General features: G+C 45.5%; 8 protein-coding genes, 1 long non-coding RNA gene and 3 pseudogenes across 10 annotated transcripts; 4 read left to right on the top strand and 8 right to left on the bottom strand.

Moving 5' to 3' along the window:
- Positions 1–2354: 2354 nt before the first annotated feature.
- LOC133885199 (uncharacterized) lies at positions 2355–6487 on the bottom strand. Its single transcript, XM_062324872.1, has 3 exons — positions 6163–6487; positions 5693–6063; positions 2355–2900 (listed from the first exon to the last, which is right to left on the bottom strand). The coding sequence occupies exons 1-3, from the start codon at positions 6319–6321 to the stop codon at positions 2465–2467; spliced, it is 966 nt and encodes a 321-aa protein (XP_062180856.1). The 5' UTR covers positions 6322–6487; the 3' UTR covers positions 2355–2464.
- Positions 6488–24124: 17637 nt separating this feature from the next.
- On the bottom strand, positions 24125–26793 carry LOC133885710 (putative serine/threonine-protein kinase-like protein CCR3). Its single transcript, XM_062325444.1, has one exon. The coding sequence runs from the start codon at positions 26654–26656 to the stop codon at positions 24230–24232; it is 2427 nt and encodes an 808-aa protein (XP_062181428.1). The 5' UTR covers positions 26657–26793; the 3' UTR covers positions 24125–24229.
- Positions 26794–45461: 18668 nt separating this feature from the next.
- LOC133885736 (phosphoinositide phospholipase C 2-like) lies at positions 45462–52483 on the bottom strand. The gene is made up of 9 exons (XM_062325477.1): positions 51946–52483; positions 49044–49240; positions 48533–48668; positions 47779–48000; positions 47438–47679; positions 47254–47371; positions 46261–46410; positions 46047–46133; positions 45462–45891 (listed from the first exon to the last, which is right to left on the bottom strand). The coding sequence occupies exons 1-9, from the start codon at positions 52240–52242 to the stop codon at positions 45589–45591; spliced, it is 1752 nt and encodes a 583-aa protein (XP_062181461.1). The 5' UTR covers positions 52243–52483; the 3' UTR covers positions 45462–45588.
- A 10011-nt stretch (positions 52484–62494) lies between these two features.
- LOC133885204 (uncharacterized protein At4g08330, chloroplastic-like) lies at positions 62495–64054 on the top strand (annotated as a pseudogene).
- Positions 64055–64684: 630 nt separating this feature from the next.
- On the bottom strand, positions 64685–68753 carry LOC133885810 (uncharacterized). Its single transcript, XR_009903262.1, has 2 exons — positions 67553–68753; positions 64685–65090 (listed from the first exon to the last, which is right to left on the bottom strand). It is a non-coding gene; the product is annotated as an uncharacterized LOC133885810 (long non-coding RNA).
- Positions 68754–71420: 2667 nt separating this feature from the next.
- Positions 71421–79519, top strand: LOC133884358 (uncharacterized). Its single transcript, XM_062323734.1, has 5 exons — positions 71421–72456; positions 72537–72860; positions 72969–73697; positions 74286–75428; positions 76337–79519. Exons 2-5 carry the CDS (start codon positions 72656–72658, stop codon positions 79150–79152), a joined length of 4893 nt encoding a protein of 1630 aa, XP_062179718.1. The 5' UTR covers positions 71421–72456; positions 72537–72655; the 3' UTR covers positions 79153–79519.
- A 2091-nt stretch (positions 79520–81610) lies between these two features.
- Positions 81611–89162, top strand: LOC133884893 (uncharacterized). 2 transcript variants are annotated; one of them, XM_062324484.1, is made up of 4 exons: positions 81611–82051; positions 82291–82412; positions 83017–83200; positions 88800–89162. In XM_062324484.1, the coding sequence occupies exons 1-3, from the start codon at positions 81775–81777 to the stop codon at positions 83179–83181; spliced, it is 564 nt and encodes a 187-aa protein (XP_062180468.1). In that variant the 5' UTR covers positions 81611–81774; the 3' UTR covers positions 83182–83200; positions 88800–89162. The 2 variants fall into 2 exon arrangements, with proteins under 2 accessions (XP_062180468.1, XP_062180467.1); XM_062324483.1 differs by having other exon boundaries at positions 81613–82051; positions 88797–89162.
- On the bottom strand, positions 85723–88294 carry LOC133884892 (tetraspanin-6-like). The gene is made up of 3 exons (XM_062324482.1): positions 87251–88294; positions 86693–87012; positions 85723–86348 (listed from the first exon to the last, which is right to left on the bottom strand). The coding sequence occupies exons 1-3, from the start codon at positions 87749–87751 to the stop codon at positions 86309–86311; spliced, it is 861 nt and encodes a 286-aa protein (XP_062180466.1). The 5' UTR covers positions 87752–88294; the 3' UTR covers positions 85723–86308.
- Positions 89163–90169: 1007 nt separating the features above from the next.
- On the top strand, positions 90170–94670 carry LOC133885596 (isovaleryl-CoA dehydrogenase, mitochondrial-like; annotated as a pseudogene).
- LOC133885595 (probable serine/threonine-protein kinase PBL7) lies at positions 94572–97146 on the bottom strand. The gene is made up of 5 exons (XM_062325324.1): positions 97026–97146; positions 96172–96389; positions 95895–96084; positions 95285–95676; positions 94572–95089 (listed from the first exon to the last, which is right to left on the bottom strand). The coding sequence occupies exons 1-5, from the start codon at positions 97144–97146 to the stop codon at positions 94676–94678; spliced, it is 1335 nt and encodes a 444-aa protein (XP_062181308.1). The 3' UTR covers positions 94572–94675.
- A 3739-nt stretch (positions 97147–100885) lies between these two features.
- On the bottom strand, positions 100886–103917 carry LOC133883884 (L-type lectin-domain containing receptor kinase VIII.2-like). Its single transcript, XM_062323273.1, has one exon. The coding sequence runs from the start codon at positions 103325–103327 to the stop codon at positions 101084–101086; it is 2244 nt and encodes a 747-aa protein (XP_062179257.1). The 5' UTR covers positions 103328–103917; the 3' UTR covers positions 100886–101083.
- Positions 103918–108372: 4455 nt separating this feature from the next.
- Positions 108373–112496, bottom strand: LOC133885005 (uncharacterized; annotated as a pseudogene).
- Positions 112497–116545: the final 4049 nt, after the last annotated feature.

Raw genomic sequence — 116545 nt, 5'->3', positions numbered from 1 at the left:
CAAATTTTATTCCCTTATCTTTCGCACGTGAACAAAAATGACACCTTGTCTTTTGTCACCCTCATGTGCAAACAATACGTCTTTTATAATATGTATAAAAATAGGAAAAAGAAAAGAAGAAAATAAATCATAATTAAGTCGTCATGCGCCTCGAGAAGATGTCTTAGCGAGAGAACAAGGGACTTTTGCTTTTGTAGAAAAAAGAAAAAAAAAAGAGGGATACACGACCAACTCTATTACTACTTTTATTTTTATCATAAAGTGGAACCTATTGTGTGTGTACCACCATTTTACCTACAAGCCTTATACCTGACAAATTAAAAAAAATGAAGTAGCCTGAAAAACATTTTTCTGATGCTAAAAACAGATAATGGAAAAGGAATGGGTGCCTGACAACCACAATGGGAAAGCAAAGATATACATGACAATCAATGTTGTCTATGCATATATCTTCTGATGGCCCTTTCCCCTTTATTTGTAATCCTGACGATCGCCCTCTCCTCACAAAGGCATCATCACTGATATTTAACATACCTTTCGAATACGGTATACCCTGGTTGAATAAATTCTTACAAAATGTTTCTGCCTTTTTTTTGTAGAATAAAAATAAACATCAGGTTGTAACTTTCAGATGGATAACAGCACAACTTCGTGGTCGATAAGGTTTGGATCTTTCCGTGACCTGTGAGCTTCTAGTACACGGCATACCCATTTTTCAACCACCTGACCTGGATGATGAAACCACGAAATCTATACAGAAATCATTATCATCATCAACATAGGTAGCATCTGTAGATTATTATAGTTGCACTCTCCCAGCATACATTAATTGCCGACCCACCAAAAGCAGACCCGTGGTTGTGAACTTTTTTGTCACTCTCGAATGTTTTGTGGTGCTAGTTGTCCGGATATTCGTCCAATATGTGTTTATAGTTAGTTATATATAGAGGACGTTTAGAGAAAAATTTATAATCAGATTTGTATTTTTAATTTTATAAATATTAAGCACAATCGTATAATCATAAGGATGAAAAATAGATGAATATAGTGAGGAGTGTCATAGTCGTACTTAAAGACATAGGTAAGACGATCGAACCTCATTAAAAGATATTATGTCTTGATATGCAGATTTTATACTTGGCTTGACAATACTTTCGCTAAATCCTAATGATATGTAGCCATGTAAAATACTGCACAAGCGCAACTAGGGTCATCAAATCTCCAACCCGCCCAGATAGACATGGTTATTTTGTAGCCATTTCGAGAATCAATGGCTAAAATTGATATAATTTTTGTCATTTAAATTCTGACAATAGAAGTTCACTCGGAATTCAACCAATGATTTCCCTCGCAAAAAAGAGAAAGAATTCAACCAATGATTTTTTTTTTAATCAGACGGCGACCTATTTACGTGGGTGAGAAAAAAAGAGCGAGGAATCAGATTACATGGAGCGAGCTGGAACACGTACACCAAAGTACAATGCCACTGTTCTTGCTCTGCTACAAGAATGAGAGAGGAAATCAGAAACCGTAAAGCAACGCAGGGACGAGCCACAACACGCGTGGTGCGCAACGCCGCCGCAATTTGGCGCCAAAGGGCGCCTTTTCCCACCGCCACGCACGACAAAGTCCGGCGAGGGAGACGCCGGGAGACAGCGCTCGGAAAGCCGGCTCAGCCTCGGGGACGGCGACGGCGAGATTGGAAGGTATTCTCAGGGAGCCCGTGGAATTTGGGCAACTGGGAGCCACCGAATGTGCCATCAACTTCAGGCTCTGAACCTGCGACGAGGACGGCTCCCGCTCGGACAAACTTCATCCAAAAGCATCCCCTTCCTGGTTTCACATGCAATCCTGCACTGACAACGATCACCCGATGCGACGGCCGGGATCTTTCTGAAAGCATATTACCTAGGAACATAAGCAGCAGCAGGCCTTGAAGCTCATCAGGATTCATCAACCCTAGGGCTGAAGAGAACAGCAGCATCTGCTGTTGGTGCAACAATTTACAGTTGATGCAGTTTTCAAATCAATACAGTAAGCATGCTTACAGTCACTTGCTAGTTGCCACCTGTTTATATGTATGGAGGAATTAGATACCCGGCAACGTGGTGTTCTCAAGAAATGCCTGACAAGACTACTGAGACATGAGGTTGAATCTGTGTCCTGCCATGTAACAAATATGCAACTGATAATCCAAAAAACATCTATGACTACCTAGCGGGTACTAGGAGAAAGATGAAGCGTCAGAAGATCTGCAAGATTGATGCTGCCACAAAGGCACAACTGAATCTGAAGATCTAGAGGTAGATTCAACTCCATTGTCAGTAAGCACTTGGGCATAATTTTGCAAGAGATAGGAAAGAATATGCCAACACTAGCATTAAAACAGTGATAGTACATTCAACAAATGTAACTAGAGCTGCTCCACAAACAAATAAACACAGGCTCACATTGTACAACAAAGTTAAGACAGAAGTTGCTGGATCCCTGCTTTTTGGTCAGCTGTTAGATTAGTGGGGAACTTGATCTGAAACTTGATCCTCAAGTTCCCTTTCTTACACGGCTCCCTTGTGATTGGCATCCCTTCGCCTTGCACAACTTCTTCATAAGTAGGACTGACAACGGACTTCACAGGAATAGTCAGATTTCGTCCATCCAGAGTTGTCAGTTGGACTGTGCAACCCGTCAATGCCTCCACAAGAGAGATCATGTGAGTGTAAATAAGGTCGTTCCCATCTCTTTTGAATTTGGGGTGTGCCCGTTCTTCTATTATGAACACTAGATCCGAAGGTATGACATTACGCATCTCGTTGCCTTTCTCAGGAAAGGTGATCTTTGTACCCTTCTTCCATCCGGGCTTGATATCTATCGTCAGGATCTCCTCAACATTCGTTGGTTTCCTTCACAAAAACACAGAATATTTTATCAAAAAAAAAAGAAGACATAGAAATAATGACCTTTGCCTTTCCCTGAAAATTAAAAGCTTTGCACAATACAGTTAACCAATAAAAGTTTCATATACTCTAGAAAATCCCAGCAACTTGACATAATAAATTGATGCAGTCTTATCCATCCAGCACATCGTAACAACTGATAGTTGATAAATCACTACCCAACATAAATGCAATAATCATCAATCATATTAAAAAACAATACCCTAAATGTGACGTTTCTTAATAGGGCCAAACAAACAAACTGCATCTACATCATTTTGTCTAAGCTTTGTGTTCCAAAGTACCACATCATTAGGATCTTTTTGTAAAAAAAATTCAGAACACAATTTATTCACCATCCATCCCTTTGTGGTTATGGACCTACTTCAAACAATAGCTTTGGACCATCATGATAACTAAATGTTGCTAAAAAAACATACAAAATAAAACTGTACACCACGGGAAATCTCCTGCAGTGCTACTCCAAACTCATTGAGAACATGTGTTTTCATATTAGATCGTCTTATATTTAGCCTCGATCGAATACATGTTTCCAACCACCAACTTGCCATACTTGTGTTTCGTCAGAGCACAGAGATCCATCCGTGTCCCTCAATGTTTTTAATAATAATTTTTAAGTCAACTACATGACCTAGTAGCTTCTTTCCAAATGAGTAACATATCACAGATTCATAGTTCAAGTGCTCTCATAACTCATAAGTCCACATGCACAACTTCTGGAGGCACATTAGTACTGAATCATTAACACAAATACCTAGGAACTAAGAACCACAGCACAGTAAATTAACAAGTAAACACTGCACCAAGATATATCTATCCTGAGTTACGAAATTAATCACAATTGTCCACCTCCAGTGATCTTCACCGAATCATCTCTCAACTGTACAAGCCCAGTTATTGAAGTATGTGTGCCTTCGAATGCTCTGATATCCTTTTATATTGTGTGGGTTTGACAGAAGCTCAAGCCTTTAGGCCCTTACTGAAGCTACTATGCCTTAAACCCCTCATTTCGTCTTACGGAGATCTCAAAATGATACCCTTCAAACTCGATTTTCAATAGAATACTAGAATCTATAACTGCAGTTGTAAGCATGAGTTATGAACATAAAAAAAAAACATCATTAAATAGTCTCACAAGTTAGATGGTCAAATACATGGCTATGATTTTGTCAAGGGACCATACAAGTGATCTTTAGGTGGCATTTTAAAAATAGATAGGTGCTAGGCAGGTGGTGGGGTGGTATGGCAGGAGGGTGGCACCTTGCGGCTAGCAGCCGACTTTAAGTGTTTAGGTGCCAAAGTGACGTTTTGTTATTTTTTGTGAAAAAAAATACATCAGATAGTTTGTAATAAAATATCCCGAAATTATTTGTACACTACAGGGTTCTGGCAATATCCCGAAATGTGTACTGAGGAGGATAACATAAGGAAACTGGAAAGCCCATATGATTAGCTCAAGCAAATCATATTGCAAGAGGACAGAGGCACCATGCCGCGGTGTACATAGATAAGATTTCTCCAACATGTGACACAAGTTATGCACCGTACAATAGATATACATCATATAAGCACCCCAATGTCATATCCGAAGCATATTGCCAACTCCAAATAAATCATGTATGATGGTCAAGGTTAAAGCTAACAACAGAGTTCTGGCCTGACTACCTGGGAAGCAAACCATAGAGCTACGGATTAAGAATGAAGGATAAGGTCGAAATACATAACATATATTATCCAAAAGTATGAGGAAGTATCAAGAGGCAACATGCAACAGAAATGTCATGGATTGAAACACAAAAAGATTCTCTTAAGGTCACTCAATAGAGAGAATTAGGAGCGCTGTAGCCTATAAGAGACATAAGACAAGTTAAACATCACTTGTAGTTCACCCTCTCTCCTCTCTACTTTTTTTACCAGGTCTATCAAGTTCCTCTCTTCTCAACCTTTCCTCTCATGTTCCTCACTGTTTCCTGCCCTTACACTCTGCCAGTATATGACTAAATAGCAATGGCAATGATCCAGATAGTCCAGAGCGTTGCAGATGGATACAGCAAAAAGACATGGTCTTTCATCTAGTCAACAGAAGCATCTCCAATATGCAAGCCAAAATTGGAATTTGAAAGATCCATAAAAACAGGCACGGGCTAGTACTTTGAACTAATCCCTACTACAACAATCAGACCTGCTCACCCTCATCAAGACCGAAACAATTCTGATGTTTATGAGCTACCGGAAGAACTAAAGCTTCGATCTTTACACAAGAACATAATGCTAAATCCTGTGATCTGTTGGGAATCCAATCGCTCAAAAAACACAGGAATCACTCACAGCTATCAGTTGCTAACGCTCTCTGAAGATTGTTCGGCAACAGAAGTTCAGAACTTCAGAACTGAGGTTTTTGCTGCGAAGCTGCAGCGATTTTCTAGGCTTGTATTGCTTTAAATAAAGGAGTAAACAAAGCACGATTACATGACCAAATTGAGGCCGAAAAATAAGCACACCACGATCCACGATTGCCATGCCATCCCAGGATCGTGCTGAACTTGTCTTAACTGAAACGGACCGAAAATACAGCAAAGACTGATGACTAACTGACGCTGACTGAACTGGAAAAAAAAAAAAAACAAGCTAAGCAACCTAAGGAAGCGGTGAGTGGAGATCATGGCAAGGATTGGATCCTGTCATGATCAGTATGTATTGTGCAGAAAACAAATTGGACAAGGAATCAGCGGTCTCACCCGGCGGCGTCGAGTACATCCCTGGAGATCTTCATCTTCTTGGTGGCGCCCTTGTACAGGTCCTCCAGATTGCAAGCTAGCTGCCGCTCGATCGGCGGCGCCTTCCTCTGCGCCGCCGCGCTAGACGCCTCCCCAGCGCCGGCCCCGCCAAAGCCCGGGAACCCGTGGGGAACGCCGCCGCCGGGGGTGCGGGGACAAGCCCCGCCGAATATCTCGGAGAAGATCTCCTCGGCGCTCCTCGGGTTGAAGCGGAACCCGTGGGCGCCGGCGCAGGCGGCGTGCGTGGATGCGGAGGGCGGCGGCGCGCCGGCCTTGAGGCCGTCCTCACCGTACTGGTCGTAGATGGCGCGCTTCTGCGGGTCGCTGAGCACCTGCGATGGGGGGCAAAAAGAGAGAGAGGCCATGAGGAGATGGGTTTCTTGGCAGGACGAGGTGGCGGCAATGGAGGAGGAGGAGGAGATGGTACGGACGTCGTAGGCCTCGGAGACCTGCTTGAAGAGGGAGTCGGCCTGCGGCGAGGGGTTCTTGTCAGGGTGGTACTTCATGGCCAGGCGGCGGTAGGCCTTCTTCAGCTCGTCATCGGAGGCGCCACGGCCGATGCCCAGAACCTTGTAGTAGTCCACCCCCATCGGCGGCGACGGATGATGCTCTCGCCGGCGACGGCTTTGCTCCGCCCTTCTCTCACGAGGGTTTTGGATTGGTGGTTGGCTTGTTTCTTGATGGTTTTTGGTTGGACTTATGTTTTCCTGATCTTGAGAGTAGGACAAAGAGGAGGATATTTTGATAATTTAGATTTGGATTTGCGATTATCCAGTTAGAGTGAATGAACTATGACATATATTTTGATAAATTTCTAATGTGACACCTATTAAATATAGGTGTCTTAGACAGTGTTTTAAAAAGTGTTTATTTTTCTTTTTTCTAATAAGCAGAAAAGTGAAACTGTCATTTTAATATCTTTTGTCTACAATTATGGAATATAGACTTATTTATCAAGCAATGCTAATAAGATCTCCTTTGGTTGGTAACTAGTTTATCTACTTTTTGTTAGTTTTTGGTAGGATCTTTTTTTTTTCTTGTTCAATTATCTAGAGAGTAGTATAAATAGGACGATTTTACTAGTTTATACTATATTTTTTTATTTTCTGGCAAACTTGACCTAAATCGTATGAAATGTAAAAATGTGGTTCATATAAATATTGCATCCATATTTTATTATCAAGATGACCACACTACTGGACACAACCTTATTTTTGATGAAGCATTCTAACAAATATCTACCGAAAAATCCAATTTTCTTATACCATTGGTTGATCTGACTACACTACTTGGAGTCGTTGGCCGTTCTGACTATACTACTTAGAGCTAAAGTCGCGAGTACACCAATGTTATTTGAATAAGCTATTTTATTTTTATTTTTATTTATATTTAAAAATAGAGACTTAAATTATTTTATCTTATTTTAAAAATAGAAACTTAAATGCTACAAACACAAAATCTAATGTAGAGCATAGCTTTGCCAAACAGGATGTAAAATCGAGAAAATAAGCTTCATCTTAATTTCTGATCTATTTACTGAAAAAAATGAAATTCTGTTGTATAAAAAAGTGGAAAATGAGAGGGATGTTTTTATATCTCAAACTGGCAAAGAATGCGTCTTCTTCTCTCGGTGACGGTGAGACCTGAAAATATGTCCGTGTTAGGAATATTTGCCTGTCGAGTTTAGCCATCCGCATAACCCGGCCAAAAGTAGTAGACGCAGATGGGATCAAGCAAGAGCCATCGCAACGACCTGCAACGGATCGAACTATGAGCTGCTGCTTATCGTTGTCGCGACAATGGAAACTCCTGAGTGTTACCTGACATTTATGTCTAATTTTTTTTATAACTCGAACTCTCTAAATTCGAATCGGATTTTAAATTATATTTTATGTGTCTAATTCTTTTTTCCGAGTTAGATTCTAATGTCCATATCCAGCTAACACTTTCTCCCTTGTTTGTTGGTGGGTTCGTTTCTGATCTATCCACAACAAAAAAATTTAAAATAATATTATTTTATAAAAAAATTATAAAAATATTTTCCAAAATACGAAATTTGCATAAATACTTGCTTGTCAATACACGAAGTGCCGACTAGAGATGTATCAGTACTCCACGTGCCAACAATCTACGTGTACAGTGGGCCCAGGGCTTATCGGCACACGAAGTGCCGATATGTGGTGGGCCTAGTGCAAGCACGATGCCACATCAGTAGTTGATGCACCGCGGTAGCCTGTCGATACTCCGTGTGCTGATAGATGAACACATAGACAGCTGACACGTAAGGTTTGTCGGCACTCCACGTGCCGACAGATCTATAATAATTGGCGGGCCATCGAGTGCCCGTTCGTGTTCCTTGAATGACCGTTGTCGAACATGACTCCGAGCGGCGGCGACGCAATTTTGAGCGGCGGCGAGCGCGGGGCGCATAGCGGTGTGTTTTGGTTTCTATTTTTTTTTTACTTTTTCAATGTAGAAGATCGTAGGAGAAATTAGGTAGAGTACAAAATGTAGAGTAATAGATTAGAAAATTTAGAATAGATAGAGTAGGAAATTTAGAAACGAGTACAAATTTTAGAATAGGTAGACCTAGTTCAGATATTGTTAATAGTTAGAAAATTTAGATTAGAATAATTTTACCTTGTTGGGCAATGTAAAATAGTTAGAAAATGTAGAATAGTTAGAAATTTTAGAATAGTAAGATCTAGTTTAGAAATTAAGAATAATTTGGAACAATAAATTGCATGGCATATTTAGAATATGATATTTATTATATTTAGAGTACAATAGTTACATTTGAATCTGTATGAAAATTAGAGTTGAATTTTTTTAAGATTTAGGAAATTATAGAAGAATGTTTAGAAGATTTCTAGTAGAACGTGTGGAACATTCAAAGTACATTTGTTAGGATATTTAGAGTAGATTTTTTGAAACATGTAGAATTTGAAATATTGTCATTATTGTTTATAAATTGTCGGTATATGTAGAATAGACCATTTGATTTGATTGGAGACATATTTGTAGTAGAAATATTTTATAGTTTAGGATATGAAAAAATTGTAGGCATGTTTACATTAGATGATTTTTTTGCAACATTGATTTTAGAATGTGATGTCAATATGCATTGTTGAACATTTAGGGTATAATTGTTGTATAATAGTGATTATATTTGATGGATATATATATAATATAAATGTTGAGGTAAAAAATAATGTAGTGCATTTTATTTTGTAGGGTTATTAGAATTATTTGAACTGACGGAGTATAGTATGGTTGTTGAATCAGGGATGTCGGTCGTAGTGGGTTTCAGAGTTTTTTTACAGTTATGGATATGTCATGCATTATGATAATGGAGTAGATTTGAGTAGCTTCCAGTGTATGGACACATCACTGAATAGTTCAGGAGTGATGAGGCAGGCCGAAGTGTTTGGGTGGCTGTATAATCTATTGCAAGTTAGTCGGGCACAATAGGGGTTGACGGTCAAGGTTTTGATTCTTAGGCGTCGTGAAACCGGATGGCAGTGGGAGCTTTGGAAGCTAAAAATATTCAAATCAATGACAACAATTTATGACAATGTGGTTGACACGGGGTTTTTCCCATGTCATTTAATACTGATGATTTTCTTCTTCTTTGCTAGTCTCCATCACCACTATATGACTTCATACAGTGACTGGATACTGTGCATAGTCAAGCAGATGTGTTCCTGCTGCACACGCAACACCGGACGGTATGGTGACGATTTCATGAAATGGAAGCGAACGAGAGGAGAGAGGCTACCGGCAAAAACATGTAGGAGGAACAACAAAAGCTGAGAGAGGAGGAGAACCGTTTGAAGGAGGAGACGTGTGAGGCAGATAGGGAGAGGAAACGCGAAAGGGCACGTCGGGCTCGTGAAGCTAGACCTGAGGCGGCGAGGAAGGAAAAGTATCCCGCTGCTCTCAATTCTCTAAGGCTAGAGTGCTGTCGGTGACATGGGAAGCAGGGGTCCCTGAGTCCCGAGGCCAGGTTAGCAGAATGTCACGTGACGTCTTTCCTCGGGGACCATCTCCTCGAGGGCCGAGAAGAGCCAGTCCTGGGAGGGGTGCTCGGGGCCATGAACAGTGATCTCCGAGTACCCAGTGTTCCCCGAGGACCCGAGAAAAGGCAGTTCCGGGAGGGGTGCTCGGGGCCATGAACAGTGGTCTCCGAGTACCCAGTGTTCCCCGAGGACCTGAGAAGAGGCAGTTCCGGGAGGGGTGCTCGGGGCCATGAACAGTGGTCCCCGAGCACCCAGAGTTCCCCGAGGACCCGAGAAGAGACTTATCCGGGAGAGGGCGCTCGGGGTCATGAACAGTGATCCCCAAGCCCAGAGTTCCCTGAGAAGCCCCTTGCCGGTGGACCTCACAAGGGATCAACGATGAGGTGTCAATCGGTGAGAGACCCGATGCTGCATTTAAGAGAGAGCGTGGTCTGTCATTTCCAACCACTCCCCCCACGCCTGTCGTACTGAGTACGTTAGTCCGTACCACCGCCTGGCAGAAAGGCGTGGGGACATTTAATGCGATAGGTCCCATCGCACGTCACCCTGCGGGGCCCATAAGGGAAACGGTTTGGAGATATCATCACTGAGATTGAGGCGTATCGCCTGCCCCGCTGCTGTGTCAGATCCACTCTGACCGAGCGAGCATGCGGGGCAGTTCGGCGGCTGCCCGGTGGACCCCCATGCACTTGCTAAAGTTAGGCGTAATGGGCGACAGGACCAAGCGAAGGCGCGTTTTCAACCCCTGTAACGTCAAACTATAGCCCCATGACGGTTGCTTTCCATTTATGGCTTATGAGAACTCGTGCCCCTGTTTCTGGGCACGCCGAGCCTCCCCCAACAGGATAAAAGGGGGGTGCACTTCGTAGAAAGGCAGACTTGGAAGAGCAAGACGACTGATAGAGGTCAAGTTGAGACAGGGCAGCTCGAAGCAAGACCGAAGCTCTAGACTTAGACAAAAAATCTTGTAACTCAGAGATCCAGAGAAAGGCATTCCAAGAGTATCAATAGCATATCATACACACAGGAGTAGGGTATTGCGCTCTGTGCAGCCCGAACCTGTCTAAATTCCCTTGAGCATTTACTCTCACTAGCCGACGATCATCCGTCCCGCCTAGATCTCACATATTCGCATTAAATCCAAGTACGAGGTAGATCCAGAATCAGCTCCCCAATTGAATCTCAAAGGGGGTCCCTCAGGATCCCCGTTTGCGGTGTTCACCCACCGACAAGTGCCAGTAGTAATCAGCTAGTTTTAGTTCTCTAAGGCATATTAGGTTTAAAATCAGTACATGTCTAGGTTAGTACGAAAATTGTACCGTACATACCAATATCGCTGTTACAGCCTGTATGTGGCATGTCTGTGGTTTGCGTCGATTGTAAATGACTTCTTTAAATCCCTGTAAGGCATATTAAATTTATAGTCACCACGTGTCTATGTTGGTATGAAAATTGTAACGAACATATCATTGTTGTTGTTAGAGTCGGTATGGAGCTCGTTTGTGCTTTGCGCAAATAAAATTGTCTTATTGAATGGCCATGGTAGGATAAATCAATATTTCAATATTATGCCATTATGTCGTATTCCACTGCAATTTCCATTAAATATTTTTTTTTCTGAAAAACAGTTCAATACAAAAAAGTAAGTGAATTAAAAAAAATTTACATGTCATCACTTGGTGTGCAAATAGGTCTATGGACAAACCGCTTGCCAACATGCCAGTTAGGTTCAACACCGCTATTGGCATACGTGTTCCCAGGGGGCCTGTCAACTGATGGTGTGTCGACATGCCCTTTGAGCCTATATTGCATGTTGACAGGCCCCATGGCTCGTTGCCATGTAAGTTGTCAGCATGTGGAGTATTGACAGATCTCTAGTAAGCACTCTATGGGCTGATAGACAATTATTTCTGCAATTTTTGAATTTTAGATAATATTTTTGCAATTTTTCAATAAAATAATAATATTTTTTAAAAAAGAATGACATGACACAACGCTTTCCACTGAGGAGTGACTAGCTTTCGGCTGCCTCAAGTGAAGGCCATGTCATGCCTTAGACCGCGCTTCCCAGGCACGATTAGCTCATCGTGTCGTGCTGGCACGACTCTTCTCTCGCGAGCCCAGGCACGCTGGACCCCACCATGCTGGACTAGCACGGGTACGAGTTGTTTGAGGCAAAAATCCAAAATTAGATAACATACACGACCATATTTGCCGAAATAGACAAAATATCTTCGTATTTAGAATTTTAGTATCCATATTCGGCACCTCATTTACCGAAAATTAATTTTCGGTACACCGTACGCCGAAAATACACGGGCCCAGCCATATTCGGCACACGAGGTGCCGAATATGGCACTGTAACCCATATTCAGCACCTCATATGCCGAATATCAGTTGTATTCAGCACATGAGGTACCGAATATGGCCTGGCCCCGATTGTCACGTCTGCTTTTGTCGCGTTGCCGTCACTTCAATGTTTACTTTCTGCGCAAATGCCCAACATGCATGCATGTTGCTTTACTTTTTGCGTGTGGGCGCGTCATTTTGCTACTTTCGGTGCGTCATGTTGCCTGCAACCCGCTACACAATGAGGAGTGAGGAGGATCTGCAGAGGCGAGGAGCAGCAGATGCGAGCAACGGAGCGAGAGGTGAGGAGCAACAGCGTAGCGCGAGGTGAGGAGCAGTATCGCAAGGAGAGGAGGAGCAGCAGCGCAAGGAGAGGAGCAGCAGCAGCGTGATAGTAAGCACTTAGATTATATAGGTAATTAATATAGATTAGTAATAATAATAAGAGTAAGTAGATTGTTTAAGCCGATCAATTAGATTTGATAAATTATATTAAGTTGATAAATTAGAGTACTTACGTTTTCTTATGTTTTTTTTATTGAACTATGAAGCTTGAAATCGTTGTTATGGCTCACGCTCGTCTTCTGGCGCTTCTTCAGATGAGGTACGACGAGAACCATAGGGGAGGATAATTTTCACAGGGCAGCAGGTACAATGATTATATGTGATTTTGAATTGCCACAATAATTAGTTACTTACTCAGTACATGTATTGGATACCTTTGCAGTTGGTTCCGTTATGTGGCAGGAGTATGCACACGATTAAGGAGTTAGACCCTCGATTCCACGAGCCACTGCATGGGTAGGACTACTACCGTTCGCTTTCTTGATGGTCGGAGCTGCCATGGTTAGTGGTGGTAGGACACCTCTCCCGCTGATTGAGGCGCCACTGCTCACAGCTCTCGTGGACTAGTGACGTTCTGAGATGCACACGTTCTACTTTCCTTTTGGCAAGATGACCGTAACATTGAGGGACGTGGTCATACTGACCGGGCTACCGATCATGGTGCCCCGTTAGTAGTTTCGCGACCAACAAAGAAGCAGTAGAAGAGTTACATTCAGGGCAGGTAATTATTTGTTATGTAATTCACTTCATATGCTTTAGTGCTATTCATGCTTCACTGACCCTCTGTATTTTGTTGGTTTGGTGTGCAATATGATATGAAGGATGTTGGCCTCTCCATGTCCTGAATTCATGGTCTGTCACAGTTTGGTCCATGCCCACCAGATATGAACGAGGCTACAGTTATGCAATATTATGAGGTGTACTTGTATATCCTGCTGGGAGACAACATGTTCTGTAATACGGTAGACGATTATGTCCTCCCTCATATTGTATGGTTTGCACGCCAGCTCGCATTACGTCCTTATGAGCCGACATCTTACAATTGGGGATCGGTTGTGCTGGCTGCTACATACAGAGGATTGTGTGCCGCAACCCAGCGGTCAAAGAAGAAGAGATCTGTTACAGGCTGCCTACATCTGTTACAGCTATGGAGCTGGGAGTACCTCCCGGTTTGTCGACATTAGGTGAGCAAGAGCTACTATCCTGTCCCCATCTCCGATGGCGTTGCAGATGACATGAGACCTACGACGGGGTATCGGTGGATTCATACCAGGCTGAGATGAAGTCAGCAGCAAGACCATGGTAACTACTCCCGGGTAATCAGTGATCTAGACGTCCTCAGCGTTGATATCGTGGAGTGTGATCCATGGCGTATGGCACGAGTGGCCAAAATTGCGACTGGAGGTCTCATCGCATCCCTTTGTTTGTGTGACTCACACTTATGGATGACCAGATACTTCTTGTTGTACATGAACAACGTGGAAGTTTATTTTTTTAGCATGTACAGAGACAGTTCGGGTACCGACAATTGGTTTCAGTACCTCCCTCACAAGACGCTGGACGGGCGTATGAGTAAGTTTGTTATTGTACGTACCATTATTACCTTAAGTGATCTATGTTAAGAAATTATAAATATTTATGTCACGTACAGGAGGAGTACACAGGGGACTGCAGGTACGCAGGATTGGTCATCCATTAATGCCAAGCACATAAACAGGTGGACAGAGTTAGCCGCGGTGGATGTCATCGTTCCTGCTGGATAATACGACGATGACACGTACTGTGAGTACCTTTCGTGGTATCGTTCGCGCACCTATGCCACCTTACTCAGCGGACTTATAGAGCCGGCTCCCAGACCCTTCCCTGAGGATCGTGTCCGCCTTCTTCATGTTGTGGTAAGTGATGTGGTAGTTCTAATGATCTTCATTAGTTAAGCCTATGTATTACTGACATGACCCTCATCTTATATGGACCAAAGCAGCGTACGAAATGCATACGCATGCGGAGCAAGCAAGTGGGGAAGCAAGTGGGTCATCAACGCGAAGGGATCAGAACCCTCTCTGGGACTACATGAGGACGAGAGAGTCTCGCTTGTTGTCCACGTTACATGGTCTATGTGGTTGTGCCCCGCGTTCGAGGGGGTACGACCTATCATCCATGGACCCGTCCCGTGCCTCCCACAGCATGCGCTCGTCTAATGCTCGTGAGGAACCCGTTCGGACACAGTCGCGAGAGGCATCTTCAGCTGCGGAGCATCATGTGTCACGTTCCGGTGCTGAAGCCGAGGAGTGCATGGAGGCTCCTGAGTCCGAGCAGTGTATACTGGGTTCGCAGCCCTTGCAGTGGACACAACCTCCTCAAACTACGATGACACCTACACCTATAATATCAACACATCACGATGATGTTATTGACTCCACGCAGCAGACGTCTAACTGGAGCGGCCCACATGATTTTGACTGGGCTGCTTCAATGCAGGCCAATAGCTTTGTAGAGCTTCTAAGAGGCCAGTGGATGAGGGTCACACACCTGTTAGATGCTTACACTCCTAGGGATTGCATGCGGCGTCGACGTCGTCGAGTAGGCAGTGTACTTGTACTTGTTCATGACACATGTATTATTCACTTTCTTTCCGTAGTCATCTCTATTATGTCTTATCCACTATATTGTTAATATAATTATTTTTAATTTATCTAATGTTTGTCAAATAATTATGGCATATAACTTTATTTATTACTTATTTATTAAGCATTGTTACATATTAATTACGATATTTAATGTTTCTTAAATAATAAGGGATTCGTACTTTGGTGCAGAGCCAGAACGTTGTAGTCAAGGAGCAATAAATCTATGGCGGGATCTTCTAGTACAAGCTTTTCGTGGATAGCTACAACGATCGATATAGCATTAAATGCCTCATTGCAGATTTTGCATGGAGGAAAGAATGATCCCTTCAAGGAGAACAACCTAATCCAAACCGTGTCCAAATTGCATACAAGACCATTCTGTTCCGCATTAACCGCTCCACTCCAACATGTAACCACCGACGACCTTAGGATCCTCTTGCATGAGTGACATTAAATGTATCTCAGGGTGTGCAAACTAGCCAACCATCCTTCTGTGCTAGGTTTCTCTATGAGGCAAAGAAGAATGACGATGTTCCCAAGCAGTATGCATTCCACATCCAGGTTTATCATTTTCTATTTGATCACCATGCTTATCTTTTTTTTCCCGTTGATTCAAATACTCCTCTTTTGCGTTAGGCGTTCTCGGAAGACGTTGAGTTGATCAACAAAGAAATCCCAAACTTCTTGATGATGTATATGCTCTTCGGCGGAGGTGTGATGCCTGGTTCGCGTAAAAGATGACGAAGATTAGCGAACCTAAGTGGTACAAGGGCGCCCTTTACTATTCAACCAGAAAATGACAAGATCGATGAGGACGATGATTTCATGCTACTAATGCCTTGACATTCTAGCAGCAATACAGTAGAAGGTTCAAGAAACACTGTAAGAGAATATTTACGCACCACATCAACATGATGTACGATCAACAAGGAAATAGGACGTGCTCCTACCGTGATAGATCAAGACGACGATGAGGACAACGATTTCATGCCACTACGACCCCTCTTTTCGAGGCCTCCATCTCCAGAGGACACTGAGGACCCTAAAGATTATAGTGGATTTGCTTCTACCCATCCTCACAATTTCTAATCACCACCTCGGCGACGATAACCATTTTACCTGATAGCATGAACTAGCAAAATTGGTATTCTTTCACTAGTTTACATCGCCACTTTCCACCGTCATCTTGAGATGATCTAGATAATTAACAGCTGCTCACAGCCTTTGAGACTATATGGTGAATTAAGAATTTTGAAATATATATTTAAATTAACAAATAATTTCTAATTTTATTGATACTTGTCAATTTCTAACATTAATGTGCTTAGGCTCAAACCATGACATATGTTCATACCTATGTTTTGACTTACCCTTTAGACAAGAAGTGGCCAGAGCTTTAAGCATAAAATGACAACACATCTATCCTGACTCTATATCTTTAGACACAAAATGACCACACAACAGAGCTTCAAACATGAAATGGCAACACACCTCTTTATGTCTCTATCGGTGGACATTATGTGATGCAGCTAGTCTCGACATAAAATAACAAACACTAAGTGTTATGTGATACAACACTTTCCGGCATAAAATGACAGCATCAAAAGAGCGGCAACCAGGGCCAGGCCATATTCGGCACACGAGATGCCGAATATAGCATTGTAGCCCATATTCGGCACCTCATGTGCTGAATATTAGTTGTATTCGGCACATGAGGTGCCGAGTATAGTGCCATATTCGGTACCTCGTGTGACGAATATGGTCAGACCCGTATTCGTGTTGGTGTACCGAAAGTCAATCTTCGGAATATGGATATTAAAATTGTAAATACGATGATATATTATTTATTTAAACAAATACCATCACATATATTGTCTAATTTTAGTTTGCGCCGCCGTTTGACGATGCCATCGGGATTCGTATACCGTATGATCCACACGAACACCAAGGTCTATAGCTAGAAGTATCTCATGCGTGCATGTTTGTTCATCCACTGATTTGTCCCCTGCGCCAACAGATTAAAGAAGAATTAAAGTCGGTAGGTTGGCGACTTGCTTTATTTGCTGTCGTAGCCATGCGCATCCAACAACTAGCTAGCTAGATTTTACAGTAATTTGAACCAAACATATCATCCGTCGCCTGATCAGTGATCAGGACTGATGATTAGAGGCGGGAATTGGGCCTAGTGATCACGACGGGCTATTTTCGTGCCTGACCGGCTCAGTCACGACTCATTTTTCATGCCAGGTCAGATCACTCATCATGCCTTATACCAAGGCTTAATCCAACCGATGAATCGTGTTGATCCAGTCCGGCTCATTTAGGCCGTGCTATGCTTAGGCTAGGCTGTGCCGTGTCGTGCTTTGCCCAGTCCAAAACAGCATGGCCCAAAGAGTACACTACACTCAAATTAGCCTACATATCTAGCTGTTTCATACTAATTTTCGCTTTGCTGAAAGAGAGAGAGAAAGAACAACAAATGGGGAAGGGATCCAGGTTATTATATACTCCTACTCCTGGTGGATGGCGCGAGAAAGAAAAAGTCTTGTGTTCCCACACCTCGAGAATAAAGCGGTTGCGAAAAGGAAAAGGACGAGGATGATGATGGAGAAACAAGGCTATAAATGTTTAAACTGCAGTACTATGCCGCTAGTAGCTTATTTTTTACTTAATGGTCGGTCGTATCGCCATAGATTCATCGAAGGAAGAAGCAAATCATTGCAAAGAAAACTGCATGTTTGTTTAGTGAGAAAAGTTCAGTGATGTGGTCATTAGGTACCTTCTTTTTCTCCTGTTCATCCTCTGCTTTTTGAGAACATGCATGTGCAGTTGTGCTGGTGTTGCTCAAAATGAAATGATCACATTTCCCGGTTACCTTACCCGACTTCATTCGGATCACAAATCTTTTCGATGATCTTGTTTTGCCTGCTCCATCGGCTAACAGTGATGGGTTGCATTGCCCGCTTGTTCACGTATGCATATACGACGATCGCCATGATCAGGTAAGCATCAGAATTAGGAGCATAGAAACGTGGGGAGAAGCAGAAGCTGCTGTTGAAGCGACAAGTGAACGAAAGGTCGTTGGTTTCACCAAATCGTTGAGGCGTCTCAGCAGCCTACAAAGCACGATAGGCTTCTGCCGCCAATACAAACACGCGGTTGAATCCTAACCAACGCTGCTAACTATTCATTGACCCTGCGTCTATACGGGCTAGTAATTTTATAACACATGCAGGGTCTTTTTTAGTACGCAGATTCTTAAAACTCTAATAATAGAACACGTAGGGTCTTTTTTATACGCAGATTCTTAAAACTCTAATAATAGAAAAGAAAAAAACACATGACATGGGCTGCCACTTGAAATTCAGGGATTTTAATTACATTTTACAATTTTTTTCGTTCATCGATTAAAAAACTGAAATTCACGAATTTTTGTTAAAATTTCCATTATTTTTTGTCTTTACTTTGTGTGTCCCACGTATTAATAATAGAAAATTTTAGAATTAAATATTAATTCGCAAAATTTCGCCCAACGTACAAGTTTCTAACGAACAAGCGTGCTCATTAATTGGACGGTTTCCTCATTCACGATTTGCCGGGCGTTTGTACTACATGCGTACAGAGGAGGGTAGTACCAAATCGATGTGAAACAGTGAAAGCTGGTCGAAAACGACGACCTTGTTCGTCGGCCGGGTAGACCAAACGCCACCTGCTCTGCTCGCCTGGCATGGACGATCCGAGCAGCGTCCCTGTTAACCACCAACCACTTCTTCCTCTTCCAATCGACCGACCTGTTGTCATTGACCGTGCTGCAGATGCATTTGCATATGCATTGCATGGCAGCACTAGTCAGCATGGAATCAATCAGTGGTATGACCTACCGACCTTTCCATCTCTTGGACCGGAGCTGGATACCACTTGATTTGGTCCACTGTGACGCAGGAGCAGAGCTGCTTCTTCTGGTGCTCGTCTTCTATTTCCTTCCAACATCCAGTTAAAACTGTTAAGAGTGGTGTAGAATCGTGTTTCCTCTACTTGCTTAGCAAAATGGTACGGAATGCTTCCGCTTCCTTTCAACATATAGTTAAAATTGGGTACTATATTTACGGCATGCATGCATAGAGTGCAGGAGCTTGTAGGAAACAATTCGATTCTTTTGAGATCCATCCTTTCCGAGGAATTCTTCGGGATCCTCCAAAGGAGAGGATTGAGATTCCGAGTAAGACTCCTGTTTTGTCTTGAAGGACAAAGAAATCATGGCAATACATGTAGAGGCACCAAGAACAAAATGTGTGAGGGAACAACACAACATCTCGTCCGCAAAAAATAAACTAAGCAACAAATTTGAACACCATTCCTTCCCGGGCTAATCACGGATTGGAGCTCTTAACTATTAGCAGACTCCTACGACCAGTTCTTCCTCAACCATTGCAATCTGACCTCCCAGTCTTCTCGGCATTGGATGGATCACACGTCGTCCGTACATGTAGGATCTCAAATCATATCACCGTGTCCTCAGCGCTTTGCAGCTCCTGTAAACTCTACATATACCGATGTTTTCAATGAATACAAACATGGTTCAATTCTCCAAAACTTTCATGGTATCAGTAGCCTCCATCATGGAGATCTAGTTCCTCACTATGAGCTTCGGCACCGGCACCGCCGCAGCTGCCTCCTCATCCTCCACTACCCCTCAATCTCTTTCTCAAGCCATTCACACACTCAACATCAAATCGCTCCTCCCTTTTACCTTAGATATCCAAGCCAACAACTATCATCGGTGGCTCACTCTATTCCTCATCATTCTCGGTCGGTATGCCTTGCAATCCCATGTATCTGCTGATGACCCGCATCATGACAATCCCGACTGGGTTCGAGAGAACCTTACCGTCTTGATGTGGATCTATGCCACCATTTCTGAGGAGCTCCTCAACCTTGTTCTTCAACAATCTGCTACTGCATACGGTGCCTGGCTTCATCTGCACAACATCTTTTCTAGCAACAAGCCCAGTCGTTCAGTGCATTTAGAGGCCGAGCTCTATGGTCTTAGCCAGGGAGATATGTCAATTGCCACCTATTGTCATAAACTCCAATCCCTTGCTACTGCCACTGCTAACTGCGATCAGCCCGTCTCTGATCGAGCTATTGTCCACCAACTCATTCGCGACCTCAATCCGAAATTCCAGGTTCTTCGCCAACTTTTGCCCTCACTACCCAATTTCCCCACATTTCAACAAGCCCGTGATCACCTCACCATGGAAGAGCTCTCTCAGTTAAGCTCCTCCGTCCCACCACCTGACTCCGCACTTGTCACGAATTGCGCCATTTAGCCCTCCACCGACTCCTCCATGTCTTGTGTCGATCTCTCTAGCTCTTCATCTGACCATGGTCATGGCGGTGGGCTCGACCGTGGCAGACGTGGTTGCGACGGAGCCAACGTGCTGGGGTCTGCCCAAACCACCCTCCTCGTATTACTTCGGTGGCTTTTGGGGACCGCCTGCCGGTCCTTACTGGCATCTACCGTGGATCGGCACCACAGGACCTAGCGTCCTCGGCTCTCGCCCCCAGCCACCCTCACCGGCTCAAGCATATCCGATGCTCCACCAGCCTCCTGTCCTGCCTTCTGTCGATTTCACTCCCTCCTAGGATGTCAATGGCTTGGTCCAAGCCCTCCACACAGCGTCCCTCAGCCAACCACAGCATCTCAGCGAATGGTTTATGGACACTGGAGCAACATCACACATGATCAACGACTCTAGTAACATTCTCTCCTACTTTCTCCCATCTCCTACCTCCTCTTCTCAGAGTATTGTTGGCAATGGCGCCACCCTCCCTATTGTTGGCTTTGGCACAACTAGTCTTTTTGCCCCCCACAACACATTTTCTCTTCACCGCACTCTACATACTCCTTAACTCATCAAAAATTTAATTTTTGTACGCAAATTCACTCATGAAAACTCTTGCTCCGTTGGATTTGACAATCTTGGTTTCTCTGCGAAGGATCTCAGCACTACAGAAACAATTCTGAGGTGCAATAGCTCGAAGGGACTCTATCCTTTAAGCGCCACTGTCCAACAATCTTCTCCAACGGCGCTCACACATCTTCCTTCATCCGCTGACCAATGGCATTATTGTCTTGGCCACCCTGGACGGCACTCCGTGTCTCACCTTCCTTTTGTCATTTCATCCAGCAATAATAAGAATAAGCATGTCTGTCATTCTTATCAGCTAGGTCGGCATGTAAGGCTATCGTTTACATCTACTCAAACCATATCATATTTTCCTTTTCAATTAATACATTGTGACTTATGGACTTCGCCCATTGTCAATTGTTCTGGGTACAAATATTACCTTATTGTGTTGGACAATTTCACCCATTATGTGTGGAATTTCCCTCTTCGTGCCAAATCCGACACCACCTCCACCCTACAACATTTCTATGCGCATGTTCTTACCAAATTCCACCTTACTATTAAATGTATATAATGTGATAATGGCTGGGAATTTGACAATCATAATCTTTGCTCCTTTCTTACTTCCCGATGGACAACATTTCATTTTTCCTGTCCATATACCTCCCCACAAAATGGAAAAGCTAAGTGTGCTCTATGATCCCTCAACTATGTAGTTTGCACCATGCTAACTCATGCGCATATGCCCCCCAAAATACTAGGCTGAAGCTCTCTGCACAGCCACTTACCTGCATAACTGCCGACCATGCACACCACTCCATTTTTCCACCCCTTACCAATACCTCTTTCACATAGTCCCGGATTATTCACATCTTCGCGTCTTTGGGTGCTTATGCTATCCCAATCTAACCTTAGTTGCCACCGACAAACTCTCTCCATGGTCTACTCCATGTGTATTCCTAGATATCCAAATGATCACAAAGGATATTGTTGTTTATGTCTCTCTACTCCAAAATTTATAACCTCTAGACATGTTATTTTTTATGAATATACTTATCCTTTTACTCAATAGCTCTCTCTTGCGCCTCCAAACCACACCAGCGCACTAAACGATTCATCCGCATTAGCCTTGGATCTACTACCTCTATGCCTAACTACCTCTGCCTCAGCTTCAGGATCCAATCCAGGAGATTTGATCTCCAGCAATCCCACACCGCAGAGTCCTCTGACATCTCCGGCTCCAACTCATAATGACGCACCTCCGAACTCCCCACCCACTCACCCCGCGCTACCATGAGCTCCCACATCAACTACCTCACACGCCACTCACACCAATACAACGCTCTCACATGCAATCACAGCTCCACCTCTAGCTCCTACATCACATCCTATGCAAACCTGCGCCAAATCTGGCATCTTTCTACCCAAACAACAACTCAATCTCTCTGCCTATGACACTCTCTCCCTCATACCATCCAATTATTGCAGCGCCCTCAAATATACCCACTGGCACAAGGCCATGACCGACGAATACAATGCCTTGCTCTCCAACAAACCGTGGTCTTTGGTTCCGTATCCACCCGACGCAAATATTGTCATGGGCAAATGGATCTACCACCACATATTTCACCTAGATGACTCCCTATCTCGCTACAAAGCTCGTTGGGTTGTCTGCAATTTCACCCAGCAACCTGGCATAGATTATGCCGAGACCTTTAGCCCCGTCATCAAACCGGCCACAATCTGAACCGTCTTGAATTTTTCCACGTCCCAGTCTTGGCCAATTCATCAATTGGATGTGAAGAACGCCTTTCTCCATGGCCATCTCCCAGAAACCGTATATTGCCATCAGCCCTCCGGGTTTGTTGATCCCTCACGCCCATCTCATGTTTGCAAACTTCATAAATCTCTCTATGGTTTAAAACAAGCTCCACGCCAATGGTTCCTCCGCTTCACCTCATTCCTCAAATCCATTGGTTTCACGTAGTCCAGAGCTAATTCCTCCTTGTTCATCTACCACAAATACAATTCTATAGCTTATATCTTGTTATACGTGGACGACATCATTCTTACGGCTAACACTTTTTCTTTGCTCTGATCCTTGATCAATAGCCTCAACCATGAATTCTTCATGACTGATTTGGGGCCTCTCCACAACTTCTTGGGCATCATGTTCACCACAATTCCAAAAGGCCTATTCCTATCCCAAGACCAATACATCCAGGACATTCTAAGCTGTGCCAACATGTCCAATTGTAACTCCTGTGCCACATCCATTGACACTAAATATAGAATTTCTGGCCTCCTCGGCTCCCCAATACCCAATGCCACCGAATACCGATCCCTTGCCGGAGCTCTCCAATATCTAACTCTCACCTGATTGGATATAACCCACGCAATTCAACAAATTTTCCTCTTCATGCATGCACCACGAGAACCTCACTTTCAGCTTCTCAAACATATACTTCGTACCTCAAGGGGACACCTAGCCATGGGTTACAATTCTTTCGCTCCTCATCTTGAGAAATCATTGCTTATTCGGACTCGGATTGGGCCGACTGCCTGGACACCAGGCGCTCGACATCGGGTTACTGTGTGTTCCTTGGCGCCAACCTAGTATCATGGTCTTCCAAGCGCCAACAAACAATCTTGAGGTCAAATGCCGAACCGGAGTATCACGCGGTCGCTAACACCGTCGTCGAATGTTGTTGGCTCTGGAATCTGCTGCGCGAACTACATCAAGCTCTGTCTCGTGCCACCATTGTTTTTTTTTGACAATGTCAGCACCACATATATGTCCTCCAACCTAGTACAACATCAGAGAAGAAAGCATATCGAAATCGATCTACATTTCGTTCGCGACAAAGTATCCCTTGGCGACATCAAGGTGCTCCATGTGCCTTCATCTTCACAATTCGCTGACATCATCACCAAGGGACTCCCCTCTGTCCTCTTCAACGACTTTCGTAATAGTCTTCACGTTCTACCACTTTGCGACTAGGGGGGGGGGTGTTAGCAGTCTCCTACGATCGGTTCTTCCTCAACCATTGCGACTTGGCCTCCCAGTCTTCTCGGCATTACATGGATCACAATGTCGCCCGTACATGTAGGATCTCAAACCATATCACCATGTACTCAGCGTTTTGCCGCTCCTGTAAACTCTCTATATACTGGTGTTATCAATGAATACGAACACAATTCAATTCTCCAACACTTACATTAACAACAATGGGCAAAATCATCAAACTAATGCTCCCGGTCATCCATGGACGTGATGGAGAGGCTGGCGCTGGACGAGCTATTACCAAAGCCGCCTCCACCACGGTCGCCGGCGCTGCCCTCGCAGAGCGCAAACGCGGTCTCGAGGTTGGCCACGATGTCGGCCATCGCCGGCCGGTCCTTCCCCTCCAGCCGGACACAGTGCACCGCGGTGTAGGCGACGAGCTCCACGGCCTCGGCCTCGTCCGCGGCGGGCTCAGGCGCGCGCGCGTCAAGAACCTTGCAGAGCTCCCCGGCCACGATGCTGGGCACGGCGTAGTCCACCACGCTCACGGGGTTACCGCCCTCGGCCTCCTTGAAGATGGCGCGCTTCCCCGTCAGCACCTCCAGCGTCACCACGCCGAACCCGTACACGTCGCTCTTCACGGTCAGGTGGTGCAGGCCGTAGTACTCCGGGTCCATGTACCCCACCGTGCCGGCGGCCTTCACGGTCAGGTGCCCCTGCGCCTCCTCCGCCTCGGGATCCATCAGCGAGAGCCCGAAGTCCGAGACGCGCGCCGTCCACCCGCCGTCGAGCAGGATGTTGGACGACTTGATGTCGCGGTGGATGATGGGCGGCACGGCGTACGAGTGCAGGTACTCGATTCCGCGGGACGCGTCCAGCAGGATCTTGATGCGCAGCTTCCACGACGAGGCCACTGGGGACGGCGGCGAAGGCGGGGACTTGGGGTGGAGGTGGTCGTACAGCGCGCCGTTCTTCATGTACTCGTACACGAGCAGGCGCTCCTCGTTCTCCTCGCAGTAGCCGACGAGGCCAACGAGGTGTTTGTGGTGGAGGCGGGACAGGAAGGCCAGCTCCGACCGGAATGCGCTCTCCTTCTCCTGAAACCGGCGGGCGCGTGGCCCTGACTCGCCGCGTTTGATGGCCACCTCGCGCCCGTCAGGGAGCTTGCCGCGGTACACCGTGCCGAAGCTGCCCTCGCCGATCTTGGCCTCCAACGCGAAGCCTTTGGTCGCCGCCTCCAGCTGCGCGAACGTGAACTCCTCGGCTTGGTCCTTGAACGACGACGGCCCGCTGCGCTGCCGCGTCATGACGCGCGACAGCTGCCGCCGGAAGAGGCCGCGCGCCCGCGACCCGTTCGGCGACCCATAGGGGCTCGAGGCGCCGCCGTTGTTGTTGTTGTTGTCGTCGTCGGCGGCGGGTGCGGCGGCGGTACTGGCGATGTTGGGTTGCACGGAGTTGTGCACCCTCTTGTTGCTGCAGAAGCCGAAGACGAAACAGTACACGATGGAGCAGAGGCCCGCGAAGGCGCCCACCGCGCCGACGACGGCGAACGCAATCCAGCCTTTGGGCACGCCCCTACGTGATGGTGCCGGCGGCGGAGTCGACGACGGAGGGGGAGAAATAGGCGTAGGTGGCGGCGAAATGTCGCAGAGCCTGTCGCAGATTACGCCGCCGCCGGAGCCCGCGCAGAGCAGCTCCGACTGCGGCAAGTAGTCGCATGCGCACGAGCTCTCGTTGCGGACGCAGACGCCGGGGAGGATCCCCTGCAACGGCACCTGCGTCGCCACGAGATCCGTGGATGACCAGCACAGCACGGTGAAGTCGGCGGTGACGAGGCCACACGTGAGGTTGCCGTCGGCGACGAGGAACTCGAACGCCGTCCCGTACGCCGGATAGTACACGGTGGTCGTGGGGCCCCCGAGGCTCCAGCACACGGCGGTGTGGTTCGGCCGCCGGAGTCCGCACGCGTGGGAGTCGCCGACGGCCAGCCCGTATAGGTAGAGATCGCGAGGCACCGCGCCGGAGGAGTTGGCCGAGCCGGAGCCCGAGCAGAGCACGGCGCCGGACGCCTCCAGACCGCAGGCGCGGGTCCCTCCCGCTGCGAGGTAGGACACGGCGGAGGCGTTCGCGAAGGCCGTCTGCACGGCACTACCGCGCGGACCCCAGCACCGGACGGCCCCGGAGGAGTTGGTCTCCACCGCACACGAGAACCCGTCGCCGGAGACGAGCGACCTGAACCCCCCGTCGACGTACGCGGGGAACCTCCCCCCGCCGCGCCACCATAGTATCCTCCGCGCGGCCTCGTCGTACGCCGCGACGTGGTCCGCGCCGACGGCGAGGTCCTCGAGCGCGGCGGGCCCGTTGTACACCCGCCTGAGCTGCCCCGGTGCGGCCGGCGGCCAGCAGAAGAGCGCGGCGCCCCCGGCCCGGAGCCCGCAGACGAAGCCCCGCCCGGCCGAGACCTCCGCGAAGGCGATGTACGGAGCGACGGCGGAGGCCGAGGAGTTCGCCGCCCCCGAGAGCGGCTCGCAGTAGACGGTGCCGTTGACGGCCGCGACGCCGCAGACGGTGGGCGAGGCGCCGCCCGAGACAGCGAGCGTGGAGGCGGAGGCGGGGGCGGGCGCGGCACCAATGAGGAGGACGAGCAGGAGGAGGGGCAGAGGGGTCATTGGATGGAGACGTCGGCGGCGGCGGCCGTCATCTGCGAAGTGTCGGGCGGCGCGTGGCGCGGAGTCGGAGACGGGGGAGGGAGCGAGAGGCTGCCGTGCCCATTAAAATAAAAAGCGCGCGGAAAAGGTAAAGGAAATACACGAGGCTTATTAGAGTTGGTCTACGTTTTAGTGATAAAGTTATAGTATAACTATATTATATGATCTTTTTTTTTTAACAATATCATGTTAGCGTGGAATTGAACACCGTACGCAGCTGCCACAAAAGGAAAGTAAAGGAAAATGGAATTGAACACAGTGTTCTTGTTCTACAACTTATCAATAGCCTTTATTATTCTCGCGTGATCTGTCTCTGTCTACCTATTCTAAGATCTGAAAATATTACTACCCAAGACGCTCAAATTTAACAAAAAAAATTTCAATTCTCGTATAAACTGAGAAATAGATTTGCAATTCCAAACGGAACTTCAGTGAATGAGATATACCAATGTGGACATATAGGGCGACGGAGCCGAGGACCGAAAGAGGAGCCATACTATTTCCCGCTTAGACCACGAGTTCTAAATCAAATTTCTTTCTTCAGATTATTAGTACAGACCAGGAACTGTTTGCCAAAAAGATACCCATACGTTCTTCTTTCTTTCCTTTTGAACATCTGTTTTCATAGGTACCTTATCTGTCTTTTTCCTTTTCCTTTTTTGCTCTGACCGAAAAAGGCGAAAAGAAAAGAAAAAGGGGACACATGAATAAAGCACATACGGATGGACTTAGCTGAGCCAACATCCTGCAGGAAGAGACACTCGATAGACGACTAATCCCAGTTGCTTTGCAAAAACCTCGCGTCAGGTCGGCAGATTGGCGCCTCGTGCAGCTTTGAATCTCCGCTCTGCATGCACTGCAAAGTTTGGCACTGTACTCTCGCCTATTGATTTTCTGACAATACTTATCGGGCAATGGAATGTCAAGATTCACTGAAAATCACTCACGGCCACCGTCCGGATCGTGTTCCTGGATGCCATTGAAAACAGTGGAGAAATTCATCGCCTACGATGCCAGCAGATGCGACATTCCTGTGTGTGCCTGCTCTAACCGTGCGGCTATTTACGCCATCGGCGAACCAACAACCATCGCATCGCATGCAGTACACGCAGAGGACTGCAAGTCAGCAACAGCCTGCAGGCCGCTAGCCAAGTTCGTCAGGTTTTCAGTCTTTGAGAATTGAGTTCAGAGTTCAAGCATTTCGAGCTGCAGGCGTTGCTTCTGCTTCTGTTCTATGACAAAATTCATCTTGGCTCTAGACTGAAAAAGTTCATGCATGCATGCATGCATGCAAGGTCTTGAGCTGATTTCTGTTCTCAATTTTTTTTTAAAAAAACTCTGAAGTGCGCGTACTCTTGCCTGCATAGCTAAATTTCTGAATTTCTTCTAGCAATGTTACGTTCCAATGCAGTAGGATATCATACTAGCATAATGTGAATTGGGTCAGACCGATAGTTGGACCTGGCATTAGAGACGTCAAATGTCTGAAATTATAGTTACCACTACTCGGTATTAAACTGATTAAACTTATTGATCGAGTACAACGTGATGCTCGTTGAACAATTCACTCGCACCATCTGTAAATATTCCTGGGTTGTGTTGTTATGATCAAGCCCAGATTACATGGATCGTTTGACAAGTCATTGCCGACAACATTCCCCGTACGGCAACAGCTTAAATTCCTGACGTGTCCATGAACGACCATGCATGGCGCACATCAAACACAATTTAAACGAATACTACCAGTACTGTGCAGAAGACCGTGACCTAGCAGCCCCAAGAACTGATTGTCAATTCTTCAACTGATCGTTTGACTTAGCTGCTGTGGCAAGTGACATGCTAAAACGTATACTAATCTCCTCCATTCTTGGACTTTTCAGAGTTTTAAGACACTAGCAGTACAAGACTCTGGCGCTGACGTGTCCGGTTTGTACGGTACTATCAGCGAGGGCAGTGCCACATGGACAGTGCATGGAGCCTTCTGTTCTTCGTTTGTGCCTCTCAGACACCAGGTATCTATGGCTGGATCAACGGCCAAAGCTGTCTGTTGAGAAAAGCCCTTTTCGGGTCTTAAATCGATGATCTCTACGGCTACTATTTATTGATAAAGCTTATAATTACTGTGAAACTGTCATGTTATAGGAAATCTTCAACACTCTGAAGGTACCCTTCGGATACTCGGTGCTGCAGTAGCCGGGAGCAGCAAAGCTTAGGTCGGGTCTTCGGATGTTAATTGAAGGCCTTCGCCCGACGGTGCGAGGAGGTCGACAAAAGGGACGCCGGAGGCGGCATCACGACTGAATCCTTTGTTGAGCCTTTAGAGGTCAGCCAAGGACCTTCGCTAGGCGTCGCATGGAGGACGATCGAAGGGAAGCCGAAGGTGTTGTCGAGTGTAGACCTTCGGGAGCCTGAGCGAAGGAAGGACCATTGCTAACAACTGAAGAAAACGAAGGGCAAGATTGTAAATAAGTTAGGTATATTTGCATAGTACCAAAATAACCACGAATATATCTAGAATGTGACGGTTAAAGCGGTAATATTGTAATCCATAATATGGAACGAACGAGTACGGTCTATAAATGGGACGACACTGTAACCGAAAAGACATGTGACATTAATAACATTGAACAGTTCTCCACTTTGTTTGTGTTTCCTTCCAGCCTATGGATCCCTTCAGTATTTTGAAGGTGCACCACCTTGTTCGGTTACGCAAGTTTTCAACAGTTGGCGTCGTCTGTGGGGATCGCGACACATTCCAAAGCCATGCCACCCAAAAAGAAGCCGAAAGGTGTTGATACATCACAGCAAACACAACTTTCGGAGGAGGATGATAGCCAAAAGTTGGGGTGGGAGGGGGGAGACAACGTTTTTTGATGGACGGTATGCACACGTTGCTGCCGAAGGTCCCTACGGCTCAAAGGTTAGGAGCCGAGAGCCCAGTGGAAGAGTACGACAAAGAAGAACCAAAGTTTATTCCACAAATTCATCAATATCAAGATCTACAAAGCTTTTATACATTTGACTACAGCCAAGTTGGAAAGCAATACCCCGCATTGCAGGAAAAGACTTTATCGAGTCCAACAAAGACCCGACATAACTATCTAGAGAGTTGTTGGAAGAAGGCTCAGGCTAAACACTGTCACCTTCTGTAGATGTTACTCCTAGCGAAGGCTGAGGTCTTCGGCGGTAACAAAAATGGAAGAGCGATCTTGAGTCATGCGCCTCATTGATCAACTCAGGCTTTAGCTCGAGAAGCCCTGTAGGAGTAGGCCAAAATCTCCACGCTCTATCCTACGAATTTCCCTATCAACCTTTTGGATTTCTATGTCCGAAGGATAAAAAGACTCCAAAAATGCTTTCAAATCAGCGTTCCTCACGTCATAGATCCTTGCCTTCGCTTGTCAATACTTGTCAAATCTTATATCAGGATGATGACGATGAAATGAATCCCAGCAAGCCCATGACATGTAGAAGTTATAACACATCATAGTCAAGGGGACAACATCTTCGACTACCTGCACATAGTCCGAAGGTAGGACCTGCGCAGGAAGCAAAGACTGCCAAAATGTTTTAAGAAGAAATTAAGTGAAGATATATTACAAAGGTTTCGAATAACATCGAATGTTTCAATAACAACTAAATAGCCCCTCGCTCACACCTGCTCCGGACCGACATTTTGCGCTTCATTAGCTACTTGAGAAGGGGCAGGTGCTAAAGTGGGCTGGGCAGAGGTTCCAGCGATAGCCGAAGCGTTCATGGCCTTCGCAGCAGCCTACAGTAAAAAGAAGTTAAATTCAAATGAAAATATGCTAACCGTAGCGAAGAGTTACTTACTCTCTGGCGGTTGTTCTTCGCCTCCTAAAGGGCAAGGGTGTGCCCGTGTTTGCACCAGAAGTTGCTAGTCAAGGATTTGGCAGAGACATTTGACGCCTTCAACACCGTCCCGGTCGACATATCCGGTGGGTAGCAGAACGCCTGTACTCTGTCCTGGACAGCATCGCAAGAAAATTGCTTTGCCTCGCCCAACGCTTCATGTATGTGTTGGTTCTTAGTTTTAGGTTCTGATACGCTCGCTTCGAACGCCACTGCGCATTGATGAAGGGAGTCCACCTCTTTTTTGAGCTCTTGTGAGCGTAGTTCGGCCTCCTTTGCCTGCCAACGATATTCCTTCCATTGGGCTTCGGCCTTCTTTGATCTTTGGAGCAGCATGACCCTCATCTCCTCAGCAACTTTCGTGCGAGCTTCATATTGTTCTGCTCGTCTGCGCAGGGCACGTGAAACAAGCATACCCTGTGAAGCATAAAACATTACAAACACGACTATGCAATGGGGAGCTTAATAATAATTTGAGGTACCTTTGCGGTCGTCAAATCGAAGGCATCCAAAATGTAACATACTGAGTTTTAGCATATTAGTAAATAGCAAATTCACTCCAAATTAAAAAAATGTAATTAATTAAACCAACTAAAAATATACATTAAATATGTATATATATACTTATAGGTATATATATACATATTAAAATGGATTAAATTGGCTAGGTATTCCAAAGTACACTAGAGTTATTTCTAAATTAATCCTTGCATTTAAATAATTCATATGCATTTGGTTTGTTGTTGTTATGGTTCTTTGTGTAGAGATTAGAATTTGAATGTTCCTCAAATTCGAATCTACTCTTAGATCCTTTCAACTCAAATCGAATTAAATTCAAATTCTTTGAATTCAAAGCCTCTCTTAGATCTCCAAGTCCAATCCAAATCATAATTCAAATATATCTATTTGAATTAATGCCCAGTCCAAAGTCAAAACCTAAATTCAAATACCTCCATTTGAATTTAAACCCAAATCCTTTTTCTTTTCCTTCTTCAACATGGGCCAAATCTCTCTCCTCTTCCCTTTTGCGCAGCCCAGCCGATTAGCCCAGCCAACCGTTCTCATCTTCTCGCGCTCGGCATACTATCACGCCTCCTCGGCCTGTTCGCTCACGCGTTGGCCTGCCCGCTCGCCACGCGCTGCGCCATCACACACTGTCGGTGACACAGGAACCGGGGGTCCCCGAGTCCCGAGGCCAGAACAGCAGAGTGCCACGTGGCGCCCTCCCTCGGGGGTTATCTCCCCGAGGTCCGAGAAGACCAAGTTCCGAGAGAGGATGCTCAGGGCCATGAACAGTGATCCCCGAGTACCCGAGTTCCCCGATGACCCGAGAAGACCAAGTACCAGGAAGAGGGTGCTCGGGGCCATGCACAGTGGTCTCCGAGTACCCAAGTGTCCCGATAAACAAGAAAAGCCAAGTTCTGGGAGAGAGTGCTCGGGGCTGTGAACAGTGGTCCCCGAGCACCCGAGTCCCCTGAGGACCCAAGGGAAGTCAGTTCCGGGAGAGAGTGCTCGGGGCCATGAACAGTGGCCCCCCGAGAACCCGAATAGTCAGTTCCGGGAGAGAGTGCTCGGGGCCGTGAATAGTGGCCCCTGAGCACTCGGTTCCCTGAGGACCAAGAGAGGGTATATCCGGGAGAGAGTGCTCAGGACCGTGAACAGCAGCCTCCGAGTACTCACAGTTCCCCGAGGGCCTGAGAAGTCCTTCGCCGGTGGTCCCCACAGAGACTCAGCGGTGAGGTGTCAACTGGTGAGAGGCCCGATGCTGCATTTAAGAGGGCGTATGGCCTGTCACTTCCAACCACTCCCCCCACGCTTGCTGTCAGTCCCTGCCACGGTCTGGCAAGGAGGCGTGGGGACATTTAATGCACGGGTCCCATCGCGCGTCATCCGGCGCGCCTCGGGATAACGTCGCAAAGCTCGAGGCACACCACCTGCCGCCCTGCTATGTCAGGCCTGCTCTGACCGGGCGGGCACGCGGCGCTGCTCGGTGGCTGCCCGGTGGGCCCTCCCCGCAGCACTCACCGAAAAGCCGAATGATGACGAACAAGACTGGACGGGAGCGCGTTTTCAACCCTCCCCGTCACCTCGCGCGGCAGCCCATGATGGTTGCTTTCCATTTATGACGTCTTGGAACTCGTTCCATCCTTTCTGGGCACGCTACCGCCCTGATGGGTATATAAGCAGGGCGGGCTCCCCGAAGAAGACGAGGAAGACCAAAAAAAACACGGAACACACCAGACAAGTCTCGAAGAACACAAGGCACATAAGACAGAGGCTTGGATCAACCGAAGAACAAGGAACACAAAGCTCTAGACTTAGACACACATTCTTGTAACACAGCAGATCCTCAGAGAGACATTCTCAGATCATTTATAGCATACAAAAAGGAGTAGGGTGTTACGCTCAGTGCGGCCCGAACATGTCTAAAAATCTCCTGAGCATTTACTCCTTCCTGCATCCGATCATTCCACCTCCACCTGCATCTCATTTACTCCCATCTATTTCACCTACGAAGCGGATTCAGAATCATCCCCCTGGCCGAATCTCAAAGGGGTCCCTCCAGATCCCTGCTTGAGGAGTTCACCCTCCGACACACACCTACGCGGCCAACCAAAAGCAAGTCATGGCTCGGCCTGGTAGCAGCCGGCCAACCAGCCCAACCCAGCCATCGTGTGGCGTACCCTAGTGGGTTGGCCCAGTTCCACAGCCCATAAACTAGTTGGCATGACCCAAAGGGGTTGACCACTGTGTAGCCTGGTACTATGCGACCTGGTCCAAGCCCAAGCTCGGGCCTAATCTAAGCGCATTCGCCCAACCCGAGTACTGTACATGTGGGTCCCACCCATGAACGGTACCATTTCATATTATCTCGATTTAATTTTATATTAAATCTTTTAGGAGCCATAACTTCTCTGTTCTGGCTCTGATTTTGACGATTCTTTTGCCGAAATTAATCTAAATTCAAGATCTACCTATCTATCCCATTGTGATATCCTTTAGAACTCTTTTGGCTTTCCATTTTGTGTTATTTGTTCTTCTTTAGTATAGTTCATTATTGATCGTAGTTGAGTTTACAGAACCAACAGAGTTTTGTGAGTGCTGCGCGGGAAGCGTCAGGAGCGAGGAATATCTAAACCTCGATCAAGGTTTAAAAGAGACATCAGAGAAGGCAAGTCCTATCTCTTTGATCATATTGAACCTATATTTTCAAATAATCTACATGATCAATTAAATACTAAACTTATTATAATATGTACTATGTATTGTGCTTTTCAACTGTTTATACTAGTTAATCCTATCAAACAATTGCCATGATTTTCTCTAGCATGCCCTAGTGCCAGGGATAGGAGAACTATTTTTTTTAGTATGCTGAGGGCACCGCTTGATACCTCAAAAACTTTGAATAGGAACGAACCGCACTACTTCCAATGGCTAAGAGTAAGCTCGTCTGGACCACTCCTATGGCCCTCTCGGCTGGACATCTTAATTGTTATCATCCATAATACATACAACCCTAGGGTTTACCTATCATTATCTATATTAACGTTAGACAGCGCCTTGATATCTAGGATGCTTAGGATTGAATATGTCTCACAGGAGATGTCACTTTCAAAATACATCACTTCGGAGACATCGCTTGATCGTTATCAATGTTAAACTCATATACCATGAATTCTTGATGGTTTTGAATTCCATGATGGTGGTGAGATCCTTGATGTCATGTAAGATATGACTGGTGGTGTGTAAAAATAGGTGAAAACTGTTTTGGCAGGGGCATGTAGAATAGTTCTGGACGAGGATCCTCTTAGGGGTTTGAGTTATCTTTGTGGTATTCATTGTCGGAAGATGTCTGTCCTGGTCGCTTAAGGACCGAGTCATTTCATCGCCATGCTTAAGCCACCTCAGTGCAACCATGCATCTTGTATGGGTAGGACTTGACTTCTCTATCACCGGACTAGGTTGAACATCATACTAGGAGGCTGAGAGCAACAAACAGTCAAGTGACTATCTAGCCCTCTGTTTGAATATGCAGAGACCGGCAAGTGCTTAAAAATGGAACATGGCATTCAGTACAAGACCTTTAGTACTTGGGGTAAATTTCGTAGAAAAGCTCGATAGAAAAAGTGATTGAAGTGTCTCAATATGTTTCGCTCCTCCGCTTGCAACAGTTGGAGGCTGAGCAAATTGCATGGGTATAGTGTACAACCTCTGCAGAGTGTAAAACTATTCGAATAGCCGTGTCTATGGTTATAGACATATGAAGGCAGAACCTTTTTTATTAGACTTTGAGTGCGTGTGTCTTGATGAGTGAGTATGTGGATTAGATATCCGTGTGATGAGATTGTTGACTCAATCCGCCAGGATCTATGTGGTACTAGAGGTACACCAGATATGATAATAGGGACTGCGGAGTGAGGTGTAGTCCTTCCTAGGACCGAAACCCCCCAGATATGACTTGTTACCTGGTTTTGATCTACTTCAATCTGTTTTAAAGCCATCGGTAGAGAATACAACTAAATGACTATATAAAACTGTTTTACGCTTAAAACTAAACTGTAAAGCCTTATCCTTGAAATACTATTTATACATCTATCAACCATTTGAAGTAGTATATGACTTGCTGAGTACCTTTCGTACTCACTCTTACTATCATTCAAATGAGAAAGCCACTGTCGACAACGTCGAGGATGGAGGCGCGGATGAAGAGTAGAGTTAGAAGTCATGTTCGCACCCTAACTGCATGTGTCTTGGGTAGTTATTTATGTTGTGCTTTTGTTGGCTGTTAGGCCAAGTTTTTAATATACCATATGGTTTATAAATCTTTTATACTTTGTAACCTTAATGTTTTTATGTACGAAGTTTACTGTGATACTACAACTGTTATACTATGTGTATCAGCCACTAGATCCAGGAACTGATACAGGAGGCATAGGAGATCTCAAAAAATTGGGCTCTTACACAAAAGGTCAAAGGCCAATTTATGAGACAGTTGTATCTCAAGCTCAGGGAGGATGAAACTGTCGGATATACTTTGAGCGTCTCTCACCTCTTTGGAGCTCAGTTCAAATGAAGTCACACGTAGTGCTTTGGCACGGATAACCCTGGCATCACTAGAGGTGCCCGGTGACATGAGTGTTTTGCCTCCGCCGTGACGCGGATGCGATGAGGCATCTTCCCCCTCTTCGGCTTTCATAGTCCGCCGATTTTCGGAGGAGTCGGAGTATGAGCTGGAGGCATTGGACGACTCGCACCCCAGATGTACCAGGCCTGTCTCTTCGATCGACTTGTTATCTCGAAGCTCAGCCTCTAACGAGTTTTCATCGTCATCGGTATCAAAGAGGGGAGTGAGCACAACTGGCACAATAAACGTGGCGCATGGTGGGGAAGCGACAGGCAACTCTGTCACGTCCCTAGGAGACGCTTGCCGAAGAGGTGTCACAAGTGTGGCATTGAGACCCCTGAGGTCCTCGTCATCCCCAGCGTTGTTGAGGAGAACATCAACATCTTGGTGAGCAACATTCTTCGATGCACCCATTTTGCACCTCTTGTTCCTATGAGCTAAAGGATTCCCACCTTTCCTCTTTTCCCTGCCTTTGGCTTCATTCCTCCTTTCAGCTCCTTCATTGGAGAGACCAGTGGCCTTTGGTCTATCTCCATAGGTGAGGCCTCAAAGATCGAAGATTCGATTGAGCCGATGGCTGAGGAACTGTTCGGTACAAGCTTGTCTTTCGGCCACAGTGACCTTTCCCGAAAGGAGACGGGCTTCGACCTCTACCTCAGCAACCATCACAGTTGTGTCAATGCACAAACGAATAAGAAAAAGCCACAAATCGAAGGCCAATGGAAATTAGGCCAAAATGCATACCAAGTTTTCACATAAAATCAAGCTAGGGGTGGCAGAGTCCTTCTGGCCCTTTCGGCCCAAATGATGAAATGGCCCACCCTTCGCTAAGCGGCCAGATGCTTGCGGCGATAAACTCCTCGACAAGATCACAAGTGCTCAGATGCTTCAAACACCTCATGAAGGCTTCAAAGGCCACCCGCTGGGGACCCCTCATCACCACGTGTCTACCTTATGGTAGAACCACCATTCTGTCCAGCCCTTTGGCCGTTTGTTCTTGTAAGCCACAACAGGTGTGGCCAAACCCCCTCGGTAGGTGAAGTTCGTGCAGCCGTAGTGAGCTTCGGACTGCACGTTGTCAACGAAGACCAACTTCGGTTGGTGGTGGACCTGGTGGGCGGCAATGAAGGCCCTTGCTGAGGCCTTCGCTCCTTCATACTTTGCCGCCCAGGCAAAGAGACTAAGTCTAACGATGGCGTTCGATGTCATTTGATGGAGAAAAACCTCAAAAATTGTAAGGACCTTCGTCACCATCTCATTGAAGGGTAGGCGAAGTCCAGCTCTGAAGTAGTCCACTAAGATAATCGCCTCATCATCTTCTAGCGTCGAGGTCTCCTGGTCCTTCAGAAGCCTAACCTTCGATACATTACTTATGAGGCCTTCTTTCTTTAGATCGGCTAGAACATCATCGTCGACCTTCTATCTCCCGATCTCGTAGGTCTTCGGCTTGCGAGTCTTGCCTTTCGGAGCCATTGGTCCAAGCAACCTGGGGTTAAGTTTGAAGAGTTGCGAAGGATTGCGAGTAGCTTCAGACAGAGCGTAGAGAGATGTGCATGCAAGCTTTAAGGTAGTGAATGTAAAAGAACTGCCGGGTGAAATATATATAGCGGCCAAAACTTCAAGGGCAACTGAAAAGATGTCTATTGGGATTTGAACCATATCTTTAAGTGCAGTAAAGACCAAATAATAGTAATTAACTCCTCGGGATCCAACCGTATCGCTAGGAAACCGTTAGTAATAGAAAGTCAGACCATTTGGGTAGGCAATGGGGGCTCTTTTGTCTAAGGTGAACTGTGTAATGCAAGTCCTTCGATGGGCCGAAGGGGACGACATTCGGTGATACCATATAATCCACATGTTTGGCCCATCGAAGAGGAGCCATGCCCGCGGGGTGGGGGTGGGGGGCTACTATTGGGAAATGGTCTCTATCGGTGAAATGGGATCGGGGGGTCCCTGACTCCCAGGGCTAGGTCCGCAGCAGTGCCACGTGGTGCCATGCCTTAGGGGTCACATCCCCGGGAGGCCCCCGAGGGCCCAAGGAAGACAAGTTCCGGGAGAGGGTGCTCGGGGCCGTGAGCAGTGGCCCCCGAGCACCCGAGTTCCCCGAGGATCCAAGAACCAGTCCCGGGAAGGAGTGCTCGGGGCCCGGGCCGGCGGCCCCCGAGTGCTCGGAGTCCCCCGAAGATCTGACATGAACAGTACCGGGAGAGAGTGCTCGGGGCCAGGAGCAGTGGCCCCCGAGCACTCGGTTCCCCGAGGACCTGAGGAAGACAGTTCCGGGCGGCGGCGTGCTCGGGGCCACGGACACGTGGCCCCCGAGGACCCGAGCTCCCCGAGGACACGAAGTCAACAGTACCGGGAGAGGGTGCTCGGGGCCAGGAGCAGTGGCCCCCGAGCACCCGAGTCCCCCGACGACCCAAGATGAACAGTACCGGGAAGTGGGTGCTCGGGCTTGGCTCCCGGGCACCCGCAGTCCCTCGACGACGTTAGAAGCCCCTTATCGCTGGATCCCGCGAGGGCTCAGCGGTGAAATGTCAATCGGTGGGAGGCCCGTTGCTGCCTCAGCAGGAGCAGGGCTTGTCACTTCCGACCACTCCCCCCACGCTTATCGTCAGTCCCTGCTACCGCCTAGCAGGGAGGCGTGGGAGCATTCAATGCTGCAAGACTTATCGCCTGCCCCCCTGCTGTGTTAGGCTCTCTCTGACCCAGCGGCGTGCGGGGCGGCTCAGAGGCTAAAGCTGGGACGTGAAGGCCGACGGGACAGCTCAGGGAGCGTGTAGTCAACCCCTGTAACAGCAAACTGTAGCGTCAGGATAAACTGCTCTCTATTTTATGTTTACGGGGACTTGTGCCCCCGGCTGGGCACGCAAGCCTCCCCCAGTTGTATAAGAGGGGGAGCACTCCATCAGGAAAAGGGATCCGATCAGATCAGAGGTCTCTCGAGAAAGGTCTCTCAAGAGAAGGAGAAGTTCGCCAAGCTCAGAGAGTCCGGCGCTTAAAGACCTGGGCTCCAAATAGATAGACAAGAAATACCATTGTAATACATAGCGCACCATCCGCAGTCTCCGGGGCGTCGGAGATCCAGAAAGGACCTTCCAAGAGCCCTCATAATACAATATCCATACAGGAGTAGGGTATTACACCCCCGTGTGGCCCGAACCTGTCTAAATGCCATAGTCTTCCTTAGTGTCCCCCGGCCCGATCGGTTCCCACCTGTTTCATCATCCAAGGCGGACTCGGGATCATCCCCCCGGCCGAATCTCTAAAAAGGGGTCTCTCGGGATCCCTGCGATAGGAGTTAATCCTCCGACAGTTGGCGCGTCAGGTAGGGGGGAAGCATCCCCGTTTCCACCTTCTTTTTTCCAAGAAAAGATGGCTGGTGGGCACCATCTTCTTCGAAGCCCTGATTTGGGCTCCAACCGAGAGGCGGAAAACGGGGCCCAAGGAGGGGCCCCAGCTCCGACTCATCTTCAACAACGACCACAGTCGGCCAGGTGGGCCGTCCAACCCACAGCAAGCGATAGACGCTCCTGCCGCAAAATCGACATCAGGACAACGCCAGGCGCCGGCGCAGCGCGGGCCCAACTTCGGCAACGCCGGTCCTGGGAGTGCTTTGCTTGCAGCGCAAGCATTCCTTGGGCATCCGCCTGTCCAGGCGGTGGGGCAGATGCCAGGCTCCGGCAGAAGGCTGCTAACAGTTCTGTGAGTTATCACTCATTATTTATCACATCAGTATGAGTCTTTTTCCATACGTCTATAGTTCTCTAGTTCCGAGTTTTTTTTCCTCTGGAACCCATATGTTTAATCTGCCTGGTGAGTTGCTCGACTCGTGCGTGGAAAACGCCCTCTCTCTCTATGTTCCCCGTTGATAAAAGGATCCCGATCGGTACGCGCGCGGGCAGTTGCTGCTGACTTACATCTGATGTGGTAGGCTGTGGTGTTCGGTGTCGTGGCAGTACCCCGAGCACTACCGAGCCTCTGGGGTTCTCGGGTAATCCAATCGCTCGAGCCGCTCGAGTAGTCTGGAGCCTAGGCCCCAGGGGCGGGCTGTCGGTGCTCGGTCTGGTCTGTCATACCCGGGCGCCACCAAACCATAAGACCTCTGGGTTATGCCTCTGTCTGCTTAGTTCTCCGGTCCGTGTATTCAAGAGGTCTCGGGTCGAAAATGAGAGTAGGCTGTGGTGAGTACCGCACTAACAGAGCGCACCAAGCGAAAAGGTACCTGCTTGCCTTTAAGCTTGCAGAGAAACACTTGAGCCTCCGGGATCCTCGGGTAATCCTACCACTCCAGCATGAGTGGTCGGGACCGCCTAACCCCTAGCTCCATCCCCAAAATTGCAACACTCAGGTGCCAGAAGGATGTCCCAAGGGCTTAAGCGCCCTGTGCAGGGGAAATCCGGGCTCTCGGGCGCCCAACCACCGACTCGGTGAGTCACTTAAAGTTATGAAGTTTTCCTTTCATACATTCGCAATAAATTATTGTTCCCGAGTTCCTCCTCGGGATCATCGTATTCTAATCTATTCGGTGAGGCATTCTCCTCGCGCGCAAAAACCCTGCCTTCGTGTTCGCTTTTTCGGAACGATAAGGGCAAACAGTAGACGGTGCACCGCACAGGCGGCGATCGTTTACCTAAGTCCTTCATGGTGGACGTGGTGTCTGGCTGTCGTGGCAGTACCCCGAGCACTACCGATCCTCTGGGGCTCTCGGGTAATCCTATCGCTCGAGCCGCTCGAGTAGTCCGGAGCCTAGACCCCAGGGGCGGGCTGTCGGTGCTCGGCCTGGTCCGTCCTCCTCCGGGCACCACCAAACCATGGGGGACTCATGGTGGCTTTTCCGTCCGCGCGTGTCTCCGGTCTATTCGTTTGAGAGGTCGCAGGGTGAAAGGTGTTCACAAGTCATGGCGTGTACCGTGCCAGGCGGTTTTGTTTCCCGAGCAAAAAGATTTGTCTGTCTGTGTCTTTTTTTTCAGCAGCATCATTCCGATGAGCGCCCGGGGGCCGCGCGCCCCTGGCACTAGATTCTCCGTGCAAGCTCGGGGGCTGTGGCGAGGCCCCACCCCAGGCGCGGCGGCCATTGGAGCTCGCCGGACGCAACGTCCGGCGTACCTCATCGACGACAACCTCTAAGACGCTCTAAATCATCAAAACAACAGAAGGTCACGTGGCACCCATGCTAAAGCTGGCCCCGAAAGAAATAAAGGCCCCATCCGCAGTCTCCGAGGCCATCGACTGCAAATGGGCCCGGGGCTGCTGTCGGTGAAATGGGATCGGGGGGTCCCCGACCCCCAGGGCCAGGTCCGCAGCAGTGCCACGTGGTGCCATGCCTTAGGGGTCACATCCCCGGGAGGCCCCCGAGAGCCTAAGGAAGACAAGTTCCGGGAGAGGGTGCTCGGGGCCGTGAGCAGTGGCCCCCGAGCACCCGAGTTCCCCGAGGATCCAAGAACCAGTCCCGGGAAGGAGTGCTCGGGGCCCAGGTCGGCGGCCCCCGAGTGTTTGGAGTCCCCCGAAGATCCGACATGAAAAGTACCGGGAGAGAGTGCTCGGGGCCAGGAGCAGTGGCCCCCGAGCACTCGGTTCCCCGAGGACCTGAGGAAGACAGTTCCGGGCGGCGGCGTGCTCGGGGCCACGGACACGTGGCCCCCGAGGACCCGAGCTCCCCGAGGACACGAAGTCAACAATACCGGGAGAGGGTGCTCGGGGCCAGGAGCAGTGGCCCCCGAGCACCCGAGTCCCCCGACGACCCAAGATGAACAGTACCGGGAAGGGGGTGCTCGGGCGTGGCTCCCGGGCACCCGCAGTCCCCCGACGACGTTAGAAGCCCCTTATCGCTGGATCCCGCGAGGGCTCAGCGGTGAAATGTCAATCGGTGGGAGGCCCGTTGCTGCCTCAGCAGGAGCAGGGGCTTGTCACTTCCGACCACTCCCCCCACGCTTATCGTCAGTCCCTGCTACCGCCTAGTAGGGAGGCGTGGGAGCATTCAATGCTGCAAGACTTATCACCTGCCCCCCTGCTGTGTCAGGCTCTCTCTGACCCAGCGGCGTGCGGGGCGGCTCAGAGGCTAAAGCTGGGACGTGAAGGCCGACGGGACAGCTCAGGGAGCGTGTAGTCAACCCCTGTAACAGCAAACTGTAGCGTCAGGATAAACTGCTCTCTATTTTATGTTTACGGGGACTTGTGCCCCCGGCTGGGCACGCAAGCCTCCCCCAGTTGTATAAGAGGGGGAGCACTCCATCAGGAAAAGGGATCCGATCAGATCAGAGGTCTCTCGAGAAAGGTCTCTCAAGAGAAGGAGAAGTTCACCAAGCTCAGAGAGTCCGGCGCTTAAAGACCCGGGCTCCAAATAGATAGACAAGAAATACCATTGTAATACATAGCGCACCATCCGCAGTCTCCGGGGCGTCGGAGATCCAGAAAGGACCTTCCAAGAGCCCTCATAATACAATATCCATACAGGAGTAGGGTATTACGTCCCCGTGCGGCCTGAACCTGTCTAAATGCCATAGTCTTCCTTAGTGTCCGTCGGCCCGACCGGTTCCCACCTGTTTCATCATCCAAGGCGGACTCGGGATCATCCCCCGGCCGAATCTCTAAAAAAGGGTCTCTCGGGATCCCTGCGATAGGAGTTAATCCTCCGACAGTCTCATAGACCCCCTTCAGGTCTTGGGTCAAAGATCTCTGCTGCCACTGTTTACTAACAAAGCTTACAGTTATCGTGAATTTGTCATGTTTATAGGTGTCGATGTAAAGAATATAGGGATCCCCCACCGGGATGGCCCGTAACGATCAGTTTTGGGCAGTATCCACTTTTGTTCTTTGGCCCATGACCCCCGCGCGACCAGTAGACGCCAGCGAGACCACGGCCAGGGCCTTCACAGGATTCCCTACGACGAGTCCTAACTGGTCGCGGGGCAGTTACTCGTCTAGGCCAGTCAAACCTCATTTAATGCCGCTATTCACGCTGTTTTCCTTCCCCAGGTAGCTCACTCCGGCTGAGGAGGCATAGTCAGCGTAGAGTTCCCATATCTCGTCCCGCAAACTTTAATTGTTCCGGGACAGGCTCGCAGACGTGATAGTGGGCGCAGCAGGACAGGGCTTGTAGATGTGACAGGGCGCGCGTGCGAAGCCTGCGACAGGACAAGGCAGGCTGGGCGCTTCGGACGCGACAAACGGGGGTGCGACTGATGGATGGGATGGGCGCCGCAGGGACTCAGGGCAGGCACATCGTAGTTTTCTTGTAATGATTATTTATATCGTTTCTCTAGGCAGGCATGGGTCTTTTTGTTGGGCCCACCTGTAAGATTTCTACCCCTTGAAATATAAAGGGGGATATCTTCTATAAAGAGGATGATAGAGAAGAATACACAGGATGTAGGGCTATTACCCCATGGGGGTCTGAACCTGGATAACTCTGTTGTTCTTAAGCAACAAACACACACACATTCCACAGGCACACCCGAAACACCGATCACGCACCCACTGTCCAGCATATCCTGGAATCATTGTCAGGAATTTACCCTCGACAACAGGAAATCTTCGACACTCCGAAGGTACCCTTCGGATACTCGACGCCGCAGGAGCGTTTCCAGCAGCCGGGAGTGGCGAAGCTTAGGTCAAGTCTTTGGATGTTAATCGAAGGCCTTCGTCTGACAGCGCGAGAAGGTTGACAAAAGGGACGCCGGAGGCGGCATCACGGGTGAAGCCTTTGTTGAGCCTGGGGGGCAGTCAAGGACCTGCGCTAGGTGTCGCAAGGAGGACAACTGAAGGGAAGTCGAAGGTGTTGTCGAGTGTAGACCTTCGGAAGCCCGAGCAAATGTAGGACCGTTGCACAACCGGAGACAACGAAGGGCAAGATTATAAATAAGCCAGGTGTGCTTGCATAGTACCAAAATAACCACAAATATGCCTAGAATGCGGTAGTTAGAAGGGTAATATTGTAATCCATAATAGGGAACGGACATGTACGACCTCTAAATAGAGTGGCGCTGTAATTGAAAAGACATGTGTCATTCATAATAGTGAACAGTTTCCTACTTTGTGTGTGTTTCCTTCCAGCCTCCGAATCCCTTCAGGATTCCGAAGGCGCGCCACCTTGGTCGGTTAAGTAAGTTTCCAACACTGTCAAAGTTTGGGCCTGTTCAGGGTCCAACCAGGATTTGGGTTGGATTGGATTTCGAAGGGACTATGCCAATATATATAAGATCATGGGTACATGTCTGCATGACTGTGAGAGCTGACATGGATGTGTAGAGGACTAGAGGCGACTGTGGTTGCAAATGGTCTCAATTCAGTGTTCCTATAATCTTTCAGAATTTTCAGAACATAGACGAGGAAGTGTTCATACTCACACTACACTCATTGTCATGTGTTCAATTGATTCCGACAGTTGTAGATGCGAAATGGACTAATATTAGTAACATGTAGTAGTCAAATACATATCCAAGTATGTCGATGTATATATTTTACAAGATGTAACGAGCACTGCCTATGTTAGTCTGAATACTCGTCAAACTCACGCTAACATGAATCTAGAATAATAAAATTTCTATACTTGAAATGCACCACAACAACGAACCAATGCCTTTCTTAGTGAAAAGTTATTGTCATGTGTTCAATTGTCATGCAGTTTCAGTGGCACATAGGTAGGAACATGCATAAAAAACTTAAGAGTGGAAAGTCAACCTAAAAGCGTGTTTGTCAGGGCAGAGTATGCGTATCAGTGAAGCAAGATGGAGCTGAAAACCCTCCTGTGGATCCTTTGCTCACGTTGCTTGTCGCAACTTTTCTTCAAAGCCTCAAAGGTTTGGAGCTCTGAATCTTTTTATTGCTACTATTCGACAAATATCTTTGAAATTCGAATGGTAGTAACACACTTGAACTACTGTTTCTGTTTTTTGTTTTCATTCATGTATAACAAAATTAATCTTGTATACTTGTTGTATATTTGTCTGCTGAACATGAACTATTTTATTTGCTAGCCTACCGACACCTCTGAAACACAGTTAGATCGGCTGCGCTCGATCTGCTCTACGTCAAAGGTATACAAAGGTATTTGTGAACTCATTCAGAATAGCTAAAACGCCAGCTTGATTGCGGTGAACAAACCAGAATGAGCTGAAAACCAGTCACAATGCTGAATTTTCCTGAACCGAAAAAAAAAACTTCAGAATTCTACCGTGCTTGATTTGGTCGTCTGCATCGCAAATTGCAGTCCGTCAAATCCTCACGTGAATAAGACGCCTGTCTGTTTCACGTTTACTTGGCAGGAAGCACGGTTTCAACCTGAACGGAAGGTTCAAGGGGAGAAAAAATAGCCAATGGTGATGGACTGCAAGTCTGCAACCATGAGCCATCGAATTCAGAGACAGAGGCGTCGTCAATACGGTTACCAAGTCTCCATGCCATGTATAGGCCGCAAACGATATCTGAATTCTGACCTTGCGTTATTTATTCGACGGTAGCATGCCATATCTGACTGACTGAAGAAGTCAAGGGTCTACTGATTGGAACTTGAATTTGACTTTTTTTTTTAATTGAAAAAATCTTATAAGAAACCATTCCGAAGTCTGTTCTTCTGCTCGACAATCAAGGATCAGAAGATTATTACCCAATATCGATATTTGAATTCCATCCTTGATTGAAAAATCTTCTGATCCTTGACTGTCGGAAAGCACAAGCACTGCTGAACTGAATTCCACCCTGACTTTCAGAAAACACACGCTACAACTGACTTGAATAACATTTGACCTTTTTTATTTATTAACACGAGTATTTATCAACATCCAATGGCAGAATCCATCCTTTATTAGCTCGTTTATCAACAGCAATGACAACAACAATCGCTCTCAATTCCAGTCTCGTGCTCGTATCATACAGCACGTTCGCAACAACCCTGAGCTTATGAAGAGGGGAATAACTCGAAGCGCATGAGGAGCTTGACGGATGGAAGGGGCTTGCCCTCGTGGTCGGAGAGCCTGACGGAGCGCATCCCCGGCCTGAGCTCCCACACCGGCAGGCAGGTCTGCCCGCCGAAGTCGTCCTTCTGGTGGTTGTCGGACTCGTGCACCTCCACGCGGAGCAGCGCCAGCTCCGGCACCACCAGATGGAACTCGAACTCGCGATCCCACATCGGGATCCAGTTGTCCATCATCACCTGAGTCTGCTCCATCCTCGTGTCTGCGTCAACTCCTGCGATCCCAACCTGCATTTTCAGACAAACGTTCTTCAGCTCCGTTCGAAAGAACAAAAAAATAAACGTTCTTCAGCTGCAGGCTGCAGTACACTCAGAGCATGCTCTGGCCCAGCACATTTCAGTTCATCAGGTGATTGCTGAATCATCATCGCGGTTAGACTAACCCTTGCATAGAAGTCTGGGGGCGAGCATTTGTCGAAATGCGTCTTGCGGAAGTCGAATCGCCAGCCGTCCCCCATGTACACCGTCACCTTCAGAATGGTGCGTAGCATCGGAATGGAAACATGTTACAGACTTGCATGGGAACTGTAGCAAATATGAAAATGGATGGAAGTAACAGGTTAAAAATGGTGTGTGTTTTTTTTCCGCATCGCCTACCTTCAGTGTAGTCTTCACTGGTAAATTGGCTCTGGGATCGAACAATTTGTTTGCGTCGCTGTTCATCAGGACATCAGGCTTCTTCACGTAGCCGCAGCCACCATTTGCTCGGAACATCCCTTGGGTCAGCCATAGTTTCCTTCCATGACCCTGAAGAATAACAGCAAATAGCTCAGATTAACTCATACTAGGGAAACTTAGCCTCAAAAGCCTAAGTTTTTGTACATTTCTTTCCTTCAAAAAAGAAGTTTTGTACATTTCAATATGTGCGTAGTTTATGATTCAGTGCTTTTTAATTAGTACTGTAGTTACTAAACAGAATGAAGGTCTCCTTGTTCTAATCGTTAATAGCGGGAATAAGAGGATGCCATATCAGCATACTTCAGGTTTGCAATGTGCAACACCATAGAGTAGTCAAGATACATCATCAAAACAAGTCTCTTAATTCCAACGATGGAATCAAACATGGTGGGAAGTGACTATGATTTTTCCTATTAGGCTTTTTAGCCAGAGGAAACAACGGATTGATCTATCGAGATGATGCACATAAGATCACAGATAATATTAGAGGCACGATATTTGTTAATGAGATTCAGCCGAAGTCTACATCCCCAGAGCATGAATACGTTCGCTCCTTCCTATGATTCCGACACAGACCGCACCGGCTTCTCGGCAATACCGCCAACGTCCCATACGAACATGTCGTTATGTCGTCATGGTTACAACATCAGCCCTCCTCTCATATTTATGAGGAGACCGGGTTATAAGAGTCGTATTCTAATTCCATCTTATACCGCTAATACAACTCTAAGTCCAATACGTAATCAACTCCGTACAATCATTGACACATATCCAACATTTCTTGTGCATTGCCAAAAAAACAACAGATAATATTGAACAAACACAAACAATGGTATACATATCCTGCAAGAGAAAACCATCACAGAAGTGAATACTGATGATAAATGATAAAACTTGCACGATTGCAGTTACCTGCATGTTTACTGCTACCATCTGAACTCCGTACCTCCAACCTATCAACGGATTGTAATTCGACGACGTAATGCGCGTCGACCGTGGGAATATCCGCAACAAGTTTCTCTGCGTAAACCTGAAAAAAAAAATCAGTCAGATTCGTTGATCATGTGACAGAACAAATCTCTCAGTTCCAACTCACCTGATAATGTCAGCTCCGTGAGTGCTGGTGGCTTTCTCGTACGCCTTCTCGCCCAGGCTCAGCCGCGCCACCTTGTCAGGATCGACCTTGAGGTCCTCGTCCATGTGGTGCTTCCTCCTGGTGAGCTGGATCGCGATGAGGCGCTTGTACTCGTTGTCGGTGTCCTGCCTCGCCTTCTTCTCGGCCTCTTCCAGCTCCTCCTCGGCTTCCTCCGCGTACCTCTCGCTGTACTGCTCCGACATCTGCAGCACATTCACAGTCGTTGCACGGTGTTCAGACTCCAGGGACAGGAGCGCAAGCACCAGATAAATTGTGCGTTGTGATCGTCGTCAGTTCGTAACCTGACGAGCAGCATTCTTGTCGTCGGAGATCTCCTCCCCCCAGACGCCCTCCTCTGCCTTGTGGGCGGAGATCTCCTCCTTGCCGCTCTTGGTCTGAGGGTACTTCTTCGGCGGCTTCGTCGATATGATAATCTTGCCCTTGAGGTCGTCGGGGGAAGGGAACTCCGCCATGTGCTCTGACTCCGATATGTACAGCATGTCCCCGAAGGTTTCTTTTATCATCTGCGTCAGAGGAAACGTGATTGAGTATGAAAATGTTCAGGCTTCCGAGTCTCAATTAAAAGGGTGTTTCGTTTTACACAGCTGTTGGATTTGCATCTAATGGCTGACAGCCTTTCTTCAATCTTAGATCAAGTCCAACACCTGCCTAGCGCAGCTTCTTCAACCGCCCAACGCATGCCGGCTCGCTCCCCCGCCTCCCACCCTCCTCCGACAGTCTTCAGCGGTGGCTCCGCCTTGAGCCATCGGATCCACGGCCGCTACCCCTCCCTTGCCAATCTCTTGTTTTCGCGCTCCCCCGTTGCCAACCCCATCCACCGCCTACGGCACCGAAGCCATCGCCTAACGCCGGTCTGGCCACCACCCCGGCATCCCTCTAAATCCGGCACCCAATCCGACGGCACCCAAAAGCCCCCTCCTTTAATCTGGCAATATTTTCACATGGGCGTCTGAAATCTCTCGAAGATTTCATGCGCTTGAAATGTAGGAAGCGTGCAATTAAAATGGTTGGGGGTTGAGAGAAAGGAGATGTCACCCTGGCTACTTTGGCTTGGAGGTCCGGAGTGATGTGGTCTTCTAGGGTGAGGATGACGGGGTAGGGTGAGGACACGAAGGCGTACTCCTTGATGGCCTTGAGGCACTTGATCAGCTTGACGGGCGACGTCCATGTCCTGCAAATCCATCGTCGTCGTCAGAGGTGAGCGCAAAGTCTCCCTGCAGTCGCAGGGCCGGGCGCGGACTTGCATGGCTGCTGAGCCGTTGTGATTCTCGTCTCTGTGAGCTAGGAAGGTAGTTGATGCGTTCTTGCCGCCGTGCGACCAATGGTCCGGCACGGCCGCCGCACTGTTGTCACTCGACGCCGTGTTAATTAGCGAGAGAGGCGCCCCCGGAGATCGGCCGTGCTCTCGTCGCCGGCGTCCATGGTGACAACTGACCAGCCCGAGCGCCACTCTCAAGCCATGAAACAAATCTGTAGCTGGGCCTAACTGCGACAAAGCTCACTATGTACTTGTTGGAGTGCACAAGCTCGGCGACTCGTAGCGAACCTGCCGTGGAGGACCTCGACGTCGTCCTTGGCGGCGTTTGGCCAGAGGTCGAGCTCGATGACCCGGACCCCGTCGCGGAGCGCCTTCACGATGGGCGTCTCGCTGCAGCCGCTGCTCAGCTGGTTCCCTGTCAGGTACGAGTTGTGCCCCGTGTAGATGAAGTAGTGCGACAGCGGCAGGTCCATCTTCTGGTAAACCTGCATGCCATGCATGTATCAATCAGGTCACTATCTACTGTGACCAAAGGATATGAATCAACTAATTTGAACAGAAAACAATATATGGAGTGTCAAGGAGGACAAGAAAACTACCACATGCACATGCATGATGCATGCAGGTTTAATTTCTGTAAAATCTAAAATGTATAGCGTTTTTTTTTTCAATCGAGTGAAAATAAGGTTATATTTCACTTACAACAGCAATCGTTGAAGATGTAATGTTTGATAAAAAACTGATTTACAAGTGAACAAGTAAAGATAAATATATTTTTTTAATATATACCAAAAAATCTCTTAACAAATACGTCGATTAAAAGATAGACATATAATCGGACGAATAGCACATGGAGTGAAACAAAATTCTAATTTAAGTCGGATTATCCGATTAGCACATGGAGTGAAACAAAATTCTAATTTGAGCCGGTTGAAACGTTGTAAACCCGAAAACTAAATACCCCAGTAGTTAGTCAAAAAGGACGGGACGGGAAGAGAGGGATTCGTCAGTACTTAGTACATTCTGTACCTAACTCTGATGTTTGGTGGAGTACAACTTGCAGAAACTAAATCCAACAACAAATCCAATGATCACATTTCAACGATTCCAACTTTTCAGTTGTCCTCTAGGGGCGGAGCTAGCCTTTTTTTTTTAATCGGATCATGAAATTCTATAATTTCTTAATAAATTATTGTTTATCATTAAGTTTGATCTCATCGTTTAATAGAGCTGACCTAGCGGCGTTCTCGACCGGCTCTGCCTATTTGTCCGGCAGGCTTGTTGGCTTAGTACAGGTGACACTTGCTGCAAGCATCATGCCTAATCTCACCGGATCAACTAAACATTACCACTAGTGCAAAAACTAATACTATATACCAACAGAAAGTAGTGTACCCTACTCTCACATTTGATTTAATCACTCCGGTCATAAATACATGTCGTTTTGAAAAAAAAAAGTTGATCAAATTTTTAAAACTTTGACTAATAATAACTTTAAAAAAATTAGTTTTGAAACCTTAAAATCATATATGTATATTTATCTTAAAAAATCTTTCATAATGTCATAAGTTCTTAAAAAAAAGTGATCAAGCTATATATATTGAAGATCATGTCTTATCTAAAATGAGATGTATTTATAATCGGGGAGTAGCTTTTCCCAAGAAAACTACAAGTTATTTACATTATAAATGAAGAGTCAAAGCATTGCATGGCTCGCTATGGTGCGGCCGTGCGGGGGCTCAATTTTGTGTATGCAGACCAGAGTTTAATTTTCACCCATTGTCGGGTAGGATGTTTGCGTGGATTTTCACTGTGAGTTTAAATACTACACGAGCTGTAAAATTAAGCTAATTGTGATGATGCCACATAATGTAATTTTACTATATGTCTTACAAACATATTACATGAAAAATATATTTGTCATGAAAATTGCATTTTGGATATGCAAAATAGCACTTTAGGGCCTGTTCGGCATATCTCCAATTTTAAGAATTCTTGAAGCTATGTATTTCTAGCTTTAGTAATTCGTAGAGCTGGAGTTATAGGTACACTAATGGTATTTGTATGAGCTATCTTGTTTTTATTCTAAATTAAAAATAATATTTTAAACTATTTTACTATAGCCTACACCTTTAAAATACGACATGGAGCTAGGAACTAAAACTTTGTCAAAAGGATCTTAATCTAGCACGCATCAAATTTCGAAACAGAGAACAAAAGAAGAGTAATTCTCCATCGATCGCAATTAATCCTGGTGTCACACCTCCAAATGGCATTATACATGTGCGTAGCAGTTAACTCCTCTTTTTTTTGTGACGAACAATAAACACCAATAATTGATCCATATATAGATATAATCTATATATAGAGAGAGTGCGCCTTCAGTGATGCCAAGCTTGGAGGGACACTGAAGATGGGCTTAAACTATTCATCCATAGTGCTACTGTCCCCTGATTAAGGGTCACAACTGAACTTTTGACCTAATGGCACGCTTTAACTTTTTTGTATGGAGAGCCATGCTTTACCTTTCACAGATATCACCCTCTTCTCTCCCGAAATAAATATCATCCTAATTCACCAGTTGCTGTTCATCTCTCAGAACAATTTTAATTAATCAACTAAACCCTAACTCGTTTTTTAGGAAAATAAATTTTGATTCTTTCATGCATGCATATGCAATTGCAGAAGGGCTCGCTATCGTCTGATTTGCATGGCGATGCTCAAATCTGAGAGATTGTGATGCATATATAGCTCATGGCCATGCATGCACTGTATTGAAAATTTAGCCACAAGGTAGTATCTGTTCGAATTTGGAATTTAGAAGTGCATGAATATGCATGGTTTAGAATTTAGAATGGCAAAGGAAAAAAATAGCTAGCAGAAAAGAAAAGAAAAGAAGGTATTTCCTCCTGTTACAAATGTAGATCGTTTTAGCCTACTTAATTATTCTCTAAATATAAATTATTCTCGAATTTTTATACATTTTTTTTCTCTTTCGTTTCCGTCTTGCTCTTGTTTAATAAATACTACCATTTTTTATAAATAAATGAGTTATCTTTTCCAATACAGAATAAATAAAGAATAACAAGATCATTTAATCTATTTTTTTAATCCTTATAAATAAATTTAAAACGATCTACATTTGTAATCCAAATCGGATGGAGTAATAATTAAGCTGGCAGCTGCTTACCCCTCGGCGCGGGTCAAGCGCGGCGTTTGCGTCGCTGCAGAGCCATCGGAGGAAGCCCTCAGCGGTGAGGCCGCCCTTCTTGAGCAGCCTCTGCTCCGCCGCGAAGGCCATCACCTCCTTGGCCGCCTCCTCGCCGTCGGCCTCCCCCTGCACCTCTCGCAGGAACCTCCGCAGCGCCTCCTCCCCGAGCACGCCGCCGTCGGCGTACGCCTGGAACACGTCCCTCACCGCCTCAGACGGCTCGTTCGACGCCGCCCGGAACCGCCGCAGGAAGCAACACACCCTGTACGTCGTCATGATCGGTCGTTCGACCGGTTGATTCTTTTCTTGCAGCCGATTCGCTGTCTGCTTCTTGCCGGAATATGGATTAGCTACACTAGTCCTTGAGCTCGCTACCTACGGATATGTCTATATATGTGTTGCTTCTAGATTTGTAGATATATATAGATGGTAGCAGCTAGCTAGTGGTGGATCGAGCAGTTTTTGCCTGCCCGGCCGGTCTTAATATACACTCCAGGAGCGTAGAGTATGAGCTGGTAACAAGAGCTGGCAAGCTAGGTACCTCAAAGCTGTATGGACACAAGTCAAGTACAGATGCTGATGCTCAGTCCTCAGTGGCTCGGTGTGCTGTTGTTTTTTTTTTTTTTTTTGGGGTGGGTGGGTGGGGGAGATTCTGAGAGAGATAGAGGCGGTGTGTCATCAAACAGTTCACCTCTATTTGTTTACTAAATGTTGATTACAAAATATGTACTAAGTTGATGATAGACATAATTAGTTCTTTGGCTGATCAAATTATCAAAAAAGAGCAAACTATTTTTTATTAAAGGAAGAAATATTTTAGAAGGAGTTGTGGTTCTTCATGAGGTTTTTACATGAACTCAAGCAGAGCAGAAGACAAGATGTCATTATGAAAATTGATTTTGAGAAGGCATATTATAAATTAAAATGGAACTTTCTGTAGGAAGTTTTGGAGAGCAAAAGGTTTCCCTGCACTTTGGGTTATAGGCCAGGTCTGCAGAAATATAAATGGTCAGAGAAGTTCTTATTTTAAGACCTATCAAGGGTTGAGACAGGGGATCTATTATCCCTAATTTTTTCAATCTGGTGGCTGACATTCTATGTAAACTTATTGATAAGGTTGTTGATAAAGAGTTAATCTTTAGGGTGGTGAACCATTTGATTTCAAGGGGTGTGTCACATATTCAGTATGCTGATGATACTGTCATCGTGGTTGATGGGAGTGATCAGTCCATCTTGAACTTGAAGTTGATCTTATATTGTTTTGAGGGGCTTTCTGGTCTCAACATTAATTTCTATAAAAGTGATGTGTTTGTTTTTGGGTTTGATCAGAAGAAAAAGGAAAATCCTGTTAACATGCTGAATTGTAAGTTGGGAGTGCTTTCTCTCAACTATCTAGGCATTCCTATTTCAGATCATTATATTGGTGTGAGTGCTTTTGACTATCTAAACTTCAAGATGTACAAGAGGTTGGCCCCTGGAAGGACAAACATATGTCTTCTAGGAGAAAATTAATCTTGATATTCCTATTTGAGTAGTCTTCCCACTTATACTATGGGCTTCTATCTTCTGCCAGCAATGGTGCATGACAAGATGGATTCCATCAAGACTAATTTCTTCTGGCAAGATGTTGAAGATAAATTTAAATACCATATGGTTAAATGGGAGACAGTGTGTAGACCTAAAAAGTTTAGGGTCTATGTATTGCAAATACTCAGGCTTTAAATAAATGTTTGTTGGTGAAGTGGATTTGGAATATTATTAAAAATAGTGAGGAGACTTGGTGTAAAATCCTTAGTGCCATATATATTCCTGATGGTCGGTTTTTCAACTCTAAAAAGAGAGGCTCTTCTCAATTCTGGCAAGGTTTACATAAGGTTAAACATCTGTTTAAGTAGATTACAAGGTTAATAGGGGGACAAGGTTATCTTCTGGAAAGATACTTGGCTTGGTGATGCTTCTATTCATATCTAATATTCTAAGCTGTTTAAACTTAGTGGTGATCTAGATGCTCTTGTGGAGGATTGTGTCATGAATAATAATTAGAAGATTGAATTCAGAAGAACTTTAAATCAGTTTGAACAAGGAAAGCTCCAAGAGTTGTATGAGAAGCTTCAAGAAGTGACCTGAATGACAACGAGGATGAGGTGTTGCCCAAAACCAATGTGGTCAGTCGGTACTGGTCACCTGCTCCTTTTATCTATTGGTCCCAGCAAGCACTAAGGTCGTTGCGTCCCGATCAGTTTGTCACTGAAAAGTGAGCCTAAATAGCTTTGAATCGCCAAAAACTAGCCACAAAACCACTGTACAATATATTGACATATAGATGGCATTTGAATTAGGTGAATTTGAAGGTCCCAGACGGCCGGCCTTTTGTCTGAGCTGTGATCCATTTGTCGTCTCTCGTTCCTTTTGGGGTTAATGCAAAATGATCCGACCAAATGGCACTTTCCAGTGCACAGAAGTTGCTAGCAAACAGGTACATCACATGTCCATAGCAGCCTGTCTAGCTCCAATTCTGTGTCTGTCAGCTGCTGAAAGTATTGCCTGCCGGCTGGACTGAATGTGGATCACACACAAAAAAAGTTTTCCACACCTCTCTCTGATGGCGCCACTGAAACGTACCCCATGCATGAGTAATGGAGCATGCATGTCGCCTTCATGGATGATTGCTTTGATTCCTCTTTTGCAGCAACATGTAAGCTTCAGTGCGAAATCGAGGTGGACAGCAGCACACATCGTGCATGAGCCAGTGAACTTTTTTACACAGATAATTTGCGCATATACGAAACAATTGATAGCTCTTAATTGTTTGCATTGTCAGCGGTTGATTGTAGACCAGTACAGGAGTCTCTCTAGTCTCTTTCTAGTCACGTTCACAGGCAGCATCATAAAATGACAATAAGGCGAGTATTAGTGATCATAGGACAAGTCCTGATACATCCTCCTCCCAAGAAATCAAAAGAGTGTTTTTAAAATAAAAACATAGATATATATATATATATATACTCATTCCGTCCATCAATATAAGGTGTATTTTGATATGAGAAACTCTTCAAAAGTATATTTTGATCTTTAATTTCTCTTACAATATATTATCACTACTGCAAAATTCATTATCTTAAAATCACTTTGATTATGAATCTATCGATGCAACTTTTGTATATTAAATATGCATTTATTTTAACTAATTGTTAGTCAAAACTCGTAAAGTTTGATCTTTTCAAATTAAAATACACCTTACATTGACGAAAGGATGGAGTTAATGCTTGGAGTCGAATTGAATCACCCGCATATACATGTAGCTATCGTGTTTATAATTGTAATCAATATCTAGGTAGGAATGAATATGATGTCCTTATTGTCGGTTGTACGTGTCAAGATATCTGCAATTGCCTGTTCTTTCCCATGTCAATAACAGCCGCTTTCGTCGGAAACTAAAACGTATTTTTTTTCCAAATCCCCTGTGGTTAGGCACGTAGAGATAAGCCAGCACGTTCCAGTGTCGGATGATCGAGTCAAGTCATGCATGTTGCTGGGAATAATTCATGTGATGACGTACGTAGACGTAGTAAAATACTCCAGTTTATGTAGATGCATATGAGAAAGTCTATCCAGTTAGATAGGTAAAGTTATTGCCACGCACAGAAGTTGTAGCCGTCCAAGTGTTGCTCTTGAATTGCATGCGTCGCTCAAATATTTAAAGAGAAAACTAGATTGATTGGTTTCTGTATGCTGCTATGCACGGTTCCTTCTCTGAATCATGCATGACCTCATCAACTAGAGAGCAAATAATATATATGTGCCTACTTAATTACTCCTAGTTAATTAGTATCATTGACTTGACTTATTTGCATCCAATGTAATTAGGCCCGATGGACATGAACAAACTTTAGCTAGAATATATAGTTACCTGATCATCAATACATGGATCGAGTGCTCAAAGAATCTGATGCGTATATGTTTTACGATATGCGCATGTGTAAAAAGATCGAGAATTGATTCAAGCCGTCTTATCAACCCCAACTGAGATATTGGTTATCTACAAGTAACCAAAAGGTTAAATGATCGATGTCATGGAAATTAAGAGAAAGCTCATGCATTACCCACCATCGATTGATCTCTTTGTAATGATTGTGCCTGGTGGCCTGTTAGCATCGCACTCTCGTTGGCGTTATCGTCAGACGCGGACAAGAGCCTGCAGGGTCCCAACACAACCCTGCTGCCGCCAGCCCGACACCGGCGAGCCAGTGCCCCAGTTCCTCCTTCCTCGTCTCCAGCGAGAGATATTCTTGCCTCTGGTGGCGGGTCCAGCATTAAGAATTAGAGGGGGCTTAATTTTTTCTTGTCACCTCTCTTGAAAATTAATCTTGTTTTGGTGTCTTTAGGTAAGTTAAGTATTTAATATAAGCAAGTTAGATGCATGCACGTAGAAAATTAAGATAGTTTTGGTTGATCAGTTGCTGTATACGTACTCGTATAGGTCTACGAGTCCGCGGAATACACGGCGGTCGATCAAGTCAGAGTCGTATGCTTGCATGTATCCAGGTCATATAGTTCGAGTCGGAGTCTGTATGCTTGTATGGCAAAGTACACGTGTAGGTGCACAGAGTCCAGATACAAGTCGGTTAGCTTGTATGTCTGGCGGGTTGAATACTCAGGGCCTATATAAGTAAGGGCATGTAATAGGAGTTTAGATGTATCGGGGAGAAAAGCTCAAAGTACTTGGTAGGTACTCGGAGAGCTTGGACCTCCTCGGGGCGTTGAATCGTGAAAAGCTCAAAGTACTTAGTTAGGTACTCGGAGAGCTCGGATCTACGATCGGATCAAGGAAAGCTCAAAGTACTCGGTTAAGTACTTAGCAAGCTCGAATATCGAATCTAGACTTCAAAAGATATAGAAGAAAAGAAAAGGCTAAGCTGTTGTGGCCTTGGAAATTTGTGTGTTATTGTTCTCTCGTTGTGTTTGAGCGAATCGTCGAGTTCCGGTTGACGGATCGTCCGTCTTGCTTCTAGCCAGGTTGTTTGAGTGGTCGTGGCGCTCACCTGGTCGGACAGAGTGGTCGAGCATGTACTCAGCGGATCGCGTGGTCGCTGGCGGATCACGTGGTCGTGCACGTGCTGGTCGCTCACCTGATCGTTTGCCTGCTCGGACGCGTGCTCGAGGAGCACGAGCTGGTGGCGGGAGCTGGTCGCTCACGGTCCTCGTTAGGGAAACCCAACAATTGGTATCAGAGCCTCGATGAACTACTCGGCAAACTAGGAGATCTGTTGTGTGCAGTCGACGGATAGCAAAGGTAGCGAATCAGCATCGGCAATGATGTCTGGATCGGGAGCACCGGCGAAAGAGAGTTCACTGGTGTTGCTACATTATCCAATGCTCACGAGGAGCAACTACACAACATGGGCGATCAAGATGAAGGTGTTCGTGCATGCATAAGGCGTTTGGGACGCTGTCAAGCACGATGACCCGAAGGAAAAGGTGGACATGAAGAAGGATCAGATAGCGCTTGCCGCCATCTATCAAGGCATCCCAGAGGAGACGCTGCTGCCAGTATCCGAGAATGAAACTTCCAAGGAGGCATGGGAGTGCATCAAGATGATGTACCAAGGTGCCAAACGCGTCAAGGATGCTTGTGTTCAAACCCTCAGAGAAGAGCTAGATGGCTTGCGGATGAAGAGCACAGAATCGATCGATGACTTCGCAATGAAGGTGAATTCCATCGTCGGCACGATTCGTGGGCTCGGTGACAAGATGGAGGACTTGTATGTGGTAAGGAAGATCCTTAGAGACACATCGAATAAGTTCTTGTAGATCGTCGCTTCAATCGAGCAATTCGGTGACCTCGAGACCATGACAGTCGAGGAGGTCTTTGGCAGGTTCCGGACGTACAAAGAAAGGTTGCGCGGCAATGACAAAGATGTCGACATCAATGCTGAGTATTTATTGCTCACCTGAGAGCAATGGAGGGTTAAGGAGTAGAAGAATGGTGGTGAAGGCTCCTCCAACAATGGCGAACAAGGCAATAAGAATCGGAAATTCGACAAGGCTAAAGTGAGGTGCTACAAGTGCAAAGATTATGGGCACTACCAGTGGGAATGCGAGAGTCAAAGAAACAGGAGAAGGCGTTGTTCATGGCTGGAGAGGAGGACGACCACCCGACGCTGCTCTAATGTGAAGAAAACAAGATTAAGGGGGTGTTTGTTGGAAATTAATCTTGTTTTGGTGTCTTTAGGTAAGTTAAGTATTTAGTATAGGCAAGTCAGATGCATGCACGTAGAAAGCTAGGATAGTTTTGGTTGGCTAGTTGCCGTATACATACTCGTATAGGTCTACGAGTCCGCGGAATACACGACAGTCGATCAAGTTCAAGTCGTATGTTTGCATGTGTCCAGGTCGTAGAGTTCGAGTCGGAGTATGTATGCTTGTATGGCAAAGTACACGTGCAGGTGCACGGAGTCCAGATACAAATCGGTTAGCTTGTATGTCTAGCGGGTTGAGTACTCAGGGCCTATATAAGTAAGGGCATGTAATAGGAGTTTAGATGCATTGGGGAGAAAAACTCAAAGTACTTGGTAGGTATTCGGAGAGCTTGGACCTCCTCGGGGCGTCAAATCATGGAAAGCTCAAAGTACTTGGTTAGGTACTCGGAGAGCTCAGATCTATGATCGGGTCAAGGAAAGCTCGAAGTACTTGGTTAAATACTCAGCAAGCTCGAATCTTGAATCTAGACTTCGGAAGATATAGGAGAAAAGAAAAGGCTAAGCTGTTGCGGCCTTGGAAATTTGTGTGTTATTGTTCTCTCGTCGTGTTCGAGCGAATCATCGAGTTTCGGTTGACGGATCGTCCGTCTTGCTTCTCGTCGGGTTGTTCGAGTGGTCGTGGCGCTCACCTGGTCGGACAGAGTGGTCGAGCACGTACTCAGCAGATCACGTGGTCGTGCATGTGTTGGTCGCTCACCTGATCGTGTGCCTGCTCGGACGCGTGCTCGAGGAGCATGAGCTAGTCGCTCACGATCCTGGTCAGGGAAACCCAACATCCTCTCCCTCCTCTCTTCTTCTCTTCTTCTCCTTATCTTCTCCTTTTCTTTCTCTTCTACGCTAAAAAATTATAAAGGGCTATCAATTGTTCCTGGGATAAGTAGGCTCAAGCACCGGAGTATTTTCAGTGCTGAAGCAGAAATAAAAGCAAACCGGATGATTCGGTGATGGACTTTGAGAGCGCCAGAGTATTTTCTGCACATAGTAGATTTTTGGCGTCAAGTTTGATTATATACGACGGATGGTCCAGTGTTGAGATTGTGAACACCGAGAATGCACTAGACCTTTTCTTGTAGAGAGCAAAAAATTTCTAGAACAGATAGTACTACACTCACCGAATGGTCCGATATTCAGGAGTAAAACACACCGGAATATCTGGTGTTTATATTTTCTACAAGATGTACTCTAAGTTGAAGTTTTTTGATTTAATGCTAACCTAGAGATGTTTTTGAGTGTGAAGAAATATGTTTGCTTGTTTCAAAGTGTGCATGTGACGGATGCAACTTGGCGGGTGATCAGGACTAAGCGGGTGCTTGATGCCGGACGATCAAGGAGGGCCGGACGGAGTTAAAGATGATCCTAACTGTACGCATGAAGGTCAAGCAAAGCATGAAACAGAGGATGAAGATGGTGTGTTGACAAAGTCAAGCGAAGGGATACTGGTGCAAGTGATAAGGCGGTCCGTGGATCGAGAGTGGGAGAGACTTACCATCGGTCAAAATCACAAGACAGAGGTCACGCGTCATCATCGAAGCGCTTGCTTCAAGTGGAAGCAAGTGACGACTAGTCAAACTTTGAGAAGCATGCTAGGGTTTCATGGTTTAGCCTTAAAACCGTGAGGGGGCTGGAGGAGTACGTGGCACCATCGTGAAGCTTGCATTGAGGCGAAGCTAAGTCATAAAGGCGCCTCGATCATCCGATGAATAGAGAAAAAATAGACTAAAATGCTCTCGGTGGTAGGTAGAAGTGTACTATAAAAAGGGGTATTTAGGAAAAAAACTAGAAAATTTATGGGTCAAATTTTCTAAGCCTATAAATAGATAGGTAGAGCTATGAGAGAGGGTAAACCAACCATTTGAGCCCATTGTGCCACCCATATGAGAACATTATGTTAGGGTTTCAGTGAATAATAGGATGAGTGCTTAGCCTATGTAATATATGAGAGTTTTTTAGAGAAAAATATTTGTAATCCACATAAAATAGAGCTGTCCCCTTTGAGTAATAAAGTTTATTTTGTTTCATATGTTTGAATTCCCCTCTTTCTAGTTTCTCTCTCTTGATTCCCTTGCCATGTATGCAAGTTTTTTTTTTCTGGTTTTGATTTCATTTTGGTTTTTGGGTTAAAATTTCAGCATCTTATGAGGTCATTTCTCTTGTTACTAGAGATATAAAATTCTCATACACACACTTATGTGATGGGATCTTGAATTTCCTTACCTCTAGACAATCAATTTGCAGAGTTTCGTTGCTCGGTGTTCATCTTTTCTTGTTTATTTGTTAGTTGTGATCTTTTGAGTGTTAAGACACATGAATTGATCTTAAATAGAACCAATGATTCATATATCATCTGTGGAGTCGTGTTGTCTCGATTTTCTTTTGTTAAAACTTCGCTCGATTTTTACTTCCGTTTGAGTCTTCAGGTGCGTTAGGTGATCCAAATACAAGAAAACTATCAATTTTACAAGAAATTTATTGATGGGTCTATTTACTCCACTCTAATCGTCAATCTCATTACTACAAGCCCCATGGATCTGCCCATGCTTGCCTCCCTCACCCTCGTCCCGCCCTCTTACCCCGTCTTTGGCAGTGGATGACGCCGGATCCAAGGCTAGTGCACGCTGCCATATGAACCGATCGACTTTGCTGAGTGGTTTTCTTGACTCCCCTGCTAGCACAGCTCATTGGCTGTCCTTCACTGCTCATGGCCAGTGACACCCTACCAGAGATGGCCAAACAGACGGCTCGGCACGGCATGACATGGGCCCATTAAGGCACGACCCGTTTAGGCCCGTTAGCTAAACGGTTCGTGCCGTGCTGACTCACGACACGGGAGACCTAATGACTTTTTTTTGCCTGTCAGCACGCGAAAAATTGAAAAAAATCATAAAAACTTATTTTCACTCGGAATCGAACACCTGACCTTCTACTTAGAAGTCAAACATACTACCATTACATCATATATCATATATGGTATTACATCTAAACAAATTATATAAAATACTAAAAAATATAAACAGTTAAACAGACCATGTCGTGCCGACCTATTGTGTCGCGGCTCCGACCCAGGCACGATCCAAATCGTCGTGCCGTGCCAGCCCGATCCATTAGCTATCGTACCTATACCGTGCCAACAGTGTCATACCTCAGACCGACCCATATTACACAACCCATTTAAACATCTTTACACCCTACCACCTCACCGTCCACCCATCTTCCTCAGCCACCGTTGGGCTGCCCTACCACTTCAGTACCTCTCTCTAAGCATGGTAGCCCCTGCTATGTATAGCATTCCCGGTTGCTCTCCCATTTTAATCCCGAGCCAATCACCCGATTTCGATCAATACTACCCCTGCCTTGAAACTTGAAAGGGCTTCATATCCCAAAAGGCAGGCCTTCTGCAGACAGATAATGTTGGTCGGCCTTTTCCGCCCAGAGAAACTTTCTCCTCTGCAATTGAGCCGATCTCAGCCCATTGGCCTGTGCAGCCCAGTTTTTAGGCGCCGAGGAGCTCGGAACTATCTCTGGTTCAGATGAGATCCCAACTCGACTTATGAGGAAAAGAAAACAGAGACCCGGAGAATCAATGCGAAGACGGCAAGGCATGGGAAACTCAGAGAGCACCGTGACAACTCAGAAACCTTGAACCTGCGGCGGAGCCGGCCGGGCACCATTTCGTGCTTGCCGGAGGTGCGCAACCGGCGGCAGCGTTCCATGACTGGGTTGGTTGGAACGTGGGCAGGACTGGCGCACAGCACCGCCCCACATCATGCATGGACACCAGCTCATCCTGTTCTTCTCGCTGTCGGCGCAGACTCAGGGGCGGACGCACGACATGAGCGGTGGGGGCCTTGGCCCAGTAAATTTTTGTTCTAACGTATTGTATTGAGTGACTAACAGTTTGATCTCTAGTTACATAACGCAGATGCTCTCACTTATCTCCTCCACTTTCCTTAATGGCCCAATCATTATGGATTTGTTGTCCCCACTTCGACCCTCACGGTCGCATCTCAAAATCGCGCCATCGCAGCACGTGGGGCGCTCCCCCGCTTGCCCGCTGTTGTCGTGCCGTCGCACTCCTCTTCAGTCATCATCAACCCTGACTGTGCCGTCGTACTCCTCTCCAATCATCATCGATCCTGACTATTCCTCCATCGCTATCGATTCAAGTTCGTGCTCGTCACCTTCATTACGGCTCGGATTCTTCTCCAATTTTACTCACGCAACGATGTGAGGCTGCTAGAGATAGAATTAGGCAAAGTTGAGCCAGTCCCACTCGATGGCGCTACAGAACCAAAGAGTATCGTGCAGGAACGACGAGGAGTCATACACGACCTCCACTCATTTTTTATCCTACGTTCGCCCCTGCGACTCATGCCTTCCTTGCAGTTGCACCTGCAGTACGTTCCTTCGCTCGCTCGTCCGTCCAGCATCTTTATATATATATCAACAGCAGGCAACACAAGATCGGTAGCCACAAGGTCGACAAGGCACCTCGACCAAATTAACAAGAAACAGTTGACTGCCAAGAACACAAGGTAGCTAGAGCTAGATGGATCAACCGATGGACGCGTCGTCCCTCCAGAGGAGCCTCTCCACTGTCACCTACTGGTGAGTTCTTTGCTCTTGAGCTCCTCCCTCCGCGCATCCCAACTTCCCTTGTTGGCTTCTTGCTCGGTCTTGACTGACAAGCGCGTGTGCGTGGCAGCTGCGGCGCGTGCGGGTACGACCTGAGGCTGCGCTCGTCGGACCGGAACACGGCGGGCATCGTGGGCGGCCCGCCGGCGTAGCGTGGTGGCGTTCGACGCCATCGACGACGCGCGGTTCGGCCACGCGGACGAGCTCCGGTGCGTGGACGTGCGCGCGCTCAGGCTCTTCGTGTGCCGCACCCGCAAGTGCGGCAAGAGCCTCGGCTTCGGCTACGACGTCCGCGGCGAGGGCAACAGGTCGCCGCGCCCACGACGACGACGACGCGTCCTCGCCGTCGGATGCCTGACCGACGCCTCCCCGCGCGCTGTGCTTTGCATCTCAAGAAATGTACAAATATCGATGGTGCTGACGCCACTGGTGCTTTGCATCTCAAGAAATTGAGATTTGACCTCTTATTTTCTTCTTCTTTTTCCCCTTGGCGCGTCTGCTGCTGGTGTTTTCCTTTGGAAATTGCAAGTCGCTGTCGCTGGTGTTTTCGTCTGCAAGTCGCTCGCTTGCATCTCAAGAAATGTACAAATATCGATGGTGCCCTTTTCTTCCCCTCTTTCTTTGAATTTGTTTTTATTCAAAAGAAAAAGGGAGTTGTTGATCTTGACTCCTTGCAGCTGTATCATATGGAAACGCGTTGTTGGGTTGTTGAGCCAGCCTACCATGCAAGAAAAGGTCAAAAGCTGGCTGTGCCAGTTCGATCCAACTCCAGCTGATGAATGTCCAATTGTCCAGGTGCGCAGCCAAAAGCAGATTAATTTCGCCTGTTTGGCTCTTTATCTATTCAGATCTGAACTTCCTAGACAACTGCAGCTTGCAAGCCGAGCCATGGAAGATGGAACAGCGCGACTCATCAGTTCAGTTCACCGGCCTGCATCGACATCCATAGCCAGTCCTGTATCCGTTGACTCAAGCGGACACCAAATCTGAGACTTGATTCCACTGTGCAGAAGTAGGAGACTCTGTCCCATCAAAAAGAGCACAGACTGGCACAACCAGGCTGTGAATACGGTTGCAGAGATTACTGGAAAATTCATTCGCTCAAATGCAAATTCATACGCTCAAATGCTTGAGAACATGTATAATGGGGTGTTTAGATGAGATACTTATAAAAAAAGCCTAAGATTTTTTCTCAACCGTATTGTCACGTGTACTTAGAGGAAGACAAGTTGCTTACTTAAGTACCGTGCTTACAGTAGTGCTAACAAGATAATTCATCATATTTAAATATATATAATCTTTATTTATATTAAAAATTATAATTTTTATATAGATGTTTAACACTTTTTTCTTAAGCATATAATGTTGTTCATGCCCTTGGAGGACCTTTACCGAGCCATGTAATTGAGTACAAGTTCGTTGTATGTACTCAATTAATTCGTTGTATGTACTCAGTTCTTTAGGGCTGTTGGCTCCCAAGCATCCCGTGAGCAACATTTTTCTCCTACTCTGTCCGTTCAATAATATAAGACGTATTTTATTTTAAAAAAACTCATCAAAAATAAAATTTATAATTAATTTCTTTTATAATATGTTGTCGATTGATATAAAATCAACATCATATTAAAATTACTTTAAAATATAAATCTATTTAAACAAATTTTATATACTAAATATGTATATAATTTGATTAATTATCGGTCAAAACTTATAAAGTTTGATTTTTTCAAAGAAAAACACCAAATATTTTTTTATGGAGGAAGTAACATTCAGTACATGCATAACTCTGAGCCCATAAGAACATGCAAATCAAATACTAATACAGGTGTCCAAAACTAACTCCCATTAAGCAAGAGAAAATGTACGGTTCCACAATGACTCGTAGTCGTAGATCTATCACACTGAAGTCAACATGAAGTGCCCAGCTTCGAGTTCATGGGATGTAAGTACCGCTATGCGGAACTGCGGCTACAAAGACACAGATTGACACCTGTAGTTACGCCCAGAAGCTCTGAAGGAACCAACGTCTTTAGTGCCAAAGACGGACGCCACAAGAGTAGGCTTGGGGTTCGTCAGAAGTTGAACTGGAACCATTCAGGAAAACCTTTGCCATCAGAGCAGCATCTCAACTTTCTCCTGAGTTCTCCTGAGTTCATCTCATCAAGTCCCATGATCACCAGTCCATGGTCATATCTCGATTATTCCTTGATCATTATCTTTGTCGCGAAATGCCTGCACGTTGGAAGCAGAACATGTTAGACACGCTTAGAGTCCGAGACGGCACCACAAACAGCACAGAATCAAGAGTACGCTACACTCCCTGCCTTCTTTCTCATCAAAGAGGGGAGGGAGGACACGAATGGGCTTTATAGTGTGTTACTGTGTGGGGTTTGGCACTTTGGTTTCTTTAAACCTTTTTCTGTTTGTTGTCAAAATTCTTATCTGGACTATGTTTTAATGCCAACTTCTTGTAGTCATGTTCAGTAGCAGAAATTAATTGTCCATGAAAAACCCTAAGCACAATGTTGTAACGACCTTTTCTTTTGCTATTTTTTTCTCAGTTTCTCACAAATGTTCCTCATATCTTCCTTTTCATCTGAGCATCCTCGTGATGATAAAATAGAATGAGTAAACCTTGCGAGAACAGAGCAGATTATCTGGCCTGCCAAATATTTTCTACAGTTCGTTTTGATTTCTCGTGAAGCAGAAAAGGAAAAGCAAGGCTATTCTACTTGATATAGTGCAGCATAACTTGAAAGGAAATTTGTTCCCTCCAGCTACATAATCAATATCAGACGTACATTATCCATGGCTATTGGCAAATTTGTGGCATCCCGACAGATGATTTTGCAATTTGCATCAAACTATAGTGTCAGATAAGACCACATATTCTGGAGCTGTCATGACTGCTGAAGGTCAGTCTTCGAGAAATTCTGCAGCTGTCATGACTGCTTGAGGTCAGTCTGTGAGACAATAACAACAATGGCACACATGACAATAAATTGAGAGAAACAATATGCTCGCTGCTTTCACTGCATTGGATTTCAGAAAATTTTCAATAACTAGTTAATTACTACTATCCAAACTCCAACATAGATGCTATTTTAGCAACTTGGTTTTGGTTTGCAAATACTTGTTGTTTTGGTTTTTGGACCTCAAGAAACCATTTTCACCAGATACTACCATCGATCGCTTATTGGTAGTGGCGTTAGAGAGATAAGTATGCAAGTAATAAGGGCAGATCATGACAGAAAACTCTGGCATTAACTTTGCCATGTTCTATGTGCATGGAGCTAAAACAAAAATTAAATTGGACCGGAGAGAGTAAATTGCTATATGTCTAGAAATCTATAGTCCTGCTCCTACCACCATAGTAGGCCTAATTTCTAGGGTTACATTTGAGTAGTATTACATATAAACGCTTACATTAACAATTCCCGTCAACCCTAGTACCACTTCCATTTCGTAGTATTCATTGAATTATCCACAATTAGAACATGGAGTCATCAAAATCATTGGCAATCCATTCCATTCAACCTCAGTTAATGAGACAAAAAAAAGGCATGACGCTGTAACTCTTATGTAAGCCTTATTATTATAGGTACTATTTACAGATCCTACGTGAGTGGTAGAAGAGCACACAGCAAAAATATACTCATATTATACTGCTAATGGTACTATATACAATGATAGACCTTTTAACAGTCCTTACATTGAAATAACAAAAAGAAAATTTGATCAGCACATCCATGTCTATAAGTGGTTAGAAAGATAATAATATGCAGTTGTACCTAGAATCAACATGATGGTCAGGAAACTGACAGTATGCACAGCCCTGAAGCAACAATTAATCCAAGTTGGTCGTTGTTTTGGAACAAATCCAATCTCTCAAATAACACTATGTTGCTACCAATGCTCGTGCCTTAGAAGTCTACCCTACAATGGAATAACTTTACTGTTTCTGCTATTATTTTTCTTTCTGAGTGCAGTTTTTTTAAAATCATTTTTGTTAGCATCCTGAAGGTGAAAGAAGAACATATATAATTCTTCTAAAGTTCTAAGGCATTACAGGTTTTTGAAAAAGTCACAAGAATCTAATACATTGCAAGCCTTTACAAACTAGAAACTTCCTTTTTTGACTTAGTCAGTCCCATGCTTTAGCTCTAGCAATTTATTGTAGTAGTTCTCATCACTCTCCAGACTTAAAAATATGTAAACTTAAAGGTTGGAAGCACAGGAGTAACAAATCAACTAATAGTGTAAAATTAGGAAGCATATTTGTAGGTGAGCTAAAGCTAATATTAAATTGAACTAAAACGATCATGATTCGTTATTATTGACAGCCAGGCTCGAACTATTTATTCCTGGCCTGTGAGAAAGGGAAAACAGACTTCCGCTTTTTAAAAAATGGATGAAATGTGCTTATATGTATGGGTTATTCTGGTGTGAGGGGAGATTGATTTTTTTTTTTGTTTCTCCCTGAATATTAGGTAAGAAATATGAACAGAATTCTGCCTTTTGGTGAGTTAACTTTTCAGGGAAAAGGAGGTCAAAGAAAGGGTGATAATGTAAATGTCTAAACGAACCCTGATAGCCCAACATAATGGAGAACCCTAACTTGTGAACTAATCAGAAAATTGCTCTTTGTGCATAAAGAAGGATGCAGCATCGCAGTAGATAAATAAGGTGATTACCTGCATTTGTGGTAAAGAATAGACGCCTATTGCTGCTCCTGCTAAGCTCTTGAGTCTTGAATGATCTGGGACAACTCCCAATGCAGGATTCAGCAGTCCAAGGAAAACCATCATATTTCGTCATATCCATAATTTATGATGCCTGCCTCTGCCTGATAAAAGTGGTGATTTCCGATATTTAGGGGGCAAAACATGAAGTAGACAAAATTCTTTCACTTTGTTAATCCCTTCATCATGTTTTCGGTCATTTACTGCCGAAAGAAGGAACCGAGGAAGGAACAAGAACTGAAAGCAACTTTTGATGGTTCCATTGGATGGGACCGTATAACCTGGATACTAGCATTCACTCAAATGCTAGGACTTCTCGAGTTTTACCATGAAGTTTGAACCGCGCGCGTCCCTGCTCCCACAATTTTCTAGTTTGTACTATGCATCGCTCAAATGCGAAGGCTTGTCCTGAACAAAACACCAAACGCTTGGGCCAGCACCAGCCATCAGCATCTTACAAGCTGCGGTCCGCGAGGTGTGAATGATGGGTAGGCGATGGTGTCATTGTTACGGGAGTTCGGATGGCAAAAGAATCCCCACTTCCTTCCGATCCACGGGCTACTACTACTACTGAGAGACGGGTCACGGCGGCGGCGGCGGCGGCGTCAGAAACAGCCGGAGACGAGATGGAGCCAGCAGAGCGGATCACACCAACCGCCGCGCAGAACCAGCAACCCATCGACCCGCGTCCAGAAGGCGGGGGCGGGGTCACCGAGCGCAGCGAGAGCAATGATGGCCTGAATGGCAGGGAGGGGGGATGAGATGCCGCACCAACCTTCCGCCAGGGATCGCGGCGGTAACAGCCGACCGCGGGCTCGCCATCTCCGGCTCCCGCTCCCCTTCCGCAGCACCCTCCCGGCCTCCTCCGGCTCCCGCTCCCCTTCCTCAGCACCCTCCCAGCCTCCTCGCGATCGATCGGTAACTTCTCAAGCTTTTCTTGAGACTTTGATGCGACGACGTCACGGCGCGTACGGGATCTGGGATTCTGCTCTCAGGTGAGGAGATGCACGGCCGACCACCACCAGCGAGGGGCCCGTCCGCCTGGCCCAGGATCGGTCAACTCCAACGGGAATGGTGGAGGCGCACCCGAATTCTTTTTTTCTCACGCATTTCTGTGTCTGTGTATTTGCTACCGTGTCTCTAGACGACCAATTCCGTCACGGCAAGGGCAAGTACATCTATACACGCCAATCTTCTTATACGTCGTCTCATATAGTGCATGTAAAATATAGAGGAGACAGAGATATGTATGAAAAAGAAGTTGTTTTGCGATGCAACAGTCTCGTAAACTAAAATTTAGAATTATAATATTACTTTCATATTATTATAAGATTTGTTATTGATATATACTTATTATATTTATTTATTTCATATATAAATTCAATAATTATGAAATTACTATAAAACAACCGATAGTGATAGTCTATTAAGTTGTATTAAAATTGTGTATTAGTATATAAAACGGTACCATTATACTTGCCTCAGTAATCCATCTCCTTTCTCCCACCGAAGAAACAAATCTCACGTGCTACATGTCCCCAGGACGTGGATCCTACAGATTGCTCGCTTTTTCCTTCCCCGTTCTTAAAAGCTAACACGATATGATTGATAGGAGCACGTGCGATTTGAGAAGTCAATGGTCCAAACAATTTACCGCCAATAGAGAGGAAATTTACTGCCATTGTTGGTACTTGCACGAGTATGGAATCATGCCAAGTTTACTTGGAATAGAAATGACAGTTGTAGTTACTGGGGTGAAACAAAAAAGTTTTTTAGGCTTTTATTTAGACTAGTTTTTTTGCCCGCACGTGACGGGACGCGGGACGCTACAGGGCGCTACGCGCGGGAGGGTGCTGCAGGTGTGGGAGGGCACGGGAGCGCGCGTGGAGGCACGGGATGTGGGCCCACGTGGGAGACGCGAGTGCGCGGGACGGACGGAAGGCAGACCACATATGACGATAGAAAATTAGCAAACGTTTTAAGTAGGAGATATGGAAAGGAAATTCTGTTAATTTGAGCCCGATCCGCAATCAAAAGTCACTAGATGACCTACATCCGCTATGGCAGAACCAAACCAAAGCAACATTTCTCCAGCCTCGAGACTAGTCCAATGCAGATGACCCTTTTCCGTCCCTTTCTGTATCTATCTTCTTTACTTGCATCGTACACAATTTATATAGTTTTCACCATTGTGCATACAAACCCAATATTTTTAACTATCTCCTGAAGTTTTAAATTCCTACAGGAATCTATTGAGCACAACATTGTTTTTAATGTTATGTTTCCTAATTTCGAGCATGCGCTTAGTTTACTCCTACTTCAATTATGATAGATTTATATATATCAAACTCGCAAAAAACAATAATGTTGCGTAGATGATGCTCCTAGGGCAAGGGGAGTATATAGGCATGGTTGAAGCCCTCATAATCACTCATGAAGCTTTATAAAGCATTGTCGCTATATATCCTTCTTTTGATCCTTACACGCATTGTCACTATAGGTCCTCACTACCATTTTACGTTTTAGATTTGATGTTAGCCACATCAAATAAAATTAGCTTTAAGTCATGTTGATGCCTACTTGACCCAATCATCATGATTGGGGATCAATCAGTATGGGCAAATGAGAGAGTAGAGTGGTTGAATGCTAGAGAACAAAGTGTCGGGAGAGTTGAAAGTGTTTTGATGGGTTATTGATGCTATGCTACTCCTTATACAAGTTTTATAAACTCTTATACATTGTATCATTGTAGGATGCATACTGTACACTTACACCATGTGTAGTGTCAAATGGCATGAGGGGTTTTTACCATCCTAGCATATCATCCTACAAGAAAAAAGATAGCATGGATGGCCTTGTCCAGACAAAGCCCCCTTTGGACCAATTCAACATGTTTATGGCTGTCTATTACATGCTATCTTGATTGCACTTGCTGTTTAGTAGTTTATAAGTACTCAACCAATACATTCTGTATATCTATATAATTTGTAAGGTAAAAAAAATTATAATGGCATTGAACTTTCTTATACCGGCAATATTTCAATGATTTTGCAAACTCAAAAGCTAGACTCTAAATGATGTACTACCTCTGTTTTCATTTACTTAGTGTCAATTTTTTACCATAGCAATTTTGACATTACGTTTTTAAAAAAAATTACAAATACTTAAATATATACAATACCAATAAAGTATATTTCACAACAAATCTAATAATACAAATATTTAGATATCTATAAATTTTTCGTAAAAAACGCAATGTCAAAATTATTATAAAAAAATTGATGATAGATAAATAAAAACAGTGGTAGTACATGATGTAGAGTCTAAGTACATCGTAATAACACGCGATGAAAAAGATGAAAACAGAGATAATAACACGCGATGAAAGACATCTACAAAAGAATAGTCGGTTCCCTCCGGACAGAACCTTCTAGACCTTGGCCCAAACAAAGGCAGTAAAGATATCAGACAGCAAAGGCCCCATGAGAAATCACTTTGACCAGAAAAAAAGGAACCCACAGCTCAAAACGCATCTATAATAAATACTCCACGACAAACTAATTCCGCTTCAAAATCACAAAACCGGGAATCGCCGCCAGATCCCTCGCTCAAACCCGTCCCAAATCTTTTAAAAAATCCCGTCCCAAATCGCTCCACTCCATTACCACCTCGATGAGATCTTACCGTGTCATGATTGCCCACCCTCTCTCCTTTTTCCAACCCTACCCCAAAACACATCGAAGCCGCTCGTCATCGGAGCAAGCGTGCGGATCCTCTCCCCCACCTCCCCCCCCCCCACCCCAAAAAAAAATTTCTCACGAAAAAGATCGAAGCCCAAATTCCCCCGATCCCCATCAAGGCGTGCATAAACTCCTCCGATGCGCTGCTACAGATCGGAAACGCCTCTCTCGGCAATCATGCTTTTGATCCCAAATCAGAACCCCCCCGTTCCTCTCTCCCCTCAATCCCCCTTCGTCATCTCGCTATTGATCCCAAATTATTTCGCTCCCAAATCGCCTCGCGGGCTGGTAGCCACCGACCAGCGGAGGCGCGAGGCGGGCGGCTCGCGCGTCATGAATGGCCACGCTCGTCGGCGATGCGCGACGCAGATCGTGGAGCCGCCGTCGCTGTCGACGGCGAGGACGAGGCCAGGCGCCCAGGCGGGTGGGTCCTCCCTCGGAATGCCCCTGGGAGTTACGGCCTCCGCCACCACCCGATCCTGGCCGTTGATCGCAGGTTTGGTATTCCCGTAAATCACGAGGTGAGCCAGGGGCAGATATGGTAACTCATTCGGCCAGGTTGGAGGAAGTTTTGTTTGGTGTTTTTTTGCTTGCGTTGCTGGTTGCCAATCTCACTTATCCTTCCCTTTCCCCGAATAAAAAATTCTGTTATTAATTATTTAATTACGAAATCTCGATTTTTTTTCCTTTCTCTCTCCGGGGTGGCGGACGTGAGGGGAGGAATCAAATCGGGTTGAGGGCCGGCTGAGTCCGCTTTATCGGCTCACGTTGCGGCCTCCGTTTCCTCCCCTTTCTCTCCCTCCCACCTCTCCTTCTTCCTTCCTTCTCCCTCCCCCTCGCCCACCTCCTCCACCTCTCCCGCCACCGCCGCCTACGTCTCTGCATGCGCAGATCAGCGCGCACCGGCCCCCGCAGAGCCCGCCTCTCCGCCCTCCGACTCTGGGCGGCGCAAGGGAGCGTCTGCCCACGCCGCTGCGGCGCTTCGCATCGCTTCTGCTGCTTCCTCGCCGTCGGGCGGTGCGCGACTCCCCTGCCCGCGCTGCCTCTCCGTCTTCTCAAGGGTGGACGCCCTTGCCCTGCGGTTCCCAGTGCTGCCTCCGCCGTGGAACGTGAGCCGTAAGCTCCTGAACCCGTCTCTGCGCCGGGCCGTAACCGTGGCGTATTCTTTTCTGACGGGCGCGTGTGTATCTGTGTAGGTACCCCCGGATACGAGGTCAGAGACGCTGCGGAGGTGGCTTTGCCGCGCGTATGTGATTCGCGGCGGCGGCCGGAGCTGGGTACAGGCGCCGCTGGGACGACGACGACGGCGCCTTGGATGCCTCCGCCGCCGCCGGATCGGAGGGACTATTTGTACAGGGAGGGTCGCAGGCACGACGGCGGCGGCGGGGGCGACCCCCTCCCGCCGCCCGCCCCCACGCCGCCACGGTGGCGGGACTCGCCGTACCACCCGCCGCCGCCGCCTCCCTTGCGTGACCATGCACGGCCCTCGCCCCGCCGGACGCCTTCGTCGGCCTCCTTAGGTAGGCCCGCCCCCCCACAAATCCTCAGATCTGAGGTGGCCGCTACCTCCGCCGCCTTGCGGCCCTCTTCTGCGCCCCTAATTTCCCCGAACCGCTCTGCTATTTCAGAAGGTTACTACCGACTGGGCGGCGGCGCGTATGACCGCTCCCACCCTGATGAGCCGCCGCTCGGCTACACGCCGTCGCGCTCAGACCGGTATTGGCTTGAAGACGACGGCGGCGGATACAAGGGTTTCGGCCGGTATGGTGGCGGCGGCGGACGAAGGGACGGCCGTGACATGAGGGGGTCGTACCGGAGGTCGCCGTTCAGGGGCTACGGCAGCGAGTTCTCCAGAAATCACCAGGACCAGCCCCCTCCGCCACTACCGAGGAGGTCTCCGCTGAGGTCAGTCGCTGTCCCGACCTGCTATGACCCTCCGGGCAATAGGATTGACAAGGGGGATAGGGACAACCTCCCACGGGTGACTCCATGGCGGCGAAGGGAGAACAGATCTGAGGTTGCGGACGCTGCTGGGACTGGACCTGTGTCTGGTGGCCAGACCACTCGGCCCGCGGCCTCAGAAAAGGAGGTTTCAGCTCAGCCTCCGGCTGTGGCAGCTTCTCATGGGGCCGAGGAGGAAGCTCCAAGGAAGAAGGCCCGGCTTGGATGGGGGCAAGGTTTGGCCAAGTATGAGAAGCAGAAGGTGCAAGGCCCTGCGGATCCTGCTGACGCTGCTGCTGATGGGAGCCCGGCTGATGCTGAACAGAAGCCAACTTCCTCTGCACCTGCACCTGCACCTGCCCTATGCGCATCTCCGGTTGCTGTAGTATCACCTGCACCACCATATTGTTCCTCAGGTATGCAACCCCTTTTGATTTTTGACCTTGTTTTCCTCAATGTAGCTTAATTATTGTCAGTCAACCCTTTCTCTGCCGTGGTTCTGATACATAGGTAATTCTGATATCCAGTACTAATTGGTTTCCGGACTCGGTTAATATAGGCCTCCGTTCTGTTGTGTAATTAGTTCTATAATTGCAACTGAATCAAAACAGTGAGGGGTATTGGCAACGAGTTTCTGCTTTAGGTTCACACATCCCCTTGATTAACATGTCGCCCATTCGTCTTACCCGATTGAACGAAAGCACACCTTCCAATGGTCATCAACAATAGTTCAAATATTCATTGATTTGCATTGGTCGTGCTGCTCAATTTTTTGTTTGCGTTTATTTTCCTTGTATATCAGGACACGTTGCACTTTACATTTGACATTTGACTTATTGAAATCTAAATACCTGCAACAATTTATTTGTACCATTGTTCCTGGGGGTCGTTAGATCCTGTTAGCATGCAAGATATTTTTTTACATCTAAGGTACCATTTTTGGAAACAATATACTTATCAGAGTTTTAGATAGCTTACTAAATCTCTCGCATCTTCATCTGCAGCACCTGAAGATAAATCCTGTAAACTGATGGCAAATACGGTCACGAATCCTATTATAGATGTCCCTGGAGTTGATGATCAAGCTTGCAACAATGAATTCTCCATTAAGTTAGATCAGCTCGGTGATGATCCTATTGATTCTCTGGCAAACATGCTTGCTGAACTTATTCAACATGATGATTCTTGTTCTGGGGATTCGAAAGGGCTGACCAGTACAAGTAAGCTGTTGCTACTGAAGGAAAGCATTTCAAAGGAGATTGAAAAGACTGAACTTGAGATCGATTCGTTGGAAGGTGAACTCAAATCTGTGAATATTGAGGCTGGAACAGCTGTTGAAGGTTCTCCCACAGGTGTCACATATGCAGAAAATCTTTCACCTTCTAGTGGGACATCAAAAGTTCCTGGTAGTGCGGAGATCTGTGAAACGTCTCATGTGAAAGAACCGGGGGAGCTCATCCCTTGCCCCAAGATACCTATGGTGCAGGATTCTGATGTCAAAGGTGCTGAAGTGATGCAAATTGAGACAGCTCCAGTTCACAATGCAAAAATAGTTTCTACAGAAGAGAGCATTGCCCCTGTAGTTCCTGAGGGTCAGGCCTGTGCAGATGCTGATGTTGGCCCATTGAAGGCTTCTGAAGGAGCTGGACTTCGAATTGATGTTGGCAATGAGAGGTTGGAAACTTCTTCATGCCATGTTAGTGCTGATTCCATGAAACCAGACGGTAGTGGTGACCTATCAGTGAGGCAGTGCTCATACCGCAATCATGCATATAACTTATTGGCTTCACTTACATCTTCCAACAATGATATAGCCAATGTAGCGAATGAATCGGTATTTAAACCCTTGCCTGCTGATACACCCCGCCTTAATTTATTGGCATCCAGTCATCTTCCCAGCCAAAGGAAGAATGACACGATTATCAAAGGGAGGCTTGCAATATGTAAAAATAGGCTTAGGTCCAAAGAGCAGTTTCTTACCTTTAAGTTCAGGGTAATGCGTCACTTGTGGAAAGAGGATTTGCGACTACTTTGTGCAAGGAAACAGCGCTCAAAGTCTAATAAGCGCATTGAGCAGAGCAACCGGGCATCACAAATTGGATCTCAGAGGCAACGCTCCTCTAACCGCTCCCGATTAGCCATGCCTGGTCAGTGTTGCATTTCCTTTTTCTGATCCAAAACTTCTAAAAAGCTGTCATCTGCATTTGAATTGTTATGTATTGCTTCTGTTTCTGCTTTCATAAGTTTTCATAAGATATCAACTCCCACATATGGTGTATTGATAGATTGTTTACTAAATTACCATTAGCAGAACTTGGTCATAAGTAGTTTTTGCTAATTTATGTATAACCGCTCTGCTTTTGAAGTTTGAACAGCATCATACTTGTTGGACTTCTTTTTGCTAACGTAAATGAGTATAATAAAACCATGTATTGAAAATCCTCAAACAGCTTTATTTACCTACAGTCAAGAGGAATCAATTGTATTCCAGTGAAAAACAGCTCTAGAAAAAGAATGGATGTTGAAACATGCTGCCCTTCTTATTTGGTTTATCAGTTTTCAAGCCCTTCAATAATGTTTGGATATATCTATTCCTTTTTCACAAGTTCTCGGGATTATGTGAGTTATCTTTTAATGTAGTCTTGCATGTGCTAGTTTTAGAACATATTCTATTTTGGACATGTCTGTACAATGTGACATATTTCCATGCAGTAGCTAAAGCGTTGGCTTGATGGATGGTTGTGGCAGTTTTGACAGGTGAAGGCTATATGGTGCAGGAGTCAAAAAAGGGAAAAAAGGAATGAATTATTTATTTTTATTGCTGCAATGAAAATTGTCGTTTCTGTTCAATTTTCTTTGTGTGCTACCCAAGCATTTCTGTGCTAAATATTTATTTATGTCTGTAACTATCATATGTTCATTTTGTAGATTGCTTTTCTCTGATTCTGGTTTCTTTTTGCTTCCATATTTTATATGGTTTGTTGCTAGTGTACGAGCTGTCATTAGTTGCTTTTTGTTTTTTGATCCATATTAACTCTTTTCTTTTTGTTTGCAGCTGGTAATTTAAGTACATTCTCCACTCCAGAAATGTCAGATGTTGCAAGCAAGTTGTTTTCGGAATTTCAGATTAAGCGCTGCAGAAATTACTTGAAAATGCCAGCACTCATTATAGACGAGAAAGAGAATGAATGTTCGAGGTTTCTCAGCAAGAATGGTTTGGTTGAGGATCCTGTTTCAGTTGAGAAGGAGCGGATTATGATAAATCTGTGGACTCAAGAAGAAAAGGAAATATTTATGGAGATGCTTGGTAAATTTGGCAAGGATTTCTCCAAAATCTCCAGTTTCCTTGTTCACAAAACAACTGCTGATTGTGTGGAGTTCTACTACAAGCATCATAAATCTGACAGTTTCCGAGAAGTGAAGAAACTTTTGGATCTTCGTCAGCAACATCAACCCACAAGCAATTATCTAGGGGAAAAATCTGGAAACAAATGGAATCCTGAGGCAAATGCCGCTTCTCTTGATATGCTCGGGGTAGCATCAGTAGTGGCGGCCCATGGCCTTGAATATGCAAACAGAGTGGAGAAAATTTCTGCAAAATCTCTCATTCGGACTGCATATGGGTCCAATGTTTCTTTCATGGCCAAAAAATCTTCCAGCCGGGAGTATGTTGATAATGTACCTTTGCATGAGAGAGAATCTGTAGCTGCTGATGTGTTGGCAGGCATATGCAGCACTCTTTCTCCAGAAGGAATGGGCTCATGCATTACTAGTTCTGCTGATCCTGGTCAGAAGATTAGCAACACAAGAATGGAGCATGTCTTAACCCCAGAAATTGACAAAAATGTCGATGGCACACTCTCAGATCAAGAATGTGAAGTTGACCCAGTTGATTGGAATGATGATGAGAAGTCAATTTTCATTGAGGCCGTGAATAATTATGGGAAGGACTTCGCTCAGATTTCATCATGTGTGAAGAGCAAGTCGTATGAACAATGCAAAGTATTCTTCAGCAAGGCTCGGAAATCACTTGGTTTGGATTTGATCCATCAAGGGGCAGCTGATGTTAGTATGCCGACTAGTGATACCAATGGAGGGAGAAGTGATACCGATGAGGCTTGTGCTGCTGAAATGGATTCAGCTATTTGTAGCACGCATTCCTGTTCAAAAATAGAGATGGATGCATGCCCTACTGAAGGAATCATTCAAGGGCCTAACTCTGGTACCATCTCTAAACATCCAGAAGGTGCTATATCAAATGGGTGTGATGTTGTAGATGTTAAACTCGAGGAGGGTGAGAACAAAGCAGATAAAAATTGCAGTCTTGTTGATCATAAACGGTTCAGTGAAGCCAGTCATCAACCCGCATGTGGTCCTATTGACATCAATTGTCCTGAAAGCACAGAGAAGCTGCAAGGCACAGATGATGTTGTTGACCAAGTGAATACGCACAACAATAGTGCCATCAGCTCTTCAACTGATCAAGCTATGATAGTGCACTCAGAAGTTGGAACCAGTTTACATTCTATTGAAGTGCTTCAAACAAACAAAGCCCCTGAAGGGTTTGGTGTTGATGTTTCCCGAATGGAAGGATCTTCACATCAAGCTCTTGATAATGCACCAATGAAAGCTGGAAATTCTGGTGCCTCCGCGTGCTTAGCTGTGGATAATGGCATTAAGGACAACATTCTCCACTTCTCAAACATGACTGCTGCTTCCTCCGTTAGTCCTGCATTCACTTCAAGTTATCAGCAGCCTATGCCAGGAGATATGCCCCCATTGAAACCAAAGCCTCAGGTTACCCCCCTTACCCCAAAGGACTTAATGCCTGTACAGTTCAGTTCTGTGCTTCCTGATCCTACCTCGATTCGTTTTGAAGGCATAGCCTCAATAACTACTCCCAACTTTGAGGACAATGGCAACAGAGTCAGCAGTGCTTTAGGGGCTAAAGACATGAACACATACTCATCTTTTAAAGACCAATCTGGTAATCAGCATGCCACTTTGTTTCGTAACATTGATGGTTACACAAATCATCATCTGACAACTGAATTACCAGTTTTTTCTGAAAGAACTACCAGTGGCCCTGTGGGTACTTCTCAGCCTGATCGGTTCACAATAACAAAATTCCAAAATGGCAGGTCCAGCTGCTTGGGCCTTCCAAACACTACTGGTGGGACCCAATGGACCAGAAATAACGAGGAAGTACTGGAAGCGTCGCTGAAGCCTTGCTCTCGCAATACAAGCTCCGAGGGTGATGAGCAACTAAAGCGTCCTGGTGATGTGAAGTTATTTGGGCAGATTCTCAGCCATCAATCATCCTTGCAAAGTTCTGGCTCATCATCTAATGGTAGCAGAAACAAGCCTCCCTCACCAAAGATTAACAGATCATCTGTGAGATTGTTGAACAATCCAAGGGATCGTGTGGCTTGTTCTTCTAGCCCTGCAATCACTGCGCATTTGGGGCTGGAGGAGAGAGCAGCGAGGAGCTATGGCCATCTGGATGGAAGCACAATACAGCCTGAGTCTCTGCTTGTGATGGCGAAGTGTCAGAGATCTTTAGCTGGTGTACCATTTTACTCAACTAAAAATGGCACACTCGGTGTGTTTTCAGATTATCAACAGCCCTTGATGCAGCCGCTTCCATCTGATCCAAAACGGCTAGAAAGATTTTCTGATCTTCAAAAGAGGACTGGAATGGAACTCATCTCGGGTTTCCAGCAGCCTGGTAGAGGCTCGCGGTTCGGGGGTGCCGGTATCCTTGTTAGCGGTGTCTCAGACCCTGCGGCTGCCCTGAAGGCTCAGTATGGTCCTGGTTCTAAGATTATGAGCAGTGATGTTGATCCATGGAAGGACATAGGAAACAGGTAGCATCGGTAGTGGTAGCAGCATTAGTGCATGTGTTCTTGCTCCTTGTATCATATTTAGTTTTGTAACTTAAATGATATTAAATGAGGGAAAGTGAATGGCTTTCCTGTCCATACTATTGTAGGCTTTGCAGTAGCTGCTATGTTATGTGCTGGCATTAACATTTCTACCTTTTCTGCAGCTCCATACTTTTGCTAGTTTCACTGTCAACAGTGGCACAGTGCTATAGGTTTGCTAGAGGTGCTTCCACAGGCTGACTAGATGTTTGTTGGTAGGGTTTTATTTTGTCAGTTTACTCTGAAACCTCACAGATCATTGTAATATGGTAATGCCTAACTCGATATCCTTGTCTGATGGAGTTTTGATTTAAGTTTTCGCCTTGGCCGTTGTCTTGTCTTATATTGTTCTAACTCTGAGGCCTTGTTATCTGTAGCCTGCTGCAGGATGCAATATTCTGCTTTCATGTTGAACATTACCAGGGTCAGATGCCAAGCATGTTCTTTGCAGTCAAAATTATCGGCAGTTATTACAGTTCTTTTGGCAACCACACTACAGTGCAGCTGTTGATGAGGGACATCGCTATGTTGTTTCTAGCTTTGGTTTGTTGCTGGAGATCCATACATCATTTGGTTCTGGTGCTGTTATGAATTGGGTGATCGCAGAATCTGAAGCAGCTCACTGATGACTGGAGCTTATTTTGCCATTTATTTTTTGGAGTCTTTTTGTTGGTGCCTTATCTATCATGGAGGCTTGTTGCTTGTGTTTCTTTACATCTTGTTCCGGAATATGCAATGGTAGCCATTGTGATTGTACACCCGAGGCGGGTTGAATTTTCCTTCCTGTTTCTGTCCACTCTGGGGATTTCTACTATGCATGCTACTGTGATGGCGATGTGAGGTAAGATGTCTTCTTTACTGCTGTATTGGGTTGGTTGAACGCTTCCATCAGGGAAACTGTTCTTTTTCTCTTGCTTGCGTTTCTGTGCAGCCTTTCTCTAGTCTCCCAAAATACAGAGAGGTTCCTTTCTAAAGAGAGAGAACCAGGACAGGAAAATTCCTCGTGGAGATTTATCTGAACCCGACGTCTTTCGACTTCTGTGCATGTGAAGTTCTGGATCCCATTCGATCTTGTAGCAGACTTTTCTGGTTTTGTTTCACGAGTTCCTTGTGACGTCTGCGCTTTTCCCAGCTTAGCCACCTCCTGTTGAATCTGATCGTGTCAGCTGAAGAGAGCGCCATGGAAGGCCACGGCAGCTCTAGTCACGGCAAATGTGCACAACACCACGCCGATGACATGAAACCGTCGTCCTTTCTTGCGACGCTTCCTTCATTTCCAGAGCCATGACTGTGCAAGGGAGGGCACGCCTTCGGTTCGGCTCGGCACCGGCTTGACGTGCGTCGCCGTTTCAGCAGGTCATAACCTGACATCCCCGTGCCATTGATAGTCAGGCAGGTCTCCTATCTCGTCGTTGCCTCGCACATTGACACAACTACTCTTCGTCCGCAGGCTTCCTATCAAACCTATAGCCTGTCGAATCCAGATCCTCTGACTTTACCCAAGGCGCACAAAGCTCCGTAGAAGGAGCTACAGTACTGTACAGTCCAACCCTGATCACAGTCAGGGTTCATCAAAACTAACATAGCAAATTACTGTTTATAGGGTTACTGTAGTGTTAGATATTGTCCATCCATTTAAAATCGAGCTTACAACTATTGAAGTCTAATAAAGTCAGGGGATCCCGGGCATTGCGTGCCACCGATCATGTAGCTCTGTAGCCATTGGGCCGACTGGTCGTCGGCATCCAGTGGACGGAGTGGTTGGTTGAAGCTGTTAACTGCCATCGGGACGCTGTTTCTTGGGGTTTGTTTGCACATGGAGAAGACAACGACATCCGATGGCTGGAACATACTTAGCATTGTTTGGAAGTTTGACTCTATCTTCTGCGACGCAGATCTGCCCTGCATATTAGCAACTTGGGCAAAATTTGCATTTGCCAATAAAAAAGGCTTAAGCGAATGGATCTGTACTTTGTTTCATCAAATGATTTTTCTATTTAATCCCTGCCTAGAATGAATTTAAATTTTTTTTTCCAAATATCAGAATTCGAGTAAGAACTTCTGAATTTTGACGGAAATTATCCTAAAAGCACTCACAAGTCTAAATGCACCTTAGGTTCATGGTTATATATAATCATCTCGTTGCACGTGCGCAAACCTTTCCTTGCTGGACGGAGATTCTCTACAGTACTACTAAGTCGCTGGACCCACATGTCAGTGATTTTTAACACACTCTGCAGTACTGTAGATGATCAGTGTCCTTTCCTGTCAGGTCTCACCCAGGATTAAAATTTCGATGAAATTTCATGAATTTTGAGAATTTCGAAAGAAAATAAAATATCTAATTTTAGATTTTTTTTTCGTTGACATATAGGGCTCATAGAATAGGGGACAAAAAATAACCAAAATTTCGACAAAATTTGGTGATTTTCGGTCTTTTCGTCGGTAAAAAAATTTGTAAACGAAATTGAAATCCGTGGGTCTCACACAGCCTCCTCCCTGCCCACACTGCACCCTTCCCTTGCTTAAACCCTAACCAATCGGGCGCAACGTCCTATGACCTTCTCCGATGGCGCTCCTCCGAGCTCTCCGGCGAGCCCTCCCGACGCTATCCTCACCAGCGGCGGCTCTCCTCCGGCGCGCCCCGCATCCGTTTGCTCTTCCTCATCCTGTTCCTCTTCGGCTCCTGGATCCGATCGGGGTCCGCCCGTTCTCCGCCGCCGCCACCGCATCGCAGGCGGCGGCCATGGGGTCCAGCCTCTTCGGTGGGCTCATGGAAACCCGGTTCCCGAAGCGCCGGCCGGGCTTCGCGAACCGGAGGAAGAGGGCCAGCCTGCGCCCCAAAGGTGCGGGGGATTCCTCCAGCCTTCCCTTTTTTAGCAGTCGAAATGCTTCGATCTGTGCTTCCTTTTGCTTCTATATTGTTCCATTCCTTCGAATTTCGCTGTTCATCGAAATACTGTGACGCCGTCCTTGTACTTTATTTTGACAGTTTCTGTGAGGCTTCATGGGTTAAGTGTAGTACTGATCGTTTGTCTGTTTGTTCAATTGTGTAATTGATGATGGTGCTGTTCTTCGTCTACAGGCCCATATTACTGGGTGAAGTGCAAGCCAGGGGAGCCCATCCCAGCGAACCAGCCAAACGAAGGTAGCGTGCAGGGGAGAAAGGAGAAGAAGCGGATCAAGCAGCGCAAGGCCTTTATCATGGTGAATATTCGTTCCTTTCTCTATATGCCGGCATGTTGTGCTGTTACTGTTATTATATTAGTAAACACAAGTTCTTCTTGATTTGCTGTCGCACATCCTGCTATAATGCTTTGTTCTCTGCTATCTAAGCCTACCTTCAGGTTCCGTATGATGGAACGGAAAGAAATGATAAGGCAATGAAATCTTGAGAGTTGATGATAGATCCAACCAAGCGGTCGTAAATATCGTGATCAAATTGACCTACCTAATTGTTGCTGATGTGACGAGGTTTTTTCCAGTGGTGCTCAGCAAAGTTTAAAACCAACCTTCTATTGATTCACTGTTTATGGTTTGTTTCATGGTTTTTCTCACGCTGTTGAATTTATGTTCATTTTCGTGGACACCAAGCATATTTTTTTAGCTGTGTTAGTCTCACAATACTGGCTTGTATAGGATGAGACTTGTGCTTACCAATCTATTTCTATGCCAGCCATATGTTATGTTGTTTGCTTATGCATGTCGATATGCCTAATTACTTGGATCTGAATTCTCTAGTTCTAAGCACGCTTGGTATGTTGCGCTTACTTTCTAATCAAATGCTTACATGCATGTCTTGCTTGGGCAGGCTGAAAAGAAGAAGCGCAAAGCACAATATTCTGCTGCTGTTAAGAGAAAGGAGGCAGAGCGGACAGAAAGGAAGATGGCTGCAGTGGCAAGAGAGCGGGCATGGGCGGAAAGGTTGATAGAACTAAAACGGCTTGAGGAAGAAAAGAAAGCCGCGATGGCTTAAGGAGCTACTCTGGAAAATGGCAAGACGTCTAACTTGTTTCTGCTGCTTCGTTTTATCCCTTCTTTTCAGATAGACTATTTATGTTCTGTGCAACAGTTTCAAGAATGTCACAGTTCTTTTGATGAAGACTAGTTGTATCACTTCTTTTAACAGTAATCCTAAATGATGGAAATGTTTTTTTATAGCAGTTCCATAAATCCATGTTTGTTGTAATGGAGTATCTGTTCAATGATGTATTTAGAATAAGTGATATGATCGTTGTTGTGTGCTGGAGACTTGGAATGACCAATAACTGCAACCTGCAATTTTGGTACATTTATGATACCAAACTTCGTATGAAGTTTCTGTCAGTGTTGGAACTACTAATGATTGCTAGTCTATTGTTCTTCTTCCCAACTCCCTCTGCTTTCCTTTCCCTCAGTTTTCATGTCTCGAAACACTCTTTCACATTGGATTGCTGAATATCTGAATGATAATAGCAATTCTTGAGAACTATGAATGAAATAGTTGCTGGTTAGTATTCCATCCACTGCCTCCAGTCATCACAACTGGTAAAACATATTTTCTTTGTCTGACATGCCCTGCTGCCCTTCTCTTCCTGGTGGCCCACTTCCCTGTCTGTGGTACTCTGCTCTGCTTCCTAGCTTCCTGGCAATTTTTGGTTCAGACTTGCAAGGGATTTCCATGTACTGTTTCATGTAAATCGCATGGTTTAACCTCCCCAACTGGAAGATTGCTCATTACAACTAAGTAGGCTGCTGTTGTGCTTGACATAGAATGAGTATTCATAGCCTGTCAACAGGGTGGTCAATAACATGACCTGCCCTTGCTGCTTCCAACCATTGTATAGACTACTATAAGTTTGATGGCCATTGCCTCAATACGTGGTTACATGATGGATCCTCAAGGGTTCTAGACATCTTTGAAACGGTTAGTTTCAATCATGTGCTGCCTTTTTTAATCCCATTTAGTTTTTGTTTTCAATACTTGGAATTTGATGATAGGAATTAACTTGAATAAAAAAAATATTAGCTGGAGTGCAACATATATCCTCTGGACTTCGAAGTGGGTAATGATCAATATCTTGGCTAGCGACATGTCTCTTGTGCATGCTCCTACTGCTTGAAATCATTCTCCATTTTGGGGCTACTCTGAAACAACGATAGTTCCAAATGTCCACGTATCTATATCGGATACCGTATCCGATACGCGCTAGATACTCGGTGGATACGTAACAGCCAAGTATCTGAATAAAAATAAATATTGAAAATTCGGATACTCCTTGGATACTTGTGGGATCTGGCCTTGTCGCATCTCCCAGGCGCATAACCTAATGACATTGCATCTCCTAGCCGCATCTCCCACTCCCAGCTGCATCTCCCACGCCTCCCTTTTGCCCGTCGCCACCACGCTCGCAGCGCCAGTGGTGAGTTCCTCTCCTCTTTGGCTCCCCCTTTTCCTCCTCCTCTATTCTCATCCCCTTTCTTCTAATTTTTGACAGTGACAGAGTGATTGTGTGCGGGCAGCGGCAGGCAAGCAACACTGTGGGGGCGGTGGCTGCGAGACGGCGTTTGGGGTTGTGACTATCGTTGAAGCAGCCTCCCTCGCCGGCTTGCCCAACCCCAACGGCATGAGGACGATGGTGAAGCTCAGGCCGCCGCTGTGCGCCGATCTATTAGGCATTAGCTAGTGGACAGGTCTAGCCGGATACAAGTTAGAGACTTGGAGTAGAACATGGGAGTAACTTATTACTCCTTTTTTTTAAAAAAAAAATAGTAAAGTGTATATGTGTCTTGGGTTTCTTGAGAAAATAGCGTATCCCCGTATTTGTATCGGTCCGATATCGATACACGTATCCGTATCAGTGTTGCCTAGCGGGGCTACATGAGTTCCGCGTTTTAGGCTTATTCTTGCTTATGTTATGTTCCAGAAATTGCAATGAATAATAATATAATTATTTACATATCCAGTATGAAACACTAGATATCCCCTATCGGACAATGTGGTTGTTCTATGCAGTATATTCCTTGTTGCAGTCCTAAGCTGACATAGGTCACTAGATACTTAACTTTCAGAAAACAGATTATTTCGAAACTGGAGACAGGTATAGTCCAATAAACTCTTGGCACCTTTGGTGATTTTCCATTTGAGTTTGGGGTCAGTGTTATTCTGACTAGACACAATTGCCGCACCATATATATGATACCAATTTGCATTCAAGAAAAAGGTCAAAGGGGATATATTCTAAGTTAATCAAGACCAATCATAGATGATGAGCATGAGTTGATTGTGCCTGTCATCACAATCTTTTGGTTTTACCAGTTGTTTGTGTACTCATTGTATTCTACACCTTCAACCATTTCATTTTTGGAATTCTTTTAAATGTGTTTCTGAAACATTGCTTATCTGTGTTCGAATTCGGGAAATACTGAACCAGTGGGAAGTGGAAACTGTTATAGACCAATAACCCGGGGATAACTTAACATGAATGAGCTTTAGGAGACAGACATTCAGTTAGGACTTGGGAGCAGCTATTAGTTTTGCTGGGTACTGCACAACAGTTTTGATTACATTGTTTGCATGCTTCTTCATCCTGCATGAAGACTTTGTATAGACCATCATGCATCGAAATCTTGGAAAAGAAAATTATGATGCACAGTGAAGAAAGCTTTAATTACATCAAAACAATGGTTACTGAAGTGCCTGTCTTCAATTTAGCTTCAGTGTATGAATCCATTGTTATCATAGCAGAAGGTATCCATATCCAGAACATGTTAAAAATAGAAGTCACACCAACTGTAGATATGTAGTCATAGCTAGTTGTGCAGTTTTCCCCCATATACATGGAATCACTTCTTTTTTTAACACCATTTGGAATAATTCTACATGATGCAAAATATATTGGCTACCATACTGGAAAAACTAGACATCCCTTTTACTTTTTTATCTGCTACTCTCCTCTCAACTCAAATATCTACAGAAGCTTAATTATTCAAACCAAGGAAACTATAGAAATGAAAATAAATAGAGTACCACAGGGTCTGACCCAGCTCCCAAGTACTATTAGTTTTTTGATACAAGATGTAGGAGCAAAATATCATAAAAGTGTTGAGTACCAAGAGCTAGCCTAGTAGAGCTGCTCTCTCCTATCACGCCACCATCGCCACCTACAGCAAAAAACCACAAAGAAGTGTTACAAGCTTACAAGCCGCATAAAACAAATGGGCACAAGAGTTGGGTATATGTACTGCAGAAGCATAATTATAGTTGTTGTAAGCTTAATGATGCAATAAAAAAGGATCTGCTTTTTCTTCTTGATAAAAAAAATTTCTTAGTGATTGATGCTTTCTTTTAGTCATGTGATTGTTTATGCTCCACAAACTTCCTTATCTTCCACTTTGGCCTGTGTAGTTCTACATTTTCAGAGCTGAAATAGATTTTATGAAGAAAATAGGTGCCAGATGGGGAAAAAGAGAGAGACAAAACTACACAAATATTTTGCTAAGAGTACCAGTAGTAGTCCCAGCGTGGGCGGATCTTGGACATGCGGTTTACCCCATATGGGTACTCGGACACGGAGCGGCTAGCATTTCTGAAGGCGCAGCACCCACAGGAACAGATGCAGATGAGGGTGACAAGCACGATGACGTTGAGGACGGAGACCTTGTGCCAGTCCTGGCGGACCTGCTCCATTACTCCGGCCTTGCACGAGTTGCACTGGTAGCATAGGATGTTCAGATCATTGTTCCAACGGTAGCAGTCCTCGTCCTGCGCTCCGACAGGCATGCCTCCGCTGTACTGGCATGATGTCGGTGGTTTGCAGCAGCCAGACTGCAGGATAGTTCAGAGTAGCAGATTAGCAGTATTAGAGTTGCAGAAGGCAGCAGCAGTCAAAATACTGAAAATGGCAGCAATAGACAATCTCTTTTGGTTCTTGAACAGAATAGAGCTAGGCTCAAATGATAAGCTAGGTTGCACTATGGATTCTGAAAACAGGAGCAATAACAGAGACAAATAAATAGGAAACAAAATAAACTAGTGGCTGATAGTAATACTGCAAAGTGCAAACCTGTATTGGCGTGAGATCATGCTGGAGGTAATCCATGGGAGTCCAGTTTTCAATCTTGGCGCAGGCCTTGGACCCAACTACACAGGCAAGAGCTGGCCGCCAGTACTTGATGTCCTGCATGTGCTTCTGGAGCCATGAGGAGTAGTCTGAGATGTGGTACTCCCTGTAAGGTCTGCCAGGCACCTGTGTACCACCGCCTCCTGCCGTGACGGTGAACCCGAACACGGTGAGCCCAAGGAGCATGGCTATGAGCAGCATAATGGCGAGGAGGTAGAGCCACAACGCCCAAGCGACATGGAAGCAAGCGCCCACGAAACCAGCAAGAGAGATCAAGAGCACGACAAAGCCGATGATGAGGAGCGGTGTCTGCAGTATTGACGAGCATGTTGTCGTCGAGCCCTTGGCCAGCCAGAGCCCTGCCCCGATGATCGGAATCGAGGCGAGGAGCGTTGCCAGGTTGAGGTAGCCGATCAGCACATTGCTGAACCGGTAAGGGTACATCTTGATTGATGCTGTTCCTACTGCTCCTTGTTCTTGCTGTGTGTCCTGGCCTTGGTTTATATGATATGGCTATGATTGATGCTGGGTCTTGTTCTTGAGTTTGGCTCTTGTCTCAGTTCTACTGATTGGAGTGGTGTTTCTCTGAGTGGTCTGGTACAAGCATGCTTTTCTTCTCCCCTTGGACTACTTTTGATTCTGATGACTGCATGTGGTTCTTCAAGGGGTGTGCTTGTGTGTATTCTAGTATGCCTGGCTTTGCTTTGTGGAGGCTTGTCTTTAATAATGCTGTGATAGTTTTGGAAAACTGAGGCGCTTTTGGAAAACTGGGGCGCCTCTTGCTTGCTTTCTTGCCTTCTCACTTTTTAATGAAACTTTAGCTCTCTGCACTTCCACCCTTGTGCATGTGTTCTTACGGTATCCATGATTTGTCCATTGGCAGTCTATATTTTTACCCCTTTCACATACCTTTTTGAGAGTAAAATATACAGCGCTGCTACTGTTCAGTTTTTGAAGCTTCCGTAGTTGATCAGTTCAAGAATTTTGGGTACACCAGACTAAAGCCTGGAGCATCAAACAAGCATACTGCCCTGTGAGTTTCTGTCGTAACACGGGGAATAAGGATCATCTGTTTTTTCATATCCACTTGCTATGGTTTGCCTGTCTCTTGGAATAAGAATAAAATGTCTCTTTGATTGGTTTCCTGGGTATTGATTCCGCATGGAAAAAGCAGCAGAATTATGGTGGAAATTGTTGGAGATGTGTGGATGACTTAGCCCCAATCTTGATGGTGCTTAATCATGAAGTAAAAAACAAAAAAGGGGGTGTGGGGTTCTAGATTCTGGGCCATCAAGGATAAGGAGGCAGCTGATGCCCTTTTGCATCAAGTGCATGAAGCAATTCTGCTTTATGGCCGCATGATACCAGTATTCACTTTGCAAGTAAAGAAGGGCCCTTGTCTTGCCCCCAGAGCAATTGCAAATAAAAAGTCTGTGATATGCGTTTGCTTTTCCTCCTTTGCTGACTTACTTCATTTTTGCCCTTTCAGCAGGATAAGTTCGGTAGGGATGCTGCGGCCAACCAGATGAAGGCGCTTGGGATTTGTTCAAACCACAAATGTGGCGCCAGATGAAGGCGCTTGGGATTTGTTCAAACCACAAATGTGGCGCCGCTACAAGCTAGGAATTCCTACATTGACTTGAATAATGGTGGATCGGTTTACGTCGACGCCTACTTTTTTGTAGCTTTTTCCTGGGGTTCTGATGTGAAGGAATGTTGTAATGTTTGGTATACAGAAAGTGCACTTGGCGTCGGAATCCAGAAACGTTTAGGAGCTCGAGAGCAAGCCTGGAGGCTTCTGGGCATATACATTGTACTTCTATTGCCTTTGAAAACACTAGCAGGGTTTATGCTACTAGTCTTGTGGTTTAAGCCTCAATGTTGTCAGTTCATAGCTGTTCTGAGCTACCTTGCTCACTGGGGTCATAGGTCGTCAGCATGCATTCTGAACTCTGGAACTTGGAGAATCATGTGGTGAAGGAAAGTTTGTGTGGAATTCTGGAGGGATTTGGTTGTTTGGGCCAGAGATAAACGAAGTGATGCATACATGCACAAAGGTCGTGACTCAATGATTCTCTTGTGATTGCATTGCAGAGAAGGGAAGACGAAAAGGGGAATGCTTGTATCATCAGATTGTGTTAACTCGTAAGGTGAGAAGATTGTGTTTTGGAGGCTGCAAACAAGTTCGCAGGATTATTATATGCCTCATCACTGAATTAAACCTTTTTTTTTAGCAATTGGGATGCAGCCTAGTGACGTAGTAATAGAAATCAAGATTCATATTAGGATTTATTTGAAAAGAAAACAAATGGCCTGCCAATTTATTTTTGCCTTGAGACCTCAGTAGGATGCCCACATTTTTCAGGTCATGGCGCATGGTTGCAACTCGCAAAACTGAACCCTAACTCTTACGAGTTTTAACCTGTTCACCATTGACTGTAGCATCTGCTCTGGCCTGTTGACTTTTGATCCGACAGTTGGGAACGGATCTGATATAAATCACTGTTCACCATCTGGATCTCTTTCTATCACTTTGGGTTGTTTGGTTTTTGTCCTAACAGGCTAAACTAAAATTTGATCAGAGACTAAATCAGCCATTAAAATAACGTCTGGTTTAAAGCTAAGTCAAAATTTAATCGGCTAAAAATTTTGGTGGACGATTTGGCCGTCCTAGATTTATCCAAAAACGCTATAATTTTTTTTAAATGACAATTTTTTTAGAACACAATCCAATTTTAACTTTAAACCAAATAAAAACCAAAATTTTAAAGCACAACTAAATTTTAGCTTTAACTCATTTAGTCCCTAATCAAACAGCCCCTTTCTCTTGCTCCCCTCCCTCCTAGACTTTAGACTAGACGAGCACCGGAGCACTCCAAAAGTTGCCTACCAAAACCAGTGGAGAGAACCACCGACCGATCGATGCAGCGGTGGCTCCCGGCGATCCTCCACCGCGCGGCCCCGTCCGGCGGCGGGGCGGGACCGGCGCGGCTCTTCGCCTCGTCCTCCCTCCTCTTGGACGACACCCAGGAGCAGGTACGCGCCGCCTCGCCTCGCCTCGCACTGATCAACCTCCCGTCTCGGTTTCGAGTCACCGCCTCGCCCGGGCTCACTGATTGGTTGCTCGCGCTAGTTCAAGGAGAGCGTGCACAGGTTCGCGCAGGAGGCCATCGCGCCGCGCGCCGCGGCAATCGACGCCTCCAACATTTCCCCAAGGATGTCAACCTGTGGAGGCTCATAGTCATAGGGGACTTCAACCTCCACGGACTCACCGCGCCGGGTAATCGATTTATCAAACCCATTTTCGATTGCACACACAGCCACAGGCCCAGAGATTAAGACGGATTTTCCTCTTCTCTTCTCCAGGGGAGTACGGAGGGATGGGGCTGGGTTACATGTACCACTGCATCACCATGGAGGAGATCAGCAGGGCCTCCGGGGCGGTCGGCCTTTCGTACGGCGCACATTCCAACCTCTGCATAAACCAGCTGGTATGATCAATTGGGTTAGTCTACTTCGATTTTTGGCATGCCATGATGCCAACACGTGAACTGAATCGACATCTCATAGGCATTGCAATGCGTGTGGTGTTTGTGTGCAGGTTCGTCACGGCAGCCCTGCGCAGAAGCATAAGTATTTACCCAAGGTGCTGTGCTTTCCCAGATTGGTAACATTGTCTCCATCAGACACAAACGTCATACGACACAAGCGCTAACTAGTTTTTAATGTTTTGGATGACGATGGATTCTGTTAATGTGTTTTTACCTTCACTCTAAAGCTGATCAGGGGGGGGGGGGGGCATGTCGGGGCGTTGGCGATGTGTGAACCCAACTGTAAGTACCATTTCAATTGTTCTTTTCCTCTAATTCTGTGCAAGATTTCGTGTAAACTCCTTCTGATATGTTGGGAAACGTAATTGCAGCTGGCTCTGATGTTGTCAGTATGAAATGCAAAGCTGAGAAAGTGGACGGTGGGTACGTCATTAATGGGAATAAGATGTGGTGCACAAATGGGCCTTCTGCTCAGACACTGGTATTTTTCTGGGGCTCCAATACATTCATTCCCTTATGCTATTCGCAGACATCATGACCTGTGCTGGTTTCATATCCTTGGTGTTTCAATACCTTTCCTTTAGCTACTGCCCAAGTGTTTCTAGCATGAACATTTCTAAGTGGCAGCTTCCACTCAGTTCTCACGTTTTTTAGCCCTCACATTGGTGCCACTTTGCTACAAGAGAAGTTAAGTTGTTCTTCTATACAGCCATAGTGCACCTGCTAATTCACTAAAGTTGGAACTTCCAGGTTGTTTATGCAAAAACAGATGTAGCTGCAGGATCAAAACGAATAACTGCATTCATAATTGAGAAGGGATGCCTGGGTAAAGAACCACCCATTCTCTTCCATTGGGCATGATTGGACATAAGTGCATATCTTTCCAGAACTTTCTGATGATGTAAAATTTGCATGTTATTAACGTCCGTTGATTGTGATTGCAGGTTCGGTACTGCACAGAAGTTGGACAAACTTGGCATGCGAGGAAGTGACATGTATGATGTTTCTACCTACGTGGTACAACTGAAAAAATGAAGCATGGATTCCAAATTAACATATGTCTAGTTTGCAGATGCGAGCTTGTTTTTGAGAATTGCTTTGTGCCACAAGAAAATGTTCTTGGTGAAGAAGGCAAAGGTATCCTCTCCTGACTGTTCTGAAGCTTATTTTAAACTATGTTCCTGTCCTGAGATATATGTTTGGTTATTTATGTTGCCTGTGCTACTCTACACATGGGAAACTGTGATAGTTCCATCCTATTATATCTTAGAACAAGTTTCAAACTCCTGGTGAAAAGAGGAGTTTCTTAACTAGATGCGCATCTTGAATTTTCCCATTGTCTTTTCTTGTTGCAGGTGTTTATGTCATGATGTCAGGGCTTGATCTGGAAAGGCTTGTTTTAGCTGCAGGTCCTGTTGGCCTTATGCAGGCATGCCTTGATGTTGTTCGTCCTTATGTTCGCCAGAGGGAGCAATTTGGTCGTCCAATCGGTGAATTTCAGTTCATACAGGCAAAACCATGTAGCTCTTATATATGTCCTGTTTCCTCCTATTTCTTGGTGCAACATTTTATTAGTATAGACATGGCACTAACCGTAACGGGTATGCTTCTAATGCAGGGGAAGTTGGCAGATATGTACACCTCCTTGCAGTCATCAAGGTAGGAATTACCTGCTCAAGACTTCTGCTTACATGTTTAAACAACTTCTTACTGAAATTTCATTTAAGGAACTGAGCCTAGCTCAGTTGGTTGAGGATGTGGATGTACGCCTAGACCACCCAGGTTCGAGTCCTCTTCGACGTGAATTTGGGTGCCTATTTCTTCTTATTTATAATGCCACCTAGTTCCTCATTGGTCGAGTTTTTTTACAGAAATTTCATTGTCATTCAGATCATTTGTATACTCGGTTGCTAGGGATTGCGATAATGGCAAAGTTGACCATAAGGTACGTTTACTTTTCTTAATCTGAACCACAAGGTACCTTTATAAGATTATGAAATAGACGCTACTGTTACAGTTGAGTTATGTTTTTTGCATCACCTGCACCACTCTGCTGTTCAAGACAAAATTGAACAAATAGCTCTCTGTACCATTCCTGGTAAACTCTCTGCATCTTCATTTCATACAAATCTTTTTTATCAGGATTGTGCAGGAGCAATTCTATTTGCTGCTGAAGGGGTAACACAAGTTGCACTTCAGGTAAAAACCTTGTCTTCAGTTTCGTGGAGATTGTGTTATCCCGTTCCTCTGTTGTTTTCTCATGATTTCTTTAGGATGCACTCGAAAATCATGCAGCTATTCTGTTTTCGTTCCTTATTTGGCATTTATACTATCACAGAACTCTTGTTTGTCCTCCTCTGACGAATATTCATACTAGTCTGTTGCAATTTCATTTGTAGTAGTGTAGTAAATTTATTATTCATTAATCATGGCATATGCTTTTAAAGTTTGAACTAGTAATCTGCATTATTACGTATCAAAATTTCTGTGGTTCACTATTTGACCTTAAATATATGACTATGGCAGTCAATCCAGTGTCTTGGTGGCAATGGGTACATAAATGAGTACCCAACTGGCCGTCTCCTGAGAGATGCAAAACTGTTTGAAATTGGTGCTGGTACTAGTGAGATAAGAAGAATGATAATTGGTCGTGAGCTCTTCAAAGAGGACTGAGGCTATTCTTTTGCAAGCAGATATCAGTGCATATCTCTAACTAGAGGAGGTGAGCAGGATTTGGATATTTATTGGATCGCCCCTGCGGTTCAATACTTGATGTTGTTCTATCCAAGCCTTGTCATGCCTTGTATATTTCGAACTACTTTTGAATAAAGTTCACTTCCTCGCACTTGCTCTGTGGCTCTATTTTCTGTCTATCAAGTTGTTGCACAACACTGTTGTTACACATATATGTATAGATTGTATATATGGCCCATATATAATATATACTTAATACTCATAATCTCATGCTTAAATAGGTTTGACCAATAACCAACCCTACAATGTGGACTTTACATGAACCAAGAGACCAAGTAACTGATGGAATTTTCTTGTATGCAGTTAGTGCATAAAACATAGCCAGAAGATCCAAGATATGTTATCGTAGTACCAGATTCAAAAAGTAATGTTTTGCGGCTACAATATATTCTTTTCTAAGTTTTGCTGCTGCATAGTAAATACTGTACCACATAAAGTAGCAGCATAAAGCGCTGTCTCAAGCTATAGCGTTTATTGACTCATACACTATGTCGCTGTAGAACTGCCAAAGTTGGCGACGCTACTGCTTTAAGTCAATAAGGATGAAAAAGTGCCTGCTCATAGAAAAAATGGACTCAAAGTGACACTGTAGCTTCATCACCACAACAACATGCTGTATGAGAATTGGTGTTAGAAAATGGTTGCCTTGATGCTTTGATATGTTCTAGCTAGATAGATAAGTGCAGCCAAACCACCCACTTATGTGTATCGTCTATTTACGTTTCTTTTGCTGCAAACTAGCAGGTGAACCACATTATGTTCCTATTTTCTTCTCTTTTCTGAATGTTATATTTAGAGGGGGAAACACAAATCAATTATCGTAGACTCCAAATAGGTCTATATATACACATACAAGAGATGGAATAAGAAATCCTTCCTAATACAACACATATATGCTAACAGCAAGTACTATAGATCCCTTACACCTTTATGAGACAAACTTCATTTACAAACTCTAACTCCCTATATGACAATATAACCTTGTGGCTTGACAAAATTGTTATAAGTGAGGAGATATCCTAATAACTTTGCACAACACATACAAACATAGACATACTAGTTTTCACAACCTGTTGGCTTCTGGAGGTGATGTAAGGCCTTGACTTTGAGCTTTCTTTTCTTGGCTTTGAGCCTTCTGTTTCTGCCTCAAGGAGCCCCACTCAATGGCCTCAGCCACAGCTCTTTGACGATCGTATGCGCTCTTATCTTGCTTAGCGCTGCTAGTCAACAAAGGACCTTCAACTTGTTTCTTTTGGGGTGTAGTACCAGGCTTCTCTTGATATCCAGTAGGCACTTCTGCAAGGAATCCCAGTGCCACAACAGCATCACTCATGTATGGCCGGACTGAGGCTTCCTCTTGTAGGCACATTGCTGCCACACCCACAGCCTGGCTCAAATCTCTCTCTGGGTAGTCCCCTCTGAGAAGAGGGTCTACTAGTTCATGGTACATCTTCCTGTCTCTGAGCATGGGCTTGGCCTGTTTATCATACATGAATGTTATGGTCAGAAACATTGTACCGGAAATATTTTTTTAATCTAATTTCTAACCGAGGATTTATATGCATTTGTCATATCTGTTGTGTTGCAGTTGTCAGAGTGATATAATGAAATTATATAGGCAAGCTAATTCTTAGTCTATATGTGGTGTAATCAAATAAAATTTAGTGCATACCCAGTTAACCAGGATTTGATCACTTGCTGGTCTGGAGGTATCCACAGCTCTTCTTCCTGTGATCAGCTCCAGTAGGAAAACCCCAAAACTGTAGACATCAGTCTTGACAGTTAGCTGGCCTGTTCTTATGTATTCTGGAGCGCAGTACCCGTATGTACCCATCACTCGAGTTGAGATGTGTGTCTTCTCCCCAACGGGCCCGAGCTTTGCAAGCCCAAAGTCTGAGAGCTTCGGGCTGTACTCCTCGTCGATAAGTATGTTGGGGGACTTGAGATCCCGGTAGATGACAGGTGGGTTCGCCTTTTCATGGAGGTATTCGAGCCCCTTAGCAGTTCCATGGGCTATCTTCATCCTGATATGCCAACTTAGCGGTACTTGATCAGGAGTGTTATCTGCAATGGCAATTCAATTTTTTAGCATCTAATTAACAGCATTATAAAATTGTATAAAAGTGATATCGAATATACTTAAGATGGGTTTTAAGCTGACATAATGTGTTAAGTGTATAGAGACCTCCATTTGTTCTATAATCAATAGCAACTAGTTTTTGTTGTATTGTCAAGTACTGGAACATGAATGTGCTGGTGAAGACAAAAAGACTATCACTTACCAAGCAGGTGGTCTGCAAGTGAGCCAAGTGCCATGTACTCATACACCAGAAGCCTTTGATCTCCGTCTGCGCAATAGCCTACCAAGCTGACTAAGTTTGGATGGTGCAACAGACTGAGCATCAAGACCTCAACCAGGAACTCTCTGTTGCCTTGAAATCCATTCAGGTCTAGTTGCTTGACAGCAACAAGCTGATCATGCAAACCAAAAAGTAAGTCAACCACTGAAGACGAGTTAGCAAGTGTCTACTGTAGAATGTTTGTCAGTGTGGTATGTACCTGTCCATTTTCAAGCTGACCCTTGTAGACCCTGCCGAAGCCCCCTTCTCCCAGAAGGCAGTCGGGGCGGAAATTCTTTGTTGCTGTTGCTAGCTCACGGAATGTGAATGCTTTTGCAGTTTTGGCAACAGCAGAACTTCCTTTGTTAGGTTCGGTATTTGCTGCTGTTTCAGATGATGGCTTCTGCTTTGAAGCGACAGATGATTGCTTGTTGGATTCTGCAATGGTGAGTTGTAAAACTCATTAGATAGATTTCCAGTTTGTGCTTATTTGGTGGTCTAGTTTTTGTGGTCATCTGTTGTTCAAATTAAAATATAGTCTACAGGTCTGGTGCAAGATTACAAATAGTTTAGAATTATGATGGTTCAAAATTATGCACGATTGTTGAGAATTATGCATTGAGTGCAGAAGGGTAGCACCAAAATGCATGTGACACTGACACGAAAAATAAAACATACATAATATAACTGCTAGATAGATTCGATTACAGGAATAAACACAGATATCAAGAAGGGACTGCTGTGGCACACGGGGTGTCATTTGTCCTTAAACAGAGATGCACTGAATGGTCTGTATTTAGAGGCTTAAAAGCATCTGCAAGAAATCACTGAACCTGGTACAGTAGATTATTTAACCACGGATGTCCAGCCACAGATATCAAGAAGGGATTGCAAATCTTGGATCTTTCCTAGTGCATTTTAGTTAATTATTTGTTACTTATGATTGTTTGGTCTGTTTGCTGACATTGCTGCCACTCAAACCTTATTCATGCTATCAGTTTGAATACCCAACATATGGATTTCTTTTTTCCTTTGCAAGCAGCCAGTGGCAGGAGCATCCTCTACAATTCTTACCAGATTCCTTGAGTGACGCTCCATTTTGGCTTGAGACTGTCTTCCCGACCGTGACCTGCCTCGACTGGATCCTCCTTGACGGCATCTTTTTGTCAGGCTTGAAGCATGAAAAACAGCTCATCTTTCTCCACTGTATGAAACCTTCAATCCCTGCCCTGTTCCTCTCTGCTCTTTCAATTTGCAAACCTTCTTTTTTTTTTTCTCTCTAGAATACACAGAAGAATTCACAAACTGCTTTGTGTCGACAATGGCAGCAGGGGTGAGAGTTTATATGCAGCCTCATCCTCCTCCCTTGCTAAAGATCTCCCATCCAGGTTATCGATTGTTGTTCTTGCTTTGTGCGCGGAAAATGTGATCCCTGTGAGGAAATGTGGTCAAATTGGACGAGCATCATCCTCATGCTTTTCCGGAGGAGAATGTGCTGAGCCCAGAATAGGAGTCTGGGCCATGCTTGGGGTCCTAAAATTAGAAGCTTTACCCTCTTCCAGGATCTGTGTCCCAGCTAACGCGCTGGGTGTAACTTCTTTCCTTAGAAAGTTCGGATTCTAGAAACGGACAACGCCCGATTTTTACTTGTGCGGCCTCCATGGTTAGAATGATAGATAGCCTGTTTTCGCTGCTTAGAGTGTCATATGGGTAATAGACCAGTTGTCAGCTGGGTCAAGCTCGATAAACTCGTGCAGGTATTGTTCCAGTTTAGGTCGGTTTTATCTGGATGCCTACTTGGTTTTCCAGATAGTGGCCACGACATTTTAGATCATCGTACAACAAGTCTAGGGGTCTTATCTGTCTGGTGGCGTGTGTCTGCTGCTATTGTGCTAACCATAAAGCTCAGCACCTTTTTTTTTTTGTAGTTTTTGAGCAGCCAATGAGAGGTTTAAAAACATACCGATGTGTATAGGCCCAAGGGACTCTTTTGTCTAGTACATTATGATTGCACTACCTGATAGTCCTTGCTGAATCTCTGTGATCCAGCCCTGTAGCACAACTATCTTGTGGGCACTGCTGTCCTTTTTGGCCTGTGATACAGGACTACATGAGATCTATGAATTTTTTATTTTTATATTTTTTCGATTAAAAATTTAAATAAATAGATTTCTTATGAAAAAAATTACAAAACTAGATACATATCGTCCTCTCATGGAACGGTTAGGCCCTTACCGCCTCCTGAGAGGCGATAAATAGTCCCACAAACTCTTACCACCCTTTCCCAAACTACATTCTCTATTCAAAATAGTGATGTTCTGTTATTTCAAAAATTCTAAAAAATTTTGTACGTGTTACATAATCCATGTGCAACCTATTTTAATTGAATTCACCTAAAAATCCTATGTAGAATTTAAACTAAAATTTTCTAAAAAAATCTACTTTTATAACTTCTGGCAATTGTTAGGGCCTCAAATAAATTTCCAAAAATCTGGTAAAATTCACTAATATTTTTCTTATGTGATATGATAATTTCTAAAATTATTTTCAGCACTATGTTTATATATGTTTGAATTCAAATTAAGTTAAAAGAAGAATATCACATGAAATTATAAAAATACATATAAATGGTGCATTACAAAAGAATTCACTTTTTTACCATATAACTTAGGGCTGAAAATAATTTTAGAAATTATCACATCACATAAGAAGAATATTAGTGAATTTTACCAGATTTTTAGAAATTTATTTGAGGCCCTAACAATTGCTAGAAGTTATAAAAGTAGCTTTTTTTGAAGAATTTTAGTTTAAATTCTACATAGAATTTTTGGGTGAATTAAATTAAAATGGGTTACACATGGATTATCTAACACGTACAAATTTTTTTAGGATTTTTGGAGAAAAAAGCATTACTGTTTTGAATAGAGAAGGTATGGAGGAAAATTGAACTTCGGAGTACTGTTCGCATACTGTAGCTTACCGCGGGCTGTAACCCTACCTCCTTAAGAAAGAGTGGTAAGAGTCTGCGAGATTGCTTACTGTTTTCTCAGGAGGTGGTAAGAGCTTAATCGTCTCATGAGAAGGTAGTAGGTGTCTAGTTTTGTAATTTTTTTTTCACGAGGAATCTATTTATTTAAATTTTTAATTGAAAAAATATAAAAATAAAAAAAGCTATGAGATCTATTACTTTAGAGAGAGAGAAAAAACCATGGGATTGGGCTACGCAATAATTCCCTGGGCTTTAAGGTTTAAAGAACTCACCTCTATACCGTGGATGTAGTGAATCTTGCAGAATCGAAGTCACAAGCTCAAGCCCGAATAAATACACCGAAAATTCTCGCCGATGCCCTGAAGTGATCCCCATGCATCAGCGATCTATCTGTTGAAGATGAGCCGTGAAGTTGTGGCTTGCCTGCCTGACATGACATGGTACATAGATGCAAGGCCGGCCTTCGTGTCAGTAACGAGCAAGGTGAACATATGACGCTAAAAGACTGGCTTGACCGTTCGGTTTAAGTTTTAGGTGCTAGTGTATGGACATCCTCCAAGTTAACAAAATTACAACCGCTGGTGCAATTTACTCGGACGAGCATCGTCACAAGCTTATGAACGTCAGTACTCAGTAGTTTAGTACGATGGAGGCCAGCAACCGATTTTTCTTTTCGTCTCTTTTCAACAGATTTTTTCTTGCATTGGCCAGCTTTGTATCATTTGGCGAGGCGAGAGTACATTTCCCTCTTCCATCGCTATTGCACGAATGACTGAATGAGGAGCATACAGTGTGTGTGGGAGTTGATAACGAAGGAAGCAAATTCTATAAGATCTTCTTACAAAAGATCTTTGATACTGATCTAACAATATATACTCTGATTCAACAACTAGATTGAAAAAAGAGAGAGAAGGAATACATGCCATCGTAAGAAATTTTTTTGCTTCCTATAAAGAAAGCTCAACAATGTCCACTTGCAGCTCCAATTCCTATTCAACACCAAAAGCGCAAGGCAACGCCCAGGCCCCCCTCCCTTTCCTGCCTACCATCAAATTATGAGCGTTAATCCCAGCCCGACAACGATTTGACACCGTCCGTCTGGCACAAACATGGCACTGTGTCGCCCACTCCAAGAACTTTCGAATTCTCAGCACCCAATTTCCGTTGCGTTTCATCATCCAAGGTGATGCCCTTTTGAGAAACCCGTTTAATTCGTGCTGGTCCGGTCGAAATTCGGATGATTTTTCGAGTATTTGGGTTCTTCTAACTAAAGTTCTGCATCTGTTGTGCGTGAAGTTGTCGACAAAATGTTTTTCTTTTTCTTATTGATGTGATAGGAAACAGTAGCAGGCTCAGAATAAAAATGATTGAATGTTCTATGTTAGAATTACTAAGGGTCTGGATGTCTTACTTATTGAGCTAGAGGGTATTATATGAACTATTACATGTGATGATCACTGGAAAGCGAAAATTTAACCGGTGTTCTATGCACATGTGTGTACGAGGTGGATCTGCCCCTGACTGGAAATGTAATTGACAGTTTGCAGACTGAACCCAGGTAAGGGGAAAAACAGAGTTGCCAAGACCCAGTACAGGGTAGAGATAGGCACGCCTAGAGGGTATTGGTGTTAGGATTAGTGCGCTTCCTCGTGACTTTGGGTTGGTGATACGCATCATGGATGGATTCCACGCCATGGCAAAGCATTATCCAGCACTACAGGATTGCACACCAAACAAGTCATCCCTGTAAAGATAGACGTTTCATCGTTCCTTGTGATGTCACAGGAAGAAAGAGAAAGATGTCTTTTTTGTTCACAAGAATCTTCTGATCGATAAGCTGGATGGAATTCTTATCATGTTCATCAAGATGTCTGAAGAAAAGAGGGGGGAAAGGAGCGCTGAGATGCAATTCGAGCACGTCGCTGAACTGAACTGAACTGAACGAATGAATCATCTGAATTCTGAATTATTATCAAGAGCAATATTACAAATGTTGATTTGGACATTGGAGTCCATGCTGCTAATCTATGTACTCATACATACATGGTCTTTTGTTTTCCGCGTTCGAGATCGAGAAGGAAGAAGAGTTCTAGCTACGAGCTGGTCGGAATAATTCGTTTAAACCACCCGCGGCTCGCGTCAGTCACTGGGTGTCGCCGCCGGTGCCGCTGAACCCGATGTCGTGCCCGCCTCTCTGCAGCGTGCTCGTCAGCGACGACGAGCTCAGCGAGTCCGACGACGAGTCCGACAGGTTCAGCCCCAGCGCGTTGTAGTCCGACACGCTGTCCTGCAGGCTCAGCAGCAGCTGGTGGTTGGCGCGGAAGCTCATAGACGGCCGCGTCGCCGGCACGAACGGCGGGTCCGCCTCCCCGCTCAGCATCTGCACCACGGCGCGCATCCCTGGCCGCAGCGCCGGCTCGGGGCTGGAGCATGCCAACCCCACCAGCAGCGCCCGCCGCATCTCTCCCTCGTCGTACTCGCCGCCCAGCCTTGGGTCGACGGCGTCCAGCACGCTGGCCTCGCCGTGCAGACTCCACACCCACTCCACCAGGTTGTTACACCGGCCTTCCGTGCCGATGGGCCGCCGCCCGCACGCCACCTCCAGCACCAGTGCGCCGAAGCTGAACACGTCGGTGCCCTCGGTGGCGCGCCCCGTCAGGAGGTACTCCGGCGCCAGGTACCCCATCGTGCCGGCCGCGGCAGTCGCGTCGGGGGATTCGCCGTGCTCCGCCTGGCGCGCGAGGCCGAAGTCGCCGAGCCGCGCGCGGTACGCCTCGTCCAGCATGACGTTGCTGGACTTGACGTCCCGGTGGATGACGCGGCGCTCGCACTCGTGATGGAGGTACGCCAGCGCGGAGGCCACGCCGGCGAGGATCTCGTAGCGGTGGTGCCACGGGAGCACCGGGGACGAGGCGTCGAACACCGCCCGGTCGAGGCTGCCGTTGCGCATGTAGTCGTAGACCAGCAAGATCTCACCTTTCTCGTAGCACCACCCCTGGAGGCGGAGGAGGTTGCGGTGTCGGAGGCCGGCGATGATGGAGAGCTCCGACAGGAACTCGGAGCGCGCCTGCTCGCCGTTGGCGTTGGCGTTTGCGTTTGTGTAGCGCTTCACGGCGACCATGGCGCCAGTGTCGGGGATGATGCCCTTGAACACGGTGCCGAACGCGCCGTTGCCGATGACGCGGGACGCGTCGAAGCCGCGCGTCGCGGCTCTCAGCTCCTTGTAGCTGAACTCCCGCGGCGACCGCGCGAGTGCCGCGGCCGACGCGAGGCTGTCGCGCTTCTTGGCCACCGCCAATGCCGTGTGCTTCTTGGCCCTCGTGCGGCGCGCGAGCGCCCAGAACGCGAAGCCCGCGAACGACACGGCAACGAAGGCGCCCGCCGTCGCGGCGCCGGCCACGGCCGCGTGCTTGGGCGGGTGCGGCGAGCCGGCATTCCCCGCGGCGGCGTTCGCCGGAGCGCTCGCCGCGGCGATCGAGCTAGTGGGCGCCGAAACCGTCGCGGATGGCGGCGACGGCGTCACTCCCGGGAGCAGCGGCGAAGGAAGCACCGGATTGATGCTCGCCGGAGGGGGAGTAGCCGAGGAAACGGGCGATTCCGGCGGCGGCGTAGGCGCCGGATGCGGCGCCGTCGACGGGGATGCGGTCGAGAAGCTCCACCACTCGATTGCGTGCACCTCCGTGCTCCCCTGCGTGGACGCCGAGAACCCGACGAAAGCTGCGTCCTTGACACTCTCCCCAAGGTCCACTGGCGCGGACAGCACAGGCGCCGGCGGCCGCTTCGCCGCGTAGGACACGAACACCTCCATGATCCCCCCCTTGTAGTCGATCCACGAGTTGACGGTCCTCCCGCTGGTGAGCTCGACTCCGGCCTCATCTAAATCGGCGACGGCGGCGGACACCATGGTCCCGAGATCCAGCCCTACGTGGTTCCCGTTGACGTCCCCGAATTGCACGTCCATGAGCGTGTCGAACTCGACGGCGGCGGCGTCGGTCTTAGTGGAGATCCCGATGTAGGGGCCGGCATCGCCGATGGAGGAGTCATCCGCGGCGAGGACGAAGGCGAGCCCCCCGCCGACGGAGGAGGGGTTGAGCGTGGTGACGGTGAAGGCGAACTGGGTGGAGAATCCGGAGCGGAGCGAGACGGGTGACGCGTAGAGCGCGCGGCCGGCGCCGGAGGTGGGGACGGGGAGGTCGCGGGAGAGGCGGATGGTGCCGTTCTTGAGGTGCGCGTCGCCGAGGAGCTTGAGGCTGCCGAGGGTGAGCATCGCATAGTCGAAACGCACCGCCACGGCTGGGTCGTCAGCGAGGGCGAGGAGGAGAAGGAGGAGCAATGCCAGCGAGAGGGCGGGTCTGGCCATGGCGGGCGCGGGCGCCGGCGTTGGCATGGGGCGTAGTGTTGTGCATCAGCAGAAGCAGAACATGGGAGCCCGACCCAAGAAGCAAGCAGAGGAAGCTGGGTCGAGCAGAGGAGGGGAGCAGGCAGAGAATGAGGAGGTTGCGATTAAGGTGGACAAGAGCAGAGTGCGGGAGATGGTGAGGTGGGTGACTGGGACTGCAGTGCGGAGAGGCCGGACCGCTTTGGAGAGAGAGAGATGGCAACGGTTGGGACTTGGGAGCACTGAGGAAGAAGAGTGTGAGTGGGTGGGCAGTGAGAGGCGAGGCTGTGGTTGGTTTCTTGCGGTTTGGACGGACGCCGTGTCATACGTGGAGGCAGTGCGGACAGGCAAGCAGCCAGCTTTCGGGGCCTGCGGCGGTGCCCATGCCGGCCTGCAGCTGCAGTGCACGCCTGCCGCCGCCACCGCCGCCGCCGCTCAAACGGTAACAAAACGCCCTCGCCGTTGGCACGTCACGTCGCAGCACGGCCGTGCTCGCGGAGGTCCCCGCTCCGGTGTAACGTTGGTGGTGTGCAATGCTGGACCTCACCTCCCGTAGTTGCTGCTGCTACACCAACACCACGATGGAGAGGATTCAGCTTCAGATGGCGGCGGTTATGCAATGCCAAGGTGGCGTGATCTGCACCCGATCCAAGGCGGAGGAGGAAATCAACGGGATAAGATAATAGACATACAGTAGTCCATCCAGCAATCCGGCTCTGATTTCCCAACTACACACTACTCATCGCCACTTCATCTACTAGCACCTGCACTGATAATCTATTACTCCCTTCATATCATAAATACTTAACGTTGTTGATTTTTTTTATTTTTGATGTGCAACTTTAATCATTATTTTCTATTAAAATAAAGTTATAATATTTAATAAAATTTAATATTATGAAGTATTTTTTAAGACAAATCTACTTATATAATTTTTATATTTTCAAATTAATATTCTGAAAGTTATGAACTGTCAAGGTTTTAAAGATTTGATTAGATCTTAATTAAAATGATAATATTTATGACCGGAAGGAGTGTAATGGTAGAAAAAGTCCATTTCATTGTGTCATAAGATTAGCTGGCACAGACCATAATCATTGGCAGTATACATACTCCACCCTGTATACAAGAAAGTACAAAGTTTGAACGTGTGATAATGATCTGTTGGACGGAATTTGAGTACAGTTGTATCTGTAGGACCGATTTATTCCAGTTCCTTCCAACCTACACAAGCGTCAAACAAACGCCTGTGACAGCATTGTACGCCGACCTGCATATACTCTCGTGTATCATCGAGACGATGCCACTGCTCTACTTACAATCCCGCATGGCTGCTTGCTCCGCATCAGCTGCAGAGTCGTCACACACACACTCGCAGGTCGCCGAATTTCCGTGCAAGGATTTTATTCTGAACATCAATCGCGTAAGATTCGCAGAGATTACAGTCTGAATTGACGAGAGGAGGAAGAAAACCGGAGGTAGAAGATGAACCCTGGATGGTTGGTTCGTGATCTAACGTAAGAGAAACGTCTACGAAGAAAACACTATTTTCAGTCATACGGAATATTAAATTATTAACTCCTTTTATTTGTGTTCGCTGTGTTAATATCACTAGAGGGCCATTATGTTATGAATTTGAACTGTCAGATGAAGAAAATAGATGAGACATTTATTCTAGTGCACTATCACTAATCTTAGAAGCCGCTTGAAACGTAGGAAGTTTAGGAAAAACATTCAGTTCTCCTGTTTCCTAACGACAATGGCGCATGCGCATGACACAAGGCGCGCCCACTCAGCTATGCATCTCCGATGGTAGTCCGGGCGGCGTTGAGAATAATGGAACACCATACCAGCAAGGCTGGCATTCCTTGCAAGCCAATTAAACGGATTCCAAAATATAATGTGTGTATGATATGTCAATGAATCTATTATATTATTATTTAAGTACTAAAAGGAACTTCTACACTCGCTCTTAATGTTATGAAATTACCATGTTAACAAAAAAAATCTAGACAACTAATTATTATAAATATCTAACGTTTAGATTAAACAAAAAGTCCATATCAAATGCGATTAATTAACAGTAAAATTCGGAATGAAAAATTATGAAAAATTAACACTTCGATTTCCATACGGTTTAGAAAGTAAAATATCTAAATAAAGAGTCCACATAAAATAAAATAAATAATAATTAAAATTAGGGTTAGAATCAAAAAAAGAAGGATCCATAAAAAAATCAAATTATTATAAAAATCAAATACCTAAATAAAGAGTCAATGTAAAACATAATTAATCAATAACTAAAATTCATAATAAAAATAATTTTTTTCAAAATTCTTACTAATATAATAGATTAAGAAGCATCATATAGTTCAAAACTGTTGCATCAAGCAGACAGTAGACAGACACAACATGCATGAAAGGCAAACCTATTTTAATTTTGGTTGAGCGGCCTACACCTGACATATGATTTTGGCAATTGATTAAAACGTATACTAATCGAATCATTGCATGCATACGATTAAAGTATAAGTTTAGAACATAAATAAATTTCTCTTTCAGTAATCCATTAACATAATTTTTATCTCTTCTTCTAATTTTATACATTTTATAACTTAAATAGTACTAACTAAAAAACTAATTTTTAATCAAAGATTATTATAACAAAATATTACAATGATCTTGCTAGTTTGTATATATACAACAACAAAAGGTGAGTGCTGGTACCTGCCTCAACTCTCACGGAGACTTGCGAATCATACATGCATGCTTGAAACGCACTCGACAATGTCGAGAGGGAGCAAAGTAATTAATCCTCATTTAATCCTGCTGACTTCAGTTTGTTAATCCTCTCTGCAAACTTTGCATGCTGGTATTAAGTACAAACAGGTCAGCATTACACACTTGATGCGTCCGGCACGCCTGGGTGCTCATCTCGTAATGCTCATTGGGAAACCAGGATGAATCATGGATACATGAATGCCAGAGCAACACCTTGAACACATCGCCAAGAAATTTGAATTCGCCAAGAAACTGAGTGGGCTTGGCTGAGAGAGAGGAAGAAAGAAATAAAAGAGATGGAGGGGTAAATTCTATTAGGGCACACGGGTATATAGTTTATTAGGACCGTTCATATCAGACTTGACTAAACCGGGTTTGGTTTGGTTTGGTTTGGTTTGTTAGATACGTGCGGTGGCGATCGAGCAGTGCGGCTGGGATCGGATAGCCACGGCAGCACTGCGTTGGAGTGTGCTCAGCGGTGCTGCTGCTTCTGCTCATGGCCAGGTCGTTCAGAGACCCGCCCAAGGCCGACATCAAATTCGCTGTGAGCTTAGCTTGCCCACCTCTTTCCTAGCCTTAATTTGTTGTCAAATCCCCCTGCTGAGAGATTATTGATTTGCTTTTGATTGTTTTTACCTGTTCCTATTTCCCAATATGTCGAGCTAGGCTACTGGCGGTAGCGTTACCAAGCGCCTACTACTGATTGTTGCGATAATTTGAGGTCTGGAATGGAATACATAGGTTAGGAATTAGATTGTGGGTGTTGCCATCATTACGTTTGCCTCTTCTCAGTGTGGCATGCAGTTCGCTGAGTGACAATGCGGTGGCTCTTCATCATGGACTTATCTCTTCCTGTGGGAATACATCGTGATAGAAAATTGTTGTTGGCAAATGTGCAAGACACATTGAGCTAAATTACTGATATCGTTTGGCCAGTTAGCTTGTAATAACGAATTCAATCATTTATACATGTGTTAGGTCCCTGACTTTCATCCTGGGATAATGCCACACATAATGCACGGGGTTGACATTTGCACCATTGCTTGACCACTGTCGAGGAAGCAGGACAATGCACCTATGCTTTGGTTGTTTCCCTCCAGTGTTTCACTGTTCATAAGTTTGATCCACCCTTTTTAGTAACGATTCATCTCTTGTTCATGTTTCCCTCCCGTGTTTCACTATAGACAGTTAATACTCTTTTGCCAAAACGATGCTGCAAAATCTGGACATTAGAATAGTTGATCCATGGAGAATGTTATTTTCAATAGCTGTAATTTGCAGACATCATGTCAACAAAGTTCCTTATTCTCCTTTTTATACTAGGTGATGCAGTTTCATTGCATATGTGCACTCTCTTTTCTTTCCCTATAACCCAGAATGAATATGGCTACGGATGGAGTCAGTAACAAAATCAGTAAGGAGTCACATATATCTCCACGTGCTCTGCTTACTAGTAGTGTTTATGAAAGGACAAGTTGCAACCTCATCAATATTCTATTGAGACGAACAGAGACCATCACAGCTATACATGCCTGCGATGTTTAATTTCACTCTACTACTTGTCATGGTAACTATCACTCGATAGTCTCATTGGCTGAAAGTGATTCATGCTCCCCATTGTAACTTTGGTAAGTATTACCCATGAATTGACAATGCTCCTAACTCAAAGACATATATTACATCGATCACATATACAGTGTGCAGTACTCGCCTTACATGAAACCATGCAAAGCTTGAGTGCAGCACTCTCTAGAAGAAGAAGATCAACAAATAGGTTCAAGCATAACACTGGAAACCTGTGATCCACATAAACTCTGCTTCAAGTACATAGATAACCATGGATGCAACAGCTAGTTTTACGCCACAGCAAATAATTTAGTTGGTGCTTATATTACAGGTATTGTTGTAGAACCCAGCCAAACCAACACACGGTACACGAATAAAAAGTCAGATGTGCGCACAAGTGACGCACTTATTACATGAATGAAACCATGCATGCTGCAGCATGATGGTCCAGAGGAAAGCCACACAAAATCCAAATCCAAATCTGTGAGCATAGACACAACCATTATGCTCAACCACAACCAGAAGGCATTCATGTAGAGCATAAATACCCGGAAACACTCAGTTGACACACATGCAGAATATAACAGCAGGCGCATGCACAGCACACAGAAAAACACAATGCCGAACCACAGAAGCACACAAACACAAACCATGGTAGTGGCTCGGTGATGAATGGATGAATGGAGAGGCCTTCGATTCCTCCAGTGTCAAACCTTGATCCTCCAGCAGAATGGGAATCTTGCAGCATTGCCTTCTGGTGCGTCTCCTTTTGCTTGGTCTTGATTTTCTGGTTTATTGTATTTAAAATTAATTCTGCCTTCATGCTTTGTAATGGTTTCTTTCACCTCATCAGGGACAAGGTCACCATTGAACTCAAGCTCCTTCAATCTTGGAAGGTCGTCGATGCTGGAGAAGGACTCCATCTTGGTGAAGATCCAGACGATCTTCTCGAGCTTAGGAGCAGACCCGCTGGTGAAGCTGATCTTGGTGATGTCACAGCAGTTGACAATAAGAAGGTTGAGTTCAACTCGAGCTCCTTCAATTTTGGAAGGCTGTCTGCTATAACAATAGACTGTATGTCAGTGAAGGACAAAACGATCTTCTCGAGCTCACAAGCTGCTCCATCCTCAAAGTTGATTTCAGTCAAGTTGGAGCCCTCAACCAGGAAGTACTTGAGATGTTGGAATTCATTCTTCTTGAAGGCGAGCTTTTCTACAGTGCTTGTAATATGTCGGAGCCTGACACAGCGTAACGTGGGCAGCTTGGTGAGGTCATCGAGATCCTTCTGGTTCAGCGAGGTGCTACTTAAAGTTACCTTGGCAAGATAATTACCATACTTAGGGTTCGATTTATTACCATCTTTGACCAACAATGGTAGAATTTGCCCCTTTTCTGTGGTCCCACTGATGCTTAGGCTCTCAAGAAGCTTGGGATAATATTTCAAGTTAGCTGATAACCCTCCGCTGGAAGGAGTACCCTTGCATCTGGTGGTGGTAAGAGTGATTGATAAAGACCGGAGACACTCATTCAGGTCACTGATTGCTTGAAGCAAATTATTGAGATGACCATCTTTGTCTTCGATAACCACACCAAGCTTCCGCAGCTGCCATAGCTTTCCAATGTCTTTCAACTCTTTACCAGTCTGTGAAGCCTTGACATTGGACAGTACCTCAAGGTCTACCATTTTTCCAATCTTGTAAGGAACCCGTACACTGGAGATTTTGTCGGCCATGCTGCTGTCAGTAATGCTTGGACTTGAATTAGTGTGACCAGCCAGCAGACGCTTCAGCTTCAGTAGCAGGACATGTTTTGTTGCAGATACGGGCACGTTGGTCTGCCGGATATCCAATACCTCCAGCTCATGGAGGTTGTTGATTTCAATGGGCAGCTGGCTAACATCTGTTCCCCTTAGGCTCAGATACTTGAGCAGTAATATCTTGCTGCAGATGTCCTTGAGGTAGTGCTGCTTCTTCTCGAAGGAGCAATGGCATCCTTCTAGATCTAGCACCTTGAGCAGGGACAATTGAGATGACACAGAGAGTTTTCGAAAGAAAGTGTTCATTCCATCAGAGCCGCGGAGTCGGAGATTGTTAAAAATGGAGAAGTGGCGAGCCAAATGATGTGACAGGCGTGTCTCTACAATGTGCTGTTTCCTGGCGATTTCGGTAATGAATCCATGAACTGTATCACCTACTGTGCAGCTCTTGACCTTTCCTGTAGCACTAAAATCAACAGGATAAACAAGCCACCGGTTGATGAGCACATCAAAACATTGCTCGGCCTGATCCACAGAACTCGGCCAATCTTCCTTGGCTGTCAGCCCTTCTGCAACCCACCGTCCTATCAAGGTTGACCGGCTGATCTTTTGTCCTGGAGGGAAGATAGCTAGGTACAGCAAGCATGACTTGTATTCTTTACGCAGATCCCTGTAGGAGAACTTGAACATGTTCTTTGCAATACTGCCCGATGATTTTGGGAAAACCGCCTGCAGGGTGCTGTGCAACTTGCTCAGTTCTTCGTTGCTCCTCTTGGGCTTGGCGTATAAAGAATGAGCAAAGATCTTCATGCAGAATTCATATGGTTGACACTCCTCCAAGATGTCGCGAAAAATCTGGGGGTTGCAATTGTCTTCCTCCTTCGGCTGGCTTGTAAGCTTGAGCACTATATCATGGTAGAGGCCAACTAGAGAATAGTCTATAGGTTCCCACCGTGGACAGAAATATTCTTTGGCCCGTTGGGTGCTCTTTGTGGTGGTGACGATCAGTGCACCGTCGATGAGCCAGTTCAACCGGCTCAAAGCATCTCTGGTCTCCTCCCATCTGGATGCATTGACTGTCTCATCAATTTTGAGGATAATCAGAGTCGTGTCATTGTCCAAATGATCTTTAATCTTGTCGACGATCCCTTTGATCTTCAGCTGCTCTCTAATCTCCCCCTTGATTTTGTCGATCTTGTGCTTGATTTCTTCAAATATACCTTCCTGGATTAGACCCTGACCACCCGGTTTCTTGCCGGATTTGTCTTCTTGCAGCTCATGTAGCATTTCTGTAACCTTGTGGATCATTTCTTTGATCTGATCCTCGACCATTGTGGTAGTACCAGTAGTGGTGGTGGTGGTCTTTGTGGCTTGCTCCTGGGCCTGCAGGGGCTTGCTGTTGCTTGTCTTCGGGAACACATCCCTCAGGATTTGTGTATATTGGTCATCATCGAGATCAATCGGAGCTGTCTGCTGCTTTGCGGCTGCTGATTTTTCTACTTCTTTATTATCTTCAACCTTCCTAACCGTTTCTTCCTTTTCATCTACTTCCATATGTTCTTTAAGCTTCTTGTTTGTTTCTTCCTTTTCTTCTACTTCCTTATTATCTTCAACCTTCCTGACCGTTTCTTCCTTTTCATCTACTTCCATATGTTCTTTAAGCTTCTTGTTTGTTTCTTCCTTTTCTTCTACTTCCTTATTATCTTCAACCTTCCTAACCGTTTCTTCCTTTTCATCTACTTCCATATGTTCTTTAAGCTTGTTGTTTGTTTCTTCCTTTTCTTCTACTTCCATATGCTCTTTAAACTTCATGACAGTTTTTGTGATGATCATGTCGTACCTTCCTGCTAATATACGCATGTCTTTTTTCCATAGTTGGTCTTGTTGAGCCGCAGCAGCAGCTGAATGGAACAGCAGCTGGAGGAGTTCGTCTAAGGATTTTTGGTCCAGCTGGTCTTGTTGGCAATCTTCTCTTGTTTCAGGTCCAGCTGAAGCCGTAGCTGTTCGTCTGTCAGTTGTCGAACTTGAATGTCGCTCTTGATCTTTTCGAGCTTGTCGTGAATCTTCATTTCTGGGATATTGCGCTTGATTGCACGAAGCATCCTCTTTTTTTCAATGTAAATATCCCATTTTCTGCAGTAAACTTGCCAATCATCAAGATGCTGCTCCTCCACTTCGCCTTGACCTGTGCCTTGCTGCTGGGATTGGGATTTGTCTCGCTCGAGTTCGAGCTTCCGCAGTATGTAGTAAAGAATCTCCTTGGGTCGTAGAGGCATGAACGTGTGGTGCACTGCCGGGATGTCGACCAAAACACTACGATTGAAATAGGTCCCCTCCGCAACCAAAGTTTCACGTGCAAGAGCGAGGGCGTCCTGATCTGTGTCCGGTGCAACAATGGCGATGGATGGTATTGAGGCTCCGGTCTTGCCTTCTTCAATTTCCTTCATCCACTCAACTAACTTTCCCTTAAAGTAGTCCACCAGAGTGCGAGGCTGAAAGAAGGCTCTTCGACCAGAGTGATCGGTCGCCGTTGCCGCCACGAGTTGATCGTCACCATCTTTTTCAACGTCTCTAGCAGCATCGCCGCCTGCTGCAGCAGGTGTGGCCGCCTGCGCCGACGACGACGGTGTCGCTGCCGCAGCCGGGACCTCCACGCCGTACCTCAACCGCCGCTTGCCGACGTCGCGCGCCCGCTCCTTGAGCTCGCGCAGCTGTATGGCCGCGCGGTGCTGCGCGACCATCTTGTGCAGGAACCAGTGAAGCCACCAGACGTAGCGGTGGATGCCGCCCCAGGCACGGTGGATCTCTGGATTGCATGCCGCGGTACAGGTAGAGGTTGATGCAGTTGTTGCAGTCGTTCGCGAGGAGCCGGACTTGGTTCATCCACGTGCGGACCTGCTCGTCGTGCTCGCCGCCATGAGGCACCGTCCTGGCCAGGTGCAACAGGAAGCTGTTCATGCTCTCCATCTCCTCCCTGATGAACTGCACGTCGCCCTGCACGCGGCCCAGCAGCCGCGTCTCGTTCCGAATGACGCCCAGCAGCGAGCTCACGGCGCCTGCCGCGAGCTCAGCCATGGCTTCCTCTCCTGTCGCCGGCCGGCCGGCCGGCTCGCTGGTGTCTTGTTCAGTTAGTTTAGCAGTGGGAGGCTAGGGTTGAGATGCATTCATGTGTGCATGGGTGGTGGGTAACCGGCAAGGATTGTTCTTCAAATGCTACGTGAACCGAACCCTCGCATGTGAAACCTCCAAGGCAAGCATCTACCTAGCTTTTCGTTCAAAAGAAGAAAAGAAGTATCGACCTACCTTGTGAACAGCACGAAACGTGGTCCACGAGCACGTAAGCTACAGGCTGAGAAAAAGAATGCTCCGGGTTCGCGAGCCGGCTAAGCTCTCCTAATTGCATGCTTAGTTTGGTTTGGCTCGGCTCCTTATCACATTTTCTTTTTTTTTAAGAGTATTTGTCGGATTAACACACACAACATACTCGCTTCTATATATACACGTGGATTCATCTTAGTACACGTCTAAATAAGACTACAAATATAATCTCATGTAATACATGACACACACTATGATCACTACACATATTTACATGTGCATATACTATTTCTCTTAAAATTTAATATAAAAAAATACGAGTATCATACTGAGTCTAAGATTCAAACCTAGATTCCACTGTAATAATCCTAAACCTACTGAGTCTAAGATTCAAACCTAGATTCCACCGTAATAATCCTAAACAACTTAGCATAGCTCAATTCGCTTCTTATCTTATTTCCTTAACGAGAGGTAGCATGTGAGCCGTTCGCGAACTGCTCTCAATTCAATAGTATTGTGATAGTATTCTGTTTAACTGAGCTCAATTTGGCATCAAACCATGAGCATGGCTTGATATATGTAAAATCTATGTTAAGTGTCTAACCATCCATGTTGTTTGTATTTATTTATGGACTCATGTTGGTAATTCGACGGACAAACCTTACGCCCCCTTGCCAGGGCTTTTCTGACTTTGTGGCAATCTCTCTGGCTCCTGTGGTCGTTCTCACTCGAACAATGCAAATTATGCACTTGTGCATTTTCTGAAATTCGAACCGGCGATCTTTCCCTCACATGAAGTTTCCTTACCATCTCACCTCATAGTTTTACCGGACGAATATGTTGAAATTTATTCTTTTGACCTTTCTAGCTTAAATCCTTAGATAATTATTTAGACATCTATATAGTTTTAAATGAAAATGTTATCAACTATAAAGTTGTACATCTATCCGACTTTATATGAAAAAGTTTGTATCCAATCCGTACAGTATTCAGTAAAACAACCCTAATTTTTACATACAGAGTTTGATTTAAACGTTTGACCTCTACTTTCGAAATTAACGAGTAGACACGTCCGACAAAATACACATGTTTACACTTATACTTTTCTTGACCTAAAAAAAGGCTTAGAAGATCACCGATAGGACCTTTGAAGTTTTTGATTGAAAATTTAACTTCTCCAATTTATCTAAAAAAATTTGGTGACATGGTGTTGCATCTGATAGTTAGTGTTACGCAGGCGTTTCATCAATCTAAGATACCAAACTCACGATAAAAATCTTAAAAGTTACAGTTTTTAACTGTGCAACCCTCTATGTGGCTTTTTAATCATTTCTTCTGGTGTTACACCAGATCCAACGATTTACTTTGTGGTCCAGTATGTTGTTTTCCTTTGAAAGTCTTTCGATGATTATTTGAGTATTTATATGGCTTTAAATAAAAAGTTATCAACTATAAAGTGTTAGATCTCATCAAGGGCTACAATTTTCATATAAAGTTTGCGTCCATCCAACTCCATATAAAAAAGTTATGAATTTTCAAAGATAGTTTGTATTTAATAATAAACTGACAGTAATAAGACCTCCATTAACCGGTAATGATAATGGAGGTATTATCATTGTCAATTCTAGCTATGAACCTTTTCATTGTCGGTTTTTTAATTGAACCGGCAATGATACTTGATTATTAGTTTTTGCTGAATAGACTATTACTATTGATTTTTTAAAGAATCGATAGTGATATTTTATCACTACCGATTATTTTGACCCATCAATAAAAAGAGTGTAATGATGACTTTTTGTGTGGTAGTGCGTCAAGCTGTGGCCGACGCACGTGACCAACCATTGAAGCGCATCAAGTTGCCTATGGGGGACCCTCTACTGTGAACATAGTCAGCCTCTGTGATCCTTACTCTCTGGTTCGGCGCTCTTTGACCCGTCGTTCTTTCCTTCATTCACGGTTGCTTGCATGCCTCCAAGATACTACTTTCATGTGGATGTTGTAGACTTCGACGGCTAAGAGTTTACCATCATCAATAAAGTTGATAGAGCACAGACCACCTTCGCTGCACAGAAGCACTAAGATGTTCTCATGAATTAGTCACAAAAGCACTAGGATTTGCCCATGGAGCGAACATTGCGCCAAATTATCAACCTTTTGGTCACCATTGCGGATGATGTTGCTCAGTCGATTACTAAGAGTAGTCAGGGCCCTTGGTCGACCCTAAGTTGCAGTTCTAAGCTCATACCGTCAAGGCGGAAGATGGGTCAACCACAGCATCTGCGGCCACGACGCATCCGAATTGTGAACAGTACACGATGGCTCTGTTCCCCCTTGCACTTGAGTCAGAGACATTGGAGTACTTATGCTAGTTCGATGGTCCTCTGAAGTGCACATATTGCCTTGAAGTACTTAGCAAGTTAGATGTATCACCATGCCCACCATCGGAGATGCTCCCTTGGATCATTTCGGTCATCAACCTTCAAGCTTATATAGGACAACGAGTCATCTTGTGAGTTGCTTGGCGGTGATACCATTGCGGTTTTTTTGTTGGTTCTTATAGTTGCTTTTGTTTTAAGTTCTAGCGTTGTCAACATTCTCAATATAGTTGTCTTTTTTGTTTTTGTTTTTTCTTCAGTCTATAGCCTCCCAAGGCTATATACTTGTATTTACTTCTATTTTATTTAGTGAATTTGGCACTGTCTTATGCCATTTGTTCAAAAAAAAAATGTTTAAGTGCTTATCTCATTTATGCTATTGACATTGAAGTTAAACTGTGTTGGGGTTGCGAGCCAAACCAGCCAACTTGAGTTTTTGAGGAGCCGATGCGAGCTCTCTTTTCAGCTGTTAGTCTTTGAGGAGTTTTGGGGTTGGTACAGAAGTGGGCTTTAACAAGTTGATCCTTTTCTGTCGAAAAAAAAAATCTAATATTTTTTTTCGAAAAAGGCAGTCGATCCTTAACCAGCCGAGCTGACTCGCTTAAATAATGTACGTAACTATGAAGTTTCAGGCCGGTTCTTTTCTCTCTCTTTTTTTTTAATTCGGTGCAGGCTGCAGACCCTTGATATATGACGTACGAGTGTAGGGGACCCTGGACTCTCTTAAAGAAAGCAGTGCTAAATTACCATACGCATGCAGCATCACTCTTTATCCATCTTTAATTCTTTATCGATCCGACAAAAATCAGGTTAAGGACAGCCTTTGATTCCTTGGCTCATTTGTTGATAGACAGCATTTGATTCCTTGGCTCTTTTGAACGGTTTTGCTATGGAACTTGTATTCCACGAACAAGTCACACACGATTCTCGCCAGGTGTCAAATCCGGCCATAGTTGAATATATATATATATATATATATATATATATATATATAAAATACAAATATATGTTTCTGTATTGAAAAATTACAACCTAAACTCCTAACGCTAGAAGGGTGATATACTATATGTGGCCCTTTTAACCGGCGACAGGTTTAAAAATAAAAATGTATGTTCCAATGTTCTTAAAATTTAAAAAACTATTAAAATAGTCATAAAAAATTCTAAAACAATTTTGGCGTAGAGCATGCTATCATCTACCTCTCTAAAATTTTCAACTTAGACAATTACTTATGCAATGAGGAAAAAAAAAGACAAATTTTAGGATCTATAATATTTGCCTTTTTGCTTTTTATTGTACAAGTCTTATTTTTGTATGAAAATTTTTAGAGACCTAAATGATAGCATCCTCTACATCACAAATATGTCTTAGAATTTTTTGTAACTATTTCGATAGTGTATTAAATTTTGAAAGCATTGGAACAAAATAATT

This window comes from Phragmites australis, chromosome 11 (assembly GCF_958298935.1).
Source record: "Phragmites australis chromosome 11, lpPhrAust1.1, whole genome shotgun sequence".
Lineage (NCBI taxonomy): Eukaryota > Viridiplantae > Streptophyta > Magnoliopsida > Poales > Poaceae > Phragmites > Phragmites australis.
The sequence above is the reverse complement of the archived record's forward strand: the minus strand, read 5'-3'. Positions and strand labels throughout refer to the sequence as shown.

Excerpts from the sequence above, each read along its gene's own strand:
- LOC133884892 (XM_062324482.1), bottom strand. The coding sequence starts at position 87,751 with ATGTACCCTTACCGGTTCAGCAATGTGCTGATCGGCTACCTCAACCTG. Across the intron at positions 87,013-87,250 it reads ATGATCTCACGCCAATACAG|TCTGGCTGCTGCAAACCACC; the intron begins GTTTGCACTTTG and ends ACTATCCTGCAG. Across the intron at positions 86,349-86,692 it reads CCACGCTGGGACTACTACTG|GTGGCGATGGTGGCGTGATA; the intron begins GTACTCTTAGCA and ends TTTTTGCTGTAG.
- LOC133885710 (XM_062325444.1), bottom strand. The coding sequence starts at position 26,656 with ATGACCCCTCTGCCCCTCCTCCTGCTCGTCCTCCTCATTGGTGCCGCG.
- LOC133884893 (XM_062324484.1), top strand. The coding sequence starts at position 81,775 with ATGGCGCTCCTCCGAGCTCTCCGGCGAGCCCTCCCGACGCTATCCTCA. Across the intron at positions 82,052-82,290 it reads GGCCAGCCTGCGCCCCAAAG|GCCCATATTACTGGGTGAAG; the intron begins GTGCGGGGGATT and ends CTTCGTCTACAG. Across the intron at positions 82,413-83,016 it reads AGCGCAAGGCCTTTATCATG|GCTGAAAAGAAGAAGCGCAA; the intron begins GTGAATATTCGT and ends TTGCTTGGGCAG.
- LOC133884358 (XM_062323734.1), top strand. The coding sequence starts at position 72,656 with ATGCCTCCGCCGCCGCCGGATCGGAGGGACTATTTGTACAGGGAGGGT. Across the intron at positions 72,861-72,968 it reads GCCTTCGTCGGCCTCCTTAG|AAGGTTACTACCGACTGGGC; the intron begins GTAGGCCCGCCC and ends CTGCTATTTCAG. Across the intron at positions 75,429-76,336 it reads CTCCCGATTAGCCATGCCTG|CTGGTAATTTAAGTACATTC; the intron begins GTCAGTGTTGCA and ends TTTTGTTTGCAG.
- LOC133885736 (XM_062325477.1), bottom strand. The coding sequence starts at position 52,242 with ATGACGACGTACAGGGTGTGTTGCTTCCTGCGGCGGTTCCGGGCGGCG. Across the intron at positions 48,001-48,532 it reads TCCAAGCCAAAGTAGCCAGG|ATGATAAAAGAAACCTTCGG; the intron begins GTGACATCTCCT and ends CCTCTGACGCAG. Across the intron at positions 46,134-46,260 it reads CAGTGAAGACTACACTGAAG|GTGACGGTGTACATGGGGGA; the intron begins GTAGGCGATGCG and ends ACCATTCTGAAG.
- LOC133885199 (XM_062324872.1), bottom strand. The coding sequence starts at position 6,321 with ATGGGGGTGGACTACTACAAGGTTCTGGGCATCGGCCGTGGCGCCTCC. Across the intron at positions 6,064-6,162 it reads AGGTCTCCGAGGCCTACGAC|GTGCTCAGCGACCCGCAGAA; the intron begins GTCCGTACCATC and ends CCCCCATCGCAG. Across the intron at positions 2,901-5,692 it reads GATGTACTCGACGCCGCCGG|GAAACCAACGAATGTTGAGG; the intron begins GTGAGACCGCTG and ends GTTTTTGTGAAG.
- LOC133883884 (XM_062323273.1), bottom strand. The coding sequence starts at position 103,327 with ATGCCAACGCCGGCGCCCGCGCCCGCCATGGCCAGACCCGCCCTCTCG.
- LOC133885595 (XM_062325324.1), bottom strand. The coding sequence starts at position 97,146 with ATGAGCTGTTTTTCATGCTTCAAGCCTGACAAAAAGATGCCGTCAAGG. Across the intron at positions 95,677-95,894 it reads ACTTGCAGACCACCTGCTTG|ATAACACTCCTGATCAAGTA; the intron begins GTAAGTGATAGT and ends TTGCCATTGCAG. Across the intron at positions 95,090-95,284 it reads ATCAAATCCTGGTTAACTGG|GCCAAGCCCATGCTCAGAGA; the intron begins GTATGCACTAAA and ends TATGATAAACAG.